General features: G+C 38.2%; 8 protein-coding genes across 9 annotated transcripts; 5 read left to right on the forward strand and 3 right to left on the reverse strand.

Annotated features, from left to right (window-relative positions):
* The first annotated feature begins 7,163 nt into the window (after positions 1 to 7,163).
* LOC126381903 (uncharacterized) lies at positions 7,164 to 10,488 on the forward strand. 2 transcript variants are annotated; one of them, XM_050031467.1, is made up of 3 exons: positions 7,164 to 7,580; positions 8,459 to 8,699; positions 9,618 to 10,488. In XM_050031467.1, exons 1-3 carry the CDS (start codon positions 7,335 to 7,337, stop codon positions 9,923 to 9,925), a joined length of 795 nt encoding a protein of 264 aa, XP_049887424.1. In that variant the 5' UTR covers positions 7,164 to 7,334; the 3' UTR covers positions 9,926 to 10,488. The 2 variants fall into 2 exon arrangements, with proteins under 2 accessions (XP_049887424.1, XP_049887425.1); XM_050031468.1 differs by lacking the exon at positions 7,164 to 7,580 and adding an exon at positions 7,956 to 8,298.
* An 889-nt stretch (positions 10,489 to 11,377) lies between these two features.
* On the forward strand, positions 11,378 to 13,777 carry LOC126381898 (uncharacterized). The gene is made up of 3 exons (XM_050031461.1): positions 11,378 to 11,846; positions 12,255 to 12,558; positions 13,040 to 13,777. Exons 1-3 carry the CDS (start codon positions 11,616 to 11,618, stop codon positions 13,336 to 13,338), a joined length of 834 nt encoding a protein of 277 aa, XP_049887418.1. The 5' UTR covers positions 11,378 to 11,615; the 3' UTR covers positions 13,339 to 13,777.
* Positions 13,778 to 17,777: 4,000 nt separating this feature from the next.
* On the forward strand, positions 17,778 to 28,397 carry LOC126381895 (uncharacterized). Its single transcript, XM_050031458.1, has 3 exons — positions 17,778 to 18,697; positions 25,693 to 25,861; positions 26,187 to 28,397. Exons 1-3 carry the CDS (start codon positions 17,996 to 17,998, stop codon positions 26,507 to 26,509), a joined length of 1,194 nt encoding a protein of 397 aa, XP_049887415.1. The 5' UTR covers positions 17,778 to 17,995; the 3' UTR covers positions 26,510 to 28,397.
* Positions 28,398 to 30,981: 2,584 nt separating this feature from the next.
* On the reverse strand, positions 30,982 to 32,040 carry LOC126379639 (ommochrome-binding protein-like). Its single transcript, XM_050028474.1, has one exon. The coding sequence runs from the start codon at positions 31,978 to 31,980 to the stop codon at positions 31,090 to 31,092; it is 891 nt and encodes a 296-aa protein (XP_049884431.1). The 5' UTR covers positions 31,981 to 32,040; the 3' UTR covers positions 30,982 to 31,089.
* A 2,839-nt stretch (positions 32,041 to 34,879) lies between these two features.
* Positions 34,880 to 45,838, reverse strand: LOC126382254 (MFS-type transporter SLC18B1-like). Its single transcript, XM_050032063.1, has 12 exons — positions 45,261 to 45,838; positions 43,507 to 43,747; positions 41,960 to 42,033; positions 40,930 to 41,146; positions 40,103 to 40,193; positions 39,461 to 39,695; positions 38,784 to 38,882; positions 38,373 to 38,468; positions 37,631 to 37,802; positions 37,100 to 37,289; positions 36,134 to 36,660; positions 34,880 to 35,086 (listed from the first exon to the last, which is right to left on the reverse strand). Exons 1-12 carry the CDS (start codon positions 45,527 to 45,529, stop codon positions 35,006 to 35,008), a joined length of 2,292 nt encoding a protein of 763 aa, XP_049888020.1. The 5' UTR covers positions 45,530 to 45,838; the 3' UTR covers positions 34,880 to 35,005.
* Positions 45,839 to 46,919: 1,081 nt separating this feature from the next.
* On the reverse strand, positions 46,920 to 61,104 carry LOC126382016 (eukaryotic translation initiation factor 2A). The gene is made up of 10 exons (XM_050031699.1): positions 60,955 to 61,104; positions 60,610 to 60,751; positions 60,240 to 60,455; positions 55,030 to 55,208; positions 54,290 to 54,444; positions 53,679 to 53,939; positions 50,587 to 50,762; positions 50,050 to 50,303; positions 49,248 to 49,432; positions 46,920 to 48,433 (listed from the first exon to the last, which is right to left on the reverse strand). The coding sequence occupies exons 1-10, from the start codon at positions 60,977 to 60,979 to the stop codon at positions 48,308 to 48,310; spliced, it is 1,719 nt and encodes a 572-aa protein (XP_049887656.1). The 5' UTR covers positions 60,980 to 61,104; the 3' UTR covers positions 46,920 to 48,307.
* Positions 61,105 to 62,302: 1,198 nt separating this feature from the next.
* Positions 62,303 to 63,434, forward strand: LOC126382204 (armadillo repeat-containing protein 7). The gene is made up of 3 exons (XM_050031973.1): positions 62,303 to 62,526; positions 62,772 to 62,942; positions 63,034 to 63,434. The coding sequence occupies exons 1-3, from the start codon at positions 62,418 to 62,420 to the stop codon at positions 63,282 to 63,284; spliced, it is 531 nt and encodes a 176-aa protein (XP_049887930.1). The 5' UTR covers positions 62,303 to 62,417; the 3' UTR covers positions 63,285 to 63,434.
* A 5,464-nt stretch (positions 63,435 to 68,898) lies between these two features.
* LOC126381886 (follicle cell protein 3C-1) lies at positions 68,899 to 72,781 on the forward strand. The gene is made up of 4 exons (XM_050031443.1): positions 68,899 to 68,969; positions 69,923 to 70,064; positions 70,618 to 70,800; positions 71,958 to 72,781. Exons 2-4 carry the CDS (start codon positions 69,936 to 69,938, stop codon positions 72,129 to 72,131), a joined length of 486 nt encoding a protein of 161 aa, XP_049887400.1. The 5' UTR covers positions 68,899 to 68,969; positions 69,923 to 69,935; the 3' UTR covers positions 72,132 to 72,781.
* The last annotated feature ends 52,500 nt before the right edge of the window (positions 72,782 to 125,281 follow it).

A 125,281-nucleotide genomic window follows, 5' to 3' on the forward strand; every position in this document is an offset into this window, starting at 1 on the left:
AATATACCCTCAACCTTAGCTCGAGCGAGAATAATATATAATTTCAGTTCGTAATACTCATTCTGTAAGTACTCAACTTTAATAAAAATCTTATGTAATAGTTATAAAAACATCTATATCCTGTTAACGAACACCGTTTAACCACGTAAGTCTGTCGCTAATACAAAACATGTTTATTAACGCGTCAGTGAGCGAAATTGAATAGGATTAGTTGCTGAAAATACAAAAAGCGGCTTAATGTCGACCTTTCTGACGAGGTCTAATTAAGGTATAACTATGACGCCATTCGCGTAGTTATTCAGAAGCCGTAGCGCTGTGCTACGAAAATCCTTACAACAGCCGGTGTCTGAGGGAGATCCTGCGGGCTATGATCGCCTGGTACCTTTGCCACGTGACGTCGTCTCTGCGCCGCCCTGCCCAGCCGGTGGGCGGGGAAATGTTCCCCGTAACGGGTCTTGTTTTAGCCACCTACTCGTATAATTCTACTTAATACAGCCATTTGTAAATAAATTCTAATTCGGTACAATGGAAGGTTGAGACGAGTTTTTAGCGCGAAGTCATTAATTATTAATAAGTACTTAAATTCTATTTTGGATGTAGTATCCCAGTGATACCGACAGAACTAAGAATATTATTGTCGAAAGAGTTCTATTTAGTATTTTACGTTTCAATGCCATCAAGTAAGGTAAGTAAGTAAACGTTAACTTTTATTAAAAGTTATTGTTACCATTTCATTAAATTGGTTTGCACACGAACACAAGTAACTAGGAAAGTGAATACTTGGATTGATTATACTACCTACCGAAAATATTATAAGTAAGTAATACTTTTTCTTCGTTATATATTTGCATAAAAATTGCTTTTCTGTTTAGGTATCCTTATTAACTGCATATTTGATTTCACGAAATATTTGCATTATTTATGCCTTGTTCATACAACAAGTTGACCTGTCCAAGTAATAACCTCGTGTGGTCGACTGAGGCCCCGTATATTAGTCATCAAAAGGTGATGGGCGGAGCAAATGTCTGTAAACCTCCTCTCGTGCGTGAGCCTTAAGATGGTTTACATCCTGCAGAATATGTGATCCTGGTAAAATCGACCTCTGTCGCGGAGCCGGCATCCGTCTAAAGGTCATGCTAAATGCCAAGGACCCTCTCAATTTGGCACAGTTTCTAGGCCTCTATATTTGGAAGTCCCAAAACTGTTACTTATCTACTTTTAAATTACCTACAACTTTTTAACGTCGTCGCTGAAATTTAAAATGTCAATTTTTCAAGTAAGGTTGCTCTTATTCCAATGCGTTATTAGTGACGTTAGCTCGACTATTATAGACAGCGATACGGCTCATCACCTATCACATTTGTCTAACAGAAAGCTCGTTGAGGTATCGGTACTTAGTTCGTCTTGCCATGGATGCATCTCTGACTACCCCAATTGGGATATAGTCCTGAGTTATATTATGATGAGTTGAAAGTTACTATGTAATTTGTGCACTTGAGAGTTTGAAAATTGGATGGAAAATGATAAGACGCAATTTTGTCAGCTACAAATTGATCATGATATTAGAATTGGCATCAGGAGCATATTCAAGATTAAAATTATTTAGTAAATTAGATGCTTTTAAATATTAAGATTTTTTAAGGGTTAGGTTTTAAGGGTCTTTTATATTTCCATGGTGGACTGTTATAGATAATTTAGATAAAAAAAATTCAGACAACTTAAGGTAAAATATTACTTATGTTTAAGTTATTAATGTGTGTAGTTAGTTGTAGTGTACAGTGTTCGATGTAACGCATTTAATGTAGGGGTGTACCGTACACCGCTGCATTGCATGTGTATGTAGTATACACGCGTATACGGACACCCTCGCACCCTGTACGGAGTCACCCCCACGAGAGCGCCCTGACACGTCAGCGTTTGCTTGTGACCCTTTGTACCAGGGCTTCATCGCTACAAAGAGCTCAACTTACCCCTCAGCTAACACACTAGGGGTAGAATCGTTATTGACCGACAATTTGTGCGCTTGTGGTTAGATTAATGCAACAACACTCTCAACTGTATTTAGAGCGATCATATCCCTCTGAATGTTATGCAGATCTGGTAACTCGAAATGAAATGAGAACTGATTTTTTTCAAAACTGTTTCTTTTTTACATGAAATTTAAATTTAAGATGAGTTTATTAATAATATCTTGCAAAGTTAAGACAGTTGGATAACATTCATTTACATTCCGAACTTAAATTTAATTTTAAGATAAAAAATAACGTGTTTTGTACGCACTGAAAGCACATGTAGGAAAATGCTCACATTTTTCCCTAAGGAAATAACGTGCCCCTGAAAAAAGGAAATAGCAATTTGTTTCAAACAAAGTGGGGAACGCGGAATCGTTTGTCTCGTTGTGTACTAGGAGAGCTAAATTATCAGGAGTTCATTTTAGGAGTGTATTACGAGCGAGTCTACGCCGATATAGTGGACTAATGCTACGTTGTCCTTTAAAATTGTTGAATACATTTAAGGTGATAATTATTTGAGATGGTTATTTACTTAATTTAGTTTAGTTTTTATGAATTAGGCATGATAGCTAGGATGACTGGCTCAAAATTAAATCATAAAATGCTAATCTAGAAAAAGCAGGTGATTAAAAATCAATCTGTTTTTTTTTGTATGACAGATTTACGTCTTTTATTTAAGTATTACTTAACATAGTACACGACGTTTCACCACGTAATATGATAACGTGAAACGTGTGTTTTTCGTTTTGACATTTCGTATTATTAGTGTCTTATTTAACTAGGTCTGTTGTTTCGTTTAAATCACTACTGCTATTGTAAAAGAAAGCGTATCAAATTTTCCCACTAAAGATTTATTACACGGGCCTTCCTAACAAATATGGCAATGTCTACATAGTTTTCCATACCACACACAGTCTGCTTTCAAGAACCCTCTAAGTCACCACAGCCCTCACATGTCAGCCCCTTCGATTTCCGTGTGACGCCATCACCCCACCCTACCGATAATAGTTGGAGCAAACTATTTACACCTACTCGGTATTCTGCTATCCTATTGTACTGCACTAGCTTTCGCGGGGCGCCCGCTTTAGTTGCCAGGTTGCCACAACACACTGTCTCTTTCGCCTCTGCCGTCCTAGTACTATCGTAGTCAAGGCGTTACGTCACCATGGAAAATTGTTTGAGGCTTCGTAGCTGCGTAGCGCGTTTTTAAAGCTTGTGGATTTTCGTACGCTGTAATTCTTCGTAGCTTGTAGCTAAACATTACTTATTTCAGAATTTGTGCGCTTTGTTTGTATATTTGTACCATACTTTATTAATTGTGTTCTAAGTAATTGTTATTATATTTATCCCTAAAATTTTCCGTACTTGTAGGTAGGTCGTAAATTAATACAGTACACGTGTCGGTCATGTACCTACTTCAGTAATTTGTTTAGGCCCTGCGCCGACGACAGACTATCCGTGACGCACTTTTTAGTCTGTGAAAATATAACCTATGCAATTATATGTAGTAACGCACACGACGCGCAAAAAGTCCGGCGCGTTACTGCATATAATTGCATAGGTTATATTTTCACAGACTAAAAAGTGCGTCACGGATAGTCTGTCGTCTGCGCAGGGCCTAACGAGAAGCTTTGGATAATTTAATTAATAAAATATATAATGACCAATATAAGGATCGTAGGCGATGGGCTGGTAACCAGATTATATTACAAGGTATTGAAACTGATGTAGGTAGCTAATAAAAACCGAATAATTACATTCCAAATCAGATAGAGTAAAGATAAAGTTTTGGTATGACTATCCGAACTAGTTACGAGGTCGTAGCGCCAGTGTGTTGAACTTTAGAGAGAACGCCTCTGTTTCCTCCTCCCCTGGTACAAATAACCTCTGGACCGTTGAGGCGGCGCCCGTAAACACGTGCCGTTACAATATTTTAAAATTTTTATTCTAATTTCAAAAGCTTTAATTTTATATTTTCTAATTAGTCGAACAGGGTCGTCAAGGAAGAATCCGTGCTGATATTTTCATAATCTTAAAATCATAGACATTTTTTAATTAATATTGTAGTTCAAAGTTGAAGGGTTTTTAAAAACTGCTTTGTGAATGGGAGAAAAGGCAGTGTGTAACTCTAACATTATTGTGTGTGTTACATACATTAGTAAAATAATTACTTATAGGGCTATTTTATTAAAAATATTATTTTTCCACTTAATAAAAACTTGATTTTGAGTAGAAATTATATGAAGTATACCAAATTAAATTTAATAAAAATACACACAGTGCATTTATTTTCAATGTTTGTTATATGACTACGCAACAGCGTATAATGAACTTCCCCTGTAGCAAGTACTTGTAGCATATTTCTACGCTGCGTAGCGCAGCCTTCGTAGCGTCCGTAGCGTTCTCGTAGCCACAGGTAGGTTGCAGGCTGTGTGCAATTTCTATCATCCTGGTAGGCAAAACCACAAAACCTCCGGGGCGGTCCCATCGGGGTTTTATGGACATGGGTTTGGGCGAATCCTTTATGCATTCTTAAAATATTATATTTCTTCCTTCTTCCATTTTAAGGGTATGATTATATAAGGTCACAAGACCACGCCGCCTAGTCCTCATTAAGTTTTCTTTACTTTGTTAAGTAAACTTTACAGTTTCTATGGCTCAATTTGTGAATACAATCAATGAACACTATTATTGAATAAATAAATATGTATCTTTTTATTGAAAAGATATGGTTTTTAAAAGTTGACCCCGTCTAATAGGGTGAGAGAAGAAAAATGCTAATTTAGAAATGGAGGCTTGTCTAATGATCAAAAACCTCTCTTTCTATTTTGACTTATTAAGTATACTTATCTACTCTCTCTTCTTATATACTTAATAAGTCAATATAGAAAGTTTTAAGTAAAAATTACGTAACAATGAGTACGACGGTTGACTACGTCTCTTGATGACGTCACCGTTTTGTAGTCACCTACCTATTTAAACTTTATTTGACATAAATTAACCGTTTTGACGTTTCGGAAAAAGTATCTAGGTTTGTTATCTAGTCAATTGTGCTCATAAAAATCTTTTTAATTTTCAATTTTGACAAAAGGACGAAAGGGTCAGTACATAATATCAATCCATTTAGCCCTTATAGATTTAGCCCCATGTCTGAATAATGTTAGTTTTAACAAAGTTTGAAAGAAGACTTTATTTATTAAGAATTCTATCTAATATCTAATTATTTACAATAGACATTTGGATGATTTTGATTGGGTTTTATTACGGTATGTACTTGCAATAGATTCACTTGCAGAAAGTCACAAACATATAGACGTACAGACAGACAGCGGCTTAGTAATAGGGTCCCGTTTCGTTTGAAAATTATATGAAAAAGTATCACATTTGATTAGGTTATCTAGCCTATTTATAACGGACTTCAAAAACGAAGTAGGTTATATATTTTTTATATTCTAGTTTCTAATTAACAGTATGAATGTTTCTACGCTACGCTTTAGATTCGTATTTTTTCCTAGACCATTTATAGTGGAATCAACTTTAAAATCATGAAGTCGTTAATCTAACGGTTTTTCATTTATTATAGATAAGCCACAAGTGAAGTCACAAGTGGCAAAATACAAAGTTCAGTGATGTGTGGGTACTTAGTAGATCTTGCGATAGATAAACTAACCCATTTAGGAATATTATTGTGGCAAAACAAAAATCCGTTTTTACTGAGGCAACAACGACTGTAACTTGTATTTTACTAACGTATGGTTTTGTGAATGTCAAGCAATAGAAGCTAGTTAGTTTATGCATATTGAGTATTTTTATTGGGAATAACATTACACGTAAGTTGCTAAGCATTATTATTACTATACAAAAATAAAACCCGAGAAATATAACTTAAGGTAGGACCAACCTGTGTCCTCCAAAGTCTCCAATATCAGATACCTAAGTACTAAGAGTTCAGGTTTTGTTGGAGTTAATCTAGACCAGTCTGGGTCTAGACTTGAAGTCTTGTATAATAGCTCCTCTAGATATATGTTACCCGGGTGTAAAAGTATCTGAAGTATGTACTTAGGTCGAGTACCTAAACCCTGGAGATACATACGATCGCTGTAAGTTATGGCACTGTTTGTTTGCTAAACATAAATTAGTTTGCGCTACGCGTAGGCACGTGACATCATATCGGGTAGTTAATTAAAGTTGTTTTTAGTTTGCTCTTTACTATTTAGAACCAATCTTAATATATATAATTTATTTCATTACAGTACTTAGAATACATCTAGTTTACTATCTATACAGTGTCCTAAACATGCACAAGGTTTCGCAACGCGAGTGCTTTCTTAAAACTTACTTAAGTTGACTTAAAATAATGTTCTACTCGTAATTACAAGCTCCAAGCGGTCCTGTGGTTCTAGTACCATCAACCTCGGGTTCAATCACGGCGCAGTACGTCATTCACAAAGATCCAATCATGGGCGGCGACGTCACGCGAGCTTATTTGAATCGGCACCATCAATGTGTGCTAAAATACTTCGTTCATTCTTTTGTTTTCAGGTTATTTTGTCAATAAGACTACTTTTTAAAACTTAATACAAAACAACGGCGTAAAAATCTATATTTTAGTTATTTTAATTTAAGTACCTTTATATTAAGTTTACAAAGTCTCTTTCATTATATCTCTCTCTCTTACTTTCACACATGCAAACTGTTCACTCGTTATCAGACACTGGAATCGTTCAATCAATAAACAGACGGCACGCGAGTAGTGACGCGATCGATACACCCCGCGTGACGTCATATGGATACTATTGATTTTTGCACCCTACATTCTATCAGTTATGTGCTCCTGGCAGCTAAGTATGCCGAGGAAAGCGTTCGTTTATGGAAAACTTGAGAAGCTATTGGAAAATCTTAAGGACATTGGAATCTTAAACTGGAAAAAGGAGCAATGCGAAAAACGTCTACGACGACGCAGAGCGTAGTCAGCACGTACATGTGTGAAACTATGCATTTTTTTATAAATATTGACCATGATAATACGACGTGATACGCAACGGGGGTCTGTCAAATCGTTGATAAAGTTTATTAAGGAAGTATTCTCGCGTAACGAGTAAATTACCAGCAGCGTGGCATCGCAGTGAGGCAGCGTCAATTGGGTACGTACTCATTGCGATCACGCCCACGTGCCGACGCCGGGGAGTGCGCTTCCACTCTATCCCTCCGGTTAATCCGCACAACACCTCCTCGCGCGTATGGTCGCCTAGTACCGCCGGTTCACTTTATCCGAAACTTTTATCCGTTATTATCCGGGTTATCTTGCCGGTTAATCCAAATATGGGATACCGAGTTATTCTAATTTTAGCTAGCTTAGGGCTTGTGAAATGTTACTCACAAAATAGTTATTATTTTGAAAATCACAAGTATTGTGATGATCTGTCGCCGTATTTTGGTGAAATCGACCTGGAGCAAATTACGGGCGTCTGGTACGGGGTGGAGAAGATCCCACATTCAAAAGGTGAATACAAGATTGAAAGAACAAGAGAGTGCTTCTACATCGATATTAAGGAGCTCTATCATGAGGTTTGTTCACTTGTTTATAACTTTGTATTTATTTTTAACTTATCGGATAGGTAAATTATATAAATCATAGTTAAGTAAGTACATTCCTGTTTGCAATTTGCATCTGTATTTTCCATATAAATCATGCCATAAGGTCGTGTTACGATAACATTGGCATTATTTCCTATCAAAGCGTAATTGTATATATAAACATTGTGCAATCTATACCACTGCGAGTTAAATCCCAAATAATATGAGAGTTTAACCATATTAAAACTATGATAAAACATAGAGATGCAATAAAGTGAGAGTGACAACCGGTGTTTCCCGTACGTATCAACAGGATGGAGGGTCGGATTAATTAAAGGTTCAAGATAGTTGTTACGTGTCAGTAGCTCGTAACAAGGTGTACTTATGAGCTCACTACTCATTAATTAGCCCGGCGACGTCGCGTGATACACAAATTAGATTAACTCCTAAATTATTTTTCACTATGACTCAAATAATATTTCTCACGTTACTTGTGACATTGAGTTACGCCATGGACGAAAAATACTGTTCTAACTTACATCCTACTAATGATTTCGACGAAGAAGCCTTACTTGGAATGTGGTACATCCATGAATACATATTCCACACAAGTCCTGAAGTTAAAACCGAGTTCAATCCATACTGTCCCATAATTCAAATAAGAAAATTTGAGGATTACGTAAACGGTGGCTTGATAAACCGGAACTTAGTAAGTTTCGTTTGGTTTCGTTTTCGCCCTATCAAAGTTAAATTCTTCTTTACGAATACGGAATTACTTTGAAATTTTGTTTGAAAGTTTTTAATCCTGTTTTGATATTGTTTTTGGTAAATGGGCCTCTGCTTTTTTCCTGAATAATGTTATTTTTCAGCCTACACCTCCGACCCCGTATGGTTATGGTGACCGGTCTCTCTTGAACTACAACAACTATAATAGCCCGTCCTACATGATGACGACCAGCCCGTACGCCAACCGCGGGTTCGGTCTGCCGGAGCCGTACAGGATCCGTCACTTCGTGCTGGAGTGGCACGAGGGACTCTGGCAGGATGACTACCACATCAAGGTCAACACTTCTCATAAAGGATTCTGGCCTACGGACGTGCCTAATGGCTGTAAGTGTTTTTTTTTTCATTTTTTTTGAGTGATCATGGCAAGTTTTATTATACATTTAACTTTTACCAGGTTTTGTAGACGTTTTTCTTCTTATGTTACGTCTTCATATGTTATTGTATATTTTTAATATAGTTGTAAGTAAATACAAAGTAAACTATTTCTACCATTTACAAACTTTATATTTTAAGAAGTTAGAGTAAATAAAAATCATAAATAATCATAATAATAATTTTTGTTATTAAATAATCATATTACCCGGTAGTTGCTTATAGGAAATACTAGTAATTCCTTATCATTTCCCTTCATTTAAATTCTCAATAATAATTGCAAAGTGGGAAAATGTTTAAGTTTATTGATAATTTGTATAATTAATGATTACAAGGAATACTTTATCATAAATGGCATACTTACCTACTTTTGTTTTATGTACTTATGCTATATATAAATGTTATTTAAGTATTTTAAAGTGACCAAAGAAATATATTTCGCATTCACTAATTAGCTCGGCGTCGTCGATGAGGGACTTTCCAAGATGCTTTCCCCAAAAAAATAGAGATGGCGCTGTACAAATTTGCCTTCGTTTAACTTTATAATATCGTGGAAGACAGACATAATATAGTATGCATCTTTCATCTTTGTTTCTGGGTATAAATGATGACAACACATGTTCCACCCATCATTATTCTGATTAAAATAAACAGAAGTAATAAAGGTATCATATATATCTGATCCAAATATCAAACAACAATTATTTTTATATCACCTCTGCCATTACATATAAATATTTATTATATTTTTAATAATACCCTAGCATTGAGCAAATAGGTAATTATCTCGTTAAATCTGGACAGCGTCATTTCAATGTTTTTTGGGAAATGTATCCTAGAAATATTTTTCTAATTGTCGTCAATTTCCAGCCGTCGACAAGATGTACCGGTTCTTCGGTGGCGTGATCCAGGTACTGAAAGTGGCCAACAACCACCTGGTGCTGAACTTCTGCATGAGGCTGCCTCATTCGCAACTCTTCAGCGTGGTTCTATCCCGCTATGAGAACCAGCTGACCCCAGAGGACTTGGCCGCCATCCATAACATCTTCACAATGAAACACCTCTCCACATCAGCCCTGAAAAGAGTCTGCGACAATAATGGCGCCCATGCCAATCTGCCTAGTGTATTCTTGCTAACTATAATTATTCTGTTCCTGATAAGGAGATATCTTTATTGAAACGAAAAGTCTGACATTAGGCTAGTTTTCAACTAGTCAAATCCATAGAGCAACATGGACCTCAGCGGAGTCAAATCACTTACTTTTTACTAAAATGCTGCCATCGAGAAAAATATCCTGAAAATATCGAATCACCAGCTGTCGAATGCGCATTCTCTCGACGGTAGCACAACGTCTAAACACGAAATTACTACGGAATTTGTATGAAAAAGCACACTGTGACGTCATAGAAAAACGTGATAAAATGTCGGACTTATTAAGTACGTTTTTCTTGATTAAAATTCATAAATAAGTTAAATAGAAAAAAGAAAATGTTTTTCGTTAGTTTCAGATCTGTCTTTATTTAGTAAGTAATCAGAATTAAATAATTTATCTTGATCCTAGTACCTACACGACCCATTTGTTATAATTTCTTACGTATTTTTTCAAATTATGTATAATATTCGGTTCAAATACTCGATTATTTTCGTATCTATTATTCGTGCAACGTATTTTTATAATGTATGAGTAGATTACGATGGTTTATTGGACTGCCTTTCGAAAATAAATTATTTTTATATCAATGTTTATTTTATTTGTGCCAAAAATACCTAATAGGTTAGGTTTAGGTTTAAAGAATATTTATTTCTCAACACAACTTTTTTCTCATGTAATTAAGCGAGAAAAAAGTTATAACAATAAAATGTAGATGAGTCAATTATTATGACACTTCACAGAAACAGTAGATATTAAGAAAACAAGAACACATTCATATAATACCTATTTACATCAGCAATACTGTACCACTTGATGCCTTACTTAATGGGTGAGAGTCCTCAGCGCTCCCCATTTGTCCGGCCAAGTAGTTAATTCTATATGCGGCATAACTACAACAAGTCACGTATAAAAAAGATACCTTAGAAAAAAGGTGCAATTTAGAAGTTAGGTCATGAACTTTTATGAGCGAAACAAGATATTTTTCCGAAGTCTTGACCGAAAAATTTCCTCTTTTTTAGCTCTATTTACTACTATGAACTAAGAAAATCTCTGAAAGTTTCCAAAAGTCACATATTAAAGAAATACTTCGTTTTATAAGTTTTTGTATCGTGTGGGTTGTGAGGAGGATGACCAGCTTAGCAACCCTGGTGTGAGGGTTATAATTGAGCCGCCAAAGGCCCTGACATGGCTCAAGTACCGAGTGCGTACTTTCTTACATCAGTAAGTAGTAACCGGTACCAACGGTCTAACGTGCCTTCCGTAGCAGGGATATTAGTTTAATATCCTAACAGACATCACAAAGTTATTTTTGTGATGTATCCCAACAGGAATTCGAACCCAAGACAATATTAGATAGGAGTCCTATCATTTATTTATTTTTTGACGTGAGTTATTGTAGATTTACCGCAGATGGCATTATATACTTGGCCGGACAAATGGGGAGCGCTGAGGCCGCTCACCTGGTGACCAAGTCCTGCTTACCAGCCGGCAACGCTCGCGACCCTCTAAGCATTAGGCTTTAAGGATTGTCCGCTAGGAATAAATAATAACTGTCCGGTACCATATTCTCTTAATTGGAAAAGGCAGTTCCGTTGCACAGGTTGCACCGGGTCAACTGCAGTTGCGCCATCACTGCACTATGATACATAGACCAATTCGCTAATTAACTCGCCTTGTTCTATATTTGGGGCACTTTGTCGCGCGAACTCGAATCATGATCACCGCTATAGTGTTACTTACCTTTGTCAGTGTGGCCCATGGCCTTTGCGGGGCGAGCATTCGCTGGTCCCATAACTTTTACATTGACGATGTCTACGGAATGTGGTACGGGGTTGGTTATGCCCAGCATAGTCCGGATATGACTAACAGACCAGAGGACATTGGCTGCGTGACGCTCTTTATCACTGATGCTGATAAGCCCAACGATGATTTGTTCCAGTGGTCTGTGAGTACCTAGCTTTGTATTTTATTTTACAACATTTAATGCCTAAAGGATGGTAGGAAATAAAAGGGATTAGGTACATCAATTAGCGTGATGATAAAGGCCGATTGGGCAGATGTAGCCGTATTAAAATTAGTTGTTATTCCGTGAAATGCCTAAATGTTAAATTTTGCTGACCGCTCCGAGAATTATAATGCGTAAAAGTATGTTGACCTTTAAAATTCTCATTATATTAAAGGTTATTTTTCCAACCTACGAGCTTTTTCTCTTACTAGTTATATAAACAATATATTATTATAACGGAGCTTTGTTAAATGGATTAACTAAGTTTACGTAGGTAGAGAGTTTTGAAAGATATGACATTTAGTGGGAGTAAGACCTAAATATGTCAACTTATGTTATTTCTTTCAGATACCTCACAGGAATCTCAGCGGTCAATCTTGGCTGTCGCGTAGGAATAACCCGTGGTCTAACACTCCTATGTCCGGGTCCTGGTTGGACATACGTTTGAAGAGGAGAAAACGGGCTGTTTCTAAAAGAGAGCGACCCAAGAGAGTTAAGAGAGACATGTACGAAGAGAGACGGCTGCGCGTGGTGTGGGACGAAGACGGGCAGAGCATGGAGCAGACGTATGTGTATACTCCTTCAGAGCCAGGGCTGTGGACTGTTGAACAATGGAGGCCGATGGAAAGGGAGTTGATCTCACACGGAGTAGGTTAGAACCATCTATTATATCTTATCTCACAATCACGCCCGCAATCCGTAATGGAGCGGGTAAATCCACAAGTAATTGGAAGACAATTGGCAGCCACATCTCCAAGTTTAAGACAGTACTTGCTGATAAAATTAGAATTTATTTCATGTGGTATTTTACACTACAGTATAACAAATGTCTCCACCAACCCGCAGTGGAGCAGCGTGGTGAAGTATGCTCCATACCCCCTCCGGTTGATTGAGGGGAGGCCTGTTCCCAGCAGTGGGACATATATATGCTATTTATGTGTTTGTGTTATATAATAAATGTAGGTAACTTGAACTAAAAAATAATGAAATGTTAGTTACTCGAACTTCATCGGATTTTGTTTAACATAGTAAGTAGGTAGGTATATTGCATTTTAAAGTAACGACTAACTTAATTATGTAGGTAGGTATACTTACTTAATAACTTGACAAATTTTATCAACTCATCATTTCAGATGTATGGTACCCTGATGATCCACCACGACACCCCGAAGTGATCCGCATCTTGAAGGCGACTCAAGAAATGCTGATCATAAATCACTGCTCAGACTCTGGTGGTCGAGGCGTGTTCTCCCTCATCCTACGACGTTCTCCAGATAAAGTCGACTATTGGGAATGGTACGAACTACAACGCCAGTTCTACAATTACGACTTACCTAATGTACACAGAAAGGCGGCGGTGTGTGCTGCATGCCTGCCAGTGTTTTCTTTTATATGTTTTTTAATTTGTACTGTTGCTTTGAAGTTCCTGTAAAAATAGTTTGAATAAGTAGGGTATTTGTCTGGGTCAAAGACAAATTATAAAATGCCAATCTAGAAATAGATTCCAGTCTAAGATAATCAATAATCATTTTACTTTTCGAATTTTATTTATGAATTTAATACCTACGACATTTGAACGCTTTTATTGATGACGTCACAGGACAGTATTTCCATACAAACTCCAAAGCAACCTCTCATTTTGACGTTTCGTAAAAAGTATCTCATTTGACTAGGTTGTCAAGTAGCCTCTTAAAATGGATTGTAAGTATTCTATTTTTGAAAATGTAAATATGCTGTCAGTAAATTAAAATGATAACTCAATTTCTTTAGTTTGAAGGTGGCAGATGTAAAAAGCTATACCTAGCTTGTAATTAAAAGTTTAATGTAACCGTACCAGTACAAACTTAATATAAATAAAATATTAAGAACGACAGGTGTATTTTACTGACCCAACTGATTTTAGTGTCCATTCTTCAGTTTCTACAAAAATGTGCAGTCGTCGAAAGCAATAAAATTTTGGTATAAAACTTTACTGCCATATCTTACGGGTGAAGGCTTTGATGGGAAGCGTAAAAGTTTTCGTAAATCACCTAACATTTTTAGGCTTAGGATAAGACTCGGGCCCTTGGTATTCAGCGTCTGATGACCAGGTCATACTATACGATCTCGACATTAAAATGACGGAAGAGTCTGGAAGTCCAAACCTTTGATTTGTCTTGATGAGCATTCTGGTTCTAAGCGGTTGTTGCTGTCTGGCATTCAGGGTCTGATGATGACCAGGTGACTTGCACTTGATCAGCATTTTTCTTTACTAGCTAGCCATGTAGGTTCAGGTATTTCCATGTTCATTTAGATTCACTCATTTAGAAAGAGAATTGGAACATGCTTGCTTATTATTCTAAACACACATGTTAAAATACGAATAAAATAAAAGCATATTATACACTACGTACGAATAAAATAATAACATGCAATAAGTACATTTGAATTTAATCAGCAAATTATAATTTAGTACCGCAAATAATCAGTGGTGTACCATGTGGTGATAATATTATTGCGGTGTATACAACTAATATATTTGCGGTACAAAATGGTAATTTTCTGATAAAATTCAAATATACTATCCTACTGCATATTATTATTATTTGTAAGAATGTCGTTTCCATGTCGTGTCGAGTGCCAGACTTAGGACGGCGTGCGTGGGGCCGAAGCCAACACATAGAAACCCCTTACATACATAACATACATAAACAGCCTATATACGTCCCACTGCTGGGCACAGGCCTCCCCTCAATCAACCGGAGGGGGTATGGAGCATACTCCACCACGCTGCTCCACTGCGGGTTGGTGGAGGTGTTTTTACGGCTAATAGCCGGGACCAACGGCTTAACGTGCCCTCCGAAGCACGGAATCATCTTACTTTTTCGGACAATCAGGTGATTCAAGCCTGAAAAGTCCTTACCAAACAAAGGACAGTCTCACAAAGTGATTTCGACAATGTCCCCATCGGGAATCGAACCTGGACCTCCAGATCGTGAAACCCCTTAAGACAATTTAATCTAAATATGGTGTGACACCACGAAGGACGTAATATACGATCCAGACGACCCGATTACTCTACCCATAGAGGCGGCCAATCAGCTCGCGACACCAAACACTTCAGAACCCCGATACCGACCCCGCCGTCGTGGTCGACAATTTCCCTTATTCAGCACTTATCGCTATCGACCCGCTAGGGTCGATTAATTCTTTCAAATATTCTTCCTCTCAGACGACGCCCTGAACCGAGGTTCGCGCCCAACTGGACACCTTCAGGCCTGTTGTCTTAAATTTTGTACCGCGAGAGAGCCCTCTGCGCTCCCCATTTGTCCGGCCAAGTAGTTAATGCCATCTGCGGCAAATCTACAATAAGTCACGTCAAAAAAAAGGTGTGACACCAACCTCTATGTGAATACACCTAAAGACACTCCCCGGTTCGTGTAGGACTATTCTATTTCCGATTATGGAAACAAAGGAAACTGGTCTATTGGGTTAGGGGTTAGTAGACCGGGATACTGGGGCTATGGGGAACTATGGCGTCTGCTTGACTAATAACAAATATATAACTAATGCGCAGGTGGTGAACAGAATACTTTTACATAGATACTCTACCTTAATGAAGACTGAGTGAATGACTCACTAATTTGTGCTCTGCGGCTCTGCTATATAAAGTTGAATATACTCGTGAGACGTGGTAAACAAGAGGTAGTTTAATACGTGCTAATAGCTCCGTCTATAAGGATGTGCTCCTGTGCCCCCGACCTCAGGATCCCAGACACCAATTAGCATACGGCACCGGATTAGGAAATAAATGACTACCCAACCCACGTCTACTTGAACGAAACATTTTTTTTAATATGTCATTCTCTCACGTTATACCTATTGGGGGTGAGTAGAGGGGTGAGAAGTCGTGATCGACGACTTCCCTCAATCAGCGCTTATCGCTATCGACCCACTAAGGTCGATTAATTCTTTCAAATATTTATCCTCTCAGACGACGCCCTGAGCCGAGGTTCGCGCCCAACTGGGCACCCTCAGGCCTGTTGTCTTAAATGTTGTACCGGGTGAGAGCCTTCAGCGCTCCCCATTTGTCCGACCAAGTAGTTAATGCCATCTGCTGCAAATCTAAAAAAAGAGCCATAAGTTATATAAACTGCCACACTTGAAGTCCTAATACGGTATTATGGTGGGTCTAGCTAAGACGGTGATTTTTCCCTTTTTAACTGTGCCTAAGTACTTTAAGTAGATATACCTACTCTTTTTCTATCGTGTGGGTTGTGAGGAGGATTACCAACCTCATCATCCGTGCTTCGGAAGGCACATTAATCCGTTGGTCCCGGTTATTACTTACTGATTTGTAAATACGTAATCGTTACATGAGCCATGTCAGGGGCTATGGCGGCTCAATAGTAACCCTAACACCAGGGTTGATGAGGTTGGTACTCCACCTCACAACCCACGCGATAGAAGAAGAAGATCTGACCTGTCAATACGTTGTGGCCAATGATGATGATGATGATGATGATCATCATCATCAGCCGTATGACGCCCACTGCTGGGCATAGGCCTCCCCCAAGGATCTCCACGACGATCGATCCTGCGCTGCCCACATCCAGCGGCTTCCCGCGACCTTCACGCAGATCGTCGGTCCACCTTGTAGCGGGCCTACCCACTGAGCGTCGTCCCACGTCGATGATGATGATAAGATAACCTTAATTGTAGCCAAAAAACATTTTAGAAAAACATAAAAAAATATTTCCCGAATAAGTAGATACTTACTTATGCGTCTCTAGAAAAATATACTATTTTATAAAGTACATTTTCACTTTCTCGCTTTTTCAAAATTAATAGAATATCAAGTATCAATTGCCATTAAAATCTAACTTTTGTAATAAGCTGGCAAGTATTTTGAATTTTTCCTTAAACCAGAGGAGAAATAAATGAGAAAGGTCAAAGGTAAAACGTAAGTATAGGAAGCTTAGCCACCCCGGGGGGACTCCGCGGTAGGGTAGAAGGGTAAAGTTCAGAGATAATTGCAGTGTATACCTACCTACCTCTATACAGTTTATGTGCATCACATCACTAATTTAAGAGCCATGCTCTTGTTGGCGTACTATTCTCAGTGATACTTTTTTAGGGAAAAATAGGGCAGCGAAATAAAAGTAAAGTTAAAGTAAGTTTGGTGAAGGTCGCGGGAATCCGCTGGATGCGGGCAGCGCAGGACCAATCGTCGTGAAGATCCTTGGGGGAGGCCTATGCCCAGCAGTGGGCGTCGTACGGCTAATAATGAGGGCAGCGGTTTGCGTGCATAAAACTTAAATAAGTACTTAGATAGTTATAGTACTGAAATTGAGATTGAGAAGGGAATGTTAAGTTAGTTTTGACACGTAGAGCGGTTGAAGGATAATAGGATTACGGAAGCAGTATATAAAGCGAAGGTTGGTGGTAGGGCTGGCAAAAGAAAGCCTAAATGCTAAATGCTGACTATCTGCAAACTGTACCTTCCATTTTTAAGGTGTATAAATGAATTATGAATTAGAAAGACGTACATTGACCGAATTGGAGATGTCCTTAAAAAGGTATTAGTACGATCTACTCTGAACTGGCGTGTGTGTATGAAACTTGCTGGTTATGTGACTTACGTAGGAAACATACATACATATAGGTTACACGTGTAAGTAGGTCCCTATTATAACAAGCTTCAGTAAATGATGATGTACTTCTGACTACCCCATGTGGGATATAACCGTGAAATTGTGTTATCTACTATTTACAAAGAAAGTATTATAGCCGGGTTATTGATAACTGATATATAAATAATAATTACGTAAAAGACCTTCATTGAGCGACAAGTATTCATGTTAATTATACGTGTTACTTAACTGTGTTAAAACATATATCTAAGTATTGTTGTATTTTCGTACATAACGAGAAAAAGTGATCAATTAACGTGTTCGTCCTTCTTAGCTTCAATTAAATAAGTACTTAAGTTACATGTCAACTCCTGCGCAGAACATAATTAGAGTTGATTAGTTTACTTCCCACACTCATAGCGCTCGCGCAGTCATATTCCCTACACAACACGTAACGCGCGTGGCGGTCATCCCGACATGTACCGATTAGCTTTACTATCCCTTCTGTGGAACCTCGGTGTAGATTGTGCCACGTACCCGCGCTATGGAGACACCTCTGGGTATTCCACCGGTTACCCCACCAGCTACCCCAGCTCCACCATAAACAACCTCAACAATAACTTCCCGTATAAAACCGCGGACTACGGGAGCGACATCGCGAGGTTTCCAGAAGTGACGCGTTACCCCAACTACAGTCCTGCTTATGGGTACACTACTCCCGGGTATTCAGGCTCCGGGTATTCATCTACGAGATATCCCAACTACAATACTGGATATTCGACGACAGGGTATAATACCCTGTACAGTGGGGGGTCGAGTAATGTAAATTATAATCAGGGTTATAATCGGTATGGGGCAGGGTATGGTTATGGAACGGGGTCTAGTTACGGTACGGGTTCCGGTTATGGTACAGGAACAGGATATGGCACAGGAACGGGCTATGGTACAGGAACGGGATATGGAACCGGTTCTACTATTGGAGGGTACACTTCATACGAAGCTCCGTTCATGAGGGGCCTTGGAGGATGCGTCAACAGGTCCCCCCAAATGGGAATATATGTGGACAGTCTGATGGGCATGTGGTACGGAGTGGAGTACATTCAGCACTTGGGTGCAGATTCCAGGATCGACTTCACCAGGACCTGCATCGTTATACACTTGGCAGAGCCGATGGATCGGGTGAGTACATTGAAGACTTTTTTTATTTTAAATTGTTATTTGGAGTTAGTATGGCTTTGTAATAGACTATTCTGGGCGCCATCCCACTCGCGTCAGACAGAGTACTGCGGGGCGGAAGGCAAGAGGGAAACCACTGCCCTATTTTTCCCTAAAAAAGTAGCATGGAAAATGCTGCACCGACAAGAGCGGGCTCTTAAATTGATGATGATGATTCGGAGAATGACTTCTATAAGTAGCAGATTTTTTCTTCTGTAAGTAATGATTGATATTACGCGTCTGTTTCGGTTGTAACTTCATAAAATCTTTGTATTCTGTATTTAAAGCATGGTAAACCGCGAGTATATGCTTAGTTCATTTACCTCTGACTACTGCAATTGGAAATCGTATGTGTTTATATTTATATTATTTTATTTATGTCCGTCAGTAAGTAATAACTTAACCATTAAATTCGAAAAATCTGCCAAAGAAATCACCGAATTTCATCTTGACCAACCACTCAACTATTTCTTTTGACATTACTTATAGATTTGTCACAGGTATTAGCTACTTGGCCAGACAAATGGGGAGCGCTAAGGGCTCTCAAAGTTTGAGAATTAAATAAATAAGTAATTAATATTTATGGATTTTTTCTCAGTTGTTTTGATACTTACTTGTGCTATTACATCGCATCCATGAATAGTTTTACAATGCTTACCTATCGTTCTAATAACGGAATTATTTAAGGTGCAAGGTTGCAAGTTATTGTCTAACGACTTTTCACATAAACACTCATACACGTTAAGCTTGATGCACACATAAATGATGCGAGCGGACGCGAGATTTTCTTTCCAGTTTCGCTTGTTTCGGTTTCGGTACCGCTTTCCTGACTAAGTGTAAGTACATGAAGCATCAGGGTTTAACCGTACTTACAAGTGGTTTGGAAGACAACTTGCAGACACACGATAGATTCCGTGATTTATCCAGCTTTGCATAAAACTGTCCTGTTCTCCACTTCCGGTGGTCTTGCGCCCTTTGCATCCAATCATCGCCTGCATCTCCAGATGTCATCGAGCCATCGTTGGAGGTCTTCCTCTTTCCCGCGTGTCTCTGGGTGTCCAGTCTAGGGATTTCCTGTCCCAGCGGCTGCCGTCCTTTCTAGCGACGTGTCCCACCCGTGTCCACTTCCTTCTTACGATAACGGTGTCCATATCTTTGACTTTCACTCTGAATCCACCCGATAGATAAATTCAAATTCAAAAATATCTTTGTTTAATATAGGTAACACAGTTAAGTACACTTTAAATCGTCAATTTTTACATAACGAACGTCTCATCCGCCTAAAACTACTGCAGCTTCTCACGACCTGTATAGGTTATAGGTATAGCCGGGGAAAAGAAGCTGCAAGAAAAACCTCGGCACAAGGCCCGAGACGTTCTTTAAAAAAAAACAAAATATTGTTATACAATTGAGTAATTTAGCTGCCTAATATTAATTAAGACAGACCTACAGACCTAAGACAGTTAATCCCGGACAGACCTACATAACAGATCTAACAGACCTAGATACAGACAACCCCAGTTGGCAACCCCAACATTAAAAATATATTTTTTTATTACCTACTACGACAACATTTGTCGCGTCTACTTCCGATTCTCTTGTGCTCCATTGAACTACTGTATCCTGCAGTGTGTAGGAATTTAAGTATATTAAATTCAATGAGTATTGGCACTCTGGATTTTTTTATCTGTTAGCCACATCCTCAGACAACCAGCTCTAGGAACATCACACCCTAATTCTGACACCTACCTATGTTTGATTATACTTACTAATCTGTTTGATTGATTTGCCAGCTCTACAATCGCCTTATTATATTTCTACAATAAGTACCTTATTATATTTGGATTGGTGTAATAGAATGTGTGCGAGATAGTGCAACAAAATATATTTAGTTGCACATTGCAATGTTAGCCAATTGGCATAGAAATAGCAGTTTACTGAATAGACGAATTGCAGTGTATTGTCCAATACACGGCGTATGCACATTGTACAGACAAGCTCACAATGACAACTAGCGATCTTCACTACATATTGATCCGTACGGCGCAAATGTTCGCAATAAACTTAATTATAAATACGTAAGTACTTACTTACTATTTTCAAAGCTTGGGTAAAGCGGTGAACGATTATCAATTCTATCTTCTTCTATCATGTGGGTTAGACCAGAAAACAGTATTTACAGATGTTATTGTATACAGTAGTCCGTGTTTTCAGCTTACAAGTAAGCATCCAAATTTATGCTGTTGTGCTACACATGCGTCTACAATTACATAAGAATAAGGTTGTGAGGTGGAATGTCCAACCTCATCAACCCTGATGTCAGTGTTATTGAGCCGCCAAAGGCCCCTGACATGACTCAAGTAACGACTACGTACTTACATCAGTAAGTAATAACTGGGACCAACGGCTTAACGTGCCTTCCGAAGCACGGATCATTTTAATCTGGAAAATCAGCCTGCAATGTCCTAACCAAACTAGGGATCACAAAGTGATTTGCCCCACCGGGATTGGAACCCGGGACCTCCGGATCGTCAGCAGAACGCTCAACCACTGGACCACGGAGGCCGTTATCAATTCTATTATATGGACTACTATTAAGTTTTAGGAAAATATTCTGACCTATATTAGTAGTTTATCTCTACTGGTAGTTATAAAATCTCCACAATCTGTGAGGCGTAATAAACTCTATAAGTACAGGTAAGTATATAAAATTCTTACCTACCAACCTATCGCCAGTCTGGTACAGAAATTAGCTTTGTGAAACTTTCAAATGACACAACGTAGGTACGAGAACGTCTATTTTTATATCTTAAGTGTAATTTGTACAGGTGCTATTGAAATATATGCTGAATACCTCAAAGGGTATTCAGAACGTAAGTTTAAAAGCTATTTAGAGCATGGGAGGTAAAAGTCAATTTCAAAGAGTGATTGATAGAGTTGTAAACGTGGCAAATCCTAGAATAGGTAAACATGTTTTTAATAAGATGATCTCATTGTGAACTAACCCCGTACCGCGGAGTCGCTCAATGCTGGATGCTCGAAAGATGTCTGTAACCCGAGGTCAATCGTGATAACGACAACTTGTCAATGAGCCAGCGCGCGCGCCGCCTCGGATCTCAGTATGTGCTCGAACGCGCAATATTTACGCGCACGCGCTTCTAACAAAGCAAACGAATGTTCGATTTAAAATTTCGTAAACAATTTTTGCTAAAAATAATTGAACGATAAATATTTTTATTTTTTAAAACCTTTTTAAAAATGATTGTGTTCTTTTTGGTGTTTTGTTGAATGTATCTTTTTAAACATGGATTTCCAAATGTGGCCCTTACAAAGACTGCCGTGGATCCAGCTGTTGTTCATAGTCGCAGCTGGGGTAGAAATCTCGAACTCTACTGACAATAACTTGACGGTAACCTGCGACAGTGACCATGCATATGATGACCTGGATATTCGAGGGGTGTTGGGTAAATGGAAAGTGGTGGAACTGTACATGCACCTCAGCAAGGAAGGAGTGAATCAGTACAACAGTTGTCCTATTGTGACGATATGGGAAGCGGCAGAGTTTCCCCGCACTACATTTGGGGTAAACTTTCAATGCTTTGGTGAAACATATTTTTAAAATAAGTACTTACGATAAAATGTTATATTCATTCATTATAAGTTAAAGTTCATAATATGAATAAGGGAACAATTAAAGCTTCCTGACATCTCCTTTATTACTTTAAAGAAAAATGATTTGCATATCAGTTTGGAGATCCTATTCCAAACAGCTGATTCTTTCCAGCAACTGGTTAAATTACATTTCTAGCTGTTAATTTGTTGCAACTTATATCTATCTATATACGTATAGCAGCTTAAATTCATTTAGGTTGCAACTTCTATTATAGTTTTATTAGTAGCTCATTTTATGAATATCTAATAAGTACATAAATAAAAAGACGTGGAAGCCCAGTTGGTAGAATACTTGCCTTTCAATTTGAGGTCGCAGGTTCGAATCCAGCGCAGGCCTAAACCAATGATTACCGAATTTATGTTTGGATCATAAATGATTATCACGTGGTGAAGGAAACCATCGTGAGGAAACCCACATTCCCGAGAAATGCATTTACGGAGGTATGTGACCTAACCTGTATTGAGCTGGTTTTACCTTCGCGGGTTGGAAGGTCCGACAGGCAGTCGCTTCTGTAAAAAACCGGACCTGTCAAATCTTCAGGTTAGGTAAGCAGACCCTGTGAAAAACGGGATAATGCTAGGGGGGTGATGATGATGATGATCTAATACATAAATAAATAAGTGTCTTCATTACTTATGTAATTTGCCGTGCTGAAATTCATTACACTTATCATTTTAATCAGTGCTGTTATGGTCATTTAACAGCACATTCCACATTGTTCAGACATACTTGTAGTAGGTGCCTACCTATCGTAAACTTAAGTACTGAAACATCATTTAAATTTCAGGGAATATTTTAATTCACAATTTAGTACCTACCTAGTTCAAAAACGCGTTTGCTCAGATTTCACGTACCTACTTAGTCAAAACCATAATGCATATACATACATACATACATAAACTCACGCCTATTTCCTACCGGGGTAAGCAGAGACTTCCACAGACAGAGAATTCCATTTGCTTCGATCCTGACACACCAAAACCAAATTAATGTCGACCGATCGTCGTGGAGATCCTTGGGGGAGGCCTATGCCCAGCAGTGGGCGTCATACGGCTGATGATGATGATATCCATTCATAATTAATGTTCTCGATATCACGCTATAAGCCAGTTCCTAAGTTATAGATAGATACATCATCACATACAATATATGTACTTAACTAACTTTCCGCCCGCGGCTTGGTTCGCATGGACTTCAATTAATGGGTAAAATTCGAGATAAAAACTATATTCTTTCCTAGGTCTCAAACTATCTCTTATACCAATTTTCATGTCATCAGTTAAGCGGTTAGCGTGAAAAGGTAACAGACAGAGTTACTTTCGCATTAGTGTGAACATTTAATCATAACGTTGATTCATAGAACCTACATTACAAACAATAAATAATTAATAATTATCGTTTCCTATAGTAACCTTTCGGTGCACACTAGATTATCAGCTGGGAGTTCCCAGTTCCCAGTGTACCAGTTATCTTTGGTACCTACCATACCACTGATAGCCCCCACATCCTCACTGCTGGTGACCCTCGAGGGTACAGCCCCTTGGGAGCTTCGAACCCATTCGTCGCAATTATTTGAATGCGGTGACAGGGAATGTAACATATTATACAGGGTGTTAGTGACATCGTAACGAAAACTTTGAGGGATGATTCACACCATGATTCTTAGTTAATATCAAGTGGAATTTTCCGTCGCAAAAGTATGGAAATGAAAACTTAAAAAAAAAAAAAATTCATGAATTTTCCAACAGGAAATTCCACTTGATATCAACTCTGAATCATGTCTGACTCATCCCCCTCAGTATTCGTTACGATGTCACTAACACCCTGTATATACTTATGGATATATTTTGAAAGCACCTACATCATTAGTTCACAATGTTAGTGTGACATTTGCTAGTTATATACTTGCAGTAGTTAGGTTAGGTTAGGTTAGGTTAGGTGAGAAACACAGTGGTGCACAGTGGTTTAATTAAGAACAGGCCCTTGCTCATTAGTGGAGTTAACGTGGTGATGATGGAACTACTGTGATGGAACTAGTCTATCTTCTCCATCAAAATTTGTGTACTAAACTACCTCTATATATGGCAGAAGATTAATTCATTGTCTGCAACAGACAGTGTTCCACTTGGGTGCTCCGAAAATGAGTCTCATAACTGACTCATGCGTTGCTCAATTAACCGCGCCTCGTTCTAACCTCTACACAGTCTATAGCACCCTGGTACTTGTGATTCATTGCACCGGGTTTCGACTAGTTTAAATAGTCTCTAATAGAAGTTATTACAAGTCAAATTCGGAGATGTCATTGTGATTATATGACTAATGACCCCAGTTGGACCTCACCTCCTACGCGAGTAGTTCACTGACTCACAGTATTGGAGAGGTCAACCTGCCTGACCTAGTTAATCTTCAGCGATCCTCTGAATTTACTCCATCGACTGACCTTTGTAGCTGGACTTGTGGCTAAATTAATGAAGGCTTGACGTCCTCGTAACATGTTGGATTAATTGCCTTGTGTACGTCTGAGTTTAGTTGATTTGGTATCGTAATTGGATCGGATAACAACACGATAAGTATACATGGAAGACAGGGATTAGTTTGGAGTTTTCAAGGTTCAAGTGCGTCAAAACCTTGACTGCGAACTCTATGCTGAACAACACCGCTGACCGTACTTAAGGAAACAATCACTTTAGTTACCAGTAGATTGGTGGTAACTAAGTATAGTTTATAACGACTAAACTGAACAAAGAGACATTTTTTTAACAGATTTACTTAAGTACTTAAGGTTTTCTTTTATTATCTATATCGGTAAAGTGGATATATGAAGCGTATACGCAACAATACTGCTGAGCTGTTTCATGCGAACTTCTAGCCAGAGGAAATGGTGTTCTGACGCTTCAGGGAGGCGAATACGAATAAATTCCCTAAATAGTTTATTTTATTTATAATGTGTATGTGTAATGTGTAGGTTAAGGTGTATATTGTATGGGCCTTAGTCGCCTCAATCAAATAAATAAAAATGCTTTTAGTTACAACAATAAAAATATAACCGTACAAGCAGGCTTCAATTTATATCTTGTAGTTTAGTAAATAGGATACGTCATAAACTTACGCCATTAATCCGTGTCGGAGTGACCTGGTCCAGTTGATATTGGCGTCGACAATGGTCATTTACAGGTTTACCAGCCCTTCAACACGCAAAATAAAAGAATTTTGTGATTTGTACTACTCAGGTTAAAAAGCAGCTCGAAACTTTTTATTCAAAATATCTCTGCTTTCTCCTTTCCAGCCATCAACAGAGAACCAGTCGTTCCACGTGCAGCACATCAACGCCAAGTTCCGGTATGACTACAGACACCTGCGGCTGTTGTGGGACGAAGCTGGCCACACCACAGAGTATGCGCTCTACTTCCGGAACGACACCGCTGGCTACTGGCACGTCTACGACGGACAGAACGGTTGGTTTATTTCTCATAAGTACATACATAAACTCAGACCCGTCAGTTCCACTGGCAATCAACGTCGCGCGAAAAACATTTAGATGGGATAATAATAAAAACGAATCTATCATATTGTTTTATTATCCTTGGAGGCTTAGTCGTGTCTAGCGCGATAGACGGGTTTTATTGATCTAAGTACTACATCCTAACCTGTACCCGTATTATAATATATTTACCAGTCATAAAAACCAAAAGCAACTTGTGACGTTGGTCATAAACATTTCGCATATAGATTGGTATATTATACCTAGTTCTATACGATATATTTTGCTTCTTATCCCAGGGACATTGACCAACTTACCAAACTACCAGCAATTCAGCGGAACGGTGCAAGTGCTGAAGGCAGTGAACGACCATCTCGTGTTGAACTTCTGCCAAGAAGGGGTCAACGGGCGGTCTCCACAACTATACTCTGTCCTCTTCTCCCGTTACCCTGGAGAGCTGAACCGGTGGGAGATAGAGTCAGTACACAGCATGTTGCAGAACAAGAAGTTATCAACTGCTTCAAGAAGAATGGTGTGTGGTAACAGTGCCGATAGGCCTCTTTACAGCGTGTTCTTCTCAATCCTAACGTGTGTATTAGCTTATGCCATAGGTTCATGGTAGAATATACCTAAGTAGGGAATGTTTTGAGTGAAGTGAATGTGAGCATGATTGTTTGACCGACAACGACAATCAAACGAAGTATTTTACATAATGTTGTAAAAACTATTGAGTCAATTTCGATTAGGTACATTGGTTTTCATCATTAAGATTACACGACTTTACTAGTCCATTTAATATCTACCTATCTGTAAAACAATATTGGGGTAAGGTTATAAAAATGCGATGAAGGAGATTTTTCATTTTTTTATAGGTAATACTTACCTACTTACTTTATCTTTCTGCGAAAAATAGTTGGTATTCTGGAGTGCTTGTACACATGGACACAGAGTTTCAATAGAATTGATAAAAACTAATGTACAATGAGATCATATTACCTAAAAACAGGTTTCACATTCCCAAATATGACACAGACAGAATTGCAAAAAAACGAAAAAAATATTTGATGATCTCATATTGTTAACGACAGCCTCCTTGGTCGTCCTAAATTTTGTTTATTAAATATACTTGTCATATTCAGTACGTTCCATTGTGTTTTTGAAAAAATGACAGTTTCGTTCAATATTAAAATCAGCTTATAATGTTTTGCTTTCTCGATCTTTTCATACGTATGCACTCTCAACACATATCATGACTAAGTTAACTCTTTTCTTGATTTATACACATTATGACTTACAAATGAGGCCAACTGATAAATAATCATACTAAAATATAGCAGGTATACCTCTATTTACCTACCTACTAAGTTGATCGCAATGGGAAATAACTTGAATACACATTTTTTTGCTTCGACAAAAAGCATAAAATTAAGGTATTGTTGTATTTGTAATTTATGTTGCATTATGTTACAAGATACAAAAGTGTATCGTGTTGTCGAAATGACATATTACAACATCCGTCCTTACAATTGAAAATAATTATACGTTTAGTAGATATAGATATACTTGTGTGTTATGGAGTACAATTACTTGATATAAAGCGATTATTACACGACCGATAAGTGTTAGGCTGAGAGCTGTTATGATGCTATTTCTACTTGCTTTAAAAGAAATGTTTTATCAAAACTGTAGGTACACTACATGCTACAGGGGGTTAAATTCATCTAAAACCTGTTGCAATTTGATATTGGCGCATATAATAGTACCTAAGGGTGCTACCAGAGCAATCGATCGATCATCGATCGACAGCATCGATCGATGGTAGAATAGAATAGTCGACGTCGATCGATAGTTTCTACCAGACCAATCGATCGACCATCGATCGACGGCATCGATCGATGGTAGAATGGAATAGTCGACGTCGATCGATAGTTTCTACCAGACCGACGGATCGATTATTGTCATCGCCCGGCAATCGATCGACTGCTTAATCGAACAGTATCTGTCGATCAATTAAAGTTACCAGACCAGTCGATCAACTTCGATCGACGTTGATCGATGCCGTCGATCGATGATCGATCGATTGGTCTGGTAAGTGGGAAATGCAAACAAATTCGAATAGCAATATTGCTTTTTAGATGAATAGAGTCGATGTGGCCTTTTTAACCCCCTAAGTCAAAAAAAGCCTAGGTACCATTTGGTATGTTAGGTATTTAATATTTATCTTGTAGTTACGCTTGTTTACGCTACGTGCCTAACTGCGTATTTTATCTGAAGTATTTTCTCGCACTGCGTCTCATATAAGTAGTGAAAATTCGAGATTACCTACTTACTTAATATTTGTTCTCGCTTGTATGAGGTTATCGATACAGTACGGTTATAGATACGGTACAGTTAGGACATTTTGCCATCGTATCTTATGGTACGATTACGCAGACACAGGTAAGTATATAACTAACTCCCAATAAGTGAAACGCGTCGTGCAATATTCGCCAAAAGTATTACTACCTACAATTACAATTATGGTTTTAAGAAAAAAACGGTAAATCTCGCTAATAAAAAGACTTAAATATATTGTAAACGAAAACGAATAGTAGTTGTATGTTACCGTATTTGATTGTTTAATTTATAAAATACCAAAGAATTATAATGTACAAGAACGTAAAAATAAGATATAAAATGTTTTACTTTGTTTAATTAATTAAAATAATATATTATATTTGTTAACTATCGATTGAAATAAATATTTATGCAATTTCAAAAACCTAATTTCATGTAAGTACCTTTTGTTGTTATATACCTAAGCCTCCTATGTAGCAGGTTTGCAGCTCATTATTTCCCATTATGAATTACTCCGTCCCCTAGGACTATTTTTGCTTTTACATGTGTGCTAGCTCAGGATTCAAAACAACTTGGTAAATCGCAATTGTGGTAGTCAGAGGCAAATTTTATCCCATGGTGAACTAAGTTACCCACGGCTCACCGGGGTTTTTGTTAAATTACATACGTATATGTCAATGCTGAAGACGAAAAAATATTATAAAAAATGTAATACGTTACAGATTTTTTAATCTTAATTTATAAATTTAAATTATTCAGGCAGTAAGTGTATCATGATTTTTATTACACTAAGTAAGTACTTACTGGAAACTTACAATGAGACAAAGGATTAGAAACTAAGTAATATTTACCAAGATTAGACATTAATTCGGGCAAAAATAGGTATATCATACTAGTATAATGTTCATCATAAGGTTCCTTCACAGTTCAACAATTATTAGCCGGATTAATTGGTTCAAACCAATTAGTTAGTTTTACTTGATTTTAATGACAAGTACAAGAAGTCAAGCATGGGACACTAAACATATTTTATATTATATCTTATTGAACGATTATGATTCAATTCCGGCCAAGTAGTTAATGTCATCTACGGCAAATCTACAATCTCTCTCTATATTTAAGAGCTGCGCTCTTGTCGGTGGAGTTATCGCCATTACTCCATAGATAGGGCGTGTAGAACGGTGGTTGCTCCAATCGCCTTCCGTTCCGCAGTACACCGACCAATTTCTCAATCGGTGATGTTCTAGCTAGAGCCCTACCAGAATCCCTTTCCTCGGCCTCTTTCCAACCAGTACTGACACCGCTGCTGCCCAGCATCAGGGGCAAATCAGCAAATCTACAATAAGTCACGTCAAATAAAAAGATCATGATTCAACGACAACGATTTTACATGAAATAACGTTAGGTACGTGCCTACGCAAAGAAGACACTGAGCATATATTATATTTTTTCGTATTTAAAAGCAGCATCCCCAGCAGACTGGCGATAATGATTATTGCCAATGAGGTAAGTAGGTAGAAACCACGGAATCTACTAGTTGCTGATACTCCACTTTTGCTTCTTCTAGGTAATTACTTACTCATCAAAATTAGTCTTGCTGGAAGTAATATTAACAATATCTTATAATACTCATCACTAATTTAAGACCCACGCTCTTGTCGGTGTAGCATTCTCCATTCTTGTCTATCAAAGGCCGTCCTTCACTTCCTTCTAAGACACGACGTTCGCCTTCTCTTTAATCTGTTCCATGTAAGCTCTTCTTGATCTTCCCTTTTCTCTCTTTCCTTGTAGCTTCCTTTCTATGATGTTTTTAATAAATTCGTCGTTTCTTATTAAGTGTCCAATCATCTTGCCTCTTCTGCCCTCAATAACTCTCAATATTTGCCTCTTTTCCCTTACTCTTACTAGCACTTCCAATACTAACAAATCTATAACACGAAAATACCTTGAATACACGCTGATGAGGTATTTTAGATTAAAATTCTTACTTACTTCAAGTAAAGCAAACTCTCATAAGCGGATTTTGACGCCCACGCAACCGTCCAGCAATAAGGCTGCGATCACATTAGAAAATGCTACTAAGAATGACAGGCAGTCATTCACGTGTCCTATTTTGCGAGCAAAATATATTCACATCGTAAGTTTTATGGTACGGTCACGAGCATTAATATGTATATACACCTTGGTACCATGTCACATTAACTTTTTTGACAAATTGAACTGTAAGTGTCACTAAATGCCAAATAAGTTAGTGCGACAGAGTCCTAAAGTGGGTACATTATATATTGCTCGTGACTGTACATAAGAGTCTGGATCAAACCTGAGCTAAATAAAATATAAAGTTCTGCTAAAGTCGGTCGTGTGATAAACTACAGATGACTGGTAACCAGGGGGGTTAAAAGGCAATACATCTAAAAAGCAATATTGCAATTTGACATTTGTTTGCATTGCGCACTTACTTTTATATGCGTAAATGTCAAATGGCAACAAGTATTACTTTTTTAGATGAAACATTTTGTAATCCAATAAAACCTTCAACAGCTTTGTAGATTTACCGTATCAAATAACTTTGAACTTTATACTTACCTTATAAAGGGCCGTTTTGACAAAACCCTTGTCGAGTCGGTTCATCGGCACAGTTCCGATGACGTCATAGGCGAAAGGTGGAAAGGGGTGGTATACTCGGCAGAGGGTGGCGTGAAACAACCGGTTTTCAGACAAAATTTTATGTCTACTTTGCATATTTCAAAAGACGAATTTGCAGTAACAGCTTTATTTGTAACATCAACATGACAACGGCAGTAATACTAGAGTAATTTACTTGGTTGTTTTAAATCTCTCTGACCTTAATTAACACAATCACACCTAGGCTGGAGGAACGGGAATAGGTATGTAAGTCACAGCATTACCGACTATTTTACACTCCGAGGGCAACAACTTGATAATTTCATAAGGATTTGAGTATATGACATTTCCCACATCATCGAACGTTAAACCAAATATATTTTTCACGTGCGCTATTTTGATCAACGTGTAATCTTTTTTATCCGGCACGTAGATTCCGTTTTTCCCACAGAAATATGCTTCTCCTTTGTGATTTATTTCTATAGCACGAAATACTGTTTCTCCTCGCACCTCTTCTCTGTCTATTGTACCATTTTTGATTATAAAAAGGCCAGTCTCGTTAGTTATAAATCTATCGCCGTCTCCGTCAATGGCGAACTGATAAATTTTCTCGTGAATCCACTTCTCATGGTCCGGTCCCTTACTCTTATGCTTGGTGCCATGATTGTCCGTGTACTTGTACAGCTTCTGCGAAGGATAAACTATGAAATACAAATGTGTTTTAAAAAACATGTCCCACACATTGTGATTATGGATGATTTTCGTAATGTCTCCGGTTTCAAGGTTCATTCTGTAGATGCCGGTGCTGCCGCCGAAATATGCGACTTGCTTCTCGTTGTCGATGGCTGTCGCGAACCCATTATCAATTTTGTCAAGCGTCGTCACGTTGCCATGCTTTAACTTCATGATTTCAAAGGTATCTTCAGTGTCGTTGCCCACGTTGTTGCTGAAGAATAGTTCATGTTCTTTCTTGTAATAGGAGAGCTGATACGGGCGGTTTAGTCCTGTAGCGAGCACTATGTTTTGATGAAAAATCGCACGTAGTTCTACACCGTCACATTTCGGTTTGACCAAATGCAACTTTTTCGCGGCAATAATAGTTACTGCGCACAATATTAGGATGAATCTCATGGTTCGAAGCGAACGCCGTGCGCTAGGGGGAACTATAATTCATACTAAACGGCTGCGAGCCCTCTGATCGACATCTGTTAGCTTATCATGGTTGTTATTATCGAACTAGTAGATTTATACCAATTCAAACCGTATGGCTAAATGTTTTTTAACAAATGATACTATACATGTCAATGATGGAAGAAAGTAGGTGTTTTTTAAATAGTATTTTTCATTTTACAGTCTATAGAAGTAGTGTTGTGTTTTAGACAGTCAAATGTATTTAAGTAATGGGATATTTTTATGTTCTACTATGCTTATTTTCTGTATAAAAAGTAAACTGTTAGTAACTAAGTAAATATCTTACAAAGCTAACGTATCAGCACGTTATAAACATTAGGTAAATACAGCAATGTAATAGAGTTTCTTGCAATTTTGTTACTCCAGAATAAAAAATAAAAATTACTTATAGCGAAAACTACATCTTCGCTTGAAAAATAACATCAATAAGAAATTGTTCGAGCGATGTCCTAATAAGCCCCCTTGATTAACGAATACATTTACACGATTTAGTGGGCGGATGCGATTGCACAAATGTATTTGGTATAAACAACATTTAAGTACATTGCCCAAACACTGTTTCTATAGTGATTTCTCGTCACGACATGTTTCTCTTGGAAAGTGAGCAGGACCCCATAAGCTAATCCCTGAGGAAAATCCTCTTACATTTCAGACTTTACCTACCAGTGAGTAGGGTTCGAAATAAATAGACCAAATGACCACAGTAAGTTTTTAATAAATTTGCTACAAAGGTTATATACTGAACCTATATATTTTCGATTTATAATGGTTTTCTTGGAAGAGAAAAAATAAAGGGAAAAATCCGCAAAACTGAAGTGGGATAAAGCAGGATATCTCTGCCGTATGCATCCGGAAAAGTGGGTCAAAATTACATCAGATTGGTCCCCACAAGCTCGTCGACGTCGAGGCAGACCACAACGACGGTGGAGAGACGAGCTAGACGCTTTCCGGAACACCTGGCAGAACGATGCCCAAGCCAGGGAGGGTTGAAAAGATAAGGGGAGACCTTTGCCCAGCAGTAGGACATCAAATAGGATACAGAAAAAAAATGGTTTTCTTAGTGAAATGACAATTAATATTATTATTCATTAAATAATAATTACTAATTTGGATGAGTAGTTACTTACTGCGAACAAAAGGCGATCGCCAAGATATGCCAAACTTTAGGCGTGGATGTAAGATGTATTGTGCTGTTATGGTTCTATCTACCACAAACATTAATTATATATTTATTTATATAATACTTCTCAGGTAAAATTGCAAATTGTTTCAGAATGATCCTTCTTTTCCACTGAGAAGGTACTAGGCGAGCAGAAAACCGTTGTTGTCAATGGAAATGCGTGACAGGGAGAGCCTACATCTGTTTCTGTCGCACTTAGGGTCGCTTTCTGTGATTCATCCCCAACCCCTGTCCAATCTGTTGTAAGGGTGACGGTCGACTGTGATATTATGCAGCAAAAAAACGAAAATGCTCGGAGGTTTACTGCGTTTAATAATGTCAAATTAGAATCTATTGTGACCATTCATTTTTGTTAAGTACCTAACCATTCTTGTTTTCTTTTTGTGCCGGTACCTATATGGGGTAAGTAAAGGCAGGAAGTTTATGATGTTTTATCATTTGAAATTTGAATCTTCGAATTTTTCTTGATTATTTAATACTAATTACTTCCTGCCATGAATATACCTTATCTTACCTTATAAACCCAAGCTTGTGGGAAAACAGAAGCGTGTACTAGTGTTAGTGAAAAGTCGCCCTTTGAAATGAAAGCTCCACCCCTTGTTTACCAGACAAGGATGAACGAATGTTCTGTTTCAACTTTTGTAAAATCAATAACTTCAAAACTTTTAAATTTCTCGGATTTTGGACTTTAAAATGCCTAATAATCTTATTAAATAAGTAACTAGTTAGCTTTTAAAATACATTTTTTAACAAAAGAGCTTTTCAAAGTGTGTTTCAGTAGTTTTATCATGGCAGAACAACAGTTTACTTATTTGTAGTTTAAATTGAGAATTTAAACTACAAATTGAACTTTCTCGGTCATCATAGGCGCCTAGTACTGTCGACGGTGATTTCATTCGACTATGGTCGCGACACCCTGTCGTCATCGCATTTAAAATTATTAATGTGCACTTTTTATTATTTTTCGCCCTACAGATTAACACGAAAAGAAACATTATTTATTTCAACTTACTTTTTAACACATTTATAGATTTAAATCAAATATTTTAATGATATACAGTACTAAATTAAAACCGTTTTTGTAAAAATTTTATGTTGTGGACATACATTCCCACTAAGGCCGTGCAGTAGCGTTCGGCGTATCCGGCGTCGCTGTTCGAACTCCCTCGCGTTCATGTTCTCCTGGTAGCGACGTATTCCTGATTGGTAGTCGAAACGTTTAAGGACCGTTTAAGGCTCGCTACCAATCCTCATCTATTTTCATACAATTGCCCGGAAAATTAATAGGTGTGAAAAACAAACAAGTTAATGTAGCATTTACCGAGTGGACAGTAGGTCTTGCGAAATTGCCATGACAACGTCGCGAAATCGTCAGCAGAGGTCGATTTTACCAGGAAAGTATAAATGGAGAGAGGCTGTGTGCGAAATCAAAGCGTGATTCGCGAACAGCCTCCCTTCTGTACCAGAGCGGGGTGGGGGTGGAGAGATCTCCCAGCGCGGCGCGGTATCTACCCTACCCGTGTACTCCTCCGCCCCTTCATATTTCTACTATCCTGGTAGACTGCACGACTTAGAAAATATTTTTGCTATTCTCAAATGCCAGGGGCGAGAGTTTCGAAATGAAAGTAGTCACCCGTTTTATTTCAATATCTTTTATTCGTTATTGCGAGTTTTGAGAATGTTTGAAATGATAAAAAATCTGTACCTAATTAATAATCTAAGCTATCACAAGTTAATATAGATAATTCTTAATATCATTGTTTAAAAAATAAAATTCAGTTTGTTTTACACTTCGCATGCGCCTGTTGACGAGACAGTGACTGTACCTCGAACGAAGGTAACCTCGTCTCTGCATTCACACCCATCCTGGCAATAAGATACAGAGTTAGGAAACACAATACAATACAAATACAAAACACACCTTCTTCTTTTATCGTATGGGTTGTGACGTCACAACCCACAAATTGATGAGGCTTACCAACCTCAGCAACCCAAAGCAAAGACAAGACCGCTGACTATGAATTTACATCAGTAAGTAGTAACCGGGACCAACAGCTTATGTGCGCAAGGGTCATCTTACTTTCGGACAATGGGGTGATCATACTGAATGTCTTAGCCAAATTAAGACATCACAAAGTAATGTTTTGGGATTTCAACCCGGGACTCAACGTTACTTAAAAATATAACGGCCTTGGTCCAGTGGTTTGAGCGATGGGCTCACGATTCGAAGGGCCCGCGCTCAAATCCCGGTGGGGACATATCACAAAAATCACTTTGTGATCCCTAGTTTGGTGAGCATTACAGGCTGATCACCGATTGTCCGAAAGTAAGATGATCCGTCCTTCGGAAGAAACGTTAAGCCGTTGGTCCCGGTTAGTATTTACCGATGTAAGTAAGTAGTCGTTACATGAGCCATGTCAGCGGCCTTTGGCGGCTCAATAATAACCCTGATACTATAGGGTTGATGGGGTTGGTAATCCACCTCACAACTCAAACCTCACACGATAGAAGAAGACTTAAAAATGGCCCCGATTCCTGCAGACACCTCCTTATTTTACTTTAAGTTATACCTGTCATTTTCTTACCCGTCGAAAAGGAAAGGGACGGATGATTGACAGCTCTTGATTTTAGGAAGAATGAGTAAATCAAAAAGGTATCTCGCTGGTATGCAAACCGTTTGACATGTGCTGTCATCATAACTCTGTCGGGTTATTGGCCAATGTAAAATTTTTAGACGGTTATTTTAGATTTGTGCTTAAAATTGACGTGTGTTCCATAAATTTTATGCTTGTCGATTACCCCGTCCCTTTCCATTTCGGCGGATAAGAAAATGACAGATATAACTTAAAATTAGATGGTGTTTACAGGAATTAGCACCAATACATTGACTAAAATCTCTAGTGGTTTACTTACGAAAATATCTTGTTCCAGCGAGTCGCATGCTTGTTCGTAAAACTGCACCTTCTCGAGGTTGTGTCGTATGATGTCGTCCGTGGGCCGGCCGCTGTCCTCGCAGTCCAACCGCGACACCAGCCCGCTGTTGTGCCGCTTCACCACCACATTCTCCATATTATTCTCCATGCCTACCGGACTCCCGAATATCGCATTCTCTAAGTACGCACAGTAACTATCTTCACTACTCTTCTGCAATGTATTATTGTTAAACACATCTGTGTTTTGCGTCGCACTTTCTTTGGTATTTGAGTCATGTTTCTCAGTCTTATCATCATTGAGGTAGTTTTGATACAAATCAGTATTCTGATTGGATGTCCTTCGGTTATGAGGTCTCCGTACTCTAGCGTATGCTTCGCTAAGGTATTGGAATTTCAAGAAGTATGCCAGAGAGTCGGAGACGCTCGCCCAGCCGCTTTTACGGTTTTTGTGAGCCACACATATCTTTCTTGAAGGTGTCGCACTTGTTCCGTACAAGAAGTTTGTTACTGAAAAAAGGTATTATTTTATTTTTTCCTATTTTTACAAGGTATAGTAACTATGCGGACGTAACAAGGAAACCACGAAAACCGCAGAAAAACTTAACCGCGTTAAGGTTCGGTCAACAGATTGTATTTTATGTAGGTAGTGCGGCGGTGGTTCAAATAGTTTCCTAAACAGTGCAAAAAAATATTAATACGATAAAGAAATACACGTAGGTAGGTACTGACAGGGCTACAAGAAATAAATATGGTTGGTAAGTACTTATAATATGTTACTTAAGTATTACAAGATTATGTCCTCACTAAAATGATGGACTACTTATCTACAGGTATATGGGCGATGGACAGCAATCAATTCTAGCAGCACGTGTTCTAAAAACTTGTGTACGTACCTATTGCGATATATATCGTCTGTGGATTAAGTTATATATCACGTATTTCTTACCAGTCTTACTATCGCAGGAGCAGGGCGTCAGTAGCGGGGATCGTTCTCCGCGGGAAGTAGGAGCGCTGCGCTCGCGCAGGAAGCGGTCGCTAGTCCACGTGGTGTCCGTGTACGGGATGGACTCGCTGCCCATAGACTCTGCCCATTTCTCTGACTCGCGGAGGGAGAAGAATGTTAGCGTCACCACTGCCTGGAGGGAGTTGAAGGAGTAAGATAATTATGTTACTATGGCTTGCAATTTAGGTAGGTACTTATACCTAATAGTTTTACCAGAGTATGAAATGGCCAGGGCCAGTGATTAATGCCTCAACTTTGTAACACGTTTTCGACTCTACTCCTAGTGCTAGATACTATTTTTACTAAATTCACAATAACATGGGACGATACCAAAACGGAACGTCTTAATAAATATACCGAAGATCTAGATAGAAACGAAGTGGCTTAGCTAGAGCGACCATCCTCTCCTTTGGCCTACGACGTACGTAACCTTCCAAGACATCGCCTTCGTTCAAAGATCCGAAGTAACCTCACCATAGTGAAGCAAGCAGCAGCACAGAGCGTCGCGCAGAGCGGGAACCCGTACCGTTGCGCGAGCGCGCCGCCGAGCGCCGGCCCCAGCACCTCGCCCAGCGAGTAGCAGCACGACCACACACCCGCCACCGCGCTGTACGTCGCCAGCGCCTCGGGGCATCCGCCTTCGTAGCTGGCAAGTACAACACGTAGGTATCAGCAGATGCAAAAGACATTAGAGTAGCTACTTAGCGCCTGGAGCCCCGCGAATTGCGTAGCATTTTTTTTTTGACGTGACTGCATTGCAATTTACCGCAAATGGCAATAACTTCACCCGGTACAAACTTTAAAACAACAGGCCTGAGTGTGCCCAATTGGGCGCGAACCTCGGCTCAGGGCGTCGTCTGAGAGGATTTTATTTGAAATATATAGCGTTAGCGATAAGCGCTGGAAATCGTACATCAGCGAGGTCGATATCGGATCGCCTAGGGTCTTGTTAAATGCGCTAAGCCAAAGTGCGGCCAGTTCGAGAATTCGTCCCTTTGAACGAGGTACTTACCTAGTCGGACGTTCTAGAAGTAGCTTTATAGTTACCTACTTAGTATAGATAGACACATACAAACAATACTCTTACTCTTAGTTACTGAAACATGTTCATTAGGCCCTTTGCTAGTAATAATATGTGGTACCTAATCAGAAATTAGATAAAGAATGAACATGTGCTTACATAATTAAGTATAATAGGTATAATTATTATACTTACATAGAACTAGTAAGGACTCCCTGAAATGTGGGGAGAAGAGTGAGGGCAACCGACATTCCCAGTATTGACAGCGCCACCAAATCCAGCCAGAGGTCTCTGAAACATCGTAATAAAGAACCCTTTTTTGAAAACTTATTAAAATATTCGCTGCAGACATATCCGGGAAAGCGGGACGAACGGTCTTTTTTGCCGCTTTTGTAAATATTTTAAATAAAGATTTTACTTACTTTGTTGAATGAAATCGCAAACAAAATGTCTTTGTCTGTGAGCTTAAGAGGTGAATTACTAACCTCATCTACCCTGGTGTCAGGGTTATTATTGAGCTGCCAAAGGCCCCTGACATGGCTCAAATAATTTAAAACCGTTTAGTATTGACTAAAAATAAAAAGATAAAACACTATATTTATTTACTTAGGCAGTCCGGGTATGAACGGACAAGGACCCAGTAGCAGTAGTCCGATAGTCGACAGGAACAGTCCCCATACCATCATGCACCAGTGATTGTGTACTCTGAAACACAAGATAAATATTTTATATACGTATTTCCCGAGCCAATTAACATTATCCCGTTTTTCACAGGATCCGATTATCTAACCTAAAGATTTGACAGGTCCGGTTTTTTACAGAAGCGACTGTGTGTCTGACCTTACAACCCGCGAAGGGAAAACCAGCCCAATACAAGTTAGGTCACATACCTCTGAAAATGCGTTTCTCGGGAATGTGAGTTTCCTTCATCGCTGAGCACGTGATAATCATTTGTGATTCAAACATGAATTCGAAAACTAATTCGACTATCATTGGTTTAGGCCTGTGCTGGATTGGAACCTGTGACCTCAAAGTGAGAGGCAAGCCTTCTACCAACAGGGCTAGCTAACACGGGTCCTCCATGCTCATTAACATAGATACCTGGTTATATGCAACCCACTTCACGCATAGTTGTTAACTAAATAGGATTTAAGTACTTACAAAAGACAAAAAGAAACATCGACCATGAAAAATGTAATATTGAAATTGTCGAATATTAGGTACTTAGAAAAAAGAAAATAGAGTTGCGTTTATACCTAAGTATAACAAAAAAATGATCTTACCTGTCTGCAACCCATCCCCAAATCGGGCTAAAGATTCCGTACAAACTTGAAAACAGCAGAAAAATCAGTCCTATTTGCTTCGTTGACAGCCCAAATTGTCTCAAATGGGGCTCCAGTGTGGGGTCCAGGAATGCCCATGTGTTGGACACGATCACGATTACTAGCCCAGTGATTATTATTGATGGGATTTTGAACAGCCGTAGAATAGAAGCCGTTTTTGATCCAGAAACGTACTCTGAAAGAATCCGAGCATGGAGATCTTAATGTTACTTCGTTTTTATTTAAATATTTGGCGGGAATCATTTTTTTTTGCCATTACGCGGTTTGCATAATGGAATGGAATAAAAAGTTATTCATTCAATGTTTTCAAGAACTTCTGACAACAATATTTAATATAAAAAAATATCGTTATTTTCGGAATATTTGTGTAGTGCTGGCTCAGCTGGCTGATTTGATCAAAGAAAATTCGCAGATCGTCATATAATATTGCAAAAAAAAATTCAATTTCTTTTTCTATTTTAATGGCTTTAAAATGTTTTTTTTTTTAATAGTTGTTGCCAGTCGTTTTTAAAGATAGCAAGACAAGTAAGTATTCACATTTTAAATATTTTTAAAATAAAATATTTTTTGTTAAATATTTACCTTCACAGTCTGTTAACAAGAAGAAATTAATTGGAACAGTCAATACCATCACGATTCCAAGGCTGTAAAACGGTAGACCGAAGCCCCCGATCTACCTGGAACATTTGAGAACATTTTAATAATTTAATTACCTAACACAAAACAATTTAAAAAAGTCATTCGTTAACTAACGGCGGGAACAAAACTCTTTTCTGATCAATGTAAATAGTGTTGTTTCTTTTTAAATTTCTTCTAGACTCGGATGTAGGTAGCTACGTAATATTCTATAAATAAGTACTTAGTAATAAAATGATAACGGATCGAATTCCTACAGTTAAATAAAACAGGTAGGCATTCCAAAATCGCTTTCGATTGAGGATACTACAAAATCAAATCAAATTTAAATGAACAAGTATAGTTTACTTCAGTAAATTGGGTCTAAAATATATCTACTTTCTCACTCATACTTGGTCGATCATTAAGGAGTCTAACTGTGGAGAATAGAGCTTACGCACACTATGTAGGTACTGTTACGGGTCTTATAATACTTAAATAAGGTGGACGCAGTTATCAGCTTAATCACTTTCTTAATGAACTTACAAAAATCGACAAAAAACAACATCATGTTAGGCGCACCCGCACGGCGCTGTAGACACTCCCGAGACGTCATTCAAAGATTAACTTTTAAAACAACGCGCCTGCCAGCCAGGATGACGTGAAGAGGTCACATCATCACAGTACTATAGATACTTCCCCCGGTCCGTCGGAGGTCCGTTCTGCTCTATTGCTGCTCAAAGCATATTTACAAGATTTAAGTTATTTGAATAATCCTAGTAAACAATACATACCGAGTACAAGAGCCCCCCGATGGCGGGTCCCACAGACATGCCGAGTCCCACGAAGGTCTCCAGGATGCCCAGCACCGAGCCGATGCTGTCTGGGAAGGCGTTCACCACGAACACGTAGCTCGCTGTCGAGTATGCGCTTGCGCCTAGTGCCTCCAGACCTCGCACGACGAAACATAGCACCGTGAATAATACCGAGTCTTCTATTAGGGCTAGAGTCCTGTAAATAGAAACTAATGTAATATAATCTAGCCTACAAGATCCCACTGCTGGGCAAAGGCCTCTACTTCCTCTTTCCATTTTTCGCGGTCCTGTGCGTACTCCGGCTAATCCATCCAAAATGTTTTAAGTATACAGGGTGTTAGTGACATCGTAGTGATTCTGAGTTGATATCAAGTAAAATTTTCATGAAATTTCCGACAGGAAAATTCTATTTGATATTAACACAGAATCGTGGTCTGAATCATCCCCCTCAATATTCGTTACGATGTCACTAACAACCTGTATAGACGTAACATAAACATAATATAATAATAAAACTGTCTTTATATATCTACATCCCACAATCAGAGGTACCAGTAGGTAATAGAGAGGTAGTTACCCCAATAACAGGGAACATTGTCCGAATGTATCAAATATCTAACATGAATATTAACTAGGTCACAGTTAAAAGTTGCGAAACGATGGAATTTGTAGGGACTATTTACTTGTGCCTATAATTTAAAAGTATTAAATATTATTAATATAAATTATTTATAATTGAAAATGTTATACAACTAATTAATTAATTTAAAAAGTAAGTAAACAGGAAAGTCGGGAACGGAAGTGACAATTACGCGGCGAACGAAACAAATAAAGAACGGGGTTTGACCTTTTTCCCCGACTTTTCTAGGAGATGTTGTTGTGGAAAGAATTACGACGGAAATTAATAAATAGTCGATAAAGTCACTCAATTACAGTATATTCTAGAAACTATGGAGCCGCCAAAGACTGACGTGGCTCATGTAACAAATAAATAAATAATTATATTTACCCAAACAATACGTTGCAGACGCCAGCAACTAGCATGCCGGCAATAAACAGGAACTTAGCGCCAAATACTGGTAGCTGGGGACAGCAGATTATCGATAGCTTTGACGACATATATTTACGAATAGATAGATAATTAATTACTTACAATAAACTTAATATAAAATGTTTCTCACGGGTAATCTTAATAGACATATTTTATTAAATGAAGGTTCATTACAAACGTGTAGGTTGTGCGATATTGAGCCTTTTTTGCACCGGGCGAGAGACGTTCTCTATTTGTCCGGCCAAGTAGTTAATCAAATCAAACCAAATATACTTTATTGCACAGAACTAAATTTCAACAATCAGACATAACACATGAGTACAGTACAATTTAGGCGGCCATAATGCCTTGTTTTTAATGCAATGCCGGTCGTTTCAAATGTTCAGGTTAAACGGGTGAAAACGGGATATCGGGATGATGATGATGATGAAAAAAGAAGCTGCAACGCAACAGTCGTGCGACAGCAATGCGAGTTTACGACTTTGAATGCGTCCGAAGCAAACATGGAGGTGTGTCTTCAACTCTAAGATAAATCAATACAAGTTGCTATGAATAACAACATTATCAGAATACAATAGTGTCAGCTATAATAGTGTTGAACTTGTTACCACCTACTATCAATTGCGTTGATTTATACTTACTGGTAGGTACTATCGCTCTATTTATACCTACACAGTCTTAATATCCCTTTCATTCTGGAGAGGCAATTAATTAGGGGCGATAGTGAGCTATAACGCGTGACTAACATAGGAAAGTTTTCCGAAATTGTTTTCAGATCCGTGTTTGGAATGTTTGGATCATAAACGATTGGCACGAGCTCAGCGTTGAAGGAAATTATCGAGAGGAAACTCACATTCCCGGGAAATGCGTTTGGGAGGTATGCGACCTAACGTATATCGTGGTTTTCCTTTCAGGTTAGGTCAGCCAGGCGGTCGCTCCTGTGAAAAACAGGACCTGTCAAATCTTCAGATTAGGTAAGGGGTGTATCGTATCAACAGTGGCTGCAAGTTGTCTTTGATTACTTGTGGCTCTGCCCACCCCATTTGGGATTACGGGCGTGAGTTTATGTATGTATGTATGTATGTAAGGGGTGTCTGTGAGAAACGGAAACGTTAGGGAGGTTTTTGTCTGAGTGTCGTATATCTTTAATTAAATATTAAGATAAGTATAAAGAGAATATCTACTTGCTGTGTAGGTAGGAGTCCTGGTGTCTTATTGCCTAAACCTGAAACTCCATGGGAAATACATAGCGGACTCTAATTGGTCGGTCAAGTAACTGTCCATGAAGCGTTACCAAGTGGTTTAGCATGACGTTGGTAAGTAAATAAAGAAAATTTTCATGGAATATTATTACGTTCAGGCATTCGCATATCTTATTATGTACTTCCTGTTCGATTGTATATAAAGAGCATGCGTAGATCCTCGCTCGGTAGGTAAAGTTTAAAACTAGTCAAGAATGAAACATTTTTCCTTTTTCAAAATTGTTATTGTGACCGAATACTTACAAACTTCCCGAACAGCGGTGAAGTGATAAACATAATGACGGCGTAGAAGCTGAAGACAAGGCCGCAGGTTGTGTCGGAGAGGCCCTTGAGCTGCGCCTCGCGGGGGAAGAAGGGCGCCATGATGGACATGGAGCAGAAACTCATGAAGTCGACCAGAGCCAGGGACGCGAGCGTCAGCCGCTGGTGACGGGTTAAGTGCCGCACCGCGCCTGGCCGCAGGCGGGTCTGTGTTCGCACTAGGCTGCAAAGGTATCACAAGAATAGATATAAGTAACAGCCTATATACGGCCCACTATTGGGCACAGGCCTCTCCTCAATCAATCTGAGGGGGTACCACGCTGCTCCACTGCGGGTAGGTAGAGGTGTTTTACGCCTAATAGCCGGGGCCAACGGCTTAACGTGCCTTTCGAAGCACGGAATTAATCTTACTGTTTTGGTCAATCAGGTGGTTCAAGCCTACAATGTCCTTACCAAAAAAGGACAGTCTCACAAAGTGATATCGACAATGTGTCCATCGGGAATTGAACCCGGACATCCAGATAATAGCTCAACGCTCTAACCACTAGATCACGCAGGCTGTCCACAAGTATGGAAATTGTGTTAAAATTCACATACACTATATACATAAATAAGAATACGCCTATTTTCAATTGGAGCAGGAAGTACCTAACCACGAAATTCCAATTTTGCAGTGATCCTGACACACTTAGTTTATACCTGCCTGAGCCATAGCCACTTCATAGAAAACACCTCCTTTTACACAGACACTACACGTTGCCGTTATCGTACACGCGCATCTGTGTGTGTGACGTGTAACGCCCCTACGACTGAAGACTAAAGTAAGCCCGAGGGGGTGAGGTAAACCTAGCTCAGCCGCTGGTGGGGAGCGGAGAGTTGCCGTTCTAAACGATATTCCTTATTCTATGCCATAGCCTAAGCCTTCCTCTTTCCAATCTAATACTTGTTCTGCTTCCAGCTGTTTCCTTACCTATCCAATTTTCACAATATCGGCTTCTGGTTTTATTTTAATAAGGACCTATCCTCAATAAATTTGCGCATACAAAAGTAAGTGCGCAATGCAAATAAATGTCAAATAGCAACGTTGCTTTTTTAGATAAATTGCTTCGATGTGGCTTTTTTAACCCCCCTGACATCAATCATCATCTTTTTCTTCATCACAGCTGGATCAACTCCTGGGTACATAAGTAATAAACTAATAAGTAGTTGGGTAGGTATCGTTTATGTTCGTAGTGCTAATATCCGTGTGAAATTATAAATACTAATTCATGTTTACACTCGCTATGTCAACTTCCTGCCGTCGGCATCCATTACGTACAAATTGGCACGAGGTGTGTTATCTCTTATCATTAATTACTATCGTAATTATCATTCCTTCACAATCTGCACGTGAGATTGTCTGTAATTCAGACACCTCATTTAAATACCTAGTCGCTACTTATTAATTTGACACGTTTTAACACATTTTTCTAGACGTTCTGGATTCCTATCGAATTATTTGTTTATTCATTTGCAGAATAATATTTGTTTTTGTGATTTGAGTTTATAATTCATACATCTTTTCTTAAGTATTTAAAATACGAATGTAACAAAATTAAAAAATAATAATACTTATTTATTTCAAAATTGGCTTAGAGAGTAAGCACTTTAGGAACGTCAAATTAAATTCTTAAATTTAATCTTAATAACTCTTACTACTGCCACTTCGGAACATGAATGGTTGAAGAAAAGCTTACCGTTCCCTTAATATTCTGATCTCCGAGCTGACATCGTCCGGGTGTCCGCCGGACCAGGAGTGCGTCCTCCTGAGCCTGCCGTGGCCAGAGTCCGGCGGGGAGCGGCGCCCGCACCACGTCGCGGCCAGGTCCCTTGCCACTGTCGACGTCTTCACTATCCTCCCGTCAAACACTATCGTATCAAACGAAGAGTCCTTCACACTATGACCATCACTCGATTCACTAGTTCGTTCCTCCAACAACTTCTGCCTTTCTGAATCCTTATCCATATTGCCGGTTACGTATCACGACCACACCTCACACTGGCTACCACAGAACTCACTAGATTTAGCCCGTTCCGTTTGTAATAAGCTCGTAAACAAACAGCGCGATATCGGGAGTCAATACAGGACTGCGCTCGTATCAATCCATCGATATCTTATCACAGCAAATAAAACTTGGCCACTGGTTAGTTTCCACGGTTTGGTTAGTCATCAGGGGGTACTCGGAAATATTTCTCGATTGACGGAATAACGAGTGGAAGAGACAGGTCGCTACCCGCGAGCTATCTGCAACGATACGGCACTTGGAGGCATACATACGCGCCCTTTAGTACATAATTACATACTACACTTATTTACGTTTGTTTCGTCTGATAAGAGCAAATACCCTTGCCCTCACGATCAGTTTACAATCTTAGACAATGGCTTGATAAACAATGTCTAATATAATAATTAGTTTAATTATTATAGGTACCTACCAATATTAATAATCTAGAAGATATTTTTTATTTGAAATCAGAATATGAAACATTTATTCAACGTAATTATCATAGATTAACTTGTTGAAGATCAATTTAATGTTTTTGAATCTACGTCATTATCAAAGGTGTTATGGTTGAGGCAGTGGCGGATTTACCAGTAGGCTGAGTAGGCTGAAGCCTAGGGCGGCAGATTTTAGGGGGCGGCAAATTTGGCCCAATTTCTCTTTTGTCTTACAGAAGTAAAATAATAGATATTATATACACAAAGAAACAAGTGACAAGAGTTTATAACATTTTAGTAATGCACAGTATACTGAACATTCTTACGTCTGTACGGGCTTCAACCGAACATATTTTGCTAACTTTGCGCCGTGTTTTTGGTAGCGTTGTGCACTCGACTATAATTAGTATCGAATTTCAGAGGTCAGTAGGGGCGGCAAAATTTGAATAGCCTACTGGCGGCAAATTTGTAAATCCGCCACTGGGTTGAGGAGAAGAAATGACAAGAAACTGCAACAGCAATACATCTTTTAAATCAATGTAGTATACATTACAAGATATTTAATAACTAGAGAAACACAATTAATACCAGGCATTTTTGTAATTTAGGTAATCATTAATCTTATAATAAGCTTTTTTACATAAAGTAAGCTTCACATGAGCTTTAGGCCGGGTTTCCACTGACACGAAAATGGGCGGAGAAGAGCGGAAATGTGCGGATTTCACCAATCACAGCGTTCGAGAGAGCGAAAAACGAAGACGCTCTGTCACTCTCTCCCTCACGATGATTGGTCGATTCCTGCACATCTCCGCTCATCTCTGCACAGCTCCGCGTCAATGGAAACAACAAACTCAAAATACTAAGTTGGAGTTATTAAGGTTGTTGTAAAAAGTAAATTCTTAATAAAATACGGACGTGTTCATTATATCTTTATTAAAATTCTCGTTATATAATTTTATTTACACATCAACAGTTCATCAAACATGAAAAGTACACTGGACGCTTATAACAGCCAGTTATTATGAAGCCGATTCACATTGTACCTTGATAGAATTTTCAACAATAAAACATAATAACTACATAATATTTTTCGCGTTTTACATAAACAACACTCGCCGAGAGAAAATATACGCTTTATGCCGAGTAGACTTTACTTCTGTACATTATATTGGTGTTTTCACATCAGTTAACAAGCATGAAGTAAATAGGAAAATGGACGCAACATTTAACGCTTCTTTCTTAGTCCAACACATTGAAGATTTTGGTTGTATGGAGAAAGGCAGATTGTTTTTCACACGTATATTACACAATAGTCAAGCTATACTATTTATGCAAAATTATGATATTAAACTTGATCCAATGTAAATAAATAAATAATTACTTATAGCACAAAATCACGTAGTTTATCGACTTTAATGGATATGTTGTAAAGATATGCCAATGTTCCTCACTCGTTTTTCTATTGAATTTTACAGCCTATTATTTATTAGAAAAACGAGGTAAATAGTTATATAAACGTAAAAAATAAACTTGTGCCTTGTTGATAAAGCTTCAGTGTTGCCTCCATTCAACTATTACTCCTTAGCACACCCCAGACACTTCATAAAAACAACCTCGTTTTACACAGACACCACACATCGATGTTAAACTTAGCTCAGACGCTGCTGGGGAGCGGAGAATTGCCGTACTTTACGTAGCATTATTCCTTATTCTATATCCTTAGTAACATTAAAACAATCCACGTAACACATCTTCAAACTCTCTTAAAACAAATTTTCATTGACTTAAAAGTAAGATTAGGTAGCATAATCCTTACAAAACACATCGAGAGCAACTAATGCAATAAATATACGTAAGTATTCTATCCTTACACAAAGCTATGCAAGATCTCGGTATCATTAAACAATAGGTTAGTAAATGCATGATTCACGTGTCTGTACTCTGTGTTAACAGCTTAGAATTCAATGAATTATTTACTTATGAATTATATTGATGAATATTTTCTCAACTAGGTATAGGAGTTATTTTTTTGTAATTGGTAACACTTTTACAACTTGAACAATCACAACAATACTATGAAAGATAACATTTTTCTTAACGTCACAGTTATAAAGTTTAATTTTCCATAAGCTTTCATTTTCTATGAGCACTCTTGGGACACTCCTGTTATGCGCACTGTGCAAAATCGCAAGAACTTCACCATGCCAGAAGCAAGTCTTTTACACTGGTAAAACACATTGAATTCTAACCTGTTTTTTTTTGACATGAATAGATCAATACTTTATTCGGTTAGTATATCGACCATCATAACTTGAGCTGCGCGAGTTCCGCGAGCAGTGTCTTCTCGCTGTCAATCTTGGCTAGCTGGTTCAGTTCCAGCTGCTTACCGGCCGCCTTCTGCGCCTTCAGCTTGTCTATGTCGCTTAGTTTCTGAAAGAAGCGATACAATATGATAGTGACATAATGAGAACAAATATTATCAGAAACCACTTTTAACACCAGACTACCTCAATGCCCAATAATGGTTCGATATTACATACATATCGATAGAAAATGAAAAATGTTTCTTTTACCTTAAAACTACTGCTGGATTGGGGTCTCCATATAAGCGACACGGCATGTTTTAGCGGTCTCGCTCTTCCATTATAACACATATGCAATGGACCAATCTCTTAGCTATAGGAAGTGTTTCGTAATATTCAATTTACGATTTTCAATATTATGTCTATATAATCAGGCTTTACACTTTCAAACTCCTTGCATTCATCAAACGAACACTATTAAGATATTATTTATTTTATTTTTTTTATTTATGTATATTAAGAAACAAACGGTCATTTACATGAAAGTATTACATTATGGTAATTAGTTTAGACCTATAGTTTCCTTAATTAATTATAATTAACAACAATGTGGTCTGTAACTTAAATTACTTACTACTTCCATTTTAATTTATCTAGGGTAGTTTACTTTAATAAAAAATAATAAACATACAATAACAAAAGATTAAAGAACAAACAATATGGATGATTCCAAGGTCAAAGATAAACATTAAAGATGCAGATTATGAAGTAGTCTTTCAATACCGTCGCTCATCAATATTTCTCCATAATTACAATCATCGGTAGTGGGAGCAGAAAAATTAATGTTTCCAAACGTTTCAAGCACCAGCTCGAGCAGAAAGAGTCTACCTCGTATCTCGACTGTTATGTAAGTATCGAATGAGATTAGTTGTTAAGATTACCTTATTAAGATTCTTAATCTTTTTATCCTTCTCCGGGTCCCCGGTGGAGACGAAGGCGGCGCGCGCCGCGGCGGGCGCGGGGGGCGAGGCGGGGGACGCGTCCCCGCGCTCGCGCTCCTCCGCCTTGCGGGCCTTGCGGGCCTCGCGCTTCTCTTTCTGCTTTATTGCCTGCTTCGACGGCGCCGCTGGAAGGAACAATGGGTTATACGCACAAAAGAAAATATGCAAGAGGACAAACTACACTAACGGCACTCTATGATGGCTGTCGTTTGTGCCACAAGTGTACTTTATTGTGTTAAAACAGCCACCATAACGCGCAGCTAGTTAAGTCAAACGAGATACTTTTTACGAAACGTCAAAACGAATTTGTGTAGAAATATACAGGTATGACGTCATCAATAAACGTGGTCCAATATCGTACATTTTGTTGTACAATTCTTATCGTAAATCAAAATTAATTTACGAAATTGATTTTTAATGATTGTATTTCTTTTGGACCCAGTCGTCTAACCTATTGTGTGTGGGTCGACACACGCCGCGGATGGCGGGAGTTTTATAACAATAAGAAATGACGCAATCCCATTTATTTGACCCAGAATATATTCATGAAAGAAACTATTAAACCTGAAAATGACTATTGATATATCCCTTATACTTCTTCAACAAGATCTCATACTGTATGAGACATACCTAACATATACTATACTCAGTCACAACACTTGTGCTAGTAAACGAGTATCTCCGGCTCTGTATCTTGTAATTTAATTTATTACATTTATTTATATTGTGGGTTTTAACTTACCATTAGGCGTTTCTCCGGGCCGATGTGGCTTCTCATGCTCATGTAGTGTGAAGGTAGAGGGTTTGTTCCTAGCGCCGGGCGGTCGGTATGCGCCCACAGGCTTCGGCGCCGCGTCCTGTATACCTCGGGGCGGAGTCCGAGACAGCTCGCTCTTAGGGTACTGCCCCGGCTGCCAGCTGATCGCTAGCAATTGCTCCTTCTCCTCGCATTGGCGCTTGTGCATCAGTACGCCCGTGTAGTGCCAGAGTTTGTAGCTGGAAATTGAAAGATTATTTTTTAGTGAAAATTTTTAAAATATATGAAATACTAAACTTATTATTGTCGGTAGGTCAGTGTAAAAAAATTAAGACATAAGTAAACAAGGTTAATCTCGCACTATACCAAAGCAAAATTACATGTATTTAACAATATTTCTATTCCGCGAAAAGAACTTGCTTTGCGATCACCAAGACACGCGGTGACTATACCATTTCTCTTTTCTTATCTATATAGTTCGGCAATGAAATAATAATTTATTATTTAATGTATTGTACTCACCCGTTACCAACAGTGAGCCTGGGGTACGTGGTAGCGGTGAGGAAGGTCTCGCCGCGAGGGTCCCACTGCAGCAGCGTGGTGTCGGGGGCCGAGCAAGCGCCCAGCTTCTTGTACCCTCGTACATCCCACACCTCGATGTGACCAGTCGCTATGTTGCCGAAACCGCCAAGTAGCACATGTGCGGACGAGTTAAGGGTTTTTTGTAGTATTTTCCGATCTATATCTCATCACCACTAATTTAACCACGCTCTTGTCCGTGTAGCATTCTCTATGCTACTTTTTAGGGAAAAATAGAGCAGTGGTTTCGGGCTGTATGTATAGGTCAGTAATTGCTTTATAAGCTGTATTCAAACTAGAACACTCTACAGAAGAATAGGTTCCATTGTCATCAGAGAATTAAACCTTCGACGTAAAAGTTATATCTTTTAGCCGACTAGAGCCTGGAGTCTTCATACATACATACATAAACTCACGCCTATTTCCCACCGGGGTAAGCAGAGACTATAGAATTCCATTTGCTTCGATCCTGACACACTTCTCTTGCTTCCTCCACATTCATCAATCGCTTCATACACGCACGCCGGTTCAGAGTAGATCGTATTGAACCTTTTCTAAGGACATCTCCAATTTGGTCATCATAAGTCCTTCTCGGTCTTCCTCTGCCAGCCCTACCATCAACTTTCGCTTTATATACCGCTTTTGCAATCCTATTATCCTTCATCCGCTCTACGTGTCCAAACCAACCTAACATTCCCTTCTCAATCCTAGTCACTATATCGTCTTTTACACCACATCTCTGTCTTATCACACTGTTTCTCACTCTATCACTCAACTTCACACCGCAGATGCTACGCAAAGACCTCATTTCTACGGCATTGATCCTACTTTCATGCTTCTTCTGCCATACCCAACATTCACTACCGTACTTCAGCGTAGGGACAAGCACTGCATTGTGAACAGCCATCCTCGCATCTTGCGAGATACATTGGCTACTAACAACTGCGTGCATTGCCCCATTCACTGAATTACCCAATCTCACTCTCCTTTCTATATCTTCATCACATTTACCATCCCTTGTAAACATAGTACCCAAATACACAAATTCATTCACTTGTTCTACCATTTCATTCCCAATCATAATTCTACACTCAGACACATTTTCTTCTCTTTCCATCACCAAAACTTTCGTCTTATTAACATTCACTCTCATACCCTTCTTTTGTAATTCATCTACCATTAGAGATACCATGTACTGAAGATCCTCCGCCGATGATGCTACAAGAACTTGATCATCAGCATACAGGAGGCACTTCAGAAGCAACTCCCCCATTCTTACCCCACTCACAGATTCTTTCAATTCATTCAGACAACTATCCATGAATAAATTAAACAGCCATGGTGACGCCACGCATCCCTGCCTGACACCAACAGAGATGTCGAACCAGGAAGACAGAGCGCCATTAACTCTGACACACGCACTAGAACCCTTATACAAAGACTTCAGTGCGCGTATCAGGTTGCCGTCCAACCCATACTCGGATAGTACACACCACAGTTCATCTCTCACCACTCTATCATAGGCCTTCTCTAAATCTATAAAGGCACAGAATACCTTCTGATGAACTGCCAGTTGTTTTTCGGCGATGCATCGAAGAGAGAAGACCTGATCCATGCATCCCATACCTCTTCTAAATCCCGCTTGTACGTTCCAAATTTTCTCCTCTGTTTCTTTCATCACACGTTCAATCAGTACTTTCGCATACAGTTTACCAACGACACTGAGAAGGCTAATGCCACGGTAGTTCTTGCACTCTTGCTGTGAACCCTTGCCCTTAAACAACGGCACAATAACCGCCCTACACCAATCACTTGGCACAAGACCGGACGCCCAGCATTTATTGAAGAGCAAGTACAGCATGCTCACCACCGTGCCCCCGCCGTATTTCAGCATCTCCGGTGAAATCCTATCATATCCTGCAGCCTTTCCAACCTTCATACTTTTTAAACCTTTCATGATTTCTTCCACACTAATGACACTTTCATTCGCATTTCTGCCATTTACACACGTCGGTACCCTATCGTTCTCTCCTCTATTGCTCATCTCACCTTCGAGTAAACTCTGAAAGTAACGCTTCCAACATTCCAATACCTGATTTTCGTCCTGTAACAAACTTCCACTTTCATCCCTAATCGTCTCAAATTTCATACTATCCGACGCCCCACGGGCCTTTCTTACTTGTTTCCAGAACAACTTCACATTATTGTGAAAATTCCTCGTGAAACTCCTGTTGTACTTCTCTTTCATTTCCTTCTTCTTCCGTTCTACACATTCCTTTACTTTTCGTTTAGCACTGTCATACTCCTTTTTCATACGCTCTCTCTCGTTTTTCATACTCGCCCTACTTAGGTTTTGCCTTGATTTGAGGGCTATGCAATCCAACCACACTTTCCTTTTCTTATCCACTAGCGCTTTCACCTCATCGTCCCACCAATTATCCGGCCTTCCACCCTTCTTTCTTTTACTAGTTCCACATACTTCCACAGCCACCTCATTCATATCTTCCTTAAACATTCTCCACAGATCTTCTAAAGTCATATCTTTCGCATCATCATCTATCGCTTTAGCCCATTTATTATCCAGCCTTTCATTATAATTACTTATTACATAATCATCTTGCAAATTCTCAACTTTTATACGTTCAAGTTCAGTTCTGGACACTCGCGGGCGATGTCGCCAACGCTGGAACAGACCCCTAAACCGGGTTACCACTAAGTAGTGATCTGTGCTCACACCAGATCCACGGTATGCTCTCGTGTCCACAACCTTACTACGCAATCTTTCGTCTACTATCACAAAATCTATTATACTTCTCTGTTCATTCCTCTGTCTTGTATACAAGTGAATCTTCTTGTGTCTGAACATAGTGTTAGTCACAAGAAGATTTCTCTCTAAACATACATCTAACAAACATAATCCATTTTCATTCACTCTGACATCACCATACTGTCCCAAAACTTTCTCAAATCCATCACGACTCACACCTACCCAACCAGTTGGAGTCTTCAATAATACTACATACATAGAAAAGGATATGATTCCCCTCTGGCGGGAAGTAGATGGCGTTCCACGCGCCGGTTCCAAATTCAAATAGCGGGTCGCACTTCGCGTTGAATATCGTCGCCTTGGCAGGCGCGTGGCCATACACCGCTACCCACTCATTCCAATTGCCCGGGTTCCACGCGATCGCGTGAATGGGGCCCTCCTTGCTGAACGTCATGTTTCCCGCGTTTCCCTTCACGTCGCCGTATGACAGAGACTGTTTGCCGTAGTATGAGCCGCCTGTTTTGTCTACCTGTACATTGAGTGAGGTTTGAGAATTTCTGTAAGTATAATAAAACTGGTCCAAATAACATTATTTTGTGTTTTTCTTCTTTTTTTATTTATATCCAAGACAAATGGACATTCTTTGAGATCATTTTTTTGAATCATTGTTTAAATAGTTTGTGTAAAATTATCTTTTCCAAAGATTCTATTAGTAAAAAAAAATCTATTGATTTTACAGTGAAAGTTTAAAATTCTTTTATCCTAAAACCCCTTTCTGCTGTAAAGAAATTGGGGCTGGCTAAACAATAAGTTGCTCAGATATATACATATACATATTTGTATTATATTGCGAATGTAATAAAATAACTGAATACAAACTTCAGTCTGCGTGAGCGCGAAGACGTTGGTGCCGCGGCGGTTCCAGTGGAAGGTGGCCTTGTCGGCCTGGAAGGAGGAGCGGCTGACCACGGCCGCGCCCTCCTCGAACGAAGGATACTTGTACACCCGCCAGAACGACGGCTGACCCGACTTGCCTGCCGAATTACAATCAACACACAATTATTTACAAGCAAAAAACAAATTTACAAATAAAAGACCTCATTGAATGTGTTGCATCAGACTCAGAATCATTTATTCAACGTAATTATCATAGTAAACTTGTTGAAGGTCAATTTAACATTTTTGAATCTACATCATTTCGCAAGGTGTTATGGCTGAGGACAAATGACAAGAAACTGCACCAGCAACAAATCTTTTAAATCAATGTAGGTATACATAACAAGTTATTTAATAACTGGAGAAACATTTTTAATACCAGGTAAAGATAAAGATCCTAAAAAGCCATCAAGGTAAAGAAAGAACCAAAAAAGCTAGCAGTGTTCCACTTTTAAATTTTATAAATGTATAACTTGAGCCGCTATTCTTCAATTAAAAAGTTAAATTTCTCTTTTCCAAGCTTTTATGCTTTTAAAAAATGTTATCTGTAATTCTGTACCCAAAAAGTGGCTGCGAGTTGTCATACTTGTGGTGTAGCTTATTTCATTAGATTCAATATAGCAACTCTTGCAGATACCCTAAAAGATTATCTAGTATCAATATGTATTAAATGAGTTACATACCTAATGTAAATATGGAGAAGTAGTAATTAGGAGCTGCACTGGGGGATACACTGAATGCCTTCAGCTTCTCCATCTGCACATTCTTCACATATCTGTCAAACTTGCAATCCTCGTAGATGTAGATCGTGCCATTCACTAGCATGGCACATAATTTCTCATCTGATGTCCATTTTGGTTCCCTATATGGAACAAAACAATTTTAAAAATTCAGATGAAAAAAGGTGACATACCTATTTTTTATCAGTAGGGTTTAATATAATTTGTAATTATATCCTCCGCCGTTATTCGAAGCCTTGTAGACATATTTTGAGATAGCATTCCTGTTTCACGACTGTGGCAACACCTTGATACACGTAGTTTCCGCCCCTACCCGCCGTTTACCCCCACCATGTTCACCAGGCAGGTAAGGGTTTAGCTATGATGTGTCTTCATTGGCGTTTTTGAATTCGCGCTGTGCACACCTGTCTTAAAGGAAACGCTGCTAGTGTTCGGTTGTTATATATAATATTACGTAGTTTCATTATATATATTCTTATTTAAATTTTTTAGTATTATATTTTGTTCTAAATGGCGGATAGTGATAGTTCGTCCAGTTATTCCGGCACTTCTGAGCAATCGGAAGAGCCGGAATCCCGTCCACGTGTCTCGGAAAGGAAGAGGAAGCGAGCCTCTAAGGATGCAGGCTCTAAGCGGCGGAAAACCGAAGAAGGTAAGGCAATTGAACGCCTTACCCAACAAGTAAGTGAATTGCAAAATTTTATTTACTATTCTCATATGTATCAGGCTGATAATGAAGTGGACCCATCTGTGCCTGTCGGACAGGTGTCTTCGAAGGAGAAAGATAATGTTTTCGGCCTAGAGCTCGTTACTAATCTGAAAGATCCGAAGGTCCCTGGTACATCCTCAGAACATTTGAGTTTGCTTCAGTCCTTGCAACATTTTCAATCTACTGATTGGAAAAATGTTAGGTACTATGATACTTTGAAATCTTACAACTCTCAGCCTGGCTTTGTTGAATTGGAGGTTAACGACGAAATTAAATCATTCGACCGCCCGGGTAGTCTTAATTCGGCGGAAAGATTTATGGCTGCATTGACACATGGTCTAATTATGCAAAATGAGGCAATGCAACAGGGCTTTTCTCAACTATTAGAGTGGTTTTCTGGCACCGACCTAGTCGATGCAAGTTCCTTATTAGAGAAAATTCAAGAAATATTTTCAGGCAACTATCAAAAAATTTCTCATGATTGTTTACAAATGGTTTGTGGGCGCCGTGCCGATTTAATAGAACAAAGACGCGATTTATTGTTGACAAATGTAAAGGACAAGTTTCAAAAAACAATAATTAACAAAATACCCCCATCACATGAACATCTTTTTGACAAAGAAGCTTTTACCAATTCTATTAAAAATTCTGGAGGTATTAGTAAAGTTTTTATTGCTCAAAAACCAAATTTTACTGATAAAAGAATACTGCCGGGAGCTCAGGCTACGCAAGTACCTAGCTCCAGCGGCCAACAAATGACGGCTCGCTCCTGGGCACCGTCTATGAATTATAGATTTGCGCCCCATCAGGGCATAATTAGACAGTTTTTCCCTGCTTATACTACTAACATGAGTGAGCAGTCCTTTCGTCCCGCGTTCCGGCCACGTTGGACAGGGACTCAACAGGCACAGCCCAGTCAAAAACAACAAGGTCCGCGCTTCTCTAGAACCGGACAAACATGTAACTTGCGCCCCAGATTTGCCAATAACCAAAGGAAATTCTGACTTCCACACGGGGTTTCGGGGGGGATGTTTAGAGGATTGTGTTCCAATTTGGCGTACTATGGGAGCTTCAGAAACTCTGTTAAATATAATATCAGGTTACCGAATCCCCTTTCAAAGCAAACCACCTCTGGTGTCGGTGGCAGACTTAATCAACCGATTTCAGACTCCTCCGTCGCCGGAGATGGATCGTATAATACACAGCCTTTTGGAACAACGGGTTCTCGAGATAGCCCCCGGGACCCCAAGTTTTATATCCAATATGTTTTTAATCCCCAAACACGACGGGTCTTTTCGGCCGATTTTCAATTTAAAAAGATTAAACGAGTACCTGAAGGTGAGCAAATTTCGACTGATCTCTGTCAATCGAATTCCAGATTTTTTGCAACCAAAAGACTGGATGATAAAATTAGATTTGACGCAGGCATATTACCACGTCCCGATAGCGGAATCACATCGCTGCTTTCTACGTCTGTTATACAAAGGTCAGCTACTACAGATGACCTGTTTACCTTTCGGGCTAGCCACAGCACCAAAGGTATTTGCGTCGCTGACAAATTGGACAGCCGAGATTTTTCGAGAAAAGGGTATTCGAGTAGTGGTATTTCTAGACGACTACCTCATAGTCTCGCAGAGCAAATCTCTTCTTCTAGACCAGAGAGATTTGGTAACTCGAACGTTGCAGAGTTTAGGTTGGGAAGTCAACTTCGACAAATCGATTCTTACTCCTCAGAGATCAATAGAATATTTGGGCTTGCAATGGGATCCTTGGCAGAATCGAAAGTTTCTTCCAGAGACGAAAATTCAAAAGATAAGGGACGTTGCTACCAGCATCTTACTGCACAAGGCGGCGACTCTGAAGGAGCTCCAAAGGATTGTAGGTCTTTTGAACTTAGCTCGGCTAGTTGTGCCGCTAGGTCGTCTCAATTTTCGTCACTTGCTTCGCCACGTCAATGTCCTTCTTCGTCTTCCAGAAGGTATCAGTTACCCTTTACTTCCTCAAACTCTAACAGAGTTGAAGTGGTGGACGTTACATTGCACGGAAACGACAGACCTTCATCCTCCTCAGAAGATGAATTTTCTTACAACAGACGCTTCGATGACGGGCTGGGGGGCAGAACTCAACGGTCAGCTTCTATGCGGGGATTGGACAGCAGAAGAAGGGCGTCTTCACTCGAACCACAAAGAAATGTTGACTATACTGAAATGTTTGTCAGGTTACGGTCATTCTCTGAGTCATTCATCTCTTCTGTTACAGTCGGACAACAAAGCAGTAGTGGCTCACCTGAAAAACGAAGGAGGGAACAAATCGAAACGGTTAATGGACCTGACTTATCATATTTTTCAGATTCTTTACAAACATCACATTCATGTTCTACCGTATCACATCCCCGGGAAGTACAACACGATTGCCGATCGGCTGTCTCGTCAGTCAACAATTTCCGAATGGCACCTGCTACCAGAAGTAACGCAAGTAGTAGTCGCAAAATGGGGCACTCCGGAAGTGGATCTGTTTGCTTCGAAGACAGCTCACATTGTTCCAAGGTACGTAACGTTGGATCAGCGGGACTCGTCAGCTTGGGCACACAATGCCTTTTCCCTCGAGTGGTCGTTCAACATAGCATGGGTCTTTCCTCCCCCGAATTTGATCCCCCGAGTGCTGATGCATTTAAATCGAGCTGTAGGGATTTATCTAATCGTTGCCCCAAGGTGGCCTCAGTCATTCTGGAGAGCGGACCTCAAGGCGCGGGCAATAGCACCACCTTTTACAATTCACAGACTGGAGAAGGTACTGGTGGATACCTCGACCGGCCGTCCTCCTCCCAAGATCCAGGATCTAGCGCTGGAGGTATGGAAATGTGGGGGTGGTCGGAAGCTGTAACTTCGTGGTCTGATGCGCAAAAACTGCTTTTATCAAGAGGGTGGAGAGCTTCCACGATAAATACGTATCGACCTGCATGGCGAAGGTGGGTTCAATGGTGCGCTGTATCAGATGTTTGTGTTACCAACCCATCGGGGAGTGATTTAGCTAAATTCTTAGCGGATTTGCATCTAAAAGAAAAGTTGTCCCATAAAAGTATATTGTTGCATAAATCGGTTGTTTCTCAATTATGTAACGCGACTAACGAGACACGTCTTAGTTCAAATATTCTTGTAAAGCAAATCTTAAAATCTATTTCTTTGCAAAAACCTAAACAAAATTCAAAAAATGTATGGGACTCTCAAGTGTTAGAAAACTGGTTATTAAACAGTACGATTAACAATGACAATCTCTTTGAAGTGTCTCGCAGATGTGCAATCTTGTTACTACTTTGTTCGGGTCGTAGAATCCATGATTTAACGTTATTGAGTGTAGCCCCGGATGCCTGTATTATATCCAGAGATAGCGTGGTGTTCTGGCCGAAGTTCGGGTCGAAAACTGATTCTGAATCATATATTCAATCAGGTTGGAAGCTTTTAAGCAATCAGCAATATCCTAATCTTGATCCAGTCGCTTGGGTAACTAGACTGATTGAGTTAGGAAAACAGAGACGTCTGGCATGTTCGACTGAAAGCTTATTTGTTACTGCTTGTGGAATAGAAAGGCCGGCCAGTAGAACTATTATAGCAGGTTGGGTAAAGTCTATTCTTAAAGAAGCTGGTATAGACGCGACGCCAGGTAGTGTTCGATCTGCTGTAGCCTCCCGCAGTTGGTTGGATAATGAATCTTTGGACGTCATCATGTCCAGAGCAAATTGGAGGTCTGGAAACACTTTTAAAAGATTTTACAGAAAAGAGATTCAAGGTGGGACACGTGGACGGGCAGTACATCATTCCATTAGTTCATTATTTGAAGCTATTTGAAGTTTTTGTTTGAGTATTCTTTACTATATATAATTTTCTTATACGTAAACCTATAATTCTATATTGTAGTTTTGTATTCATACTTTATGTATATTTATTACTTATTAATATAAAAAACATTAATATAATATAATCAAAATTAATATTATTATGTCACATTGGCGTTTAGTTCACCAGGCGATAACAAACAGTGTCTCAAAATATGTCTACAAGGCTTCGAATAACGGCGGAGGATATAATAAGGGCGTTTTACCTACCATTAAAACGCAGATTATATCCGGAGCCTTATTCGAAGCCTTGCTTCAAGACCTGCCTGGTGGGAGAAAATTTTATCTTATATAATATGTATTTTATATATTTAATTAAAATTATATTTTGAGCCCGCAATGAAGACACATCATAGCTAAACCCTTACCTGCCTGGTGAACATGGTGGGGGTAAACGGCGGGTAGGGGCGGAAACTACGTGTATCAAGGTGTTGCCACAGTCGTGAAACAGGAATGCTATCTCAAAATATGTCTACAAGGCTTCGAATAAGGCTCCGGATATAATCTGCGTTTTAATGGTAGGTAAAACGCCCTTATTTTCTTAATCCTTACCATCCAGTTTGATATTTTTGTACAAATGATCCAACTTTCTCTCCATTGGTTGACTTCAGTATGTGTAAATTGGGTTTGCCTTGCGGGTCATCCTTGGTCATAGCGAACATCTCCCATACCATGAAGTAGTTGTCCAATGGGGAGAACAACATGTCTTTGATGTTGCCCTCCACAGTTGTTGTCACCGACCAATCTGAACATCGTACTACCTCCGCTCTAAAATGTAAATATTGAATTTATGTTTTTTATACAAAATATTTATTTGAAATAATACTGTAAAATGCTTTGATTTGTTGTGTTGAATTACTTTATTAGCTCTAGTGTGACCAGCAACAAATTAATTAATTATAATTAAATTACTATTACATACTTCTTATCTGTTCTGTAAGCAAGATAAGTGCCCTTAGGACTGTATATAATGCCGCGGATGTTTGTAGTCTTTTCATCTCGTAGTGTTTTTTCAGCATATGGTTCCACAGGCTCCACCAAAAATATGTTCTTGTTGGTAAGACCTGAAAGTTAAACACATCGTATTTATCATGTTGTATATAAAGTAGCTCTACATAATCTTCAAAAGATTAAAATATGAGCTTTTATCAGTAATGAGCTTAAAAGTCAAGGCCGGAGGACCGTATAAATAACTAACCTAACTACTATAATAGACCCATGCCGACAAAACGCAGTAAGCAATGTAAATGAAAAAGATCCAACTTACCACTAATATATGGAAGAGTACTCATTGTGAATTAATGCGTTATTTACTTCAATAGAAATCAGAAATTGAGCATTTTTTTAAAAATTAAGTTGTACGAATACGAAGGCTCGAAATTGATATCTCGTTTTTCATGAGGAAAACAATACCATAATATAAGTAATACATCACCACTATTGCTGAAATTACATACCGCCTGAATGCGAATCTAGGTGGTGGTATAATATTATAGTAGTTTTTTTTTTTTTTTTGTTTTTGTTTTCCCCGAAGGGTAAGGCAAAGGGAACTATGCCCATACAGCCATGTCTGACGTATTTTTTTTCTTGATGATTAATGAAATGATGAAAGGTGATGATGATGAAACCTAAGCCCCCACCCTCGGAGTAGACTCTTACTCCGAACCCCAAACGAATTAACTCAAAAGTCCGCATAAACTTTTGAGTTATGAAGCGGCTTCCTGACACGAAGCGAAAATAGGCAGATACACTTTGTTTATTGAATACTCCAATATAATAACACTCGCGAATGTCTTCCGACTAACTTAATGCGATCATTAACCACAAAACACCACTTCGTATTAATTATTTAGATCATTCAATGAAGAAAGCAACTGTCCCGTTCCCGTTTCCCGCCAAAAAGCCAAATATTATAGTAGATCACAGAAGCTGTCACTTTTCGGTGACGTTGTTGATTTTTTTTTTTTTTTTGTTTTGGTTTTCCCCGAAGGGTAAGGCAAAGGGAACTATGCCCATACAGCCATATCTGACGTATTTTTTTTCTTGATGATTAATGAAATGATGAAAGATGATGATGATGAAACCTAAGCCCCCACCCTCGGAGTAGACTCCTACTCCGAACCCCAAACGAATTAACTCAAAAGTCCGCATAAACTTTTGAGTTATGAAGCGGCTTCCCAGCACGAAGCGAAAATAGGCAGATACACTTTGTTTATTGAATACTCCAATATAATAACACTCGCGAATGTCTTCCGACTAACTTAATGCGATCATTAACCACAAAGCACCACTTCGTATTAATTATTTAGATTACTCAATGAAGAAAGCAACTGTCCCGTTCCCGTTTCCCGCCGAAAAGCCTGACGTTGTTGAACAAAAATAGCTGTTCGTTTCATAATTAATTTTATTCACGCACTGCTTTTATTATAGTGCACATACGTTTGCATTTCTTGTAGTTTTTTAAATGTATTTTAAAGTATATTTAAACTGTTTTCATATTTTTTAAAATTATGTTCAGATTGATTTAAGTGTTATATTCTCCAAACCAATAAAAATAACAACAGTGACGTTAGTCAAACGAACAGGTATGAAAAAAAAAAACAAAAGGTAAAAAAATTAAGATGGCGATGTTGTTTTTCGCGTGATTTTCTGAAGGCGCGTTATCAAAATAACAATTGGAATTCTTTGCTATTATAATTGAAAGGGTAATTTGTTAGTGTTTTAATATCAATGTTCAGCAATAAATCTCAACTGCGGAAACGGACCCCTGAAAATGGAACAGACAGAGAAAGTTTCCTGTCGCTTTTAGTGGATGAATACCTGAACACTACTTCTTTTGGTAATTTAATTTGTTATTTTCTTATATGAAACAGGAGTGTTTGAGGGCAATAAAGTTGCCATGAGTGTTGAATCTTCCACTTTTTATCCTATCCTTATTCGTATGTATGTTCTATAGAATAACAAAGTGTGCCTTTCATACAAAGAAAATCCTTCAAAGAATAGACCTTCACCTCAAAAGCTCTTCAATCATGCAAATGCTAATGGGTTTCGTAACCTTACTGTTACAATAATTTCTGTTTACAGATGCTAAATGCCAGGTTTTAGCTAATTTGGCTAATTTTGCATACGACCCAATAAACTACGGCTACATAAGGAATGTTGGTGTTCTGGACATATTCCTTTATGTCCTGAAAAAGGAGACAAATCTAAAGTTGTTGCATTTTGCCTGTGCTGGCATCTGCAATTTGTGTATAGGTAAGATATTTTTATCTATTTCTATGCCAATAAATAATCTCTTTCTAGGATCTTGATCAACTGATGAATTCTGATTTTTCTAAAATTTCAGATCCTTTGAATTCGGAGTACATTTTGACTCATGCTGGATTGAAGCCGTTGCTGGGACTGCTCAAGTGTGAACAAACCGATACAGTGTGTGATACAATTACGGCACTACTTTACTTGTACAATCAAAAAACAAAATCGCAAATTACTACACCTGAAGTTGTACAAATAATGCAAGAATTCACTAAATCAAATGATAAGAGACTTGTCAATTTGGCTACTGTATTTTTGCAAGATGTATGTAACTCAGACTGAGTGAGTCAAGTTAAAAAATAAGAGCTCAGAAAAAAACAGTCAAAATGAATAAAATGCTGTCAAACAGATTCCCATACATTGCTATGAATAATAAGAACTATCAAAAAATATGTAAGATCCACACGACAACATTTAGCAATACACCTTTTAAAGCTGGAGATAAAATCCGGATACAGAAGACATTGACCCAAAAGGATTTGGATGCATTTTCTAATCTTACCAGTGATCACAATCATTTGCACAAAAATAATGGAAACAAGAGGCCAATAGTGCATGGGGCCCTGCTAAACGGGCTGGTGGCAGGGCTCATCGGAACACACCTGCCAGGGCCCGGAACTGTTCTGGTTTCTCAAACTATGAAGTTCCCCAACAAGTGTTTTGTGGGAGAGAAACTTACCATCAGTGTAGAACTGGTGGATGTGAGAAAAATTCTCAAAGTGAAGTTTTTTTGTATAGTTGAGGAGGAAAAGAAGGTTGTGTTTGAAGGAGAGGCTAAACTCATGTTAGCCAAAGATTCATAGAGATGTCAAATGTTATTCAAAATTATCTTTAATGCATAAAATTCTTTAACAATGCTTGTAAAAGTTTAATAAAGCAGATTCTGCATTTATTAAAAGTTTTATAGAGATTTGATAACTTACAATATAATCTTTTTATTGATCTATTATAGATTTAAGAAAGATGTGATTTGTACTTGTGTGCCAATCAGATATAAATAATAATAACTAATGATATTTGTTACAAAGTACAATTTAGTTGTAACTAGGTTTAATTACAAAATGTGAATATTTTGAACTTCTATTATATATGGCACAAATTGTCTTGAGAAATCTGTCCATTAATTGTCCATTACTGAACAAGTTATAGTCAATAACTAATTAAGACTGATAGCCTCTAGTTCGTCCTGTTCTTCAGGAATGTCGTCCATACAACTGCACCTCTTCTGACCCCTACGCAAGTTTATATAAAATCCCAATTTTATAAAGTTATACATAATAATGTTATATTTTGTGTAAATATGTTTTGTAGGCATAGCAGTGCTTCATTTTATAAATGTAAATTATGATGGCATAAAATGTTTAAAGATTAGCAGTGATTGCTATTTTTATTGGCAAAAATCAGTCGTAATATGAGCCATGTTATGAATTGTATCATTTTCTTCACTCAAATACTGATTTTGTGGACAAGAAAATGTTATGGTTGTTTATACTGTTATAATTGTATGTTTTATATTTAGTTAGGGTATTTATTTTTTAAGTAAGTCTTTGTTACTGGTTGCTATTTATTTTACTTTTATTGTCAAACTACACTTGAGATTAATTTTGTAATCAGAATGCTTGTTTCTGGTAAAACCAGAATACCAAACTAAAAATAATTGCCTAGATAATAAGCATGAATCATCATTGTTTTGCGAAAATTCGTGTTATCATCTTTTTGTGTTTTGGATTCTACACTACAAAGTATATTTGGGTAAAAAGTTTCAAATTTTATTTACCATAAAGGTAATTTATTATTATACTGAGTACCGATCTAAGTCACCCCTATCCATATGTATCGTGTTGCTATACTGTATGCTAGATTCAGGTTTCACTTAGCAATTATTTTTTCTACTGTATTTTTGTTTGTTTGCATGTTTTGTACCATGATATTATTTCATCTTAAGTGTTATGACATGCCTGGTTTCGTTTCAATTAAAATCTTGCTTGTTTCAACCCTTTCTTTTTCATTATCGACACTATATCGAAGTTCAAAGTCTGTTAGATAAGTATCTTAAGCTTTTCTTTTTTATCCCTAAAGTTAATAATGACCCCGATTCCTGCAGACACCGCCTAATTTTATTTTAAGTTATATCCGTCATTTTCATATCCGTCGAAAAGGGAAAGGGACGGATGATTCACAGCTCTTAATTTTAGGAAGAATGAGTAAATTAATGAATAACCCGGCCGAATCAAAAGGTACGTCGCTGGTATGCAATCCGTTTGACGTGCTGTCTACTTAACTGTGTCGGGTTATTGACGGATGTAAAATTTTTAGACGGTTGGTTTAAATTTGTGCTTAAAATTGGCGTGTGTTCCATAAATTTTATACTTGTCGATTACCCGTCCCTTTCCTTTTCGGCGGATAAGAAAATGACAGATATAACTTAAAATAAAATTTGATGGTATTTACAGGAATTAGCACCAACGAGTACAAGCTAGACGGCATTGCAGTACTGTTATTGTAAAAGTTAGTTATAGCGTATTCCCTCGTGGTAATTTCATTTTTTGTGGCCAACATATTTTTTAAGTAATGTGGTAGTTTAGTTATATAAGTACTTGGTGCATTTTGTAACGGGAAACGAGCGGGAAACTCATCAATTCAGGATAAAGAACGAAATAGGCTAGTTTCCAACTAGTCAAATCAGTTACTTTTTACTAAACGTCAAAACACGAAATTACTACGGAATTTGTATGAAAACGCAGCCTGTGACGTCATAGAAAAACGTGACAAAATGACGCACTTATTAAGTATCACATTTTTCTTTATTAACATTCTTAAATAAGTTAAGTAAATAGAAAAGAGAAAACGGTTTTTGTCGCCTTTAGATCTATCTTTATTTAGTAAGCAAAATTTCATAATTTATCTTTTACTTAGGAAAGTACCCAATTGTATTCGATTAATTTACACTTTGGGGCGGAAGGAAAAAATAACTAGGTAGTTATTTATCATACTAGACCGAAGAAGGAAAAGGACTTGTCCTACCAGTAGACCACGATTTTCTAAAGTTTTTTTTTTTTACTTTGCCAATACGTGCACACTGTACGGTAGATTACAGATTTATCACGAGCATAGGTAGATGTAGTAGGCAAGCTAGAGATAGATCGCTTCAGTAGAATTAATAAGGCTGTGGTTATCATAGTATATTGAGTCCTACAAATATAGGTAGGTACGTATTAAATGCGAGAATATAAGAACAATTTTTTGACAACCTTAGAACAATAATGATAATGTACAAGGGAAAATAAAGCATTATTACACACATATAACGTAAGTGACAGTCTTGTTTTCTTTTCCCCTAAAATAAGCCCCAAACGATAATGCACACAAAGCATTGATAACGGAACATTTAAATACTTGAATGGTTGTGAATGTCATTATTTTACCACCCCTAACAAAAAATATAGGACGCAGATAAGATAAATGCGCAGTTCATTTTAACAACTGCATATTTTCTTATCAAAACTATGCATACACACACATAAATCCACGCCTGTAATCCCTAAGGACTGAGACGGGTAATCAGTAAAACAATTTGTAGCCGCTTTTGATGACAAGTTCCAAAATGGACGTGTACTGATGATGGGTAGATGTTGGGCTATTTTACGGAAATAAAATTTTTTAACTCTACCCTCAGTGGCAGCCCTAGCAAAATATTTAGGTAGTGCGAGACCTCAAAGTGGCACCCCTAAACCCCTTAAAATAAAAAATGTTGTTAACGGCCACCCGGTATGAGCAATCTATGCCGATGAAGTTAGCTTGCGACCTTGAACCAGTCTTGGTTGATTTTGGCGCGCCCCCCCTATTTCGGCGCCCGTTGCGGTGGCACACCCCGCACCGCCGGCCACCACTGCCTACCCTGGATGCAAATTCGGCGACTCTAATAGGTCACGTTAAAAAAAACTAAAGTAGGTAGTTACAATCCAGTTCGTTTCAGTGTGCTTACTGATTGGATGAAACACAGGAATTCATATACGTCCCTCAGTCATGCACGGAGAGACACGCCAGAAACGCGAAGAATCCGCTTATCTCAATGATGTGTTTCTATGTAATACACTTCTCATCAAAAAAATCGAAACACCTTGCAAGTTTACGTTTTGTCAGGATTATCAGAAAAATGTGTACATTTAGGAATAAATGTTAAATGTCGTTTAATAGTGAGTAATATGAGCTTATCAAATCTTAATGTTAATGTTCTAAATTTAAATGAATTTTTCATAGGTTTCGTATTTTGTTAAATGAGTCATTTTTATTCCGTATGGAGTATAAAGGAAATGGATAAAACAACACACGTAAATGAAAAAAAAAGCTAAAAAACGTTTATTTAATAACTTGTATTCCCTCCCCGAGCTCTAATTACTGCTTCCATACGGTTCTTCATCGATCGGATGAGAGTCACGATCACATGCTGTGGTATATTGTCCCATTCCTCTTGGATTGCATCTTGCAGCTGGCTAAGTGTTTCTGGGGCAGGATCTCTTGCTCGAATTCGTCTCTTTAATTCATCCCACAGATGTTCAATGGGATTCATGTCCGGGCTTCTTGCTGGCCATTCCATAATAGAGATATCGACTTCGTTAAGATAATCTCGTACGATGCCCGCGGTGTGAGCCCTAGCATTGTCGTGCATGAATATGAAGCCGTTGCCAATAAAATGTGCATAGGGCATCACATGAGGCTCGAGACACTCTTCGACGTACCGATGACAGTTTAGTGCAGGCAGACATGGCCCAGACACGAAAGCAAGCTCTGTCTTACCGTCGGCGCTGATTCCTCCCCAAACCGTCCACGAACCGCCACCATAGCTGACCTTTTGTCTTCAATGCAGCATTGTGCATAGCGTTCTCCGTCTCTTCTGTAGACCTTATTCCTTCCGTCGTTACCATACAGCATAATTTTACACTCATCAGAAAAGAGAACTTTGCCCCACTGTAGGTATGACCAATTTAGGTGCTCACATGCAAAGTTAAGGCGCGCTCTTCGATGGTCTGCAGTTAATTTCGGCCCATTTGCTAGCTTATGCGGTACCAGTCCACGATCCTTCAACCTTCTTCTAATTGTAGAGTCACTTACAGCCACCCTTCGTACAACACGAAGCCGCTGCTGCAGTTGAAAAGCGTTAAGGCGTCGATTTCTTAAAGAAGTTGTTACAATAAATCGATCATCTCGCTCAGAAGTGACCCGATTCCTGCCAGAGCCTGAACGGCGCGTGAACAAACCAGTCTCCCGATAACGTTTATAGACTCTATGAACAGATGACAGGCTTAGATGCAGTCTTGCAGCCACAACACGCTGACTAAGGCCAGAATCCAGCAATGCCACAACTTGGGCGGCTTCTGTGGGCGAAGTATCCATACGTTTTAGAAAAAAAACCTTTTTTCAGACGTCCCAAAGTCACAGTATTGAAATAAAAAACAAAAAGTTTAAGGATAGGCGCCAATTTTTAGTTTTTAAACGCTAAATGTACTCCAACCCTAAACACACATTTGTCTCAAAACAGTGATTCATTTCGTTTATAAGATAAACAAATGAAATTCTAATTTTGAATTTAGAATTTTCGCTTATTACTGTAATGGCCAAACTGCCAGCTATACATTTATGTATTTTTTTTCATCGTATGAATTCTTTTTTGTGTTAAATTCGGACAGAAACAATGAAAACGGAAGTGTTTCGATTTTTTTGATGAGAAGTGTATAATGATTTTCTTCACATCACGTGCGGTGGCCGTATTTGGCTCTCAGGCGCACGTTTCGCTTTCCACCGAAATGCTGATGTTGCTGTATTGGAGAATTCTTGGAATCTCCACGTCTTTGCGTCCTTAGACGGGCTTATAATAATAGTAGTGCATAAGTTATTCACATTTTCTAATCGACGTAGGTGAAGCTATGTGAGGTGTTGGTGACAGTGGGAATACTCTCATATACAGAGGTAAGTCATTTTATGTTATAAATCAACATTGGTGGTTGTCTTGAAGAGATCGCTTTTAGCGGGAAAGCTGCCTTTACCCACTTTAGTTTTAAGTCCTTTTGATTATCCTTATAATTTCGTGAATAATAACTTGTTTTTATCTACCTACCTATACCAATAATTGTGTAAACATTCAGGTTTCTGTAGGTATAAAATAGGAACAAATTTCCAAGTGGACTTTGGCTATTGCGGTAAGTAGTAAGTACCTCTAAGTCCGTCCCTGTAAAGTAAGTCTTGTAACTAGAAAACACCCAATTCTCGTCCCTGAGTTTCATTCTGGGTATATACTTTGGTAGGTATGTATGGAACTGAAAATAATAAAAAAAAAACATTAACATTTTCATCTCTTGTAACTAGAAAACACCCAATTCTCGTCCCTGAGTTTCATTCTGGGTATATACTTTGGTAGGTATGTATGGAACTGAAAATAATAAAAAAAAACATTAACATTTTCATGAATTTTCTGACAGCAAATTCCGCTTGATATCAACTCAGAATCATGATCTGAATCATTCCTAATACTTATATGGCTATCTGTACGTACTTGTACGGGGTGTAAGTGACATAGTTACGAATACTAAGGGAAATGATTCAGCCGATTACTCTGAGTTGTCAAGTGGAATTTTTCATCGCAAAAGTATAGAATTGAAAATAATTTAAATAAACACACGAAAAATCATGAGTTTTGCGGCGGATAATTCCATTTGATATTTAACTCAGAATCATGATCTGGATTATCTGCTTTAGTATTCGTTACGATGTTGCTAACACCTGTTTACTTATTTTATCCACATCGATCAAGTGATCTAGGCGTGAAAAGGATTTTTGTTCTTTTCGCATACCAGTACTGTACCTACTAGTATGCGTAAAAATCTGTACGATAGCAAAAATATTAACATTCATATTTATAACAGGTGGGTATCGTGAATGGACGCGATGCGCGGACTGGCGTGGTATGTGTTGGTGGCGGCGTGTCTGCTGGCGGGGGCGGAGGCGCGCAGGAAGCTCAAGAGGGAAGACACCGAGAGCCTCAAGACAATCGAGGAGACTGACGACGTTGAGGATCTGGATGAAGATGGCGTAAGGACTTGTGATTCTTGTATCTTGACGCTAGGATTTTTAGACTCGAAGGTTTTGGAAAAACATTCTGGTAAGTTCGATATATCGTCCCATGCAGAGGCGACTGTCGACGACTAACACTTCAGGACCCTGATACCGATCCCGCTGGCGTGGTTAACGTTCCCTATCGGCTCACTAGGGTCGATTGATTCTTTTAAATATACCTAAAATCCTCTCAGACGACGGCGACGCCCTGGATCGAGGTCACTGCAATTCTATCTATGTCCCTACGGGGATAGGTTTGTCTGCGACCTAGTGACCCCTGACAAAAGCTGGATTCGCTCCTGCTGCCATCTCCAAGTCACATCAAAAAACAACCAAGCGGGACTGTGCTTACGTATATGAGCTATTGGAGTGTTCATTTTGTACCTAAATAGGTACGTATCATAGCTACCGCTAATTGAATAGACATCTCGCCGGTATGCAGCGCTGGACGTGAAATGTTCTGTTTATACACCCGGATAATATGATAATATCTTGTATGTTCCAGGAGGTAGAACCGTGTCAATGCGCGGTGTTCATGTCGCAGCAGGTGGGCCTGAAGGGTGGGCGGCGAGGGCGCCCACGTGGGCAGCCGCAGGGCGAGCCCGTGGTCACATACGACCACGACGAGCCCAGCCTGCCATGTGGCGCCATTGGTCTCAAACACTGTATTAACAAGTGTGTAGACGTGGTATGTATAGATCGTCTTGGTTTTATTGTTTTTTTTTTGTTCTAGTCTGCAGTACTTACACACACTACACAGATGCAGTATGTGCCGCCTTGATCACGAGTATTCGAGCGAGACGGACGGTCTGTGCGCGCTCCCTTACTATAATTACTTCTTTTTAGCGCCTGACAGCTGTCAACATAGACTTCTTTCATAATTTTCAAACGGGGAAGTGTAATCACTGCTAGTATCGGCGCGGGGCGAAGAGCATCTCTTCTATATATGTATACGTATTGTTTATTATATAAGTAGGTGGTAAAGTATGGAATAGCCACAACAGGCTACTTGATAATCTATTCAAAAGAGATACTTTTTACGAAATGTCAAAACGAAAGTTTTGTTTAGAGTTTGTATGGAATTACTGTCCTGTGACGTCATCAATAAAAGCGATCAAACGTCGTACTGATTGTTACTTAATTCATAAAAAAAATTCGAAAATAGACCGAAAAGTCATGTCATTTTAGACAATGATTTTTGTACACTGACTTCTATTTCCAGATTAGCTTTTTATAATTTATCTTTGACCCAGTCAAATACCCAATAGGTCCAAGTTCCATATACAGAGTCCGGTGATAAGGGGAGACCTGTATCCATAGGACCATAAAGTTAGTAAGTCTATATACTTCCCCCTCGGCAGGAAGTTGTTCCTTAAAAATAATAAATAGGATAAATTATCCTCTATAGAACTGACTGATCCCATTTTTTCCTTATTACTTTTTTCCGTTTTCAGTGTTATCTCTTTGCCTACGTACAGACTGTTATAGAGATAAAAATCCCGGAAATATTATTTTTTCACTCGAAAGGCATCCTAATTTTTATAGTATGAGCTCAAAGGAGGGCTCCTTTCCAAACAAAACCAAATTTTCTTGACATTTGTTTGTTCCGAGAACTTGTAGCTTGTAGCCTAACCTTTGCAGTATTGCAGATGTTTAATTATGATTCGAATATTCTGCATGTATCTAGGTAGATACTAAACACCTCTTTTTAGTGTAAGGAGCAACGGCCTCCTCGGGCTCCATAAAACCTTAATACCGTCAGTCTGAAAAAGTCCGTACCTACCTAGGTACCAACTTACTTTAGTTCTATCCTACACGTAAATCTGATCCACATTTTCTTCCTAGATCTTGAAGTACGTGCCGCGCGCGGGCCCGGTGATCTGCGGCGCAGTCGAGCGCGACGTGCATCGCGAGCGCGCGTTCCTTTTCGTGCGCAACTGCGAGAGAGACTGGACGCCCACTAACTTCTCTGCTGGCAAAGAGTTTTGCTGCACCGACGGGAAACACCACAAGTGCTAGATGGAACGTTATTAATTCTAAATTTAAATATTTAAACGTGGTTAAACTGTTCCAAAAGTCATGTTTCAAAATCTCGAGGGATGGGTCGAAAAGGGTTGCTAACTAGGGTTGTCAACAAAGTATTGACTAAATGACTAAGTCGGCAGCGACTGGAAGGTTGCTGCTGTTTTATATACTTAGCTACTTAACATTATATATTTTTTATATGAGTAATTCCGAAGATAACATTGTATCTTCTAGGACAAATTAGAAAGATGCAATAGAAAAGAAAATAGTGTAAGTAGGTAGAGCAGATTCCAAAAAACTATTATGTATGTACATAGTTTCTCATGAAGTGCGTAGGTATACTTTTTATTTTTTTTACGAGTATAATAATTATTTTTATTGAGATTAAGGACGCAAACATCACATTTATAAATAGTTACTTGTCGTTACCAGATTACAAGTGCAGTCGCTAACAAAAGTTCTCAACCGCTTTTAATTCTTACGGTAATTGTTATAAGTTCTAAAAGTGTTTGATACTTTCGTAAATTACTAGTATTTTACTTTCTTCGCTGACAGTTAGTAACAGGGTAGTAAATCCTAGAATAGAACAAACTGTAATAAATGTTTATTTTGGTGAATCACTAGAAATAGTTTCAACTAAGTTATTGCGCTATAAATAAACACTTACTACTACGAATATTCCATCATGGATTGATTCACAACACATTATTTATGTAAAACTATTGTAATAAATGCATTATTTTATATTTTTCAATAAATTTATATTTTAATGAATATCTACTTAATATATTTTTTTTAATATTTAAGGGTACAAGAGGCTAATGGGAAACAGGCTAAATTAAAAGTTTGATAAGTTTCACTTAAGAGTTTGCAGGTGGAATAAGTTTGGTTCTTGAGATCTCATCTAGAACGTCACAAAGTTACAATATACGTAAGTACCTCAGCGTACCCCGCTGAAGAACATTGGCGTGAGCTTAGTATTGTTGATAATATAATATATTATAGGTACCTATAGTTCTATTTTATTTTTTTATTTATAAAGATCTTTTGGACACGTGGAGCGGATGAAGGATAATAGGATTATGAAAGCGGTAAGTATATAGGGCGTAGGTTGTTGGTAGGCGAAGACCTATAAGGACGTACCTACATTGACCAAATTGGGAATGGCCTTAAAAAGGTTTAGTCATCATCCCCCTAGCATTATCCCGTTCTTCACAGGGTCCGCTTACCTAACTTGACGATTTGACAGGTCCGGATTTTCATAGAATCGATTGCCTTTGACCTTCCAACTCAGGAGGGAAAACCAGCCCAATAGAAGTTAGGCCACATACCTCCAAATATGCATTTTTCGGGAATGTGGATTTCGTCACGATGTTTTCGTTCACCTTAAAAAAGGTTTAGTATTATCGATAAAATGGAATTCCATTTTCTCTGCTTACCTCGGTGGGAAATAGGCGTGAGTTCATATGTGTTCTCTTTAAACGGATTATGATCGTAGTGTTTCGAGAATGAAGAGTACAGTGCGTTGGATAGATCACCGTGATTAACACGAAATGATAGGACATTAACGCCGCGTCGACAGCCTCGCCTCGGACTGTGGGGGACTTATTAAGTCTTGTCTGTGAAATAACTTTTCATGGTTTTGAGCTGTGTGTCTTTAGTTTTACAATAACATTATAATGTCAGCGAATTTAGGAGTACTTATTTCAGAATATTTTGTGATTTCGAAACTTAAAAATACATTCTTAATCAGTAACGTACAAGTACTTAGATAAAAAAAATGTAGACCTATTTAAGAGCGGCGCCCTAATAACATTTAAGGCGCTCCTTGTCACGCCTTATCCGGCGACCCGGTTCCAATGGTGTCAATGGAGTTCCCTTATCAAGGACTAATAGTTACTTGGAGTGCAGTACTCGCTAGACGTGGCGGTGCGTGAGGGCGCGGGAGGGCGGGAGGGGGGAGTGCGCATGACCCGGATCGCGCAGGGTGAACAACCCCGACACGTGCCACTTTCTAAAAAGAAACGCGCGCCGTCGCCCGCGCATCCTTGCGTGGATCGCTGGATCACTTCTCTATTACAAGATTAAAACGTTTTGGCACCTCACAGACGACAGAAATAGAATGTATCCTGGCTTGAATTAGGATTTTAATTTAGAATTTGTGCTCATTTTTAGTCGTGATGGAGACTGATCGATTTTTTATTTTAACTTTTTGACGACTCTACAAAAAGTTTACGATGGACTAAAGCTTTTGTGTCGCTCCTTTCGCAACTGAATTAGGCAAGTAGTTACTTCTATATACTTACACATTAAGTAACTGTTATTATCTTCCGCTCTGATCCCTGCACCACATTGATCAATGGTTGTATTAAATATCGAAATAGAGTAAGGTAGCGTTGTTCTGGGAGTGGCACGCTATGCGGTGCCTGCGCGGCGTTAGTTCGCACAGAGAACAGCTACTTAATGCATGCTAAGCGTGGGAAACGCTATTTATAGACACCACGGAGCCATCGAGCCACCGAGCCACTCAAATCATGATGTTGTGCATCTAGTAGTAGTTTCACAGACGTGGAGTTAGGGAGATGGTATGGACCGCTGAGGTAGCAACTCTAACTGTTCAATATACCTTCCGTATTTTAATGTAGATTAGAGTTATATTAGGCGCGGAAGGCAAGAGGGAAACCACTGATCTATTTTTCTCTAAAAAGTAACATAGATAATGCTACACCGACAAATGACGAGAGTTATATATCTCACATCGCTTTCGTACTAAGCTGTATACTTTTAGTATAAAAGAGACATATCTCTCGTCTCTGTCTGGTTTTATGGAAGCTAATCTGACCTTTTAGTCCTAAGGAAACCAGCTCACAGCTAGTTGGCAAAAATAATCATTCCTTACTTACTTTGATTAAAGTTCTTGGGAGAGGGTAGGAACAAGACTCTGAATGCGTTCCTGTGTTAGTCCTAGGTGCTGAGAACAGTATTCTTGCGTGGAAAGGTTAAATGTAACGGATGCAGTGATAGAGTCATTGACATAATAGGAAATGGAAATCGTACGTTTGAAAAACACACATTGGCACTGTATATTTGAAATAGACGCATAGCCTAGCAGCCAATATTCTAGCAGCTACTTATAGCGGGTGTTTTTTTACCTACATATACATAAAATCACGCACGTAATCCGTAATGGAGTGGGCAGATCTACTAGTAATCAGAAGACAACTTGCAGTTGTTGATACGAAGTCATAAAATGAATGAACCTTATGCTGATAAGGGCCTATCGCCCATAACAATTGTCCATCATGTTAGGACACAATCCCTCTGTCGGGTTTTTCGTCATGCCCGAGGAAAAGCATGTTCTGGGGAGTTAAAAAGGCCGCATCGAAGCAATTCACCTAAAAAAAGTAATATTGCAATTTAACATTTGCGCATATAAAAGTAAGTGCGCAATGCACACAAATGTCAAATATCAATATTGCTTTTTTAGATGTATTGCTTCGTTGTGGCGTTTTTAAACCGCCCTGATTTTAATTTTCTCCCAGACAGCACAGAATTTTCTTATTTAAAATCATTCTAAGAACTTACTTATTGCTTCTACATTCATATTTATGTTTTGATCTAAAATTAATAGTACGATAATTGATTAACACGTGATTACACGGATCCAGACAGTTAATACCAATAGTGATAAAGATCTTGGATACTGTAAATAGCCAATTGAAAAGGAAACTCCGGTATTTAGAGGTATAAATCAAACACAAGGCGATGATGATGATAAAGCGGCACAATTTAACTGCGCCGCAGGGCGAGCTCCATATTAGCCACCGACTGCGCAACGAACCTTTTTCTTATTTTATGTAGAGTACCTACCTAAGTAGATAATCAAATGTTGTCCGCCAGATCACAAATCAATGTTTAAGAGTTCGTTCTTTTCAAAGTTTGTTCCCAAATTGCATTAATTATTAGGTAAGACTTACTTACTTAAGTAAAAAACTATTGACCTATCGTCTCTTCGCAAGAAGAGAGAGCGACAATTCTAACAGAAAATGATAGAATTTAATAATTTATTAAATAATTTAAGATTTCCAAGCTTAATGCTTTTAAATGAGATAAGGCTATTAGCCCACTAAAAGAAGAATAAAGTTCCTACAGAAGAGAAATCCTACCTTTGAAAACCTGTAAAGTAATTACGTTCTAAACATACGATTTGTATCACTGACTAGTTGCTTCCCTAATAGCACTAACAATGGTTTCCAGTGTAAATGTAGTGTAAAGTCAGTGTTCCCCGAATCGAGGCGGGCGCGGGCGCATGACCCCGCTGCGCGCCGGCGCGGGCGCACGTAATGTCGCGTTATTGTAATGCGTTGCGCAACACCCCCCTCCCCGCCGCTCCAGAGACCACTGCCCTCTACTGACTTTAATTGTTAGAGGGTGTTGCTACGGCTTTTTTATATCAAGACTATGAGACTGAGTGGTAACGGAGAGAAAATACCGCAGGCAGAGAAAACTTTTGTTTCAATTCTCGGGCAACAGCACCTTGCCCTTGATTTAGAAGTGTTTGATTGATTATACTTTATAAAATAGAAATTAATCGCTGCTATGTGGGTAACGTACAGAGGTTCAATTAGGATAAGATTATAATAAAATAAAGTAAGTAAGTACCTAAAGGACCTTATACTTTATAAGCGCTGGACTTCGCGTAAGATTCTGCCATTACTATCTAATACCTAAAACAAACTTCGCATCAGATTTGTTGAGGTTTGAAAGGAACCCGGTCTACGTGAAATGAAACGCTCGCCATAACGGCAGTCCAAAACTAAAAGTCATAGGCGTCGTTGTAACTGCAACTGTTCATTATACACCGTGGGACCGAAGTATCTTTTAATTACGCGCCTTCAATTTAATATCGATAGACGACTGCTGACCGGGAAACTATAAACGGCGGCGGGGAGCGGGGCACCGCGACACACTTTCCGGAGGGCTCTAAACTTGGGCTTTGTGGCCACCTTTACGAGCCATCCATGCGTGGACCTTTGATTTATCTCAAACTGTAAAGTTGTGAGACGGCATCCGTAACGGAACCTTAGATTCGTTTCCAATTAAAAATCACGCCTCTGCAATTTTCAGTCGCACTTTCATGCGCTTTTCCATTTCCCCGCATAATCTATTGATCGTTTCGAAACTTGTTTGTTCAGCTAAACCGAAGTTCAGCCAAGCTTTCTACTGTTTTACAGATTCATAGAGCGTCTAGATCCTTATTGAAGTAGTGAGAGTCAATACTTCAGAAGAAAGAAATCAGCATCATATAGGCTTTTTGCATCTAGGTACTATAGGCATAGTGCTGGATCGCTCATCATCAATATACTCAGTCTCGTCTCATTCACATTCCACATTAGCATTACATTTACTGAATGGTAAGTACTCTTTAAAAACTATTTAACCCCATTACCATATTAGGACTTCGTATTAACAGTGGCTCCAAGGTATGTTTGATTATTTCTGGTTCTGCTCACCGTATTAGGGATTGAGAACGCGAGTTTATAAATATAATATGTTAATCCTACTAAAAAACGCAACATTGAACAAAAGAAAATTTGTGTAAAAGTCCGCTCCAGAGGGTTGGTATTGCAGGCTATGTTGTAGGTATATATATATATTTTTTGGTGACTTATTGTAGATTTGCCGCAGATGGCATTAACTACTTGGCCGGACAAATGGGGAGCGCTGAAGGCTATCACCCGGTTGTATTCAAGCTATAATATATTAATATTTTTTCCCTTATAAAAGCTATAAGTACTCAAATTAAAATACCACTATTTTTTGAACGGATTTACTCAACGTCGACAAGAAACTAGCGGCTTAGGAACAAAAACTGAATGAAGAGCAAAAAATAAAGAGTTTTTATAACAGACACGAGTCAAGATCTAGAGAGAGCTACAGGAAAGTTGCGTTCATTCTTATAGTAAGTAGATTCTCAAGTAAATTAGGGTTATAAAGATTCATTATATCATACAATCACAGACGGATGGTGTCCTTTCTAACGTGATGTACATTAGACGATGACCTGGGGGTTTAAATGGCCACATCGAAACAATACAATTAAAAAACCTTTGCGTACTTACGCGGAAATGTCAAATTGCAATATTACGTATTTAGATGAATTGCTTTCATGTGGCCTTTTTAACCTTACACCATAAGGTTTACCTGTCACCATAAGGTTTGATTATTATCTAAGTATCTTAGAATTTCTTGTCAAAAGTAGGATGTGGTCTCGTATGATAGAGCTACATTGATGTTACTCACTACAGTAGATGGTTATAACGGTTTCGATACCGACCACGCCGGCATGGTTCACGATTTCTCTCATTCCGCGCTTATCGCTATCAACCCACTAAGGTCGATTAATTATTTCAAAAATGTCCTGCCTGACCCGAGGTTCGCGCCCAACTGGGCACCCTCAGGCCTGTTGTCTTAAATTTTGAACCGGGTGAGAGCCCTCAGCGCTCCCCATTTGTCCGGCCAAGTAGTAAATGGCATTTGCGGCAAATCTACAATAAATCACGTCAAAAATTATTGTAATGGTAAGCAACTTGAAAGAAACATCCTAGGTCTTTCTGTTTACCTGGATGCTCGGATGATAGGTACCTACTTATAGTAAATATACTAAGTATAATATAGAATCATTTTCATTCAATCCTTTTGAACCAAATAAAGGTACTTATTCAATGAATAAAACCGTTTTTATATTTTTTCCCTTTCAAATTTCATAAGACCTTTTCAAGTAAGTTGTCCATCAGACTACTTATGTTAGCATTTTGGTTGTGACATTGGCAGCACTAGTTGCCAATAAAAAAATACTCAAAAAGAAAAAAAATAGAGATCGGCGGGATTTTCAACTGTCACGGTGGCTCTTGTATTATTTTCCATCTTGGTTGACATTGTGTAATGCTTTTAGAGTTCTAAATACATGTTTACAAATAGTAAACAGATACTTCTATTATTTAAAACGCCCCTTCTAGACTTTTAGTTCAGAAGTGGGATTCGAAAAGAAAAGCCTACGCCTACTAACTGTACTACCAACAAAGTGTTGTTATCAAATAAAATAAAAGCTTGTAAAAATAAACTGTGAGTTGTGGTCAACGTGAATTTATAAAATGCCAAGTGAAGGTGGTGGTGATGATTCCGACTATAGCGATGGTAGGAAATCCAGGACAAGAGACAGAAGTTCGACAAGGAGTTCCGTGCGGAAGCGGCGTCGCACTACTAAGTCGCCGGCCGCGCGTCGTTCTCGTGAGTCAATTCGAAAATATTCCGATAAACATTCATCATCTCATCGAAGTTCGAGACGCTCACGATCCTTGTCCGAGCGTTCGCGTTTAATAAAGTTATCACGTCGTCGTCGGAGTTCAAGCGAGTCGGGTGACCTGAGTGGCGAACGTAGACAGAAATCAAGTAGATTTCGATCGCATCGCAGGCGCCGTAGTAGAAGGGAGCATGAAGGTTGGCGTCATAAGGAAGATAGGTCAGCAGCAAGGCAGCGTAGTTCGCGATTGAGAGGAAGTAAGCGACAACAGTCGAGCTCAAGTACCTCGTCTATGGAACATCAGGTAAAACGCAGTCGTAAATTAAGTACGAATAACAGTGATGTGACATTTTCAGCTAATGATATAATTGAAATAATTAAATCATTGCCTACTTCAGTACCACAGAACCAGAATCATTTTTCGATGAATACAAATGCAGTTCCTGATTTCGATCCAGCCAATAAAGAACAAACGGTTGACATATGGATAAAGAAAATAGAGGAATGTTCTGCGTTATATAAATGGACGGAAACTCAACTTTTGCACTATGTTTTACCTAAATTATCGGGTGTAGCAAAGGTTTGGTATCAAGGTTTGCCCTCTGTCAATTTTACATGGCCGGAATGGAAAGAAAAGCTGATAAAAACATTTCCTACTATTCAGAATTACGCTGAGTTACTACATGAAATGTTGGATAGAAAAGTAAAGCCTAACGAGACACTAGAGACGTACTATTATCATAAAATGAATTTACTTAATCGATGTGAGGTATTTGAAAAAAAAGCGGTAGATTGTCTTATTAATGGTCTAGACGATCGTGGGATGCGTCTTGGTGCACAAGCTGCAAACTATTCACAGCCTGAAGATTTATTAACATATTTTAAGACTATAAAATCGGAAGACGTTAAAGATAGGCGACCTATAGGTTTTAAGAGGCGTAACGAGGGGCAAACTGACAATACGCGAACAGGGTCAAGTAATACTACAATAACATGTTTTAATTGCAGAGAAGTTGGGCATCCTAGTTTTAAATGCACAAAGCCGTTAGTGTCATGCAATATTTGTAAAAGATTAGGTCACCAGTCAGATAATTGTAGGCGACTACAAAGAAATGCTACGAACAAGTCAGTGGCAGATGTTAAGTTGGTAGGATCTTTAGACAGTAAATATATTTTACCAATTATTGTGAATGGTCAGACAAAGACGTGCTACATTGATCTTGGAAGTCAGTGCACTTTAATGAGATACAGTGACTTTAGGGAACTAGGTATTGAATGTGAGGTAACTCGTACTTCATTGAAAGGATTTGGTAATTCGATGACAGAACCATTAGGCAAGGTAGAAGTTGACATAGAAGTACAAGGTATCTCCGCGAGAGTTGAGGTACTAGTTGTTCCTGACGAATTGTTAAAATACCCTATACTCTTGGGTCATACCTTTACGGAACAAGCCGGAATTATCATTATAAAAACTGATGAACGTGTGATTTTACATAAACATCCTGAGGTTGCGATTGATAATGTAAGCAAAATAAATTTAATAGCGACTGCAGACACGATTGTTGATTCAATGTCAGCAATACCGATTTCAGTAGAAAATGAGATAAATTGTAATATCTACGTACGAGGTTCCATAAGGAATTTAAAAGATAGTAAATACTATATACTACCTGGTGTGTACACTATTACAAAAGGGAAAGGTTGTTTGATGATAGTTAATCTAGGATCTGGTGGTGTTAAATTTATGGAAGGACAACTTGTTACTAGGGCACACATATTTGAAGAGGCGGGTTCTCTAGAGGTTAATAAGTTAGAAGTAGAAGAAACTGTACCATGGGTTGATCAGATAAATGTAGAAGACAAATTAAGCGCAGAAAACAAATCAAAATTAGAACACCTTTTAAGCAAGTATCATACTTGCTTCTCGTTTAGTTTGTCGGATTTAGGATTGACAAATTTATCGGAAATGACTATAACCTTAAAAGATAGTACCCCTGTTGTATACAGGCCTTATCGTTTAGCACACTCAGAAAGAGAGAAAGTTAAGGAGATGATACAAGACATGTTAGATTGTGGCATTATAACAGAGTCAACATCGGCATATGCTAGTCCAATTTTATTACTTCAAAAGAAAACAGGAGACCAGCGTCTTTGTGTTGATTACAGGGCATTGAATGCAAAAACTGTTAAAGAACATTACCCGCTACCACGAGTAGATGATCAAATTGATGCGTTAAGAGGTCATAAGTACTTCATAACGTTAGATCTGGCATCTGGATATTACCAGATACCAATTGCACCATCTTGCCAAGACAAAACGGCATTTGTTACGCCCGACGGGCAGTATCAGTTTACAAGAATGCCTTTTGGCTTAGCAAATGCTCCTTCGGTATTTCAAAAGACTATTAATACAATGTTGAAAACCGCTAAAAATAAGGCAATTGCATTTATGGATGACATAATCATTCCTGCAAATTCTATCGAGGAAGGGATGGAGCGATTGGAATCAGTGTTGAAATTAATTCAGGATGCAGGTTTGACATTAAAAGTCTCCAAGTGTAAGTTTTTCTTAACTACTATTGATTATTTAGGATTTGAAGTATCTATAGATGGAGTAAGGCCGGGTGTAAAAAAAACTGAAGCTGTGGAAAAATTCAAAGTTCCTTGTAATCAACATGAAGTACGTCAGTTTATAGGTTTGGCAAGTTTTTTTAGAAAATTTGTGAAAAACTTTGCTATCATAGCTAATCCATTGACTAAATTGCTTAAGAAAGATAAAAAGTGGGAATGGGGAAACGAGCAAATTCAGTCATTTATGAGTTTGAAGACAGAATTAATCAAGAGGCCTATACTGGCCTTATACAACCCCAAAGCTAAGACTCAAATCCATACTGATGCATGCAAAATGGGTATTGCGGGGATATTGATGCAAGAGGATGAGTTAGGTAGATGGCGAGCCGTAGCTTATTATAGTCGTCAGACTACAGCCGAAGAACAGAAATATCATTCCTTTGAGTTGGAAACTTTGGCGGTAATCGCATCATTGAATAGATTTCGAGTTTATGTGTTGGGTTTGGATTTTACGATTGTTACTGATTGTAACGCGCTCAGGACCACTTTATCAAAACGTGATATGATTCCCAGAATTGGTAGATGGTGGTTACAGCTTCAAGAGTATCACTGCAATATTGAATACAGGCCTGGTTCCCGTATGAATCACGTGGATGCACTTAGCAGAAATGCGATACCAGTGGATAATGAACCTGAGCCTATTTTTGATGTACTTGCTGTGGAATCTGAGGATTGGTTGTCTACAATGCAAAAGGTTGATGACGAAATTTTAAAAATAAAGCAAGTATTGGAAGACCCTGAAACTGCGTCTATCGTCGATATTCATAAAAACTATCGACTGAAAAATGGCAAAGTGTACAGAGTTGTTGATTCTCAATTGAAGTGGGTAGTGCCAAAAGGTGTTAGATGGCAACTCTTACGGAAAAATCATGATGATCTAGGACACTTCGGAGTAGATAAGACTTTGGATAAATTGAAAACGATGTATTGGTTTCCCAAGATGAGGAAGTTTGTGTCAAAATATGTACAGTCATGTTTGGAGTGTTCTTACCACAAAACTCCTGCTGGTAAAAGACAAGGATTACTTCACCCAATTCATAAAGTAGACCAACCGTTTCACACAGTGCATATGGACCACTTGGGACCATTTGTCAAAAGTAAATCCAAGAACACATATATATTGATTTTGATTGATTCTTATTCCAAATATATAAATTTATATGGCGTTAGAAATACTAAAACAAAAACAACGATTAAAGTGCTTAACAATTACTTTAGTCTTTTTGGGGTGCCATGTAGAATTATAAGTGACCGCGGTACTTCTTTTACCAGCAAGAATTTTAAGGATTTTGTTAGTAAATTGGGTATACGCCATGTTTTGAATGCAGTTGCGACTCCTCGGGCTAATGGACAGGTGGAGCGGTACAACCGCACAATACTGGCTTCGTTGGCCGTTAAAAATCACAACTTTCAGGAAAATCAATGGGACAATCATCTTGAAGATATACAGTTAGGCCTGAATACAACGATAAATAAAGGGACTGGAAAATCTCCGTCGGAGATATTATTCGGCTTGAGAGTTCGTACAAAGGGTGATGGTTTAGTAGCGTCGTTGTTGGACCAAAATGACAACCATGAAAGTAGTCAAACACTTCAAGAAATAAGAGAACAAGTTTCAGAAAAAATGGAAGCGGAGCAGTTACTACAAAAGAAAAGATTTGACAAAACTAGGAAACTGCCAAGAAATTATAAAGTTGGTGACTTAGTTAGGATTGAAAGAGAAATTTCGCATAATAACGGCAAATCAAAAAAATTGTTGCCCAAGGTACAGGGACCTTACAGGATTACAAAAATTCTTGATAAAGATAGATATGTTGTAGAGGATACACCTTTGACGCGGAAACAGAATAGAAAATATGAGGCAGTAATCGCGGTAGATAAGATACATCCCTGGTTGACTTACACACAAGATTATTTGGCTGATTCGAATGAGGAAACGTCTAGTGATGATGAACTTAAAATTACCGATACATGTGATTTTGAACATGCGGATTTGGATTGTGATACTGAAGTATGTGATAGAAATGATAATGAAGATGTGGTTTTAGATATAGATACAAAAAAGGAATGAAAAACAAAATATGATTTTAGTTTAGGGTGTTGGATGGAATATAATAATCAACACAAAGGAGGCCGATAAGCCAAATGAGGATGTGTTGATTTTTTCTGTTCTATTTGATACCTAGATGTCAAGGTTGACACACACACAGGAGGCCTATAAGCTAAATGGGGAGTGTGTTACACCTCGAATTGGATTTATGATTGTCAGTTTTTTATGATTTCTTGTAATTTAGATAATAAACACACAGGAGGCCGATAAGCCACATGGAACTGGAGTGTGTTTATGCTTAAAATCAGACTATGTACAGGAGGCCAATAAGCCAAAATGCAGGAGTACATTTGTCTGATCATTATTTGGGAAAATGAAAGGATATGGATTTAGTTAAATTAATGTATTTTCTATTAGATGTGTTTATGTTATTTTCTATCCATTCACAACAATTAGAGGACTAATTTCATGTAGATGGCCGAGGAAGTTTAATGGTTTAAGTAATTAGAAATTTTAATTTTATTTATCGATTAACTGAATACAATTCCGTGTATTCCTTCTAATTTCAAATTTTATTTTTTTATATTGATGTCCAAAATGAAATACAGTAATGATTGATAATGTTTTTTTTTTACTATTGCACAGTTTCAAGTATTTACTTATATTATTATTTTATTTTTCAAGATTACTGTTTTCTCTTGAGGGAAGTATAAGATATACCTTCTCTAAAATTTTATGTGTAATATTTTATTTTATAATGTTACAGTTCTTTTTTTTTTTGATATTCAATACAATAATAATTGTCTGTTGAATTTGTATAGCAATTATATGTTTTAAGCCAAATTTTATGCTAATTAATTATTAATGAGAATAATTGAAATGTGTTAATTATATATAAGTTACTTTTTATTAATGTAAATTTGAGCATTGTATCACTTTGTTATTGACCCACGAGAGGACTCGTGATAGACAGAACGGCCGAGCTGTTAGCATTTTGGTTGTGACATTGGCAGCACTAGTTGCCAATAAAAAAATACTCAAAAAGAAAAAAATAGAGATCGGCGGGATTTTCAACTGTCACGGTGGCTCTTGTATTATTTTCCATCTTGGTTGACATTGTGTAATGCTTTTAGAGTTCTAAATACATGTTTACAAATAGTAAACAGATACTTCTATTATTTAAAACGCCCCTTCTAGACTTTTACTTAGCTCTTACCCGACCTGGCGCCGGTATATCATCTCTATCAAAGTATAAATGTGCAGTAAAAACTGATAACTTCGAGTTGGCAGCTCAGTAGGTAAGTGAGTAGTCATAATGCAGAATGATTATCATACTTAAGTATACCTCATCATTGCCCGCTGTGTATGGAGTCTGTTTTAGGTTTAAAGGTTGTGTTGATGTTTTTCTATAATCTTTTGACATCCATTATTTTCTTTCCTTATGAGAACATTAACAAGGAAATGCTCAGGATGCAGTGTCGTTAGACCGTGGAGGTAGTGTTTTTATCGTAAATGAAACTTTCATTACATTACGACAAGTTCTTTTACGAACTACCGTAAAGATAGCATTACTGTCAGCGAGCGACAGGCGAACATAAAGGAGGGAGGAAATAGGATAACGGTGTGCGCCCGCGCACCGCGCAAGAACTTCTCAATATCGCGCACCGTTCCCCTGTCTGTGCGCAACAATGTGTCATTATATCGCTGCGATAGCGGATGACTCCTCAGCCCCCCCGCGCGCTTGTCATGACCAGACGAGCCAGGAGCACTTACCCTCGATACCACGGCTCAACATATACTGGTCATCATAGATATAGCCCCCCGCCGTTCTACCGTTCACAAGTTTTTGCCAGGCAAATGGAAACTGAGGAGACAGTGGGTAAATCGAGGCCGTAAGCCTATCGTTACTATATCATATGTGGATTTCAAACGCGATTAGAGAAAACGGGTGACAGAGCGCAACGCAAACTGGTGGTGAAATGATAATGATGCTGCGATTGAAAATTGTGACACTCTAAAGGAATGACGGACTTTTCAGGCTACGTTCTTCAAAAATAATATAGATGTTGCTGTTAAGATTTTCCTTCGATCAAGTTCATGGATAACAGACATATGCATCCTTTATCTTTGTTTTTGGTTATAAATACATACATACATACATAAACTCACGCCTATTTCCCACCGGGGTAAGCAGAAACTATAGAATTCAATTCAATTGAATTTTTTATTATTATTTTTTTTGGTTATAAATGATGACCCTTATTATTAAAATAGAATAGAATACAAATTGTTATTATTATTACACCCAGACGCGATTACATCTTCCACTATTAATCTGATGTAAGAGAAGCAATAAAGGTAGCAATATGTTTTTGTATACATAATGTGATCCAAATATCAAGCAGCAATTATTTTTATTATATGCTTCTGGAATTATATTGTACGTATTTTTGAATAATTTGAAAATAGGTAATTATCACGTTTAATCTCGACAGCGCCATATATATTATTGTTGGGGAACTTAGCCTGGAAAGTCCCTCAAGTCTCCTGAACACGATCTTATAAAGAAGTTTAGGCTTTTCTTTAAGTTTTCTAAATACGTATTTCTATAACTGCAGCGTGATACGTAACAAATATTTTATTAAAAGTAAGTAAAAACGTGACGAATGTAACCTTTGTTTCGTTTTGTATTTATTACAAAATTTAAGAAATGATTAAGTTAAGAAATTATTGAATTTTCGCTGCTGGGAGGAGAATTAGGATGAGTTAGGTAATAATTCTATAATTTATTTTACGCCAGTTGTAAAGAATCTTAATAATAATGGAAATTTTAACATTTGAAGGTAAAAATACATAAAAATAAGCGTGTAAGTAAGTGTGATCAAATATTATATACTTTTTACTTATTTGTATTTTTTTCATAGTGTTTGAAACGAGTCCTCATGATTACCTCAAAGCTATTTACTAATTATCTCAGGTTACAATCCCCTACTTCAGCAGAACCATCATCTCATTAAACTTCAATTTAAATTATATTGTGCCGATAAAAGTAGCCCAATATGTCTTAAAAAAGCAATCAACGCATAATGTAATTATTTCTTGAAAGGAAAGTAGCAAAGAAGTCTGAGGAAGGAAAGTAAAAAATATCCATCTTCCATTTATTCTATGGTAGGGTGATAAATGAGCAATTTAAAAGAAAAAAGAAGACAAATAGTTAATTTTCCTTTTTTCTTTCATTTTTTTACTCGCAAATAAATTGGAGACAATGATATTCAAACTCTTTCGACAAACTTCTTAGTACTTACCAGCCAGCAAACTGGCCACTTGTAAGTTGTACGTAAAATAAATGTCGTAAATGTCTTTAAATTCAAAATAAGAAAAAAAACTTTTTTTAATGGTCTTAGCAATCTGTTTTCGGCACAAAACGGCCAGTTTCTTTTTATAAAACGAGAATACACTTCCAGAAACTGTTTTGAAAAATATTCTGACAATGAACGAGTTGGTCCAAGTTTTGTCTAACTAGACCAGGCGGTCCCAAGACCGCCCGTAAACACGGAATGCACCAGCGCTTGCGCAACCGGGCTGGGTTCAAACGTGTTACACGAGGGAGACATAAAAAGAAATATTTTATTGCCCGGCCGCATAGTACCACTAAATGTTCGGATGGCCAGTGTGGGCGCGCGCTATCCATCACTTGCCACCTCGCTAGGAAATGGACATTCCTACAACAAGACTTGTACGGTAAAGATAATAAAATGGGAAATTACAAAAAAAGAAAAGAACTAGTAAAAATATTATAGATAATACACGTACATATAATTATATTATGTAAGTACTTACATAGCTTGATATGCGCCCTAATCTGAGTAAGTGATGATGATGATGATGATGATGCGATCCAGCCGATTTCGGCTACGGCGACTGCTTCAACTCCGACGTTCATGTGCTCGCATGTGGCTTATATAGCCAATCTGAGTAAGTATGATGATAGCAAGCACTTCGGGCAAGAAAAAGGCGCAAAACTTATGTAAAAAAAGATTTAACACCTAATGTTTAGGCAGATAGGATCAAAGTACCCACAAAAAAGTACAATTTGAAAAAGAAAAACAGCCAGTTTTCTTGCTATTAAAGAGGTTTTATAACGGGAACACTCCAATCTCATTAAGATTTAATTTGTATTCGATCCATTTTTTAATTTGTTATTATAATAAGACTTTAGTTTCTTTTGGCTAAAACTACCAATCTATGCATTGAAACATGTCTACAGTTTAGTACTTAACAAGAAAATAGGCTAGTTTCCAACTAGTCAAATCAGGTACTTTTTACTGAACGTCAAAACAAGAAATCTATGGAATTTGTATGAAAAAGCACAATGTGACGTCATAGAAAAACGTGATAAAATGTCGGACTTATTATTACGTTTTTCTTGTTTTTCTTTTTCGTTGTTTTTTTAAATTCATAAATATGTTAAATAGAAAAAATAAAATGTATTTCGTTATTTTTAGATCTGTCTTTATTTAGTAATCAGAATTTCATAATTTACCCCGTGGTGGTTGGGTCGTGTATTAGCCTAGTACACGACCCAATTGTAATCTCTAGAATTATTAAACTGCTATGATAAAGACATCAACGCGCTTGTAAGTTGACCCTTCACTTAGTTCACATGGGGCGTGTTGTTATTGTACCTATAGCTTGATCAAGGTTGCAATAATTGTATAACACTGTATACAGGGTGTTAGTGACATCGTAACGAATACTGATGGAGATGACTCAGACCATGACTCAGAGTTAATATCAAGTGGAATTTACCGTCGAAAAGACTAATTTCCTACTTTAGCGACGGAAAAGTCCACTTGATATTAACTCAGAATAATGCGCTGAATCATCCCCCTCAGAATTCGTCATTTACACCCGGTACAAATACGTACAGGTAGCCATACAAGTACGTACGGGTGTTAGTGACACTGTAAATAATACTGAGGGGGATGATTCAGAGTTGATATCAAGTGGAATTTTCTGTCGGAAAATTCATGAAAATTTTAGTGTTTTTATTTAATTATTTTCATCTTCATACTATTATGTCGGCCAATTCCACTTGATATCAACTCAGTATCATGATCTGAATCATCCTTCAAATTTTTCGTTATGATGTCACTAACACCCTGTATTTATTTATACTTATTATATCTTCATTGTTGCATGTAAGTAATCATATTCCTTGCTAGTTAGACTATCAATCTATGATTTGATGACGGTTTCTAACATATAGATAGGTAGGTAAGTTAAGTACATAAAATAACGCTTCCTTTTGTCTCTAGTTTTGTAAAATATTACCATGTTACAATGTTGAGTATGACATACAAACATAAATTCACGCCCGTAGACGCTAATGGGATGGGCAGGGCCACGAGTAGCCAAATATAAACTTGCAGCCACTGTTGATAAATACGAAGTCCTAAGATGGATATGATGATCCTGAAAAGATCAGCCTATCGCTTATAAGATTAGTGCATCATGTTAGAAATTCGGAAAACACGTTGGATACTTAATGAAATTAGTAGGTAGGTAATACATTTTTAATAAGGGAATTTGGCTGAGTCAAAGATAAATTACAAAATGCTAATCTAGAAATAGAAGGCAGCCGGAGATGATCAAACATCAATCTCATTTTACATTTCGACTTATATTCGAATTTTATTTATGAAGTAAGTAACAATGAGTACGACGTTTGACCGCTTTTATTGATGACGTCAAGGGCAATATTTCCATACAAACTACAAAGAAAACTTTCGACGTTTCGTAAAAAGTATCTTATTTGACTAGGTCAAGTAGCCTATTATAATATGTATTACGCTTAGATAAACACCGATCATTCAGGAAATAGACGACACGTAGCGACATTACTTTACAATTTTTTTTTAATCCATCATAAAATGAAGACTGTTACAAAATGACAATATTAACAAAAGAAAAATATTATATTTTTTTCACGTTGGTCTAACAACAAGCTCGGTGAGGCGTGGTAAGGTACAAATTCAAAAATCAAAAATATCTTTATTCAGTAGGTAACATAGTTACACTTTTAATCATCTTTTTCTACATAACGAATGTCTCATCTGTCTAAAACTACAGCTTCTCACAACCTGTATAACCGGGGAAAAGAAGCTGCAAGAAAAACCTCGGCACAGGGCCATAGACGTTGTTTAAAAAAACATAAAATATTGGTATATAATTTAGTAATTTGGCCGCCTAATATCAGTTCCCAGACAGTTAATCCCATTCATTCATATATATCTTCTAAAAAATCCACTAACTGTTTAATAAGTAAGTACCTAACCTTTTTTACAAAGTTCCTGTTTAATTATTGTGTTAAAACTGTTCAAAGGTAAATCCTGAATGTCAATAGGAATCTTAAATTGTAAAAATGTGCACATTGCTCCATAAAAGATTTAGTGATCTTATGCAATCGACCTCTGACTAACCCAATTAGGATATACCTACTCTTAAGGTTTTGTTATGTTATTCTTATGTAAATTTTAAGAAAATATTTGAGGCGCATTGTATAAAGGAATAATAAGATATTTTTAAGTAAGTAAGTAGATATACGTTTACCTACCAAGCAGTTAATTAGCAAACGGTCGCTGTTCTTTAAGTCGTTAGATTTTATAATAACACAGAAGACCTCATGTGGAGAATATGAATGTTCATAAAATGTGAAGATGCCTATAAATTATTATATTTCTTTACAAATGTCTGCCTATTATCATTTACAATTATGATAGTCGATAAATAAAAAAGTTTCTTCTAAAAATAAGCTGTCGATTTTATTTTATTTTTGCGAACATTTTAGACTGCTTCTAAATAGTCTATTTTGCTCATTTACGGCTTAATCTGTCATGTTAAAATTTTTTAAAAAAGAAAACGTTTCATAATTTAAGAGTAATTCTATATTATGTAGAGACGTATAGCATTGAAGTTTAAAAGAAGTGATGAAGTGAGTTTTTTTTTGATAAACGTTTTTTTTTTAAATGAACAACTCATAACTTAAGTGATTTGAAAAAGGAACCGTGTCCTAACCTAAGTGAGTAGTTTCATAAGCGCGTCATTGTGATTGATTGAAATGAGCCTTTCAAAACTACTGTCAAACCGGTCGGGAACATACACCTGTAAACATTAACAAGATACCTCTGAAATTGAAATTACTTTCTTTGAGATTGGAAAATGCTTTCGTAGAATTATTATAGGTAGGTAACTACTAAACACGCAAGAAGGTATGTAGCTATTAAGAATATAATTAAGAATAGGTAAATCGAATGATTTTATTTTTGAGATGGGGGTTATAAGTAATTTATATCATCAATGATGATTGTGTGAGCTGTCTGTCTTGTTCGTACATAGGGGGCACACGGTAAGTACGACATTTTAGTACCTATGGAATTTCCAGATATTGTAAAAACATACATTGATATATTTTTTTTATAAAAAGTTACGGCCTGGAATCCAGTCCTATGGGCCTTTTGTTTATGAATTGCGATGTTGCCGTCTTGTGCCCATCACATCATTGAGGAATAGTTACAGCAACGTTTTGCTGAGTTTATTTGTAGAAAAATATTTTCTCTTTTTTCTCGGCTTTTACTATGTTTGACTATTCATAGTATACCATGAAAAAAGGATGGAATAGTAAATTTTTATTTGTAAGGGATAGAGTTTTAATGTGGTGGACCGGTATATAGGCGATAGGCTCATCTTATCGTCACCTGTCATATCACCAGTATCTATCTTAGGACTTCTTGATCACAAGTGGCTGCTGGCTTTGTCTTCCTTGAAGCGTTGTGTTCTTTACTGATTTCACATCACATAGCATAGATCACGACTATATCCCGCTTAGGGTAGTCAGAGGTACATCCATCGCAAGATGAACTAAGTACCCACACCTCACCGAGCTTTCTGTTAGACCAACGTGATAGTGGTGAGCCGTATCGCCGTTTGTAATGGTCGAGTCAACTGTGTTAGTGAATAAGTCGAGTCAACTGTGTTAGTGTTTAAGATAAATTAATAAATAAATTGGTGCAAGTCCGGTTCCCGGGTTCGCCCGGGGCGGCCCGGGTTCGAACCGTGCTCCCCGATTGAGAAACAAGCCGGTGAACCACATGAATTAAGTAGGTATTTATAAGTAGTAAATCATCATCACCCTAGCATTGTCCCGTTTTTCACAGGGTCCGCTTACCTAATCTGAAGATATTGACAGGTACGGTTTTTCACAGAAGCGACTGCCTCCTTTCAATCCGCGAAGGGAAAACCAGCCCAATGCAGGTTAGGTCACATACATCCGAAAATCAATTTCTCGGGAATGTGAGTTTCCTCACGTTTTCCTTCACCGCTGAGCACGTGATAATCATTTATGATGCAAACATGAATTCAAAACAAATTCGACAATCATTGGTTTAGGCCTGTGCTAGATTGGAACTAGCGACCTCAAAATGAGAGGCAAGCGTTTTACCAACTGAGCTACCTCGGCTCGGTATATAATGAGTAAATAATAGGAATAATACTCTGTGCAGTATAGAACAGCCCACCTCCCCGGCCTCGCCTGGTACAGGACACGCGAAGGTCGTGGCACGCCCACGTTGTCATCACGTTCTTGAGACGACAGAAAATAACTTTAAGGCTCATGTGAAACTTACTTTATGAAAAAAACCTTATTATAAGATTAATAATTACTCCTGGTATTAAATGTGTTCCTCTAGTTATTAAACAACTTGTTATGTATATCTCCATTGATTGAAAAGATGTGTCGCTGTTGCAGTTTCTTGTAATTTCTTCTCCGCCATAACATGTTGCGAAACGACGTAGATTCGAAAATGTTAAATTGACCTTCAACACGTTTTTCTATGATAATTACGTTGAATAAATCAGATTTCTGATTACTGACTGCGCCTCCACTTAAGGTGATGTCTTCTTTTATGTATAAAATAGGTAAGTAGGTTTATCTTTCTTCTTCTATCGTGCGGGTTGGGAGGTGGATGACCCAACCTCATCAACCATATAATCGTATCTTTAATGTACTTCCTTATTAAATATTCGAAAATATCGAATTTATGTAAATATTTTCAAAATCTAATAATGTACCTGAGTACCTGCAGTTTATAACTAGGTATTAATTGAAAAAAAAACATGATACATTGTCTATTTTCAAAATTTTCCTGTACCCAAAGGTAGCCTGGAAGAAATTGCTGTATGAGCAATAAGGCTGCTGTTGTGCCTTTCTGTAAGTATCTGTTGTCCTTATTTCTGTCTCAATAAAGTATTTTATCTATCTATCTATTTTACGAACAACATCGCATAAAACAGTGTCCATTCCAAGATCTTAGTCTAAACTAAAATTACAATTAGAAGCTAATAGTGTCGGGTCACAGTATTTACTAAGTTAGTACTTAGATACATTTTGCACGTCATTTGAGCCAGCTATTGATTGGCAAAACGATGTTCTAGGTATTTGCCTTTCTCTATTTATCTCATTACAAACGTGCCTAATATTCAACAGACAATAAAAACCTGATCATATCTGTGTTTACTGGTTTAAAACGGACAACCTAGGCACTAGACCACAGACTAGTTCGTGCGTAAAATACGTCAGCATTCGTAACAAAGACGGAAATAAATCGCAATCAATAGAGAACGTGTCGCGCAGAGGGCCATTAATACAAATTGCCGCGGCACAGACACCGGCTAGTTGAGGACCGCCAGCTAATTGTCGAGCATTAACGAGACGCTGTCCTCAATGCGAGCTGAGCACTCCAGCCGCCGTGTCAGCCTCGCCCGCGCCGCGCCGCGCCCCTCCGCGCCACCCCTAAGGATGCTCATTTCCTTGTAGCTGATTACGGCTCACGGACTAAAAAAGTACAATCATAGTGCTCTCCGGCGCGGAACGCACTGTCCTCATTTGAATACAAACGCAATGCGCGTGCGCACACACCCTTAACTGTACACAGAGCCACTCCCCTCCGAACGAAATCCGACTCTAACACCGCACGCTTTTGATTTAATATCGCCAGACGCCGAGATAATACGTGCCCTCTTTTCAAAGTCGAAAGAAGAGGGACTCTCTCATGCGAGAGAGGGAGGGCGCTACGGCCGAGGAGGACGGAGGACGATAAGGGCATTCACCCCGTACCCCGTGGGTTGCGACTAGCGGCTCTACAAATGATGTACAAGCACATAGATGCCTTTCTCTATTTAGGTGCGCACGAGTTTCGAAATAGTGGCCGTGGAACTTTTTGTTCGGAGGTGGATCCTGTTTGGTTGCGTCAGCGCGATAAGTTCGGCTATTGCCGCTAGAAGAATGTCCGGCGGGCGGCGCGGGCAGGTGCGCGCGCGCAGCAGAGGTGCCAACCTTTCGAATGACCAGACCACCTCAAGATGCTGCGCCTGTATTGTAAACAGTCCGTTTTGTAATCGCCAACTCTAATGCAAGTTAGCAAATGTATTTAAACTACGAAGTTTGCAAACTCAGCGCGCACGCTCAAACTGAGCACTGGATTTAAATTGTGAATGAAAACTAAGAGCTTTTATTCTAATATTTTCAAGCGGAGGTCAATAAACTTCTTATAGGACTCACAGTAGGGTACAAATAAATAACTAAAGTAGGGGTGAAATATCTCAATATTGATAATACTTTACCTCAGTAAAGACCATAGAAATCGCACGTGGGTACAGAGCCTTTGTTAAGTGTACATTTCGATTGTTAGTCGAGTGCTTGTCCCTTCAATTTATTTTACATTTTACCTAATGTGTATCCTTCCTTATATTGTTTAATAAATATTTTTTTTATTTTTTATTTCTTTGTTTTCGATTTTTCAGAGATGCATTTTATATTACATTCTATTTCATTTATTCAAAATAATAATGGTCACAACATTACGAATACTTAAATAAAATTATATTTTTGGACTTACTATATTTTTCATTGCAGTAAAGTAACACCAAGTCACATAATTAATGACAGTTCAAAGTAAATAGGCATACGGGAAAATTACTAAACACATCTTCTGTCGTATGGGTTGTAAGTCGTAGTTGTAGAGGTCGATGACCGACTACATCAAACTTGGTGGCAGCACACAGCGTTACGTGTTGCCGAGCCGCCAAAAAGTCGTCGTGGCTCATATTACGACTACTACGACTACTTAAATAAATAGATATACCTACATTAGATACAACACAGGATAATGTTAAGGGCCCTATCTCACTAGGACACCATGGTCGGTTGCCGGCAATAAGTTGGTTGCGCCACCAGGTGTGAAACCATTTATTATATTAACACTGCATAGATTTTGTTGGTGGCGCAACCGAGGCGCCATCATGGTGTCCTTATGAAATACCATAGGGTTTATTGGCACTTGGTGATAATTGAAAATGATCAACAAAGTTGAATCTTACTTAGGATATTATGCAAAATCCACTAATAAGACCTAACCTCAAGATAATTAAACGCTAGTTTAGTAGCAGTATGATACATTTGGAGAGGCCCGGCTAAGTACTGAGTTAGTAATGAACATAAATTCAAATTATTCCCAAGTTATTTATTGCTAATAGGATTACGGTGTTACAAAAATAATGGAATACGATAAAACTCAGGGTACTGGAGAGGAAATTACGTAATACGAGGAAATTACATAACAACATACTTATATTCCCAATTCGGGTAGTCAGAGGTACATTCATCGCATGATGAACAAAGTACCCACTCCTCACCGAACTTTCTGTTAGACCAACGTGATGGTGGTGAGCCGTATGTTTATACCCTGGGAACCCTCAGGCCTGTTGTCTTAAAATTTGTACCGGGTGAGAGCCCTCAGCGTTCCCCATTTGTCCGGCCAAGTAGTTAATGCAATCTGCGGCAAATCTACAATAAGTCACGTCAAAAAAAGTAACTTAAGCTCACGACTATATTGCAAATGGGGTAGTTACACGTACATCCATCGCAGGATATTTGTGTTAGTGAAAATTGCAAGTTAAATAAATTAAAACTCACTGGTACAAGTCCGGTACTAGAGATCAAACAAACAACATAGGGCGTTATCAATGGTAAGACATAGTGAGTTTGAAAAATTAGGAAATACAGTCAGCAAGATTCGGAAATGTATTTTTTACTTGTAGTTTACAATACAAAACGCTTCATCCCACATAAACACAATACTTATAAGGACAGTCGGTTTAGTTACTTTGTTGTGTATTTTAAGAAGTAAGTAGATACTACCTAATTGTATGACATTTACTGAATACTTATAGATTTTTAAAAGATGAAACAGACGATAAAAACGCCACATCGAAGCAATTCACCTAAAAAAAAGCAATATTGCAATTTGACATTTGCGCATATAAAAGTAAGTTCGCTTTGCAAACAAATGTCAAATAGCAATATTGCTTTTCTAGATGAATTGCTTCAATTTGGCCTATTAACGCCCCAGGTTTAACAACTGCCAAGAAATATTCGGAGACAGAAAAGTAGACTTTGAGCAACGAACAACGAAGCACTCTTGCAATTTTCTTATTCTTTGAGTTTAGCAATGTGAGACCGTGATCTCAGAAAGTTGCTTTTAAAACTAAGTTTGATATTTATGTATTCTTCAAACGAATGAAAAGTAACATAATAATTAATACGTAACATAACAAGCCCATAGATTTAAAAATGGAAAAGATTTCGTCGTATGCCGCAAAAGGCACTCTAATGCGTGATCGAGTCTTCGAGGATTTAAAAAGGAAAGAAAGTAAGGAGATGCAGAATCACACAAGACTTTCCCTTCCGTACTTACAGACGCCATATTTTCCTAATTAACGCGAAGTTAGAGGGAAAATCGATGCATCGTCTGCAGTCCCGGGTCTATCGCTATCCTGTTTATATTTAAATAGCTTTTCACATCAGTAGTTTTCCATGGCACGTATCGATCGGCGCAGATAACCGGAGGGGGGTGAGGCACCCCCCACTCGATACATCGATAGTACCCGCATAGTGCACTAATCGGCGGGGTGCCGCCCTATGCACTGGCTAAATTAAACTGTAGCGTATATACGGGCCCCGGCACTCGATGTTCCGACTGATTGGATCCAGTTTTCGACCCTCGTGAACTTATTTCCATAAAATATGTGTTTGAGGTTAGGGGAAAAGCTATCGCAATAATGGGGATGATTAGGAAGTGCTTTGTAATCTAAAAAGGATAGTTTATGCATACAATTTGTAAAGCGCTTCTAAATTCAAATATTTTGAATTTGCGTATTGATTCCTAATTTAAAATTAACTACCAGAGAGTGAGGGTATCAGATTATATTTATTGAATAAAAAATATATTCTTCATCGCGTAGTTCGTTTTGAATGCTTTTAGACTTAGCTTAATATTCACAAACATGATTTAGAATTACACGTAAGTAGGTAAGTAAGTATATTTATAAAACAGACTTTAATTTTACCATAGAAATCTCCATTGGCGTTGGAAGGCCTTTTTATTTATAGAGATACCAAAACAACTCCCCTACGCGAGTCAAACCCGCGGCCAGCGTCCAGTCCGAAATAAGAACAAGAGGATTGAAAACAAACAAAAAGTGTAAAGAAGCTCACCCGGTCAACCCCTGGGCAAAAAGAAAAAGAAAGAAAAAAGGCCCTCCCGTGGCCTTCCCGCCGTTCCCAGGAATGCTTTGTTTCCCTTTCGGCTCTCCCTCGATTCCTGATTCGTGGGAGTTTCCACGATTTGGTTTTTTACACAACTCCAGAAGGGTGATGTGAGCGGAGTAATTGATTTGAAGTGCATTAATCTGGACAACGGAAATTAAAAAAACGCTTTAAGTAAAATATTTACTAGTTTAAGTACGTAGAAAAATGCTGGGTTTTTATTTGTATGAAGCTTCTTTATCTTTCGTCCTGGGTTTATGTATAAGTTATAAATAAGTACTTACTTACTAATTTAGGATTTACATCAAATTTCAACAGGGTTTATGAATTCACAAGATAAAATCTTTTTTTAAGTCTGATTTTCACCTTCTGGTGAAAATTGAGGTATTTTTGAATGCAAAAGAACGCGAGGCATTTCAATTAAATAAGTATGTAACTTTTGACTTCTTCTGATTTCATTTTAGATTAGCAATAGTTACGATCTATAATCTCATGCTAGTTTTTCAGGTATGATAAGTCTTAAGCCAATAATGATTTAAGAAGGTACTTAAGTACCTATTTATTAGCAAGAATTAATTGTCTGGGTCAAAGATAAATTATAATATACTAATCTAGAGACCCAGTCTAAGATGATCTAAAATCATTGGCATTTTTCTTTTAGAATTTTAAATAAGTAACAATGAGTACGTTCAACGTTTGAACGCGATTGAAGACGTCACTACGCCAGTTTTTTTTTTTGACGCGACTTATTGTAAATTTGCCGCAGATGGAATTAACTACTTGGCCGGACAAATGGGGAGCACTGAAGGCTCTCACTCGGTACTACGCTAGTAATATTTTAGAAACAAAAATAAAATCTTTTTGACTAACAAGTAGAGTATTGAACATATTATAATGAAGCAATGTGCACTTTCAGATTCGCTACCGGCATTTGTTTTTTTTTATATTGCGGATGTGTATCATACTCTTCCCTTACAAATATGTCTTTCACCGCTCACTCATTTGGCCAGGTGGTGGCATGGCGATACACAACTCGGCACAAGTGTAATGGGTAATCGTTTGTTTTACGTCAGGTCAATGCAATGCAAATGCAGGCATTAGACCGTGGCTGTATGAATGAGCTCTCAGCATGTCGGCCGATGTCGTCACATCACATGTGACGTAGTCAAGTTCGTGAATGAGGGCTTAACTTGTGGTTGTGGTGACAAATAAGTACTTAGTTTATCTACACTTCACTAATTCCGAGGATTTTACAGAATCGCGCGTATGACGACCGCGACGGTATAGAGATAGCGCATCGTTTAAAGTGAAGACAAGTATTTCAATTATGAATAGTTTGTAAGTACTTGTACTTAAACAATAAAAAATGGTAGCTAATTAGATAGAGCTATCGGTAACGTACCTACCATAGAAAAGAATTATATATATTAGAGTAGTATTCGCCACACAGCATGCGCGTAACTTTTAAGCAAAATGTAACAAACTTACGTAACAATGCAATTTTTAAATCGATGAGTAATATTGGAATCTTGCTTGCTTTGCAGTATTGCGATTGCCTGGCAAAGCATAATCATTCTGCATTAATCAAATTTAAATAAAACCTTTATAGGCACGTAAATTTCAAAGACATGTCTGCAATTCCTATTCGCTACCCGCATTATCTGCCTTATTTTATCACATTAATTCTAAATCCTCAAAATATTTTTCACGTGATTTATTGTAGATTTGCCGCATATAGTGTTAACTACTTGGCCGTACGCATATTTAAGACTACAGGCCTGAGGTTGTCCAGTTTGGCGGGACCCTCGGCTCAGGGCTTGTTTGTTTATATTTGAAAGAAGTGGATACTTAGGAAGACGTGTAAAACAAAAAGAGACGACACCTTTGTGGGTCTTTATAAAATAGATGGTGTGAAGTGGCGTATCCGTCCCAAGAGTTTGCTTACCACAGCATACGACTACGGTTCTCCTAAACATCACACTTTTCGGAAGATTTCAGATTTCAGAGAAATATACCTATTTTCTTGTTTCATACCTTTTAGTCTTTAGACTTATATTTTTTACTTTTTCCACCTTTTTGTAATAAGACGGTTTGAGATTATTAGGTAGGTAGGTACTTAGTCTTTGGATCATTGATAATCCTAATACTTATATTACAATACCTCTAGTAACTTTGAATGATACGAAAATATTATTTTGCGAAAATCTAACTTTGAAAAAAAAATAAGTATTCCGTAAAAGCAACTTTTCTATCTTTAAATTAGGTACCTATTTTATTACTTTAACTAATGAATGTTATCATATTCAGCATGCCTTCAAATCATTCCTATATATCAGCTATTTCAGTGGCTAGAAAGCTATAATAATTCTCTTAATACCACTTGATATGAGGAATTTGGTTAGAGGATCCTTTCCCGGGGGTTTAGGCTGCAATAAACAATCCCTCGCGTCGAGTGTCAACCGGGGAAGGTGTCGATAAGACCACTTCACGCCGTGGGAAGTACTCATGCTCCAATTCATAATGTTTTTATTACTTTTGAAACGTGAACCAGCCCCTTTGTTTCGATCGACTTTTGTCCATTTTTGTGGATTTGTCTGTGAATCTTTTGCGCAATCTGCAAGTATTATCATCTACAAATCCAGAATACTACGTGAGAAATCGCATTCCATGATAAACAATAGTAAATATGTACTTGTCTTCCTTGGCAGATCGATAAAAACAACTTTTGTGAAATGTAGATTTGCCTCTTTCAAATTCAATAAACTTTATTTTCAGACCGTAATAATGTCCATAGTAAAATAATAAATACTTACTTACAAAAATTGTTAAAATAAATATTACAAAATATATATCTTTTTAAGTAGAAATTAAAATTAAAATTAGAGAAATGAAATGAAAATGAGGGTCTAAATCATGAATTAAAATCTTTTCCTTTATACACTTAGGTACTTACGCTTATCTACGAGCAAAAAATCTATCCTAACATCCGTGATTTAGTTGAGGTGTGATTAACCTTTTTATGGCGTTTTGTTTAACACTACAATCAGCAATATTATTGTAGTACTAGGTACTTAGTTACTACGCCGAAATGTGCAAGTAACGTTGTTTCGTTCTATTTTTTTTTTCACTGTAAGTAGTTTCCTTTAAAATGTACAAATCAGACGTTATTTGATATTTTAAACTAATGCGTACTGTGTTAAGTGACAATGGTGCAAATTGTAAGAACTATATTGATAATGAGACAGTACCTAGCAGATTAGGCTTAGCAGTAGGTAACAGAAACTAGTGTCCGATCAAAAATTCATTCTCAGCCGAAAACGAAAAGAATATTAAAACCTTAAACTAGTTAATGTAATTACCGACTCAAGAAGGTTGATAGGTACCTATCTAATATGTACTTACGAATTGTTCAGGATTCAGGATACCTAAGTTTAAGGTTTTGTTTTTGTCTCAGTCCGCATTTGTATGGAACTTTCAAAGAATATTTTTAAGAATTACGAAATTTCATGCTGACCCTTGTCTCGTAACTTTACGGTCTAATGCCTGCTTCCTTTTAAATTTGAAAGAGCACGATATTAACCTTTTCACGTGCCTAAGTATTTTTACCGCAGAAATGAATATTATAACATAAACAGCCTACTGGACATTGTCAATTAGGAGAGAATTGCATTTTACTGTGGATTTTTAAACCAGGTGTAACATAATAATTAATAATTAAGTGTAGGTAGTAAGGTCTTAATGTGTAGGTAAAACATTTAAGCAATTTTGATTGAAAATTGTGAACTACTCTAAGTCCGTCCTTACCATCGAACTCCAACCGAAGAAGGTTTTCTTTCATGTGATGTAAATGTGAAGGAAGAGAGAAAATAATTAATAGACAGACAATCTTTTAAACTAAAAACTTTTTTGAAATCACATTCGTACCGCAACTCCCACGGAATTTGTCATCGGTCATCGACGACATAATAACAGCTTTACACGGTTCCGTACACAAACAATTAACGAACGCTACTGCATTGTGATTGAATAAATTACCATCAATACAGACAAACCACCCCTGTACTTCGTACCCTAGGACATTAAAAACTCAAATGTAACCCCTCTATTTGTAGTTGTTTGCCCTTAAAATGTAGCTCTAGAGCTTTATTTTTATAGCAATAAAGATGAAAATAAGGTTATTTAGGATTTATAGTGTGACTGATAAGTGCTATTAGGAGTGTAATATGGTAAATTCAGTTCAATTGGTCGCGACCGTGTGCCGGCATGCGGGTGGGGTGTTGTTTTTGTCGTTTTGTTTCGAGCACCCGACGATTCCTGATTCTGTTGAAGGGTGCATTTTATTTTTTGTAAAGGCATTAGTATTTATAGCGGCGGGTGGAATACAGTCAGGTGGATAGTTCACAACTTGGATTAAAATTTAAAAAAAAATCTTGGATTATATATTAGTTGAATTCAATTTCATTCATTTTACTCATTCTATTTCTCTTTTGTTTTGTATTTTGTTTTTTTCCTGTTTGTGCAATAAAGTATTTGTTATGTTATGTTGAATAATAATAGAATAGATTTGTACTTGACCTTGCTTTGGCTTTACAACCTTACTGCATTATGGAAAGATAGGTAAGTAGTACTCGGTATATCAATTTTCTCATTAGAAACATCCATTAAGTACCTATCTTTAAATAATAGCTAAGTTGCAATCTCAACCTACCTAACGTACCTATTTATAAAGGTAGGTACACCAATAATTTATATTCTGAGCTGTATATGTATTGTAATAATGTTCAGGATTCTAATAATACTTATCTAATATCGAAAGCCAATAAAAGTCATTAATAGTAAGTATGCAATAAATTGAATTTCCAATTTCAAAGTTTAGATTGAGTCATTTCTCTCTCACTGTACAGAGCGCAGTCAATGCACTTGTCGCTCCACCCTGCGCGGGCGCAACGTTTAACATCTTTTTTTCGTTGACTGAGGGAATTCGTGAGGCATATTGAGGGTGGCATGGGAGAGCGGTCGCCACGCTCCGGTACTCTCTCACTATAGTTATTTTAGGGTGAGGGTGTTTTATTAATTCCCTGATTTAATTGAGGAATCGTAGTTCAAAGACTCGCAGGAAGTAAGTAGTAGTCACTCTATAGAACGTTTCCCATGTTTATGTTCACGCGAAAGGGGCGCGCATTAGAATAACTGTGAGAGTTCACATGGCCCGTTTAAGACTTCGCAATTAGTTCGAAACTGTTAAGCAAGCAACTCGTAATTTCTCTGCCGTAATAAAATTCCTGTAGTACTTATTACGTAGAGCTTTCAAGTAAAGCAGCATTGATCCAGCCTAGAGGCAAATAAACATAAGTATCAGTAAAATTCTCTGTCGATAAATAAATCCAAGTAAAAGAGAACACCCTTTGAAAGTACTCAACGCGGTCTACAGAAATAAAAAAGTTGTAACTCCAGTCTTCATGTACCTGTGGGGTTCGAGTTAGAAGGCATTTCAAAACAAAGAAATACAAATGGAGTCCTTGCCCTCTGAGTAGCCCTCTGCGCTGGCGCACAAAGGGCTGTGATTGCGAGGAGCGCGCGGGCAGCGGGGAGGGGGCGGCGGACGGCGGGGTCGTTCACCCTGTCGGGGTGGCCGCCCCCGGCGTCCGCGCACGCTTGGGCGACGGCCTGTAACGTCCCTACCGAGCAAGTATTTATAAAAATCCACCGACGACCCTCCCTGCTGTGAAATCCGTCGTTTTGTCGATTGGTGCTAATATGTGAACCTAAATAAGTCATGTAGTTCTGTCAAAACATGAACAAAATCACGTGCCACGCATGTCACGGAAAATAACAATTATCGATTTCGACAAAATTTATTGAATCCATCGATGATAATCTTATCCCTGCAGGAAACTTCCTCATTCATTGTTAGTCGAGGCACGCTAACCCCACGGAGGTGTTTTGTGGTTACACATACACACACACATAAACAGCCTATATACGTCCCACTGCTGGGCACAGGCCTCTCCTCAATCAACCGGAGAGGGTATGGAGCATACTCCACCACGCTGCTCCACTGCGGGTTGGTGGAGGTGATATATGGTAACGTGCCCTCCGAAGCACGGAATCATCTTACTTTTTCGTACAATCAGGTAATTCAAGCCTGAAAAGTCCTTACCAAACAAAAGACAGTCTTACAAAGTGATTTCGACAATGTCCCCATCGGGAATCGAATCGGGACCTCCAGATCGTGAGCCTAACGCTCTAACCACTAGACCACGGAGGCTGTTAGACCTCCTGTTTTGTGGTTAACTGTCAGTAAATCAGCGATGAGTGTTGGTGGCGCGACCCCCACCTGGGGACCCCAGGAAGCTACAATTTGCATCACAATCAGGAGAGCCCCTCGTGCTCGCTTCCGGCTGAGGGCTGTCCGGACATGTGACTTGATCAGATCAGATTGTTTGCGATATGAATTACTATGCTACTGATATGGTTTTGTTTTTAATAATTGAGTGACTTGTTGTGTGAATGAACGGCCAGGCGTCCGTTTAAATTAGCATTATACTGTATACAGTAAATGGTTTTTATTTTGTTTGAAATAACAACGAAACAAGCAAAAAAGCAAGGTCAACTTTACTACGCGGGATTTGAGTGACGTTCCAAGGTATTTCAGAGAAGATTCCTATTTTTTTTTTTACTTATCATTGGCCACCTTTGTTCTAGCCATAGAGGCGGCTAATCAACTCGCGACACCAAACACTTCAGAACCCCGATACCGACCCCCACCAGCGTGGTCGACGATTTCCCTCATTCAGCGCTTATCGCTATCGACCCACTAAGGTCGATTAATTCTTTCAAATATTCTTCCTCTCAGACGACGCCCTGAGCCGAGGCGCGTCGCGTCTCGCCCAATTGGGCACCCAGCTTGCTTCAGGCTTGTTGTCTTAAATTTTGCTCTCAGCGCTCCCCATTTGTCCGGCCAAGTAGTTAATGCCATCCGCGGCAAATCTACAATAAGTCCCGTCAAAAAAATAAAAAGACCACCTTTGATTTAACCTCGTATGGCCCGGATTTCGATAGAGGGTTTTAAATTTACGAGGGTTTTAATAACGTTCATTAAAACACAACATCACGAGTTGATGATAATTTTCCCAATTGGGGTAGTCAGAGGTAAAGTACATTCAACTAAGTAGTAGTAGTATACACCCCACCCAACTGTATGTCTGTTGCACCAACGGCAACGTGATAGGTGGTCGGCTGTGATGTGCCGTACCCGGGAATATTTCCAAAGTGGGAATGTTCCTGTTGTAAAAACTCAAGGATAAAGAACACATTTTTTTTTTTTTGACGTGACTTATTGTAGATTTGCCGCAGATGGCATTAACTACTTGGCCGGACAAATGGGGAGCGCTGAAGGCTCTCACCCGGTACAACGTTTAAGACAACAGGCCTGAGGGTGCCCAGTTGGGCGCGAACCTCGGCTCAGGGCGTCGTCTGAGAGGAAAAATATTTGAAAGAATTAATCGACCCTAGTGGGTCGATAGCGATAAGCGCTGAATGAGGGAAATCGTCGACCACGCCGGCGGGGTCGGTATCGGGGACCTGAAGTGTTTGGTGTCGCGAGCTGATTGGCTGCCTCTATGGCTAGAGTGATCGGGTCGTCGGGATCGTATATTACGTCCTTCGGACGGCGATACTTTTCAGTACTGTCCCTAAGCGGAATGTACTCGGAAGCCGCAACTACCAGGGGATTTGGGTGGTGCGGAGCAGAATCGAAAAAACGTTTGGAAGCTAATTTGAGCTATTGGGCAATGGTTGGCAGACCTAGGTCAATGTGCAGATTTTCATTGCGAAGGAACCACGGAGCTCCCGTGGCTTTCCGCATGAAACGATTTTGTATTACCTGTAGACGGTGAATTTGAGAGGGACTCGCGTGAGCGAAAACTACCCCTGCATAGGTCATGGACGGATGCAAGTCGTGTAGATTTTCACCTTATTCCTAAGGGACAATTTACTTCGCTTGTTAAGGAGACAGTGAAGACGGCCCATTACAAACGCGGCGCGATCGCGCACACGTTTGATATGGGCCTTGAAAGTAAGACGTCTATCTAAGACTACGCCGAGATATTTGACTTGCTCCTCCCAAGGGATCGGCTTGCCAAACATCGTGATGACTTTAAGTTGACGGCGTGACCGTGGCGTGTTATAATAGCCCTTTGAAAAGTACACCGCTGCACTTTTCTCCGGGTTTACCTCGATTCTCCATTTGCGAAACCACTTGCCCAAGGCATTGGCCGCGCGTTGGAGGATTCCGGTCATCATAACTCGACCACGGCACGAAGAATAGATGGCTGTATCATCCGCAAATAAAGCTAATTCGGTATTAGGGGATTTGGGAATGTCACTAGTATATAATGAAAATAGTAAAGGGGAGAGGACGGAGCCTTGTGGGACTCCGGCATGTATCGGGTGCGGTGACGAGAGCGTCCCCTCCACGCGGTAGCGAAAGGTTCGATTTGAGAGGAAGTCTCGTATGATGTGCACGAGACGGTCTGGCACTCCCAGTGAATAAAGCTTGTAGATCAAGCCGTTGTGCCAGACTTTGTCGAACGCTTTCGCCACATCGAAGAAGAGCGCTCCCGTAGCGACAGGTTTTTTTTAAGTTTAATCTACTAGATATATGTTCAACAATACGGGATAAAGAACACCGAGTCCTGCTTTTTTTATCAAATTATTCCTTCTTCTACTCTGAAAATTCCCACCTTGAACGGAACGTCACATCACTAGTGGTGAGCCGTATCGCCGTAAGTAATTACAAAAATTAGCTTCGTGATTAGTTAAAAGTCTAATAATAATATAAGTCTTGCGTCAATATTTTTAAGTATCTGCGCCTCAATTTCCGACAAAAATAAATGCGCAAAAACGCGGTTGAAGTAAGAATCTATCTATGAAATACCCTTTCGTACTAAAGCATTTATACCTAACGTGACTCATAACTACATAAGAGGTAGTAGGTAGACATAATCGTGAGACAAATAATCGCAGAAGGATCTCGTAGCATCTGAGTGCGCGGGCGCAACGAAGGCTAGTGGAGCGCAGTTATCTGCGCGCGGACCTCGCGACCTTCTGATTGTTAGGACACGTTGCGCGTGTCGACTCGCCCTCGCGCCGCGTCCTGCTCGTGTCCATTCATCTACCTACATTGTTTGCTCGTTGGCTTCTATTACAAATTGAAAGAACTTTGCACTTATCTACTCCGCGAATGAGGGACTTTCCATGCTACTTTCCCGTAAAACTGTATAGATTGGCATACAGATTTAACGTGACAATTACTTACCTATTTTCTTATTACTCGGGTATATAACTATTCAAAAATATAATGTAATTGCAGAGGCATATATAAAAATAATTGTTGCCTGATATTTGGATCAGATACGTACTTATAGGTAGAATTATGTTGCCATCTATATTGCTTCTCTTTATTGTGATCAGAATAATAATTGTTGGAAGATTTGTTGTGTCTGGGTATTATATTTTTGGCGTTTAAATCAAAGCGAAAGACCTTGTCGTTAACTCTCGCCAAATTTCGCTCACCGTCAAGCTAGCAAGTGCAGTAAAACATGGCTATAAATCCAGAACCGTGATGGTACTATTTTTTTTACAACAGGTACTTACTATTTTTTTCAATGAGAGTACTAATTTTTGGTATGGTCAAATTATTTTTTCGTGCCCATTTTTTTTTGAGGCCGCTAGCTAGACGCACGCGATAAAAGATGGATTGTGACTGTTAAAATAAATAAAAAAGTTCACCAAGAAATACTTGCCTATTAGATCTAGCTACTTATTGAATGGTCTAAAAATCAAAACAGAGCCCGAAAATTATATCCTATCGTTCGTCGACCTAGTATAAGATACACTCCTTAGTTTTCCCAAAAAATCATACATAAACTCACACCCTTAACCCCTAAGGGAGTGGGTAGAGCCACAAGTTATCAAAGACAACTTGCAGCCTGTGTTGATACGAAGTCCTAAAGTTGAATGTGTATATTTTTTTGCTTCTTTTTGTAAAGACTTAGAATCTAGAGCAATTTCCTAATGTGGTAAGAGTTTCGTAAGATAGTAATTCAAATTTAATGAAGAACAACATAAATAAGAGATTTTATTAAATCTTATGGGTCTTTGAACCTTAGAATAAGCTCACTTATTCAATTATTCGAAGTTGACTTAGGTAGTTGAGACCAACCTGTGTGTGTTGTACCAATTTTATTTTAACTTGCAATCTGCGAATATTGTTTGATTCTGATTTGAATTTCAATAGGCGAACTAATAAGTCACAGTAAAACATCTAAACATACAATGTGGCAATAGAGTAGATACTGTATAAGGATAAAGTTATGCTTCAAAAGATACAAAACAAGCAACCTACTACATTTGAAGGTTTTTGTGGTACGTACGTACTTACTTAAGTACTTACTTGGGTAAAATAAAAACTTACGCATTTATTTACTTATTTGAATAAGTGCGTAAGCATGGCGACAAGGCATGACATAAAATCGCTATGGGTTACCAAGCCATCACATTGTAGGTAAAATATGTTTTACATCTTAATATTATGATAGATACTCAGGATGGATAAGGAGATCGGGCCTCCATAGGGTAGGCCCGTGCCCCAGCAGTGGGGACGTTAATGGGCTGATGATGATGATGATGAGATACTCAGGATACTTAATTATGAGCAAATTGGTTTTTTACTCATTTAACCGCGTAAGGAACGTGTGCGTCAAGCTAGCGGCCTCAAAAAAAAAATGGGCACGAAAAAATAATTTGACCATACCAAAAAATAGTACTCTTATTGAAAAAAATAGTACCTGTTGTAAAAAAATTAGTACCATCACGGTTCTGGATTTATAGCCACGTTTTATTGCACTTGCTAGCTTGACGGTGAGCGAAATTTGGCGAGAGTTAACGACAAGGTCTTTCGCTTTGATTTAAACGCCAAAAAATAGTACCGAAATAGTACTCACCCCCTGCAAAATACCGAAAGTAGTACTTCAACGGTTCCAAAGTTATAAAGGCAGTTCTTTGATCCCGCTAGCTTGACGTTTTGAAAATACCTATTATCTGGGGAACGCTTGCATACTTCAGTATGTAACTAATGTCAATAAACTCGTATGAAATAGTACTCCCTACCATCATAATTTTGATCCGATTCTCTTTGTAGAAATGTTAAAAAATCATCATAACCTATGCCATACATTTGTTGTTGATACAGTCACGTAGACAATTACATAACCTCACAATTTATTCGTAAGTATTGCCATTTTGGAGGTCTACCCTACCATTTCTTTGCACTTCAGAGTGCTGCTATTACAAAAAAATCCTATTGCATACACCCATATGCACTAATTTTAATATAAAATGGCTGCATGGGTCTAGTTCTTATCGAAAACAATCTGTGATTTTAATACATCATAATACATTTTTAATCTGCTGTTTTATTTTATAATTTATAATTGTTTGTCATGTTGAATTTGTTACGGATCGAAGTGTTTGTTAATAAACAATTTGCAGTACTTATTTGTAGAATAACTCAAAGAGTTTCAACAATGATATTACTTTCATCTGACAACCCTGGCACTTCACCAATTTTTACCCAAAAATGGGGAAAAATACTAAAATCTGACAACATTCTTGACCATGTGTAATAATTTTGTTCGCGACTGTACTTGTCTTGATAAATGTATGATACAGGTTATAATGACTTTTTGACATATTTCTACAAAGAGAATCAGGTCCAAATTATGATGGTAGGGAGTACTATTTCATACGAGTTTATTGACATTAGTTACAAACTGAAGTATGCAAGCATTCCCCAGATAATAGGTATTTTCAAAACGTCAAGCTAGCGGGATCAAAGAACTGCCTTTATAACTTTGGAACCGTTGAAGTACTACTTTCGGTATTTTGCAGGGGGTGAGTACTATTTCGGTACTATTTTTTGGCGTTTAAATCAAAGCGAAAGACCTTGTCGTTAACTCTCGCCAAATTTCGCTCACCGTCAAGCTAGCAAGTGCAATAAAACATGGCTATAAATCCAGAACCGTGATGGTACTAATTTTTTTACAACAGGTACTATTTTTTTCAATAAGAGTACTATTTTTTGGTATGGTCAAATTATTTTTTCGTGCCCATTTTTTTTTTGAGGCCGCTAGCTTGACGCACACTAAGGAACGCAATTTTACTTAGCAACAAAAGGAATATCATATTCATGCATTATGAGTGTATGACATGTATCAAGTGCAATTTGCATGCGCGCTGCACTGCCACGATTCAACCTACGTAATTTATGTGAACTTGATCTTATCAGATGCGTCGTCCTGCAGCTTCTACGAGAAATTGAAGCAATAGAGTCACTTTTAGATGATGTCAAAGATGGTAATTATTTCCATCGATTATAAAACTTTCATCAACATACTGTATAATATCATGTAGGTACTCGGTTATAATAATCTTGTTGATGTAGAGTTACATTTTCATGGCTCAAGCCCGATGCCTATTTCTAATTACTTACATTTCCATTAGTTCTCACGAATATTCGGTATTTAGTTAGCCGTTGGTCCCGGTTACTACTTACTGATATGAGTATGTAGTCCAGGGGCCTTCTGCGTCTCAATAATAACCCTGACACCAGGGTTGATGAGGCTGGTATTCCATCTCACAATAATTCACACGACAAGAAGAAGTTAATGCATTTTTTTTCAAACAGTAGGTAGTTATATTGATCATTATATGTCATGTACTTGTGGATGAGGTTAGCGCAGGACCGGAAAGGATGATGCAAAATGGAGGAGGCTTGTACCCAGTAGTGGAAATACTGCCACATATTCAACTACCTACCTCCTAATGCGTTTAGAAACTGCTGGTTAATTGAGGCGGTTCAAGAAGTAATCCTGGTTCATATCGATGAATAAGGTAAGAGCCTAGGCTTAGTAAAATAGGTAAACCATTGCCGTGACCCGAATAATATCATCATTGAATAGATTTCAATTAGTTCCGCTGCACGTTGCATGTCGCAGTCCTCATAACACGGGCATCACAAGGGCGCGGGTAGTTGCCACAACGCTTGCCGATGGTAATCACTCGGCAAATAATATGCCACGCTCGACTCATGGCAATAGGAGCACGAGTGCATGTCGTTGTGTGTCGATCTTGATAGGGTACTGTGTTTTTAAATTTAAACATGTAATTGTTAAAAACGACTAATGCGAAGAAAAGCGAGATTTATATAGACCAGAAGTCAAATCTATATATAGATGTTATTGCGCGCTTGACATAACTTACCTAATTTAGTACGCCACACAAAACTATATTTACTTATATTTTTAATCAATCTATGGAACCAGGCTACATTGTGTGTTATGGCAATCTGAATAAATACACTCTAATAGGCATGAGTTTCCAAAAATCTATCACGCGTTGATAAAGCTTCAATGTGCCTTCAAATTACTTCGAATGCAAACGAAAATAATGCATTTCATTTCATTTCCAATAACCTACTTGTTTATGGAGTTGCTTATTGCTTTAAAGTACTTGCATATTATAGAGTGCCTATGTTCGTTGGAACACTCAGATGTTTACTACTAATAGTGTCTCAATGTATTAGCAGAGTTACTTGAAAATTTCCGCAAAGCGTTCACGTAATGTACAGAAATAGAGTCCTTCGCAGAAAAAAGGAGTTATTAGTAAATATTTGTGCCATTTTGCGTCCTTCAAAATTTGATCAAATTAATTAAGTATTTGGCTATTTTGTAGCTAATGCTGACTCTTTTTTTTCTCGATTTTCTTCTTGATTAGTCTGTTTCTCGTTTTAGTAGACGTTGTTGATTTCAATTCTCAATGTTATAGTGAGTAAATGATTGTAGCAGGTAGGTGTTAGTTTTCCCTACCGGGGATAATATTGCGACGCGAGGGTCAAGGTAAACCGGTGTTTTTAATAAAGTACTCGTAGGTGCTGTCGCCCGCCGCTTCAGCAGACCCTGACCAGATACCAGAGGTCTATTATTCGACTATCAAATTATTTAAAAATCACTCAATTGACTTTATTTTGATTGGAAACAAACTTTAAGATATGAAGAACTGTAAGGAGGTATACGGCAGTTCTTACCAAATCGATTCAATATGTATACCTACCCTACAAGAAACATAGTGTTAATATTCGTAAGTAACTCTACACCCACTGCATGAACTCCAGTAGACATCATATAAAATAAAACTGCATCCAAGTCATATGGGTACCTAGTTAGATTATAACTTATAACGTGAGAAGTCGAGTAAATCACCGCGTGAAATAAGAGTCGTTATATCGGAAACTGTCGATAGCAGTGAGCAATCATTTTCTCGATTATCTCATGGCACAAGTGTCATCCATCGCATGTGAGTAAATTTTCCCGCGCACGAGGGGCGCGGCGGGTCGCGGGCGGCGAGGACGGGGCAGGCGCGGGGCGCGGGCGCAAGGCGCAGAGGGCGCGGCGCGCACCCGCCGGGGCCTCTCGATCGCCGCCCGCGCAGCCGCCGCGCAGCCCGTAATCACTGCGCGAGGGCAACTCTCTGGGGGAATTTTGTTGTCACTCGCCTCCGCTGACGTCATGCCATATACTCCTAGACTCGACTCTACCTTGCTTGTGTAATAAAATCCATAGATTTTACCGCTGTACTTTTGCGAACCGTAAATCCTTGTTGCTGCGCCTCCGCATCTAACGTTTTTCGTTATCACGGTGACCGTGAAGCCCTTTCTCTAATTAAACATTCCTACTTTTACGACGAATGACGTTATAATACTAACTAATACCAGCTGGGAAGTAGGAAAAAATAACGGTGCAGAGTATGATGAGTGCGCCTTTCGGATGCACACGTGTGGGACGCGTTTGCGCAACCACAGGCTCCCAGGCGGACGATGGGCCGCGAGCTGCGAGAGAAAGGTAGCGTTCGTGCAAGTCATGATAGAGGGCCGGAAATATTTGGACAATTTTCGATGGTCACCTAACCTCCATGTGGCGAATGTTGGAAGTTTGGTAGTGGACTGCATTTCTAACGTAAGTAATGTCTGAGCACAAATGGATATGAAATTAAAGATTGTGCAATATTTAGGGTAGAAACACGAAGTTAAATATGGTTAAATTCATTAATGATAAGCAATATTAATAACGACGTCGAGTCATCGAGACGTAATTATTTTCTTTGGAAATTTAAAGCATTTTAATGAAATTTTAATTTAAAAGGACGTAGGCTCTACTAATTAGTTCTATTAACAAACTACATTTAAAGATTCGTCATCAAAACGGGTCAGACGGGTGTCATTAGGGCGGCATTGCCACAGTATTTGGATCTGACTACCAAATCAGGCGTTAATTTTCGAATTCTTCAGAGTACCTCGGCAGGATGCCCTCCATTCACCTGCCATGCTACACGTGGGGCCGCTTGCGCAACGTCGCGCTGCGCCTGCGCCGCGCCGCCCGCCGGCGCGTAGCATAGCGTTACTTTTCTACGGTCACTACCCTTCCGAAGGGCCTCCTTTCCATGCTACACTGCCACGGTGAACATTTCGATTTACTTTTTTAATCTAGGTATTAGTGATCCTTCTCAGTGTAATTCTGTCTTCAATTCATGCACAGTTCTAATATTGGTATGGTAGAATAATAATTACTCTAATTAGGTATACGCATAAAACCATACCATGATTGCATGAGAAAATTTGTGAACAAATTAATCGTCTGACGAATGTATAATGTTATAGGTCAAAAGATAGGACATTCCTTTTTAATTTTGTTATGTGAGTACTCGTATTTATTACAAAAAATATATGATAATGAATGAGATTAGAGTTATAAGTAATGCGAAATATTGGGGGTGATAAATATAGTGAAGGTCACGATTATCATACAATAGCGGCATACGATCTGTATGTCGGTCTGTCGCCGATGACAGCATTTGTTACGTAACTTATTTACATTAATACTGGCCCGCCCCGCGGCGTCGCTTGTAGCTGGATTTCCCACGCATTCAAATTAATATTAAAAATCTTATAATTAATTAAGGAAAGGTTATTTTAGGTTATTCATCGTTTTATGTTTCTTTTATTTTATAAGTTGATTAGGTACTTATTCTTAGTAGAGATAAAACGGAAATGATGTGCACAACTTTTTAATGAGATCTGTTAAGTAGGCAGATAGGCCGGCAGACACATTGCCATTGGAGTGAATTTTATGTAATGTTATATGAAATTGAAATGAAGCGTTGTTGAAGGGAAGTACCTAGTTCTTCACTTAAGAACTGGCGCAATAGCGCTTCTTATTCTGGCTCAGATAATAAAACGCATTCAGGGCCAGTTTGTTTACTTGCGCGACACAACTCTTCCGGGCATTAAGACGGAAATTTTGTCCCAAAATCCAAATTATAAAAATCAACGATACGCGTGTCGCGATGGGTCATTGACCCCACGTGGAACCACCCTGATTTCACGTTGCCTATCTCTGTCTGGCTCGCAGGCAATTAATATAGCTGTGCTATTCACACCGCCCATTCTCACGTGCGTGCGCGCAGCTCCATGCCGCGCGGCGCCTATCAAAAACTCTATCCCTCTCTAGGACGCAGTAGAGATCGTAAATGCAGATATATTACAATATTTGGAAAACGCCATATTAAATCAAAAAGTTCATTGACCTTTCCGTTGTGCTTATTATGTAAACGTGAATTCTAAAGTTTAGATTGAGTGTTATTTATACGATTTCTTATACGACTACACTGATGATTTAATAGTACCTACTTATAAACATTTTATAATAAGTAAGTACCTATCATAATCAGTCTCCCGGTGTAACTGTTGTAATACTTATGTATGAAGTAGGTTGTTTAGTTTAATTTCACATTTCCATTGAATTGAAAATACACAAGTAGGACAATTAAAGCGAAGACAACACCGAGACGCAGCGATGAGATCAAATCAAGACAACACCGAGACGCAGCGATGAGATCAAATCATATAAGTTGAAATGCTCTGAGTAGGCATAGACTAGCGACACTCGTGTTCTATGTTTCTCATCCGTATCCGATCCCTATTCACCGAGCCTCTCACTCACTCACACACAACCGTGGAAAAGTAGGAGAAAAGGAACACACTTTTTTCTATCTTTTGCTTGTCTACCTCATTCTTTTTAATTTATTTGGCCGCTCGGGGCTTTGAGAACGCAGCGGGTACCGCTAGTTTGGGTTCAATTCGCTCGCTTTAATTTCCTGCCTGATATTCATAGATAAACTCGGATTAGAATTTTTGTTCCCAATCCTAAAGCAGGCAGGTGATATTCGTGAAATAAATGTACTTACTAAAGTGATCAATATTTACCGTCACTTCTCTTTGAACTAAGTATTCTACTTATATGATATTAGAAACTTGGTGCTAATACTAAGAAATAAAAACTTGAAATGATCATAACGACAGAAACTTTTCTGATTTTCGATGAGTAGGTAGGTATGTAATAGATACCTATACAGGATGCTAGTGACATTGACAAACTTTGAGGGATGATTCAAGCCCTGATTCCGAGTTGATAACAAGTCGAATTTTCCGTCGCAAAACTCGATATAAATATACAAAAAGAGTTTCAAGACTAGAAGGTTGTATATATAGAGTGAGGCAAGCGTTTCGTATCCACAGCTTATTCAAAGTCGGGCCGTGTAAATAAAGCGCGGATTTGCTATGTGCGGTCGTAATGAGGCAGGCAGTAGGCGTCGCCACTCAAGGTCTCACGCTCTGATGGTGGTGGCAAAGATTATCTCTGCTATGCTAACGCGGCTATAGATAGCTGTGTACATAACCGTGAATGAAGGAAGCCTCTCGATACATTAGGTGACGTATAAACACATACCTACCTAAATAAAAAATATCAGCAAGTATCGAAAAGATTTTGCTCTTTTGGATATTAATTATATTAATATTTTCATATTAAAACTTCAAGTTTATAGGTACCTTCTTCTGAACATCTTACCTACCTGGGGCCTTAGCCAAATTTCACAAGATTATGATAATCGACAGCGATAAAAATGTATCGGATTGAAATGTCACCTTATCTTCCATACAACTTCGCCAAGGCAGGAACTACCAATACTTTAGAAACGTGCAACATTTGTGCGTCTATTATTTTGTGCTTTACGCAGAGTGCTGAGCATTGCTTACAAACCTAATGACTTATCCCTTTGATCAACACGCCGAATCATAAAACAACTATAAAACGGTACTAAAAGGAAATTACACGTTGGCTACGTAGTATACCTATTATCTACCTGCGAACAAGAGGTGTTAGTCCATAACTGATGTGAAAGTCCTATAAAACCTAGATGAACGTTAGATGGTACTAGTCTCTACGTCTGTAAACATTGTAGTGATGACCAAAATTTATGATTATAACTCTGGACGGTGATTGCACTGACTATCTTGCGTTTGACTACTCTCTGACATTTAGGTGAATGTGCCTTTCTTAAGAAATCGTAAACTTAGCCTCACATATTACCTAATCCGTTTAAATGGAACATTATCGACAGTCTAGAAATCGACTGATTCTGCCCTATAGGTAAAAAAAATTAACGTTTAAGTTAAGAACTTGTTCATACATGGCATTGCTATCTATTGGCATTGTTTTCTATTGCGTTAGATTGAATATATTGGTTAAACAATTGTTTTTAAAATTAATAGACGTATTTTTGTGGCTATCATGTAGGTACGTTAGCAAGCAATCAGATATTCAACAAGGCATTAAGATCCAGTAGATAGCGCATTGGTGGTGGTATATGTATAGCGTGTAATACAGGCACGTATCCGAGCAAGTGGGAGCAGTCCTCCGAAGCGCTGACCTTGTCGCGTGGGAGCTAGAAATCGGCCCGCTTGCGCAATCGCAACCACTCCGCGCGCCTCCGCGACCGCTGCGCCCGCGCCGATCCTACCTGCCCTTTGAAGTGATAAAGTATTTATTTACTTCATTATGTCTCCCTTGTCATTATTTCTTACATCTTGCAGAATTATAAAGTACCTAGATAGATATAGCCTATTGACAATGAGTAAGGTACAATAATTTTCGAAATTGTTTTCATTGTGTTCGATTTACAAAATTTTACACAAGGAAATGAAGTAATCCTATACGGAAGAATGCCTTTTTAGAATTAGAAGGTTATTTCTTTTATATTCTGTAAGTTGTTTTACAATTGAAATCTCTGAACCATTTGTATTTTGGAACGATCAATCTAATGTGGTTGGTGGGTGTTTTCCCAGAGCCTTGACAGGCAGTGGGTGTAAGTTAGAAGCACATAAATTAATGACTATAATCATTTGATGCTATAACTGCACCGTGACTCACTCACGGACTGGTGAAGCTGGAAACCTTTAAAAAATGGAGGGCGCTTGCAAAACGAAGAAGGCGCAAAAGAACAGGATTTTCCTTATCCCAAAAAATATTGTAACGTTGAGCAATTCCGTGTTACACATACGAGATTTCCGACTCGATCAAACCGTACAGTACCCACTACTTATCTATAACATTACAATGTGAAATCTCGCTCTTCTCTCGTGATACTTTTTTACAGCTAGCTAGAATCCTAATGTAAGTAAATAGGCTAGTACCTATGCAAATACTAACACCCAATACTGTTAATTGGGACAAAGTAACAATCGTTAAAACAAAACTTCCAGCCTCTCGGAGATACATGTACATACGTAAATATTATATGACTCATAATATTAAATAATTTTAATTCTCAATCCGATAAATATTTTGACGTCCACCATATTTTAAAAACTTCTTTCTTTTAGTTCTAGTCTAATATTTTCACTAGCAATTTAGTTCCTAAAGTTTTGATTGACTTTCTTGGAAATTCATTTTTTAACTTCCCAGATCCACCTGTTAAAAGAAGCCACAGTTACAACGATGACCGGATATCATTTAGGGTTAATCGATTCGCCGCCAAAAGTTGAGCTTTCGTGAGATGGAATTAGAGACGAACCACGAATAACGGGTCGCTACTAACGGCCGCCTCTACCCAACATCAATACACACGAAGTGACCACAAAACGCAGCGATGGTATCGTGTCTAGAGAATGCAATCCCGACTCGAGATCGCAAATTCGAGATCCCGCGGGATTGGAAATAGGTATCATCCACGCGAGATCCCGAAATTTTCGGGATCTCGTCTAGTTCATAAAAATGAAAATTTAGGATGGGTGAAAACGATGAAAACTGTTTGTTTGTGATAGTGAGGTTAATTACAAAATATTTTTATAAACAAACCAAAGACCTTTAATTCTTCAATATCACTAACTAAATAATTAACTTTGGAAATCAGCATAATCAAAACAAAAAGCATAACTCAAGGAGATTCGCTCAATCCCGTCAGTCTAGAATGGTATTTCGTCATATTATGCTTCGGGATTGATCCCGAATAATTAGACGAGATCTCGCGAGATCGGGATTGCATTTCCTTATCGTGTCTAAGAATAAAACAGCAATATTTGCGTTAAAAATATTATACAATTCTTTCTATTATCTCATAGCAACAACAACAAGCAAACATTAGATCGTATCGTATGTATAGACTCCTTTACAAAGACAATCTTATTTTATTGTCTAAAATTTTCCAGGCTCTACAGTCCGGCTCAGCTTCTTAATACTTCACTTTAAAAAAAACAACGTAAATTTGATCGCAGAGATAGAAAATGTAGTCAAGTGTATTCCTACCCTAAACTGTGGTGTTGGTGCGACAGGTGTCACTGCGCACCATACATCGCGACCCAGACATGACGATGACATATCGAGCGATATCGATCGCGATACATTTATTTGACAATCTTTATTATGTAAAGCGGACATCATCGGTTGTGCTCGTACATTATTTATTTTTGTTTTGGTGCAATAAAATGTATTATATTGTATTGATTCCTATATTGTATGACTGTCATGTCCCATGATTCATTATGGTAAAACTTCAATCGACTGCTGTGTCACATCCTCTTAGAAATGATTTACCTACATAAAAATGGTGAGATGGTAACCTAATCCACTTCATAATTTCTTTGGACATCAATATCAATAGCGGCTGCAACTTGTCTTCTAACGACTTGTATCTCTCCGCATCATCATCATTATCTCCCTAGCATTGTTCCGTTTTACCTAACCTGAAGATTTGACAGGTCCAGTTTTTACAGAAGCGACTGCTTGTCTGACCTTCCAACCCGTGAAGGGAAAACCAGCCCATTACAGATTAGGTCATTAGGAAAATGCATTTCTCGGGAATATGGGTTTCTTCACGACGTTTTCCTTTACCGCTGAGCACGTGATCATTTATGATCCAAACATGAATTGGAAACAAATTCGGACTTGCAGCTCTCCGCGATAGCCACCAAAAACAGGTCAGCTGTACTGCAGTTTGCGTGCAGGTCTGCTAAGTACTGCAAGAAGCTAGGTATATGCAATACGTCACACCCAAAGCAGGGGTAGATAAGGTGCGGCGCGGTTGCAGTTTAACCACAGGCTTGCAGGGTGGCAGCGCAGTTCAGCATGCGTCATGGATTTATGCGAAAAAATCGAATTAGTTCGCAAAAATATTTTTTTAAAGACACACAACGTTGTCGGAATATACTTCTACAACGTGCAATATTTACACGAGAATTCAGTATATGGCACCTGAACCAGGTTGTACCAACGCAGACCCGGGGTTAAACCCCGCGCTGCTTTTGACCGACTCCTGCTTTAGGTGTGCCGAAGCCTTTAGGTATTGGCGGCATGAGTGGTTTTAATTTAACGAAAATTCCGTTGGCACGATTTATGTACTTTAGAGGCTAGGCATATTAAATCTTATTTTAGAAATTGCATTTACAAACGAGTTTTAAATAGTCATACATTTAATATCAATTAGCAAGTAATAATACCGATTAGCAATTTATGTCATAATTAGGTAAATAAATGTGCGGCAACCATCAAATGTAATAAAGTTAGTCTTGTTAATGTCCCTACATAATATAGTTATTCTTATTGCAGGATAGCAAGTATATTTGGATTAATTTTTCTTTTACATAATATAATAATTATGTTTCCACGGGTAGGTGCGTATTTTATTCATTCTCTTTTAGTAGGTAGGCCTACCGACTTTTAATTTCAAAATGAATTAAGATGGATGTTCCTCAAGTAGTTTGAATGTTAACTGTACATGCTCATATTAACAGTTTATAACGAAAGGCCGTAAACCCATAATTAAGGTCATAAGAAACTTATGCTTTCAAATGGCTGATTAGTTCATCCGGATTTATTTTGTAAATGAAGTAAGTAAAATCTAGAGTTAGGAAATGAGAGTACCTAAACTTAATTTAACATAAAAGCTTTAGTGTCTAAGACATGAGGAAATGATGAGTTGCAAACAGTACTCAGATGAGTCCTTTAATGCCTTCCATCTAAGTAACATTTAATGCTTTCAGACAGCCCCACAACTATTTAAGGTAGAAATAAACCTGTCAATTTATAGTGCGCACTAGGATATTTCAAAACGCGTTTTGCTCTGCAACTTTTCAATTTTGTATAAAAAAATCTACTTAGGTAATAATCTGAAACTAAGTTTGGATATCATCTAAAGTGAAAACCATGTAAGCACCTTATTGAAATATCACATTTTCATGTGGTTTTCCTCAATAGAAATTCGTTTAAAAAATTGAGACCATAAAATTTATACTTAGCACAGCAGATATTTTAGCATAAACCAACACCATGCATATTTTTCGTAATTTTGTTTGTTTCCTACTTTGATCATAATATACATAAGTATATCGAAGGTTTTCTATGTATAGTTGTAAACTAAGTGATATCTACACGTTTCATATGTAACCCTTGGCTTTCTTGTTACTTAAAATAACCACTATGTATACTTACTATATCTGTTGATTATCTGAACAATAAATAAATAGCACAGCTTGTCTATTGTGAGGTTTTGTTAACAAAAATATAATCAGAATGTAATTTTTCAAAAAGGCGTTTACGTGTTTTTCCCTATAAGACGAGGATATCTACATCCTATACACTTAGCGCAATACAAACGAGTGTTGGAAGTGGCTCTCACCCACTCGCCCTTCCTAGAACTGGGAGGTGGCTGGGACCGCTCCCTTCGACTTGACACACTTACCAAGAATCTGCACGCCGCCGTGGTCCGCGGTACGTGCACGACGGGCGATCAACCCGTTTTGCTACCTTCTGATCGAATTAATTTATTTATAGACTCGTAAAATATTGTAAACTTTGCGTACAGGTACATCGGAGGGACGTAAAATACGAGTATGTGAGTAAGTTTACAATTTACTTGATAGCAACTTGAAACCATTTACCATAAAAGTAAATAATAATTGATTCCTGAAAGTTATTTTCTTCCTGTTTTAAATCTTCTTCATCAGCAAATAAAACGTCTACCAGGAGTCTTAACAAAGTAGCAAACAATCACGAAAAACGACAGTGGCCATTATAAAAATAATGAATAGACTAGATATATCTGTCAATTCTCGAGCATTTCGTTACACCTACAGGGTGTTAGTAACATCGTGACGAAAACTTTGACGAATGATTCAGATCATGATTCTGAGTTGATATCAAGTGGAATTTTCCGTCGCAAAACTATGGAACTGAAAATAATTAAAAAAAGAACACGAAATTAGACTTCAATCATTCCCCTCAGTATACGTTACGATGTCACTAACATAATGTAAAAATGATTGTACTAACTATTTATAAGGTCCTTAACAGAGGTTTCCGGCCATAGTAATATAAATAGATACCTAATGTAAATTGTGTAAAGTTTGTAGAATCGCTTGCGCGAATGTCCAACTCGCGTATCGTAATGTAAGTATTCGTTTAGCGTTATGCGAAGCATACCTATACGTAATTATTTTAATTCATTTCAATTTATATACTGAAGTCGGTTGTTTGAATATGCAAACTAATTGTATGTTTACAATCGGCCTCGTTACAAGGGGCGATTCATGCAAACATTTACTACTCTTTTCTTTAGTCAGCAATATGACACTGCGAATGACGAACTGAAGGAATTTATTAAAACGCAAATGACAAAGTAAGTTTTTTATACCTACATAAAATGTATATATCTTAGTCTTATATACCTTTACCTTTAAAAAGAGCTATTATACTGTAGACGAATTTTTAAATGATAAGTTTTAATTTTAATACACACTTCCTCTCTTCCCTTCAACGTTGCTGTGCCCTACAGGGTCCATGTTTTAGTTCCTGTGCCTATGTAACACCCCATTGTACTACATGGAATGCAATAAATATTTGAATTTGAATTTATGGGCGAAAGGAAAAAACAATATTAGAAAAATGCTATTGAGCCTCATAATTATAGAAACCGCACCGGAAGTCGAAATATAGACATTTTCTAACCAATCTTTGTAAGTGTTGCCACCCTGTTTTTACTAAGGCCTGCTTCAACATAGCTGGGACGACTTTAATTGACTATTTTTATATGATAAAAAAACTACGCTTTAAGATTTAAAACTGCAAAAAGCAGCGAAGTTTGATTTATTCGTCCTACATAGGCTGTTTTCTCTATTGGTAATCGAACTGACAAGATAAATAAGAAATAGGGATTATATAATTAAAGTCGGATAATATAATTACGGTACCCCCTCCCTTATTACCCCCTCCGGTTGATTGAGAGGAGGCCTGTGCCCAGCAGTGGGACGTATATAGGCAGTTTATTTTTTTTAATATAATTACGGAATTCTTAAAGATAATTATAGATACAAATGAATTAAAATAACATAAACATGTGCAATAGTGAATCTTGGGAAAATGATAGTTCAAGTTATTAAAAGGGACTGTAAATAACAGCTTTTCATTTAATTTAGGAAATTGCATTTAATACCTATTTCTACGTTTTAACTAAGTAAAAATCACGCAAAATATACCCACCTAACGGCGTTCACAGTAAGTGGTTGACTTTTCTATCGATTCCCACTACGACACGACTGTTATTTTATTGGTAGATAAATACTCGTAACAATTGTTTTTTTCCGGAACTCCGTTCACGCGAAACTTCTAAGAAAAATAATTTAGAAGAGGCCGGATGCAAATGAAATGAACAATAACTAAGTCGAAAGGCTATAAACTTAGTAAGAATGCAACTTTACGTAATTGTAGAAAGAAATTATATATGTAGTATTTCGACAACGAAGCCTACGTCCACTCACCATTGTAATATGTTGTTCCATGGCGTGAGATGTCTAACAGTACCGGCGAAAATTGACCGTCCGAATCGAGTCAATGAACCGCGTTCAACCGTTAGCCGCACTGATTCTAGCAGGACGGGCCCTTCTACTCCTATGCACCCAACTTTTTCGTAACCTCGATACAAGACGCTCACAAAAGAGATGCCATTGACGCATAGCTGCGTTAAGATGCTGACACATTCCACTTCTAAGTAGATACAATGTTTGCAATATTCGAAAGGAACTTAGTGATAATACGAGTACATCTTAGTGGTTAGTGATAGTGATATTCAAACTGAATCTTAATTAGACAGTTCTAACAATAATGTTCTCTTTCTCTAAAGAAAGTGCAAGAAATACACAGATAATCTAAAAACAATATTAAAATCTGGATTATAAGAAAAACTTTATAAAACTTATCTATTCTAAGCTTGGATAAAAACAAGCATAGCAGTAAGTATGAGTATAGCAAATAGTATTAAAATATTTCGTTATAGGTGAAACATAAAAGCTGATAATTTTCTAACATAACATGAAAATGGCATAACCTACACACATTATTACATATGTGGTATGTCATGAAGCATTAAAGTTAAACAAGTTTTGTCTCCTTGGTAAATAATTACCATTGTCTCTGCGTATTTATCTTTACGAACAAACGAATAGACAATTTCTGTTGAACAATTGAAAACTACGAAAGATGATTCCATGTAAAGGTGAGACTAAGAGTGTTTGCGAGGCGGAGAAGGGAGTTTTATAACAGCATATCTACTTAGTTGTAAGACGATTTTAGTTAAACGTACCATGTGACCAGCAATTGAGAGCAGCAACAAGAAAACCTGCTCAAGAAGCTCCTACAAGTGAGATCCTAGCTCCTCGCGGCCGCAGCATTTGTAGACACACGTCTCTAGAAAGCTGAAGGATTTCTTTTTGTTCGCAGCTTTTACCACTCGTAGTTTAACTGTTACCGGCGACCGTTGGCTCGTCGCGGGCCGTTACTGCAAAATCTGCTTATTCATTGAACACTTGAAAGACACAAAGTTTTGTGGCTTTAACTAACATATCTTTATAATTATGTTGGTCTTGTACATACAGTTATCTCTATCGCATTTATATTCAACGTCGTGTTGAACAATAACAGTCAAATTAAATTTATTCACTCGTAACGCTCTCCGATTACGTATAAGTATGTTAATGTTACTAAAATTCGCTAATATTAGCTGTACCTATATATATTTAGATGGTGTTTAATGTTAGTTGGCAGGTATTAATTATGAATAATATATAATATTTTTTTTAATTTAAGATTTCGACTACTAACTGTCGGACATAGGTGAGATGTGAACTGCCACCTCTATAAAGTCATTCACTTTTATAGTACGGTGATACATCAAAACTTTTCCAGCAAAACATGTCACCTTTATTCCAGGGCATGTTTGCTGCAGGGAAAGTGTGTTGGCAAGCTTTTATGCACCGGCTGAAAGTAGGTCACGTTGTAAGGACTTCAGCTAACACTGGCACGATGACCTAGGTCAGGTCAGCGCTGAATTACAGCCCGCCAATCGATACAACGTTATGTAGAGGTCGCCAGGTGATTTTTCACTGCTCCCCTTTTAGTTGACGTCATTGCGTTCACAGGACTGTTGTTGAAATCATTCCGCGGACGCTGCGCTCGTTGCCAAAGAGCGATTTAACATTTTTTGAAAGTAGTCTTATCAGATCAAAATTATTAAATATATAATTTTATATTTTTTCCGTATTAGTGAAAATAAATTTTGTTTTTAGTTCGAAAGCAGAAACAAGCTTGAGTAAGTATCTACCTTTTATCTATATCTGCTGTTGACATTGGTGTTATAAAAAAACTTTCTGGGTACCTAAGTATATTAGAGCTAAAATGATTTCATATTTTTGATGCCTGACGAGTTTTCAAGATAAATAATCTACAATTCACGTTTTTGATACACTTGTACTTGTGTGATAAATAAAGTGACAGTTGATCTCTTGCAACATGACTGGCGCGAGGGTGGAGCTGATAACACAGCCAGACCCAATTGTTTATCATTTATCGCCTATCCTATGGACATTTGTAGGACCTGCTCAGTATCACTTGAGATAACCCGGCACGAAACACATAGGTAAACAACATTTCGTTTCATGTCATATTGTATTTGTCCTTTTATATTTCAATTCTTGTATTAGAGACTGCAGCATTTTC

The sequence above is a fragment of the Pectinophora gossypiella genome, chromosome 3, assembly GCF_024362695.1.
Source record: "Pectinophora gossypiella chromosome 3, ilPecGoss1.1, whole genome shotgun sequence".
Taxonomy (NCBI): Eukaryota; Metazoa; Arthropoda; class Insecta; order Lepidoptera; family Gelechiidae; genus Pectinophora; species Pectinophora gossypiella.

What these genes read in the sequence shown, in the direction of transcription:
- LOC126382204 (XM_050031973.1), top strand. Translation starts at nt 62,418, where the DNA reads ATGTTCAGCAATAAATCTCAACTGCGGAAACGGACCCCTGAAAATGGA. An exon ending in CCTGAACACTACTTCTTTTG is followed by an intron (nt 62,527 to 62,771) that starts GTAATTTAATTT and finishes TTCTGTTTACAG; the next exon opens with ATGCTAAATGCCAGGTTTTA. An exon ending in CATCTGCAATTTGTGTATAG is followed by an intron (nt 62,943 to 63,033) that starts GTAAGATATTTT and finishes CTAAAATTTCAG; the next exon opens with ATCCTTTGAATTCGGAGTAC.
- LOC126379639 (XM_050028474.1), bottom strand. Translation starts at nt 31,980, where the DNA reads ATGAGATTCATCCTAATATTGTGCGCAGTAACTATTATTGCCGCGAAA.
- LOC126381886 (XM_050031443.1), top strand. Translation starts at nt 69,936, where the DNA reads ATGGACGCGATGCGCGGACTGGCGTGGTATGTGTTGGTGGCGGCGTGT. An exon ending in CAATCGAGGAGACTGACGAC is followed by an intron (nt 70,065 to 70,617) that starts GTTGAGGATCTG and finishes TGTATGTTCCAG; the next exon opens with GAGGTAGAACCGTGTCAATG. An exon ending in TTAACAAGTGTGTAGACGTG is followed by an intron (nt 70,801 to 71,957) that starts GTATGTATAGAT and finishes TTTTCTTCCTAG; the next exon opens with ATCTTGAAGTACGTGCCGCG.
- LOC126381898 (XM_050031461.1), top strand. Translation starts at nt 11,616, where the DNA reads ATGATCACCGCTATAGTGTTACTTACCTTTGTCAGTGTGGCCCATGGC. An exon ending in ATGATTTGTTCCAGTGGTCT is followed by an intron (nt 11,847 to 12,254) that starts GTGAGTACCTAG and finishes TATTTCTTTCAG; the next exon opens with ATACCTCACAGGAATCTCAG. An exon ending in GTTGATCTCACACGGAGTAG is followed by an intron (nt 12,559 to 13,039) that starts GTTAGAACCATC and finishes TCATCATTTCAG; the next exon opens with ATGTATGGTACCCTGATGAT.
- LOC126382016 (XM_050031699.1), bottom strand. Translation starts at nt 60,979, where the DNA reads ATGAGTACTCTTCCATATATTAGTG. An exon ending in TCGCGCTCACGCAGACTGAA is followed by an intron (nt 53,940 to 54,289) that starts GTTTGTATTCAG and finishes CTCAATGTACAG; the next exon opens with GTAGACAAAACAGGCGGCTC. An exon ending in GCCCGGAGAAACGCCTAATG is followed by an intron (nt 49,433 to 50,049) that starts GTAAGTTAAAAC and finishes TGTTCCTTCCAG; the next exon opens with CGGCGCCGTCGAAGCAGGCA.
- LOC126381903 (XM_050031467.1), top strand. Translation starts at nt 7,335, where the DNA reads ATGGGATACCGAGTTATTCTAATTTTAGCTAGCTTAGGGCTTGTGAAA. An exon ending in TTAAGGAGCTCTATCATGAG is followed by an intron (nt 7,581 to 8,458) that starts GTTTGTTCACTT and finishes GTTATTTTTCAG; the next exon opens with CCTACACCTCCGACCCCGTA. An exon ending in TACGGACGTGCCTAATGGCT is followed by an intron (nt 8,700 to 9,617) that starts GTAAGTGTTTTT and finishes GTCAATTTCCAG; the next exon opens with CCGTCGACAAGATGTACCGG.
- LOC126381895 (XM_050031458.1), top strand. Translation starts at nt 17,996, where the DNA reads ATGTACCGATTAGCTTTACTATCCCTTCTGTGGAACCTCGGTGTAGAT. An exon ending in TGGCAGAGCCGATGGATCGG is followed by an intron (nt 18,698 to 25,692) that starts GTGAGTACATTG and finishes TCTCCTTTCCAG; the next exon opens with CCATCAACAGAGAACCAGTC. An exon ending in CGTCTACGACGGACAGAACG is followed by an intron (nt 25,862 to 26,186) that starts GTTGGTTTATTT and finishes TTCTTATCCCAG; the next exon opens with GGACATTGACCAACTTACCA.
- LOC126382254 (XM_050032063.1), bottom strand. Translation starts at nt 45,529, where the DNA reads ATGGATAAGGATTCAGAAAGGCAGAAGTTGTTGGAGGAACGAACTAGT. An exon ending in ATCAGAATATTAAGGGAACG is followed by an intron (nt 43,748 to 45,260) that starts GTAAGCTTTTCT and finishes ATACCTTTGCAG; the next exon opens with CCTAGTGCGAACACAGACCC. An exon ending in CTCCTGCGATAGTAAGACTG is followed by an intron (nt 36,661 to 37,099) that starts GTAAGAAATACG and finishes ACCTTTTTTCAG; the next exon opens with TAACAAACTTCTTGTACGGA.